Below are 144,179 nucleotides of genomic sequence, written 5' to 3' on the forward strand. Positions count from 1 at the left end.
CTTTTAGCTAAGGCTGCCAACAGAATTGGTGGGTGCGCTGTCCGAGTTGATTCTAGAAGCTGCCTCATTTCGTCCTGGTCTGTCAGTGTCCTTCTTGCCCCTGGTCACCTCTTCTACTCTTACTATAAGCCCCAGAGGCCTGTACAGAAGGGTTGGGGACAGGAACGGAGGCAATTAGGATCCTGATTTCATTTTGAGAAGAGGGGATATGTCCTGGCTATGGGCTGAGTGCCTCCCAATGGCCAGTCTTCCCAGAAAGGCCTCACAGCTCACGGTGACACAAACACCGTGTCTCACTAGGTCCCATGGTAATGGAGTCTGGCTGAGCTGTGGCTGCCCATCTGGTGAGGAGAGTGTACCCTTGAAAGAGCAGATCGCTGAAATCTTAGGGTGAAAATGTATGTGCTTTACCTGGGAGTCTGAGACTCCATTTGTGTGTCAGCTGACTTTTAGAGCTATGGTGGAGTTTGAGTTGGATCTCATCTTCACACTAAACATGACCTTGCCCAGAAGCCTCTCTGAGAGGCTTTCTTGGGGTTACCCAGACCTGTGCTGTCAGCCTTGGACAATCAGAGGCTTCTGAAGTCTCCCTGTCCCCACCTGCTATGCAAACCCATCACAAGGTCATGAGTAGTTTCAGGGTGCAGGCTTGTCAAGGGTGCAGGGACAGAAGCATGATGTGGTCACCTGATCTTGCTCTCTAACTCTGAAGTCTCCAAACAGCCCTCTGAGGTTGCCTAGAAATGCTGTGTCTCCAAACAGCTCAGCAACATCAGAGTTGTGACAACAGGGAAAGGAAGGGGCAAGGCTTTTACATCGACGGAGTGATGGGCGGGCCAAAAAGCATGTTTTATGGACTGTTGTTCACCCGAGATGCGGCCAGGGTCATCTTGAAATCAAAGCGGCCACAGTGGCCTGCCTGAGACCTTCATAAGTTCAACATCTTTAGTTATAAGGGAAATGCAAATCAAAACAACCCTGAGATTTCACCTCACATCAGTGAGAATGGCTAAGATCAAAAACTCAAGTGACAGCAAATGCTGGCAAGGGTGTGGAGAAAGAGGAACACTCCTCCATTGTTGGTGGGATTGCAGACTGGTACAACCATTCTGGAAATCAGTCTGGAGGTTCCTCAGAAAATTGGACATTGACTACCTGAGGACCCAGCTATACCTCTCTTGGGCATATACCCAAAAGATGCCCCAACATATAACAAAGACACGTGCTCCACTATGTTCATCGCAGCCTTATTTATAATAGCCAGAAGCTGGAAAGAACCCAGATGCCCTTCAACAGAGGAATGGATACAGAAAATGTGGTACATCTACACAATGGAATATTACTCAGCTATCAAAAACAATGACTTTATGAAATTCATAGGCAAATGGATGGAACTGGAAAATATCACCCTGAGTGAGGTAACCCAATCACAGAAAAACACACATGGTATGCACTCATTGATAAGTGGCTATTAGCCCAAATGCTTGAATTACCCTAGATGCACAGAACACATGAAACTCAAGAAGGATGACCAAAATGCGAATGCTTCACTCCTTTAAAAGGGGAACAAGAATACCCTTGGCAGGGTATAGGGAGGCATAGTTTAGAACAGAGGCAGAAGGAACACCCATTCAGAGCCTGCCCCACATGTGGCCCGTACATATACAGCCACCAACCTAGATAAGATGGATGAAGCAAAGAAGTGCAGGCCGACAGGAACTGCATGTAGATCTCTCCTGAGAGACACAGCCAGAATACAGCAAATACAGAGGCGAATGCCAGCAGCAAACCACTGAACTGAGAACGGGACCCCTGATGAAGGAATCAGAGAAAGGACTGGAAGAGCTTGAAGGGGCTCGAGACCCCATATGACCAACAATGCCAACCAACCAGAGCTTCCAGGGACTAAGCCACTACCCAAAGACTATACATGGACTGACCCTGGGCTCCAACCTCATCAGTAGCAATGAATAGCCTAGTAAGGGCACCAGAGAAAGGGGAAGCTCTTGGTCCTGCCAAGACTGAACCCCCAGTGAACGTGATTGTTTGGGGGAGGGCGGTAATGGGGAGAGGATGGGGAGGGGAATACCCATATAGAAGAGGAGGGGGAGGGGTTAGGGGGATGTTTGCCTGGAAACCGGGAAAGTTAATAACGTTTGAAATGTAAATAAGAAATACCCAATTTAATAAAGATGGAGAGAAAAAAAAAAGAGTGGCCTACTGACATTCCCTTGTGGAAAGGGGAAGACTCAGGAGATACCCCGTCCTACCTGTTGAAGACATGTGAGCTGTTGACAGTTTTGGGTGGGGGAACTTTTCTTGGGTGTTGTTGTGCCGATAAGTAGCCTGTGATCCTGTGGTTAATCCCAGTCAAACTCACTGTTCACCAATCTAGATCATTTCTTTGGTCTTTTGCTCTCTCTCTCTCTGAAGGTGATAGAAATCAACTCTCTAGGGAAAGCCACACAAAGCTTCCTCATGGCTAAAATGCTGAGACCAGCCAGAGAGGGATCTCATAGCCAGGGCCTTGGTCCTGGAGGTGTGATAGGAATTCACTGGTGTTGCCATGGAGAGAGGTTGCTGCAGAGTATGGTTCTATAGGGACTCATGTGTGCCCAGGACAAGACAGTGCTGGGTAGTGGCTGGGATATGAGTCTGGAAATAGCCAGAGAGTTTGGAACACAAAGACCTTGGGCCAGGTAAAGGGAAGATAGGGCAGCTGGGTCTAGGTTAACAAGCAACTATGAACAAGAGACATGCACTTGTGCGGGGCATGTGGACCAAGCCACAAGAGGAACTGGTATGAAGTTGGTGAAGTAGAACCTGTTCAAATCTGGGAACCTCTCCAAGTTGATCATTTGAAACCCCATTTTACAAATGGGAAAACTGAGGCTCAGAGTGGTGTCCTGACCTTGGCTGTTGTGGCTCATGTCTCAAGGGCTAGAGCTCACATCTGTGTAAGCTTCTCCAGTCTTTATAGTGAACTCACGCCATTTCTAGGAAGTCCCAGGAAGCCCCTGCCGGGGGATGAGATACAAAACTGAATGCTATATGTTTTTGTTCTTGGTCAGGCTTTTCAATAACCAAGTACATAATCAGCTGACGCATTAAACAAAAATCAATGCATTTCTGCTCTGCGAAGATGCTTAATGTCCTGCCATAGCCCCTGCTATCTGTTTGGGCCAGGAGAGAGATGGCTTTATTTCCCTCATAACTCTTGGTAGCACAATTCCATTGTTTACTTTGTGACACCACGGGCTGTCATTAATCACCCAGGGAGAGCAAGACGGGAGCTCAGCCACTGGCTGGCTCACTGGCTTCCTTGAGAGTAGGGGCTTGGCTTTGATGGGTGAGGTTCCTGGGCTGAGGGACCTCTTCCTTTGGGAGTCTGAGGACAGGGGAAGGGGACGGATTTCCATGCCTGCTGCCTTTTCACCCTTGGCTCTACAGGTGCTCATCAGAGCAGAATCCCTCAGAGATCCAATGGGTAGCTCCAGGCTTTCCTACCGAAGTTTCAGGCTTTGCGGTGCTTGTCCTGGGGAAGCCGATACCATTAATTTGCAATCGTCTCAAGTGTGGTGGAGACATTACTGCTAATTGGCAATAAGAAATGCTAAATGGAGCAAAGTTTCATATTAATGAGCCGTTTATCAATACTAATCGGACTGGTGGCCTCCTTCGATCACTTGATTGACGCTGGCTGATTTATGCTCACCCCCGCCTTGCCAGCTGATCCAGCTGCTCGCTCTTTTTCCCAGCTGCCCTTGGACCTCAACATCCCTCGTTTCCCCTTGTTTATCTTTCCAAATCTCTGGCTACACTGTTGCCATGAACGGAGAGAGTTGTCCTCTTCAACTCCATTCACACTTCCTAATGAAAACGCTTACATAATAGAGTTTGGGGGGCGGTCACTCAAGGTCAAAACCACCACCAAGGTGAGCACCAGGCTTCTCCTGGCACAGCCTGTCTGGAAAGCTGAAGTGCTTAGGGCTCTAGATGGAGGTGTGCAACCCTGGACTTGTTTTTGGTTAGACGCCTCCTGGCCAGGTTCCAGTTGGGGACATCCTCATGACCCTGCACATGTCAGGTGGTATACCATGTCCATAATAACTTATCACAAGCAGGGTGGTTTCCAATAGCTGAAATTTATTTGCTGTCAAGCCTTTGAGGCTGCAGGCTCTCCATCACTGTGTCTTGTTCTCTCTGCAAGTGCTGGAAGAATTCTCTTCATGGCTCCCCAGTCAGGATAGTCTGTAGACTCAAGATATGTCTCTGCTGGTCTTCACCTGGCTTCCCTGCTGTATTCAGGCTGCTCTTGTCTGGCTCTGTTAAGGATGCTTGGTATTGGACTTATGACCTCTTAGATGGTTCAAGGACCTCGTGTCAAAGTGTCTAACAGCTGCAAATGCCCCCTTTCCAAATAATATCATGTCTACTGGGACATGGGTATAGTTTCTGAGGAGTTACTATCTAACCCCTTGCAAGAGGGAAACCAGTGAATGATTTATGTCCCCAATTACTGGAGAGGAAGGTCAGGCTTCAAGAGTAACACCTTGTTGTTACCTTACCTAAGGAATTTTCTAGACGGCACATGACCCAGTCAAGTACTAGTTCATCCATTCATTCAACATTGGTATCTATGATCAACTTTCAAAGATATGTGTGAACAGTGCTGCTGGGCAGGGTCTTTAAGGGTGAAAGGGGACATAGAAGTCATGCTAGATCATTGATCTCTGATGGCCAGTGCTGGGATTCCATGCACAGCTTAACAGCCTAGTGCATGTTGGCTCCTCCATGTTGAAGAAGCTCTCTCTCTCCCTTCCCAGTTTTAACCGAGGAAGGACAGATGCCAGGGATGGCTCAGAAAGTGTTTAGCTGCTTGGCAATGTGTTTGGGTCTTAGCAATGCTGCCAGACGGGGATTTAGAAGCAGAAGGGGCTGCACACCCGGCCCAGCCACTTGTCGCCTGTACATTGAACTGCGATGATTTTGTAATTTGGATGTAATTCCCACATCCATCAAATGAGACTCAGGCCCTCCTCCCTCTTGCCCCAGCTGGCTGTGAGGCAGGAAATTCATGGAGAAGCAGCAGGCCATGCCCCCAGCTGGGAGCCTGGTGTACATGCAACAGATGCTCAGTGGATGTTAGCTGTCTTCTCCTTGTGCAGAAGAAGACTGCTGAGGAAGGGTACTGGTCTGCAGGTGCTGCACGACCTGGAAATGATCCATCCACTGAGCACAAAGGCTTGGTGGACTAAAGACAGGCATAGATTTGTGGACATGGCTTTCATGGTATACTGGCTGGTTTTGTGTCAACTTGACGAAGGTTAGAGTCTTTAGAGAAGAAGGAGCCTCACTCGAGGAAATGCCTCCATGAAATCCAGCTGTAGGGTGTTTTCTTAATGACCACTAGTGATCATTAAGGGAGGGCCCAGCCCATTGTGGGTGGTGCTATCCCTGGGGTGGTAGTCCTGGGTTCTATAAAAAGACAGACTGAGCAACCCAGGGCAAGCAAGTCAGTAAGCAGCACCCCTCTATGGCCTCTGCATCAGCTCCTGCCTCCAGTTCCAGCCCTGCTTGAGCTCCTGTCCTGACTTCCTCCAATGATGGACTATAATCTGGAAGTGTAAGCCAAATTAACCCTTTCCTCCAAACTCATTTCTTGCTCATGGTGGCTTTGCTGAGGCAATAGAAACCCTAACTAAGACACATCAAGAGGGGCCTTGTTTCTCTGTGAATCTAGGCTGGCCTTGACTGCTCTGCCCAGTGGGGGAAGGGTGGGTAAGATAGCGCCTGTTTTAGATCTAGTCTATAATTGACTGGCAGTTAAAATTGGCTCGTGGAAAGTTAGACAAGGCAGAGACCAGCATGCTGAGAAGAACCCTTGCTAGCCAGCTATAGACAGGAGATCCAGTCAACAGCTGAGGTACAAGTTATGACTCCTTAAACTTGAGACGTCAGGCCCATTGTGAACTTCACTCCCATCTTTCCCTCAACCCCAGATGAAGCCCAGGTCTGACAGGGCAGAGATGAACTCTGCCTGTTGGGCCCTTCTCTAATGCCTGCCCCACAGAGTCAGGGGAAAAATGACTATGTTTGGTATTAAGGTTTGAAGAAGGTTTATCATCCAGCAGTTTGTATACAGAACCTGGAGTCGCTTATAAGTCAGGGCACATACATACATACATACATACATACATACATACATACATACATACATGCATACATCTCATTTTCTGTTCTTGTCCGAGCGGCCAGGTCTGGCTTATTATCAGTAACTATGCCTTAAACTGTGAACCAGCAATGGGTAACCACAGCAGAATCATGACTTGAGCTGACATATAAGGGGCACCTCATGTGCCGGGCTGCAGGGGCATAAGGGTTAAGCAACCAGGAGCACAGGGGAATGCCCCACAGCCTTGTACATGAGGTTATACTCTGTCTCCTCATATAGAGAGAACAGGGACGGCAATATCCAACCGTTCTCACTCCCACCCTTCAGCTCTGCCTCTCAGTGTGACATTTTCCCCCAGTGGACGATTTCTATATTAGATTCATTCTGGGGTCATCTCCTCATTCCTCATTGATGTCTCCATTCAGATCTGCCTTTTGGGTTCTTCCTGAGTGGGGCTAAGGGCTTAAATGCAGGAATAGTATGTGTGCCCTATGGGGTGTGTGTGTGTGTGTGTGTGTGTGTGTGTGTGTGTGTTGCATGTACATGTCACATGGGCATGTCTGGGGTGTGTGCAAATATGCATGGTGGTGTGTTTATGCATCTGAGGGAGACTGTAAGTACCTGCCCTCGTACCCTGGGACAGGGAGAGTAAAGCTAGGCTTTATTAGTCACTCAAGGCTAAGATGTAGGCGAGACAGGAAAAGCAGAGGGAGCTTGGGGTTAGGTAGCAGCGAAGAGGGCAGCCTAGCCAGGCCCTCATCTCTGCCCCAAGGGGTCAGTGAGTATGTGTGCCGTCAGGCCCTGCTTAGGAGGGTTCATAGGTTTCCCCGGCAAGTGAGATGCCATGTGGATGTCAGTAAAGGCCCGAGGAAGCCACACAGCCACCCGTGTCCAGTCTGTCCTCAGGTTGCTGTCACTGTTTGGGGCTGCTCACCGGGAGTTTTCTAACTCACCATCTCGACTGAGTATATTTTATGAGTGTGAGTAACATCCTTCTCCACCATCGGAAGGCACATTCAAGAAATAGTCCCCCAGCCCGGCAGAGGCAGAGCTGGCTGTACAAACACTCTTTCCCATCGCACACCTGGCCAGGGTTTGCACGCCCAGCAGAGATAGGATGAACGGGGAGTGCTTCTTTCTCTCATCATACAGAACGATGACCATTTCAGGGTACTTCCCCTACTGCTGGGTTGGAAAGTAGTCGCGTTGAGAGAAGAGAGGGGGTAGCAAGTGTGGAAAGTGTGGGTACCCACCTGAAACGGTTTCAACAAGGGGAGAAATAGCTTGTCACATTCCACCGGGGAAGTAGGGACATTCTGTGAACATTCAAATCAATAATGGTACGAGGCTAAAGACAGTACAGAGACGTAACCAGGGGAGAGGGGATGGGACATGGGGGAAACCTTTGTGCTGAGGCAGTCTTGGGGACAGGGAGGAAAGTCCTACCTACCATCTCCACCCCAGGCTGCTAGCCAGAGCCAAGAACTGCCATGCCTTCCTGCTCATCCTCTCTGGATCTTTTCATTGTGTTAAGCTTGAGAGATGAGAGTACTTGTCTATTTACAATTGGCACGAGGAGGAGGAGGAGGCAGGTGCCTGTGTGTGGGTGCTGAGCATTACAGAATGGAATACATTTTAATCTGGCTTGAATTGGCTCACTTCACCTGTGGAGAAATAACTTGTCAAATTCCACTGGGCCAGCCTCCCTGGGCTGCTCTCTTCTTGGTTCCTCCACTTGCCCCTCAGACTCTGGATCTTATGGATAAGAAGATAGCTTGTGGACTCAGGATAGCTGGATACGAGGCCCAACATCTCTCTGCACCACACCCTAGATACCGGAAACTTCTCTCCCTTCTCAGTGCCAGGTGGAGGAGGGCACTCCTAAACATTCCTACCCCACTTCCTGCAGCCTGAGAACATCAGCTACTTGGCAAGGTGGACTCGGTAGTTGTGAGGAAGTTAAGGACCCTCTTACAAGGACAGTGCTTGTCTTATCAAGTGCAGATCAACGACACCCCAAGTTTCCCTTACAGGTGCTACAGTTGCCTGAAAGAAAGAAGCAGAGGTCAGTCTTGTGACCTTTTCCTTGTCTTTGAATGAGGCCAATAACTCAGTCTCTGTTCTCTCTCTGGGTTTGGCAGGTGCTGGGAGGCCTTGGTACATCCATGTTGAATGAATGCCCCTGTAGTCTGAAAATGTCCATGTGCTAGTGAGGGTTCCTTAGAGGAACAAAATCAACAGGATCAATGCATGTTACATAATGGGACTGGGGTCTGGAGGGATGGCTTTCAGATAGGATCCCACAGTGCTTTTTCAGAGGACCTGCAATCAATTCTCAGCGCCCACGTCAGGTGTCTAGCAAACACTCTTAACTCCAGCTGATTTGTCACCCTCTGCTGGCCCCTACAGGTACCTGTACCCATGTGCACATACTACCTAGCCTTATAAACAAGTAATTACAAATGAAAGTACATCTTAAAAGGGGGATCGACTGGACTGGCCTACACAGATAGGGATAGATAGTCCCACCATACCACCTGTGCTCTGGAAAGGCTGAGAACCAGGGTGCCCAGTCCTTGAGGCTGGGTTCTCACAGGTGAGCTTTGATCTTGGGTGTCCTAGTCTTGGATTCAGTGGTTAGCTCTCAGAAATTCCTGGGCTTCCTCCTCCCCTGTTCCATTGCAGCATCAAAAAATGGGTCAGGACAGAGACCTGGCCAGGATCTCTACCCTGGAGATGACAAATCACAGAGGGTAGCAGTCCAGTGCTTAAGTGTGTGAGCCTTCTATTCCGACCTGTTGGAACTGCCCAGGACCCGTGTTGCCAGAGGTTTGGGCTTCCAGGACCTTTAAGCACTATCAGCAATCGAAGTAGTGAAGCCATGGTCCTAGAAGAGCCCTCAGAAGATGGAGGGACAGTTCGACTGCCATTAGGTTCCCTTTACAGACCTTCTGCCTAAGACTAGACACTGGCTTCTGGCCATGCGGCTGGTTGGCTGCTGTGCCACGGGAGGATCTTATACAGGGACCTGGCAAGGGAAGCCATTAAGAGGGACGGGGTCAAGAGTGTGACCCACTTCTCCCCTTTGATCAGTCTTGTCCCTCCCAGCCACGAGGGGCAGCCATAGTAAGCTGTGGAGTAGGCAGAGGAAATAAATCTGAGCTGGAGCAGAGAGAGCCTAGAAAGGAGAACTCAGCATGTATGGAGGAGGTGATGCTCTTAAGACAAATGGATTGCAGGAGTGGGAGAAACCAGAGATACTCCAGGCACGGAGAGCTGCAGGTTTAAAAACTGAGGGATGTGGGGAGTCCTGGCCTATGGCCATTGTATGCCGTGCCCTTCTCAGCAGCCTACAGGCTTCCTCACAGGCCTGGTGAGGGAACGCTATCCAAGTCATTTACAGGGCAAACTAACTCTTTGCTGGGACTTAAATAAATACCAGTGCTGGAGATGTGAAGCAAACGCTTCATCCTTCTCCCAGAGGCTTGCAAGACAGGCAGTGTAGCCCAGCCCTGTTTGCTCCTTAAAGGACAGAACAAGTCAGTTTCTAGGTACCATTTGTAATGGCTCATTTCCTGGGGCTTCAGGCTGAACTGTGGAGAGGTAAGGCTCAGACAAAAGTACTGGCTGGTGAGTCTGAACCCAGAGTTAGGACTCCATGGAACAGCCCTGTCACCTTCACCAGGAGTGCTCTGTCATCCCCTACCCTCAGACAGTTTGTGTTCCAGTCATTGACCAAAAGGGAACCTGAGCAATTCACACTCAGATCTCAGGCCCCCTCCTCAATACCCCTCCCCCAGCTTCCTCTGTTAGGGTTTGGTTGGTGTAGCTTTGATACTCACCCATCATCATAGTGACCTTGGGGAGCCCTTGTACATGCTTGCCTTCCAGGGGCCCTCGAACTCTAGGGGCTGTTGGGGGATGTCATAGGGTGTCTCTGGCCTCTGCTAGGGGCAGCACCCTCTCTGGAGTTAACCCCATGTTTTCCAAATGAGCAGGTGACACAGATACTCTCAGTCTTTCCCAAGACCCATTCCCTGTTGATTTCTCCAAGCTGGTCCCTGGAACATCCAACTCAGCTTTGCCCATGGAAGGTCCTGGGAGAAGGGAGCAAGAACAAAGGGAGGTGGGGTCCTCCCATGTGGGCTGGGCTTGTTCTTTGCTGGCATAATCCTCTGCTTCTTCCTACAGTGGCAGCAGTTCTTGCTTCAGTGCTGACCCTGTGCATCTAGAGGCACGGGGCTGCCTACTGCGACTGGGAGCTGTGGAGTTCCTTCCGGTCTATCTATAGATAATCTTCCGCCACACTCTCTCCAGTTATTCCCCAGTGCCACTTTCTACTGGGAACATCTTCATGTGGCAGAACCCTCCCTACCTGGACCCAACTTTGTTTAGCCCTTCTCAGTGCTCCAGAACCTCAGCCTCCTGGCCCATCCGTCAGTGGGTCCACTAGCCACGTAGTCTGAAGTTTCTCATCTATCAATGGGTCCACTGGCCACAGAGCCTGCCATTCCCCATCCATCAGTGGGTCCACTGGCCACGGAGCCTATGTTCCCCATCCATCACTGGGTACACTGGCCATGGAGCTTGTCATTCCCCATCCATCAGTGGATCCACAGGCCACAGAGCCTACATTTGCCATCCATCCTTTGGTTCGACTGTCTATTGTCTCCAGTAATGGTATTTGCTGTTTCTGTCCTAACTGGCTTCACTGGGACAAAGTCATTTTCCAACTTGGTCCTAGAGTTACCTACCAGCTAGTATTTTATTCATTAAATGCTAGAAAATCATCACAGTTCTCGCTGGCTGCAGGTCTCCCTGGTGCATCCCTTGGAAGCATCCACATATAGGCACATTAGAGATTCTGAGAAGGGGTCTCAGGAAGTCCCTGTGGACCCTGTTTGGGCCTTCTGTTCCCTAAATGCCCCTCCATTCTAGAATGTTCACATGCCCCCAGCTCACTAAGAACATATAACCTGACAGATGGTTGCTCGCCTGGGGCCAGTCTGTTCTCAAGCTTTCCCTGCAGGGGAGCTCCTCCCACCTGGACCAGCTGCTCAACAGTTTCCTCTTCACTGGAGTGGAAGCCAGCTTCTCTTCTTATTCGGGTACCTTCCCCAGGCCACCAGAGTGGGATGGACCTGCCTCATAGATTGAGATGGTCTTAGTATGGATAGGCAGTTCCCGGGCTCCCTCCCTCTTTTCTTCTATCTTACATAGACTGTTGGGAATAGGGAGAGGTGTACAGCCATCACTGAGGTGCAGATCCATCAGTGAGATCCATATGCCCTCCTCCGAAAACTCATACATCCTAGGAGAGCAACACTCAGCATCCCAGACTGAGTCAGGCTGTGGGAATAGAGGTGAGAAACTGTTGCCTTCCATGGGGGCAGTGAAAGCAACTGGCAACCAGTCCTATGAAGTCTTCTCTCCCAGTCTTTGGACTCTTCAGAGAGGTGGAGAGGGAGAGGGGGGAGGGAGAGAGAGAGAGAGAGAGAGAGAGAGAGAGAGAGAGAGGAATAAAGGGCTCCATCTCTCTTCTCTCCCAATAGGATTGCACAATAGAACTACTTCCTTAGGAAGATTTGGGTTTCTACTGCTGCGATAAAACACTATGACCAAAAGAAACTTGGGGAAAAGGGGGTTGGTTTGACCCTACAGCTTTTAAGTCCATCACTGGGGGAAACCAGGACAGGAACTTGGAGGCCAGGAACTGATGTAGAGGCCATGGAGGGATGCTGTTTACTGGCTTGCTCTTCATGGTTTGCTCAACCTGCTGTCTTATAGCACTCACTACCAGCCCAGGGGTGGCACGACTCACAGGGAGCGGGGCCTTCCCATATATATCATCAATCAAGAAAATGAATTACAGACTTGCCCATAGGTCAACCAGATGAGATGTTCTAGCTTCCCAAATGACGCTGGCTTGTGCCAAGTTGACCAAAAAAACTAGCAAGAAAGAGATAGGATGCCATCTTGGAGGTTTGTGTCAAGATAAGAGATCTGATATCAGGAACCTGTCTAGAGACTTCCGAGCCCAAGAAACTGCATGAAATGAATGAACGAAGGATTCATATCTGTTGTGAAAGTTGCTAGGTTCCTATCCAGTCCCCAGCACGGACCCTGCAGTGACAGAGATACACCTGGAATTCAAGTGTTAAGTCTTGGTCTCCTAGCTACAATGACAGTCCTGATCACACCATAATTCTGAAAGACTTTCTACCCTTTAGTGGGGTCTTATACCTTTTCTTCCTATTGGTCCTCAAGTCAAACACTGTCCCACAGCCAGGGCCCTATGAACTTACTGTTAGGATTTAGCACATTTCATTGATGTAGGGATGGAGCAACAGCCTTGACCACTTGAATGCTACTCCCTGAAGAGTGTTTAGCAAGGTGCTCACACACACACACCACCAAGGCTATCTCATGTCCTGGTTCAGCATCTCTGAGCAGAATCTCTGAGATTGCTGTAGTCCTTGATTACCCCGCATAGCTTCATCTGTGGTAGGGTCCTACTGGTTAACAGTTCCTAACTGAGAAACCCTTAGGACTTCCTTTATGCTTCCTCTGCAACTGCCTGATAGCTTATTCACTGTCCAAATAGCTTACACCCTGGACTGATACGTCTCACATCCGTTACCCAAGATGTCTGGGGCTATGATTCCAGCCAGCTAGTAGAGGGGTGAGAGGCACCAGTCTCTTTTGTTAACAGGAGGCCATGACTACAAGCTGGTTTCTCAGGTGCCAACCAGGACAGCAATGCCTACAGGGAGGGCTACTTTAAGTCACGACACTGTGTGTTTGTCTGGGCTCCCTCAGTAGTCAGTTCCATGTGACAGAGTGGTTCTGAGTCACTGTGTGTGGGAGGACCCTGCTGGGCCAAATCTCCTCTGGTTCTGGTCCGTTCTCCCTTTGGCATAATCGGTCATGCGCCTTCTTTCCAGGCCAGTGCCAAGTAGCACCTTGCAGAATGGATAATCAATTTCAATAATAAGTTAAATGGGTTTGCTTTTGTTCCCAGAAAAACCCTGCCGGGAGAGGGATTTTTTTTTTTAAAGACTCCCCTGTTGAGTTTTACTTCTGAACTTGGGCCTCCAGCTGCTTCTGAGCTAATTGAGTAGAGAGCATGAATAAACATGGACGGGGCGAGGTTCTTCACACCCACATAGGTGTCAGGGCTTCAGAATCTCTGGCTACCTTTAGGGAGTCTCCCAGCAGGAGCTCCAGTCAACAGGCCTATAGCAGGGATAGATTGGTCACTGCAACAGCAGTGTTCACTCTTCACATCTGTTCAAGTGTCATCTCCGAGCCAGTTGCTTCTAGAAGTGTGATACATGGGTATGGAGGCACGGGCACGGGCACGGGCACGCACACATGCCTCTGAGCCTTTATTAGATGCTTTTTTTGTCAGTGACACATAATACCCTAAGAAAGGATCATTTGGGTCCTCAGTTTTAGAAAGTGCAGCCCTGTCGCTGGAAAGGGAGGGCAGCAGGAGTGTACAGCAGTTTCCTCCTCGTGGGGTAGCAGATCAGGGAACAGAGGAAGACTTTCAAAATTCCATCTGCGGTGACTTCTGCCACCCAAGTCCTGCCTTTTAGTGTCTCTGTAGCCTTCAAAATGTCACACAAGCTGGATCTAGATACGCAGACATTAGCTTTAAGAAGAAATTTCTGACTAAGTTGTAGCATCATTTAACTGCTTATTGAAAAGCCCAGTCCAGAAACTTGTTGCATTCTGGGGCAGACCCAGGGCTCTGCTGCCATTGTGAGGTGCTAGATTTTATGCCTCTGAGTGTGTGGTCTTTGTTTCTGGTGCTTAGGCTTATAACAGAACATGGTCTATAAGAGTTCAATCGGTGAGTGTTTGCTTATTGGATGAATGATGAGCAAACAAAGTTAAGCTTCTCTGTATCATTTAGTGCTTCAGTTTGAGCATGGACGGCCCTAGGGAAACTGGCCAGACATGCCAGGGCCAAGCTCAGGGCAGTGGATCACTTGTAGATTTGCTAGTATGCTTGTGTCATGAGTGTGCTTGTGGCATGCCTCACATGCTCAATGCATGAACATCAATAGGGTGCCAGTTAAGGAATCTTTCACAAGGACCTTCAGTTCTCTGTGACCGCATGACAGAAGCCCCACATAAATGAACTGCTCTTTGATAATTCCTCAAAGCACCTGTAAACATCTTTGCAGTGCGATCTGAGAGAGCTCCTTGCGCTGTAACTAGGGGACCTTTCTTTGCTTGCAAACTAGATCAAGACTTTGTTATGCATTTAGGGCCATTTTGTATTGAAACTCTGTTGTGTAAGACATTGTGCCAACAAGCTGCTAGGTCTATGAGGACTGTGTAGGGATGAGGGAGGCAGATTTGATCACCTAGTCAGTGGAAAGGCAGGAAAAACTAACATACTGCTTGAAGTTTATTCCTTCTGCTTTTCTTTGAGTGCCAAGGAAATAGAGTTGAGGTCATATAAATTGCATGGTATGACTACCCACAGATGCTTGATTGACTAGTAAGGGTAGCCAGAACTTCACTTGTTGAATATGGAAGACTTTACTATTTAGAAATACAACTAACCAACTCATTACCAACTTACTAACTAACCAACACACATACCCACCAACTAACTAACCAACCCCTCCAACCAACTTACCAATCCATTTATCAACTAGTCCAACCACTCACCAATTTACCAACTAACTAACCCACCCACCAACTTACTAACCAAAATAACCATAAACTAACTCATCCAACCAACAAATTAACCTACACCCACTGACTAACTCATCCAGCCACAAAGTGACTCTTATCAACTAGCTAATTCACCCACAAACTAACCAACCAACTTAACCACAAGCTTACCAGCTAACAAACCTACCTATAAACTAACCAACTTACCCACCCTTTCACAAACTAAACTATCTGTCCACTAACTTACCAACTAACCCAACTACTCTCTTACCAACTGTCCAGGCCATTTATTCACCAAATTATTAATTAACCCACACACCAACTAATCAACCCACCTAGGGAGGTGAGGTCCTCACAGGGCAACCTTCCTTTAGTTTAACACATGGCCAGCTGACTAGGGTAGAGTTCCACTGCTGGCTCCTTCTTGCTGTGTAAACTAATCTGATTAGGGAAGTGCTAGACAGACACACTGACACACTGTCCACTCAAGGAAGGGATTCTGTAGTATGTATCCCTGCAGTATGGAGACCGTCAGATCATCTTACAGTTCTGCCGCCTTGTCTGGGCTACTGATTCAGACACATCTCCTACAGAGCAGCCCAGTGCTCTATCTACCGGGTCAGAGGAAAGCTTCAATAGTGTGTCCCACAAGTCCACAGATTCATGGGTTTTAGCCCCTTGCACCTTTCAAACAGCTCCTCAGACAGAAGCAACATCAAGGGATCTTGTGACAATGGACATGGAATTTGAAGACACCAACAACACCGTGAACTGGGCAGGACAAATTCTTTTGGTCCGCACCCACTTTGCATGGCTTGGCAAAGGGGTTGGGTGTGTCCAGTGCTCTCGACTGGACCAGATATGTGGCACCAGATGAAGGAGTCAGAGTTGACTGCTGCTGACCTTTAAGGCTTTGAGTGGTGGCCTATGAACAGTGCCATCCTGGCTTCTAAGACCTCTCCCTTCCTCCCCCATCAGCAGGCACAGGTGTGACAGAGGCAATCGCCAACGGAGTCCATGGGCCCCAAGACCACCTCCTGGGGACAGTAGAGGGACCTACATGTTTTTACTCTCTGGGAGGTTCAGCTGCAGCTTCCCTGTCTCTTTGCTCAAGACTCCTAAAGGACTTCAGCCAGTCACCAGTCATCAGGCACCCACGAGCTCCCAACAGACTTTGAGTTATGCTGTTTGAAGCTTTGCCAATAGGGACAGGGAGTAGGTCTGCAATTCACCCTCCCTCTGATGGTGCTCTGCGTGGCCTGGGGTCGTGCCCTGAAGTCTCCCTCAGCTTGCATAGGGTGCAGTGAAGAACCTTTGTAGGGCAACTTCGCATTTCGCTAGGCTGGCTGTGAGAACTCTTGGCGAGGCCATTGGCTTCATGTTGAACGTGTCCTCAGCACTTGGAAACCTATCCTCTCAAATCTGCCTGCTCATTAACCACACCCATTGACTGCCCATCCCACGTCACAGCCTGGCCCCTCCATGTTAAAAATAGCATAGGGATGGCATAGATGTGTGGGGTCGGGGCTCTAAAAGAGCTGGGGAGAGCAACCGGTATTGGTAATAGGAGGTGCTCTGTGGTGTGCCTGATGGTGGTCCCATCTCACCTGCATGGGCTTCCCCTTTCCTGTCCTTGTCATCCCGCTCAACCATTCTCTATGTAGCTGGCTTTTGTTCTTATCTTTCTACTGCCCTGACTACATCCACCCACCCCTACTGTCACAGCCTGTATGTCTCCTTGGATCATCAACTTTGCTGATGAATCTCTGCCGTCTTGTCCTTACCACCTTGCTATAGGCACCTTCAGTAGTCTATAACCACACCTTGTTCATAAGGGCACCCTCTGTCGCCATGTGCCCTCCAGGCTGTTGGAGGCCCAGGTACCACTGGCCAGCTTTGCTGTTCTCCTCTCTGGCTGCTTCTTCCAGTATGGTTCTGCCACACAGGAAGCTGCCCAGCTCCTCTCATGGCTGCTTCCTGCCTGTGTCGCCACGTGTCACCATCCTTTCTGCCCAGCCCTGACTTGCCCTCACTCCATCTGAAGAGTCTCTTGAAACGTCCCACGCAGAGATAATCATGAACCTGCTCTATTGTTCCTCTGTGCTGCCACCCCTGTCGTCCCCACAGCATCCCTTTGGTGCAGTGGCTTGTTTACAGTGGAGTGCATCTTGTGAAGAGCCTGGTTCTAAAGTCACCCGGGAGCTGGAATCACCAGTAATCAAAATGACCCCAAATACCCTCCCTTGAAGGATTGCAAGAGCTATACATGAGGCTTAGTGTCGGTGTACATGGATGTGGGTGTGTACCTTTGTGCAAGTGTGTGTGTGTATGTGCATATATAAGTTTGTGACTGTGTATTTCTTTTTACTCATTTCTGCTGAGGGTCCCAAGGTGTGCCTCTGAATCTGTTTGCTCCTCCCTTTCCATCGGGTGAGCACTCAGAGAGCTGGCTGTGCAGGGAGGCTGTGCAAAGAGCACAGGCTTCTTTGGGGACACATTTAGTGAGCCACTCTGGGACCTTTCTTGCTGGTCATTTCCAGGGTGGACAGAGCAATGATGGGCCCTGAAGGCTTTGCCATCTAAGTTTAGCCAACCCATGCAGATCTTATCAGTTCAGCCAGAGCTGATGTGGTCCATATACCCAAGATCTTTTGGATCCCTGGGGCAGACAAAGCATCTCTCTTCAGTTCCTTGCTCAGTGTGCAGTCTTTTATAACCCTTTCTGGGTTGTCTGGCGGGGTGGATGCACCTTGCATAGCCATCTGGTTCTTTAGTTCAGTGTAGCCATAACAGTCCAGGACCACTGTGTCGACTGCACCCAGCTCAGAGACCCCTCTGGTCTCCAGGCCTGGAATGATGGTTTTGCTTCAGGTGCCTGACATCTCTTGCCTTCTTTCAGGCTAGACTGTTTGCAGCTTAGATGACACACACACATCTATGTTACTCTGCTCAGCTTTTCCTGGTGTGGGTGGCAGAGGGGGTGGAGGTCATTCTTAGGGGCACATGGCCGTGTGTGCACTGTTGTTACTTACTCTCTCATAGTGTTGTGAGCTCCACAGGAACAGGAAGTACTTATGTCTCAGCCGCCGTCGCAGCCTTTTTGACTCTACACAGGGCCTGACACTCAGGGGACCCTGACTTGTTTGCAAATAGATGGGAGTGAATGAAGTCGGTGGTAGTGGGTGGGGGCACCCACAGAAGACACTGGCTGCGTTCATACCCTCTAAACATGCTTACTCCTCCCTTTCCACCAGGTGAGCACTCAGAGAGCTGGCTTTGCAGGGAGGACTTCTTTGGGGACACATTAAGTGAGCTACTCTGGGACTTTTCTTCTGGGTCATTTCCAGGGTGGCCAGAGCAAGGATGGGTCTCTGTTATAGAAGCCCAGGGAGATTTTTGATGACAAGGATGATGGGAGTGGATGGGATGGGAAAGGATGCCTGGGATGGAGGCTGCCTGAACAGGGTGTCCCCAAGCCAAGTGGTCTAGACTCTGTAAGCTCCCCAGATGGACACAGGCCCTGGGGTGAGAGACTGGGTGTTAAAGCTAGGGACCATACACGTGGGCAGGGCTGGGCACTGCTGTCTGTAGGCTGTATGTGTGTCATTGCCACCCACAGCCACTGCTTTCCTTTGTGTCCTCTCTGGTCTGTAAACAAGTGATTCTCCCTCAGGACCTTTGGCACTCAGGGAATGAGTCACTTTTCAGTCCATGGTTTGGAGGTACCAGATGTCTCTGGAACTTTCCAGGTTGGCTTTCACTCCGGGTATACTTGGAGCTTTGGGATCTGCCACATGGATGGATCCATGGACTCTAGCTCAACTTAGCCCTTTGGAAATGGGTGTCCCAGTGGAGTCTTCTATTCCTCAGAGACATGTGTTACATATAATTATGTGTGCCCTTGAAGACATGATGTCCTTGCTTTTAGTATTGTTTTTGCTGATGTGTTTTCCACTAGTTTTCCCTTTCCTTCTTAAAGGACCCATGCTTTATTTATTTTGCTCAAATTCATATGAGAAACACTAGGCTCAGTCCACCCAGTGCCTCTCCGCTGCTCCCCAGGGCTCTTGGGACGGGTATAAAATCCCCTGGGTGAAGGAGGGACACCCACAGTCTTCTTCCAGATCTTTCCCATGGTGCATCACTCTCCCACAGGCAGGGGAGGAAGTCAGGGGAGCGTGAGGTAATCGAGCTTGCACACAATTTATTAACTCTGACTTGTAAATTAAAACATCCAGTGGTACAAATTAGGGCTGAATAGAGAGCAAATGAGACTCTGCCTCTTCTCCTCTGGCCTGGAGTGGAGCTTCAGCATGTCCAAGATAATGTGGGAACCTTCACAGGACTGTGCATGTGCTGCAGGATTTGCTGGCATCCCGGCTCTGAGTCTCATGAGAGGAGACCATGAGGTCCACAGGGCTGCCTGTCTGGAAACGCTGGGACTCTGGCTACACTTCATCCCAGAGAGGGTAGGCTGAAGAGAGATGCCCCTGACCCCCTGGTCCTCCATTCTCTTTTCCCTCCAAGAATCAGCTCGCACTTTGGCCTGGAGGACTGCTTCTGCATGCTCACTGGCTACTTGTGAAGTCTTGTTCCAGACGGCTGGGGCCTTGGACCAGGTGCATTTGTGTCTGGCATATCTCGAAGTCTGAGTAGTTGCTGGCTCCAGCGTGGAGTGGCAAAGCAGGAGGCCAGGACTCTATTAGCAGGCAGGCGCTCTGGAGCAGAGATGGTATCTCTATCAAGCTCCCCTGGGGTCCCCTCGCCTGCTGCCCTTGATGAGTTTAAATCACACCAATCAATTCTGGCCCCAGAGGCCCCAGAGGGAGGCCATGGCAGAGCAGCAATCGCTCCCTTGACCTGGACCATGGCTGTCAGGGCTCTGTTAACTCGGGACATCGGACTTGACTTTGCATCAGGCGACCGCTCGTCTGGGTTAGCTTTCCTTCTCGATAATTGGTGGGGTCAGCGGAGTGGGGAACATCACCCCTGCTGTACTCCATTTTCTTCGCTTGCCCCTTTCTCCCTTGCTGGCTTCTAGAGCCCACACACTTGAGCTCTGGTCTTATCACACAGTCTTAATATTCCACAGGTGGAAGGATTCAGGCTTGGTGACATGGGGAGCAAGCTTGAACACAGGTCTCTACATACAGCCAACACTGAGCCCTGTTGTATGCTACTGATAGCTCCTGAATAGTCTTAGGAACACTGTCTGGGGAAGGGGGAGGGGGAGGAGCCATAATAAAATGTGATCTCTAATTGCAGAGTGACAGGAGCACAATGAGAGCTGAGAGAGGTTGGTGCTGGCTGCAGAGGCTGGCAGGCCAGGCGAGTCAGACACTGAAGGGGAGGGTTCTGGGTGGTACAGTAACTACCTGCTTTCTCCCATACCTGCAGGGACTACCCAGGATGCTCTGCTCTTTAGGCCACCTTCTTATGTCTGCCTATATAGTCTTTGTTGTCATGCAGCTTGTTGACCTCCACCCTCTAGTTACAGTTAGGAAAAAGGCCATGTCTGGTGGCTGGAGCCACCTCTACCATTCAATCACTCTGTGGGATGCTTAATGCGTACTCCCTCCTGCCTTGGCTCACTATTTAGATGGTTCAACTGGGTCTCTGAGGTTCCTTGAACATGGCCTCAGCCTTATATGTAGTTTTCTGATGGAGCAGAGACCTGTAACCACCATGCACTCTGTGTATTCTGTGTCAAGGGCATCAGTGGACTGTTGGTTTCCATAAAAGGAACAGACACTGCGATGTTAGGCCTGTAGCAGATGGACCACAGGGACCCACCACCATTATCACAAAAGGGTCTGAATGGAGTTATGTTTCTCCAGAAGGCTGAGTATTTAGTGGTGGTGGGAGTAGAGGATAGGGGTGGAGCTGAAGATGACTGGTGCTGAAACCAGCTGGAGCTGGTTATGGCTGCAGCTGGCTGGAGCTGGTTGGGCCTGGCTGGGACTGGCTGGAGCTGGCTGGGACCGACTGGAGCTGGCTGGAGCTGGATGGAGCTGGCTAGAGTTGGAGCTAGAGCTGGTTGGAGCCGGCTGAAGCTGGCTGGAGCTGGCTGAAGCTGGCTGGAGCTGGTTGGAGCTGGCTGAAGCTGGCTGGAGCTGGCTGGAGATGGCTGAAGCTGGCTGAAGCTGGTTGGAGCTGGTTGGAGCTAGCTGGGGCTGGCTGGAGCTGGTTGGAGCTAGCTGGGGCTGGAGCTAGAGCTAGAGCTGGCTGGAGCTGCCTAATGCTGGAGTTGGCCTGGGCCATTGCAGCAGAGGCTGGTTAAACACCTGAGAGATTTAGTAACTGCCAATGTCCACCCATTAGCTGGAAACAGGAGATGATGGGGCCCTGCCCTGTTAATCCCAAAGAAGCTTCATAATACATCTCTACTCTCTACAGAGAGAGTCTCTGTCTTGATATCCTCTACACACCAATGTAGTGTCTGAGAAGTTAGTGTCTTGTAGTTAGGTCTCCTGATCATGTTGGCCTTGGTCATATCATCTGCCTGTAGCAGCCCTTGGAGGGAGAACAGATGGGAGCAATCTTGTCATTGGTGAATAGTAGATGTGGGCTTGGGCCTTTAGCCAGGTCTTACCCAGTGGCTTGGTACTTAGGGATGTGATAACATGCCAAACAGAGGTCGTCACACCGACCATCCCTCCCATTTCCAGTGGTCTGTTTGGTGGCTCACACGACCTGGCTTTGAGTCCATTCTTCCACTCGGAGTCCTGGCTCAACTGGAGCTTGTCCGGGGTAGCCAGCCTTGTAGCAGTCTCAGCCCATCTCCTACCTCAGGCAGCTTGGCTATCTGTGTGCTTTTCATATAGGAGCTGTCTCTCCTTAGCTGCTAGAGCCATTGGGGATGTGACCTGCATCTGCTTTTGTTCTTTACAATGTCTCCAGCTTTGAAGCCCGGGCCAAGCACTTAGAGGCTTCTCGGCATGCTGATGGAGTCCAGAGTGACTGTGCCTGTCTGGAATCCATAGTGACCCTGTGACTGTCATGGCTGGTATGAGGCACTGGATACTGTGTCTATGTCGTGTCTGTCATCACGTGCGGTCAGCTCTCCCCCTGTGTGACGTCACTGTCATCTTGTGTGTGGTCACATCTTCCCCTATGACATCACATCACTTAACCATTGTCATGAGTGCCTTACTCTCATACGTCTTCTGTGTTGATACCCTATGTGTTCCCAGGGAGGGCTTTGGCTCGGGTCACTGCGCCTGGCATTTTCCCATCATGACTAGTTTATATTCTCACCCCGAGGTTTAGCAAAAAAAAAAAAATATTGAATCAATTGTTTTTAATTATGTCCATCTTGTATCGTTTAGGTTACAGGCACCGTTCAATACTGCTTTACAGCCCAGCAGCCATGGGAACATTGTTCAATATCCCGATATGGAATACCAGAGTTTTCTTTCTGTTTAACTCATAAACTAGTTTAAAAAGTGCCATATTTTTCTGCTTCGATTGCTGTCCTCCCCCCTTTACAGCTCTGCACATTGCACTGGCTGCAGAACAGGGCTTTGAAAAATGCTAATGACGGTGTTTAGTTTACTACCCAAGGGCTGTCTGAACAACAGTGGCCAGCCAGTGGGAGGGGTGACCCAGAGCCCCGGGCATGTGGGCAGGAAAGCAAGAGGGCCTTCTCCAGCCTCCTCTGGTCACTTGGGGAGCCTCTGTGAGCTCACTGCTGTTGGTCTCTTGTGGGAAAGAGCAGGCAAAGGGAGCTGGACATGAACACCCAACTCTCTTCTAAACAAGGTGTGGGCCAGCACGAACAGTGGGACAAGAAGGGACACAGGCCAGTTTAGACTTTTTTTTCCCTGGCTGGCTGATCCCATTTCTCACAATTTATAAAATGAGCCAAATCAGCTGAACTCGTAGGGTTTGGTGGGTGGGAAGAAGTGAACACCAATCAGTTTCCTACTTTGTGGGTATCTGCTTGGAGCCTCAGAGGACATCAGCAGACGATCAGAACCACCAGGTGCCGTGAAGACTCTGAGGTCCCACCTCAAGGTATTGCATGATTGTTCTGTTTTCTGTGGTACATAAATGCCTTTGACCCTGCACACAGCTTGTGGAGAAGAGAGGCAGATGCTGAGGGAGACAGTACAGGGGTTCTGAACCCTGCAGACCCTCTTGACAGGATGACCTGTCTACCTTCTGGATCTTTTACACCCCTCACAATAGGACCAGTGTATTGCCTACTTTGTCCCTTCTGTGCCTGGCTCTTAGTTCTATAGACACATACCCAAACCCCAGGGCTTGAGATTCAGCCACTGAAGATGTGGCTTGGACTGGAGGCACAGGGTCTCTGGGACAGAAGACCTGTCACTGGAAATGCTCTCTGCCAACAACCTTGACTACCTGCCTGGCCAACCAGACCCTCATTTCAGGGAAGAAAAATGCCTGGCTGTGTGTAAAAAGGCCCAGCAGACCCCCTACTGCAAGAGTCAGGCTGTTCAAAGAAAAAAGATGCTTCCTGAAGGCTCCAGGCGCGCTGACGAGCTAAAAACCCAGCACTGCAGATATATGCTTTTCAATAAGTACTGATATTGGGCACAGGACAGAGAAAATAATCCATTTCACCCTGCAGGAGCAGCCAGCAGGAGGGTAGCTCTTATTTATTTATTTCCTTTGGAAAGGAGGTTGTGTGGGGGGGGATTACGCATTCTCAACCTGCCTGATCCTCCCAGCCCTGCGAGCCCAAGGTGGTACTGAAGGGTGAGCGGACTCCCAGCTGCTTTCTGTTACGTACCAGCAATGGCAGGGGTGGTCTTAGGCTAGCTCATGGAACTGGAGAACTCCAAGGGATGGGGATCTGCATTCTAGATCTGTAGAGCATTCAGCTGATACTGGAGGGAGAGGTGAGCCTGCCATGAAGGCCATTGTGTCCGAGTCCTGTGGGGTCCTCTGTGTGGGCGTCTGGAGGTCTCAGAGCTCCTCAAACATTGAAATCCCTTGAGCAGCTACAGAAGTAGGGCACGGGATAGTATGGACGGAGATGGCTGGAGTCTTAGAAGAGTCGGAGCCTGTCTCCATGTCTGTGCCCAGGCCTTTCAATAAAAACTCGAGCAGAAACAAGCCTCCTTCTCTGCCCCATTGGTGCTGTTTAACAGCAATGCCCAAAGCAGGGGCCACCTCCTCTGGCCAGGATTCACCACAGCAAGTTCTCAAAGATGTTCCTATGACAAATTCTGTTACAAAGTGGGATTTCCCCTCTGCTGAAGAAAGTGGGTCAAGATGCAGGAAGGTCACCCAGTCTACCTGAGGTGACTTCTGGCCAGGATTCATCCTGACCCCAGGCTGATGAATATTTCAAAGCAGACCAGTCTCAAGGTTTTTTGTTTTGTTTTGTTTCATTTTGTTTTTTAAACCACAGGACCTTCTTAAGGCTGTCCCTTAGCTGCCAGCTAAGGTGTCATGGCTTCATGCTTCCTGTTCCCTGACTATGTGATGAGTGTTATAGAACTTTCTCTCTCTCCTGTATCTCTTACACTGGTCCCCACCTCTGCTTCTAACTGTTCTTGCTCTTTCAGATTCTCTAACTTGTCTCTTCCTTGGAGAAGCTTTGCCTAAACCTCTCCCTCCACACCTTCATACTTTAACCTGAATTAACCTACCCTACTCCACCTCTCGAGCATCCATTGCGCTTCTCTGGTCCTCTGGGGCAGGATATGTTCTGGCCCAGTGTGTGCTGGTTACCTTTTCCATGGTTGTGATTCAATATCTGAAGGGAACAATGTGAAGAAGTACAGCGTTATTGTTTTATTTGTTGCTCATGCTTTTAGACATTTTAGTTGGTAGCAGTTCCATTTTTTTTTCTATGTTGGGGTAGGATGGAAGCCTGGGAAAAAGTGAAAAGCAGCTTGTTACAAATTGTTCAGGAAGAAAACAGGAGGTAGGAAAGTGGACCTAGGAAAAAGATACTGTTTGCAGATCTCCGCTCACCACTCACCCACTTCTTCCAGCTTGGCTCCATTTCCCCTTTTTAGCACTTCCCAAAATAATACCACCAGCCGAGACCAAGCCTTTAACCCAGGAGCCTGTGGGGGATCATTTCATAGTCCAACTGTAATTTTCTGCTCCCGGTCCCCAAGCCATCATGACCATCTCATGTTATAGAATGCTTCCAGTCCACTTCCCTTCCCCCAAGTCTTACCAGCTCCCATGTTATTCCAAAGCTCAAGTCCAAAGTCCCAGTTTAGATGCAAGACAAACAAACTCTTATCCTGTGCCTAATTTTTCTGTAAAAGAAAAATTAATGATACATTTCTAAGACACGGTGAGGCAAGCAAACATCCCCATTCTTAAAGGGAGGATTCAGAGACTTGAAAAGAAAGATTGAAACAAAGTAACAGAATGGATCTGAAATTCTGTAGCTCCATGTCCAAGCATTGTAGCTCATCGTAACTTGATGTGAGCTTCAGTGGGTGACCCACCCCCACCACCTTGCAGACTGTAATTCATACTGCTCTCTCCTGGACTGACTCTGCTCATTGCCAGAGCTCTCCCTACCAGATGTTCCTAGAGTCCCCAACATCTTGGGTTTTCCACTGTGACCCATGCTTCACCGTCACAGTTTCACCACTATCCCCTACCCTGACCTTAGGTACATGATCCTGTCACATGTTGTCTGCCTCTTTGACATCTGGGTGGGAGCCTCTATGATCCCATAACTCGTACATTCTCTATGCCTGCCAAACTATCATCACATGGAAATCTTCAAGGTCTGCCACCAGTGTGGACAGTTGTCAGGTCCTTTGGGCTAAGCCTGCCTTAAGTACAGTACAAGGAATCCTGAGAAGCATACTGTTTGTATCAGTAGGGTGCCCTGGCACTCTCTTCTTAAGGGGAAGTCTATATACCATTATACACATGTACATGAACACCCACATATGCATGCGCATGTATGTATAAGTCTGTATGTCCTGAGATGTCCTCAGGACATCTTTCTTATAGTCCTGGTTGCAAGTAATTGGATTTATGCATTCATTTGTCTGTATGTGCATGCATGTTCACACATATATTGGTGTATCATACCCATATGGAGGTCAGGGGTTGACCTTTGTGTTATTACTAAGGAGACAATTATAAATTACTTTTTATGTATATAGGTATTTTGCCTGCGTGTGTGTCTGTGTATCGTGTGAATGCCTGGAGCCCAGGGAGGAAGTCAGATATCCTGAAACTGGAGATAGTTTTCTGCTGCCATGTGGGTGCTAGAAATTGAACTCAGGTCGCCTGGAAGAGCAAACAACAAGAGCTTTTGACTGCTGGACTGACCCATCCCCTTAGCTCCCGGTCCCATTTCAAAACCGTCTATTTGTTTTTTGCTCCTGATTTCTCACTGTCAACCTGGCTAAAAGAATCCAGTAACATTCATGTCACAGCCTGGACTTCCTTGAGATTACCTTCATCACATTTGAACTCCATCTCCTCCACAGTCTCATCAGGCATAGTTAAAAGTATAGACAAGTTCTTGACACTCTGCGATATACTAAGCCTCTATCCTAGTTCCCAACTGTTTTTTTTTTTCTTTTGGAATTCCAGGAACACAGTCTTTCCTACTCATATTGTTATTGGCAGTCTGTTCTTCTGTACTCACACCACAGTTCCTCACTGAACTCTGCTTACAAAATTTTAGGCTTTCTCTAGCCTATATTCCTTAGCCTGATCTTAGGGATCTGACTTTGTCAAAAGTTGTTGGCCATTTCCTGCAAATCATTTCCAATGACATCCTCATCATATTGTCAGACAACAACCCCACTTCTGGTACTATTCTCTCTCTCTCTCTCTCTCTCTCTCTCTCTCTCTCTCTCTCTCTCTCTCTCTCCTCCTCTCTCTCCCTCTCTCTCTTTCTGTGTGTGTTTGCTTGCCTTTTTGTCGCTACAACCAAATCAGAACATTTCCTGACTGGGATGCCAGAGAACAAAAGTTCTGTTCTTTGTCTGCATCCAGAGCCCTTGACGTTGCTCCTCTGTGCCTTGGTTTCTCTATCTCCCACTGTAAAAGGCAATAAAATCTAATACACAAAACACTGTCAAAGCACTGTAACTCATAATGGTGCATTAAAAGTCCATTTCTGAATTTCTTTTTTCAGGTTCTGTTTTTCTTTTTCAGGTTTCTGAAAAGGAAAAAAACACCTGAAAGGAACAACGTGAAGGAAGAAGGCTTTATTCTAGCTCACTTTTCAGAGATGTCAATCCATTTTTGGCCAACTCTGTTGTGTCTAAGCTATGGTAAATCAGAACAACATGGCAGATGGGTATGGTGGTCAGAAGGCACTGGGTTCAGCCATTGGGTACTGAAAAGCCAATGTATCCAAAGTCCAATGATGGAACCTGTTTACCATTCAAGCTTATGACAGACCTTGGTGACTTCCATGTGGTGCTGGCATGGAGATACAGGAGTTATGGGGTCATGGGAGCTTCTGCTCAGATGCTAAAAGAAAGCTTAGGAGGCCAGACAGCATGTGACAGGGTCAGATCCCTAGAAACAGCACCCAAGAGTGTTGTGTGTGAAACCTTGGTGGGTGAATCCTTCAGGTATGCTGCCAGTTACTCATTCCTCCAGGAAGGCCCCACCTCTTAGAATTTCCTGTTCCTCCCAAAATAGCACACAATTCAGTGGGGTGTGTGTGTGTGTGTGTGTGTGTGTGTGTGTGTGTGTGTGTGACTTCATGTTCAAAACAGAGCATCTATCCCACACTCCCCTGCCAACCCTCAGGACTGATAAAATATCCAAGGACCTTCAATGCACCACTATGAGTTACTGTGTCAGTGCCTTGTGTATTAGATTTTATTGCCTCTTATGGTCGGAGATAGAGAAACCAAGGCTCAGAGGAGCAATGGCAGAGGCTCTGGATGCAGACAAAGAGCAGAAACATTTGTTCGCTGATATCCTAGTCAGGAAACATTCTGAGGAAGCAGCTGAGGTGGTAGATGGGGTGAGGAAGGGTGAGCAGATGAGCTGCCTTGGTCCCTGCACAGGTCATTGGTCTCATCCCCCTTCTCCCACCCAAAGCCCCTGTGCTGTGTGTGCAGGGACTTCTCAGCACCCCCTTGTTCATCTTGGCTCTTCCACCCCCCCCACCTTGTAAAATTTGTCATTTGCTATTAAATGTTGTTTATAGTGTTTTTGCAAGGATAAAAATTTTTTATTTTTATGCAGTAAAGTAGGAAAAAAAATCTATCAATCTTCTCTTTATGGTTGCTCTTGGATGGTATGTGTGGGAGGGGATAGCCTGCTGAGGTTGGAAAGTCCTTTTTCACTCCCTTCCCCCACAGTAGGGTCTGCCCACCTCTGCCCCACCTTCACATATCATTGACCAGTGAGGTGAGGAAGTGGTCCAGGAATGGGGTGCTATGCAGGCACACTGTGGCCCTCAAAATTAAGTTGCTGCCCACCTGTACAACGAACCAAATTCTGGGGCAAAGGGCCTTCTCTGCTCCCTCCTCTTCCTTCTCTCCCTCCTCTTCCTCCCCTTCTTCCCCCCCTCTCTCTCCTTACCCTTTTACCCCCTTCTCCCCATATGTGATTCATGTATGTGAGCAGGCAGATGCATGCAGAGGCCCAACATTGATGTTAGGTGTATTCCTCATCTTTCTTTGCCTTACTCTTTGAGATAGGATCTCTTACTGAACCCAGAGCTCACCATCTTGGCTAGACTGTCTGGCTGTCAAGCACTTAAGACCCGCTTGCCTCTTTGTCCCCAGAGCTGGAACTGCAGGCAAGTCCTGCCACACCTAGTTCTTTCATGGAGTGCTGGGGATCTGAACGCAGGTCCTCATGCTTTCTCAGTAAGATCCTTACCCAGGGAGCCAACCCTTCACCCTCACCTTTTGTTCTTGTTTAAGTTCTGAATGGTTCTCATTCCCACTAAGTGGTGTGCCCTCTGGAAATAGAGTCAATCAACAAAAATCCATAGGTCCTAGCCACAGGCGTGAGTGGGCAGACTCTTCTGTTAGTCTATGGCTTCACCCTGGAAGAGAACAAATGCAGGGCCCTGGGCAGAGTGAGCCTGTTTCTTTAGGAACCTACTTCGTAGGGGCGACTCTCTCTCCTAGACCCTCTGCATTCTCTGTCAGCCCATCTCAGGATGAAGCCCAGCTAGGTCCTCTCACTTCCTTCTGCTTCTCCCCAGCATCTGTCTCCTTGACGTCTGTGTGGGTTTTGCAATCAGCACCTCACGCTTTTATGATCTGTGCGTGTGTTCGGCAATCATAGCGCTGCTTTGAGTGTTTAAAGTCTACCGAGATGGCATCATATTTTACTGGCTTTTTAATTTTTTTACTGGTATTCTGAGGTCTAGAAATCATCGTAACTGCTTCATATTTCAACCGCTAACTGCACGAAATGTACCCGCTCCTTTGTTGAGTGACATTTGGGGATTCTGAGATGTTCTGATGTCAGGGTAGCGTGGCAGGGTAGTTTTCTGGGATGCCTCTGGTGCAGACCAGGAGGGCTGCTCTGGGGGCGCCTGCTAGAAGGGGAGCATCACACCTGCAGGGGTCCTCTGAAGACACTGCCAAGTGTGCTCTGCCATTTATACCCCATTGGTGGACTGTGTCCCTGCAGTTATACCCCTCATGGACCTTCAGTGGGAAACCACTGTGGTCTCCTACCCATTACCCTGGTCCCTAGGAAGTGAAACCTCATTTATAATCTCACAGGCCATTGATGGCTCACCCACAGAGCTACCCCCATTGTGTTTATTCTGTATTTTACCATCAGATATTATGCCATTTCCCATTGATTTGTAAGAAATCTTTGCAAATTATGGCTATCAATATTGGATCCATGACATTTGTTTCACGTTTGTTTTTTTTTTTGTTTTTTTTTTTTGTTTTTTAAGATTTACTTATTTATTTTATGTATGAGTGGTCTATCTGCATGTACACCTCCATGCCAGAAGAGGGCACCAGATCCCATTACAAATGGTTGTGAGCCACCATGTAGTTGCTGGGAATTGATCTCAGGACCTCTGGAAGAGCAGTCAGTGCTCTTAACTGCTGAACTATCTCTCCTGCCCTGGTTTGAAGTTCTTTTTAACTTTTATATTTATTCTTAGTCTACATGTGTGAATGTTTGGCTAACACACATGTCAATGCACCGTGGGCGTGCCTGGTGCCTGAGGAAGGAGAAGAAGACATTCTATTCTCTGAAACTAGAGTGACAGATAGCTCTACCATTGGTAGCTACCACATGGGTGCTGGCAATTGAACCCAGGCCCCCTCTCAATCCCCTCAATTGTTTTAAAGATTTATTTTATTTCTCAATGATGTATATGTATGAGTGCCTGTGTGTGGGTGTGCACATGTGAATGCATGTGCTTTAAGAGGCAGATAAAGAGGCAGCAATGAGCTGCCAGACATGGATGCTGGGAGGCGAACTTAGGTTTCCTGTAAGAGCAGCAACCACTCTTAACCACTGAGCCATCTTTCCACACTTTTAACTTTCAAGCTCTTGGCTGGTATATTTCTCTGTGAAGCACTCACAGCACAACCTTTCCACCAGACAGATACTTTTCTCATGATATGTACTCATGGTGAGCTGAATGGTGGGCACATTCTTACCAGGAGAACAAAGTGACGGCCACCTGCAACAGCGGACCTCTTTCCTAATTTGTTTCCATGCTACAATTTAGACAGCAGCTCTCGCCAGGTGGGTCAGACGCCTTGACCACAGATGAATCCCAGCCAGATTCTAAGACCTGCGTGAGTGAGCTGCTGGCAGCTTGCTCTAACTACTGCTGTGCCGATTGTCTGCATAAACTGGACATTGCAGTTTGTGCGTGCTCTTTCTGCAGAATTTTGCCCATTGGCAGACACTTGCTTTTGATGGGATCGGTGCTTAATTTTTAAGATGAGGTGATCACACCAGAAGGCTCTAACGTCTGCTCAGACGCCTGCTCCTTCCTGAATCTAGCAGAATCTTTCAGATCATTGCCAAAGCCTCTTGTTTTTCTGTTTCCTATGGCCGTTACTTGCTTTTAGTTTTATACATGCATATCATAAATTTTGGCAAATCCCTATCCCCCTCTACTTTCCCTAGGATCCCCACTACAGTAGTTTGAAAGAGAAACGTCCCCCCTGCTCTCAGGCCTTTTAACACTGTGGCCCCCATCGGCGATGCTGGGGGAAGATTAGGAAGCACGGCCTTGCTGCAGGAAGTTCATCACTAGGGCTGGGCTTTGAGAGCACATAGCATCATCCTGCTTCCTGTTCGCCCTCCTCGCTTCAGGCCTGGAGTTGAGATGTGAGCTGTCAGCGCCTTGCTCCAGTTCCCACGTCTGCTGCTTGCTGCCAAATGTCCTTGTCGTGATGGACTCTCTCTCTCTAGAAGTGTAGCCCAAATGTACTTTTCCTTTTATAGGTTGCCTTGATCACGATGTTTTATCACAGCAATAGAAAAGTAACCGATCTCCCCCTCAACTTCGTGTCTTCTTCCTCCTACTCCTCTTCCTGTGCCTTGTCTTCCTCCTCCTCTCCTCCTCCCCCTCCTCCTCCCCCTCCTCCTCCCCCTCCTCCTCTCTCTCCTCCTCCTCCTCATCGTCATCATCATCATGGTCTCTAAGTTCAGTTAGTGACAACTGTATATAATTATGTATATGGGATAATCCAATGGGACAAGGACCAATGGCCAAAGAGAAGAGACTCAGTCAGCAAACATCAACTGACAGAGGCTCCTGTGCTGGGGTGGGACTTCAGGAGTCCCTACCCAGTTCAATCTGGCTTCATCTTGAATGGGTCCCAGTTCAGGCAGCTGCTATGTTATTCCTTTGAAATGGGAAAGGCCGTTGTTTATGGAAGAAACCCCATTTTGATTTGCTTGGCTCCCATTTCTTTGTTCCTTCAGCTCCTCACCTCACCTCCGGCCCTGACTGTAGTTTACTTTGCACGTTCTCCTGTAGACCTATCCTGAGCCCTCTATACCTGCCATGCTCCTGCCAGGATGATAATGGACTGAACCTCTGAACCTGTGAGCCAGCTCCAATCAAATGTTGTCCTTTATAAGAGTGGCCTTGGTCATGGGGGTCTCTTCACGGCAATGAAACCCTAAGACAAGTCCTAATAAAAAAATTCTAACCTATTGCATTAGTCTACCACGGTGGGAAGGCATGGTGGCGGGATTGTGAGGCATTGCATCTGCAGTTGGGAAGAGAGAGATGAGGGCTGTGCTCAGGCTCAGTTTTCTCTCTCTTTGTAATTCTCCCCAGGAGTCAGCCTGTGGACATTATGACCCACACTCACAGTGTGTCTTCTTTTCCTAGTCAACCCTGGAAACACCCTCCTAGACACAGCCAGAGCTGTTCTGGGATCTTCTTAACCCATTTAACCTGACCGTGGTGATATGCTGTCACACACACCATTACCTTGAGACACGGGCATGTTGCTTGCCGGCAGTGTGACCCTGGCACCAGGTGAGGCTTGGAGAGTACTAGAATGCTACTGGCTCAGCGTGGCATCCTGTCCACAGCATGCTTCCTGGTCGTACTCAGGCTTAGCAAACCCTGGTGATTGACGACAAGGGCACAGAGTGCAGGAGTAGATGGGTCTTGCCTATGGCCATGCTGGAGTACTGCAAAGCGCTTTAAAAAAGTGTTCTCATTTTCTTTTCAATACGGTAAAACATACATAACAAAACGTAACCACTTCATCCACCTTTAAGGGCATCATTATGGGTCCTAAGCATATTCATGGGGTTCTGTAGCTCTCACTACCACCCGTATTCAGAGCCTTTATGCCCTGCAAAACTGAAACTGCACCTTATTAAACAACTATTTCCTTCTCTTCCTTGTGCCCCTTGGCAATACCTAGCTACTTGTATGGCTACAGATTTGTGTATTCTAGAGACCTCATACAGGTCACTCATTCAGCGCTTGTCCCTGGCTTATTTTGTTCAGTATAGTTCCAAAGCTTATCCATCTAAAGGGCAGTGTGTGTCAGATTGCATTCCTTTTTCTTAAATAGCCATCAATGTTCCAATCAGTTTTCCTTTGTATTGATCTGTGGGTGAGTGTGTGTGTTGCTTCCTCTTGCTTATGTGATTGGGTTGCCTGGAAGTTCCTGTGCCACAGATCGCAGAGTTTTCAAAAAGGGTGTCAGCTCTTGCTTCCACTAAACAGTGGAGATCTCTGATTCCTGGGGACTTGGCTGATGTGTTTCAGGGTGATGGAGAGCAAGCTGGAATGACTGCTGGAGATCCACAAAGACCTCCGCTGCCTGGGCTCAGGGACTCAGTCTAGTGTGTGCACAATGGCTTCCCTGGTTCTAGAACCGTCCCTTGAAAATGGTAGTTATTCCTTGAAGATCTGTAGACATCTCTCTTGCTCTGAAAACTTCTCCTGTTCTTGCTGTGCCTTGGATGTGTGTTTGTTGCTGGAGATCTTTGACTACTACTCCCTTGATGGAGCTCTGTAGCAAAGACAATGACCATCATTTGTGAACCCTAGTGTGAGTCCAGGGACTCTCCAGAGGCACCATGCCCAGGTTCTCCGGTAGACACTGCTTTCCTGCAGTATGGCTGTGCACATGGGCTAGAGGTCACACCTTTGTACTTCGCTGAGGATAAACACCTGAGTACAGAGTTCTGCTTGTGGATGGATGCCAGATGTTCCTCCCTTAGACAACTGCTTATTAAACTAAGCTTGGGAAAGGTGATAGGCTTGGGTCAGACTTTGTATTCACCCCCCTTGGAGAGGCTAAAGAGGCCTGGTGGTTTCCATGGCAACCAACAACAGCCATCACGGGTCTTAAATGCCAGGATGAGTAGAAACCGGGGCACACCAGGGCATCACTGGCCCACTGCCATTTGCCTCAGGTGGGAGCAATTGCTTTTTCTTCATGGCCTCCCTGTTCCACTTCCCTGTTCATCAGTCAAAACAAGGTAATTCCAGCCAGACCACTGACTCTCACACAGGAGGGGTGGCTCCCCTCAGGCTTGCTGGTTTGATTACCATGTTTGTTCAGTCTCAGAATGGAGGGAGGACTTTCACATGGCAGAAGGCCCTTGCTTTCCTGTAGGCCAGGAAGGTGGGAGAGAGTTGAAGCCAAAGAAAAGCTGCCAGAAAGTCTGAGGAGCCTTTCAACCTCTGCCTCCTGCTGCTTCCTTCCTCCAGTAGGCCTTCCCTCCCTGGAATCCTACCCTTTCTGTGATCTCTCTTGCACTCCTACTTCTGACTCCTATCCCCTGACACTGGCTTTCTCCCTGTGATCCCCTTCTCCATCTCTCCTTCTGACCCCTCCCTTCCTCCCTCTGACTTCATTTCTCCCTGAACCCATCTCTTCCTGGGATCCTTTGTTTCCTGGAAGCCTTCCCTTCCGGGTGACCCCTCCCTCCTTGTGACCCCTCCCCCATCCATCCCCGTGACTCCTCCCTTCTCACCTTTTTGCCCAGTCCTGATCTATCTCCCTGCGTAGCTCATAGATAGGATTCTCTGCTTTCTCTAGGCACGGTTCACAATGCACACATACATCAAAGCAACCCATCGCACTCAGCGGGTATACTGAGCATGCGCTGCTCTTCTTATTCTAACCCTGATAACACTGTTCTGTGCTTTGTACTTCCTGTTCCGAGTATGGTCCACTTCCCGTTCCGATGGGATTTCTCTTCTTGTCCCTGATTCTTCTGTTCAAACAGGTATTTGAATACTAGAGGGACATCGAACCTGTTTTTCCTTGTTCCTCTTCATACTGTCTGCCTGTCACCTGCCTCCCAGCATACTTCCTGTGCCGTGTGCTCCAGTTCAAGACCCTTTTGCCTTGCTCCTCAAATACACTAAGATTATCCCTAGTTCCAGGCTGATGCATTTTTGCCGAAAAGTTCTTTCTAAAGATTGGCTCTCCGGAAATATTCAGCCATCGGGTAATGTCAACTGCTCCTGTCAGCCAGTCCTGTGACTCCCCATCTCCCTCCCCAGCTCAGGAGCCATGGGCAGTTTTCTGAGCCACACAGTGAGCTTGATCTTCCCCGAGAAGCTCTATAAATAGGATGGACATTTTCCATTTCAAGATTTACATTGAAGGAAAAAAAATAAAAGAAGTAGAACGACCCAATAATTTTTTTCATATTGGTTCCTTATTACAATGATAATACTTTGGATTTATTGGGCTTAAAGAACTATATTTTGAAATTAATTTCACTCAAAGAGTATAAAGTTTCAGTGAGTCTGAGGGATGGGTTCTAGATGCCTATTCTGTACATAGTGACTTTATATTATAAAATGCCTTGTGCATCTGAAAATTGCTCAGAGCATAGACTTTTAAGTACTCCTACCACAAAGACGGCAAGATGCAAAGTTATGGATATGCTAATTAGCATGGTTCCTCATTCCACGGTGCATGCACATATATATCAACACCTCACATAGGATGCCGTAAATAGATACAATCTTTATTTGTCAATTAAAAAAATAAATACATTCAAAAGATTAATTATATCAGTTACCTTTTGCTGCTTAAAACGTAGCTACAGTAAGATTTAAAGGTTCTCCAGGGAGAACCTTGCCTTTGTGGCTTGCCATGCCTTTACCTGGAAGGTAGCATTACAGTCGGGCTCTGTAGGTGCAGGACTCCTGTTCTCATGGCCAGTCCACACTGAGACAGGCTGAATGATGAGATTAGACTTTGAATTTCAAGATTTACTTTGAAAAAAATATTAGAAAGAGTAGAATAGCCCATCAGTGATGGGGCCTGAAAACCATTCAGATGCTATAAACCATGCAGAGGCCCAGAGGTCGGCAGGTACAAGCCCCCACGTGACCTTAGCTATTATTGGTTTTGTTCATACATCTCACTGGCCTCTCTTCTCTGTTCCTCACCCTCGTTGAGCTCTGAAAGAGCCTTCTAATCATTGTACATTGGCTTATGCTATCTCTGTCTATGGAATGTCAACTCTGGGAAATCTAGGCAGGGTTTATATGGCCCAGCCTGGCCATAGACCTGTCTAGAGATCAGCATGCAACAAGGGCCTAAGCAATGCACGCTGAATGAATGAATGAATGAATCAGGGAATGAAGCTGAGCTGTAGGCCAATAGGACATTTTTACCCCATTCTGCTGAAAAGAAGCTGCTGGTCAGGGTAGTGCTTCTAATGCCAGCACTTTGGAAGAGTAAAGAGAAGGATAGCTAGGAGTTCGAGGCTAGCCTGTGCTACACAGTAAGCTCTTGCCTCAAGAAAAGATATAGCAGTTGGTTTGTGAACAGGGCTGCCGCAGGTTGAACACAGGACCAGAACAGGAACCTGGTCATCGGGCAGAATCTGTGGTGCTTTGAGCATCTATAGGAGAGAAGGCTCCTAGTTTCTGTGGCCTCATGCCTGGGGCATCACATGATCTCAGAAAGAGAATGGGGCTGCTGGGTTTGGGCTTAGGATACTAGGACATTTGGTCGTTATCATCAGTCTCACCTGCTGCTTAAAGCCCCTGGAGGACAGGCCTGGCTATGAGGATGGGAATGAGCTTGGGTGTCTGAGGATGGCTTGTTCAGTCTGATCTCCCATCCATATCTGATCTCCTGAGCTCCACTAAGTCTGTGTGCTCTGTTTAGGGACACAAATCTACTTAGCAGGATCCTGGAACCCAGCACCTCTCTGGAGAGTCTGAAGCCTAGTCTGTTTTGTGTTGCTATAGTGAAACATGGGAGACAGTTATGTCTGTCTTAACTCATGGTTCTGGGGAAAGAACATCAAGATGGCATATGTAGGCTCTGGTAGGGATCTGACTTGGTCATATCAGCTCATGGTTGGTGGCATGGTCTGATGAGTTATTGGAAGCCGGAGGAGCTGAGTCTCAACAATCTACTTCAAGTGTAGATCTATCCTTCCTTCCTTCCTCCTTCCCTCCCTCCCTCCCTCCCTCTCTTCCTTCCTTCTTTCCTTCCTTCCTTTTTCATTTCTTTTTTCTTTGTGTGTGTATGTGTGTGTGTGTGTGTGTCCATGCATGCATGTGTGCATATGCTTGGCAGGCATTCATACGAACAGCACAAATGTAGAGGTCAGAGGGCAACTTGAAGCAGTTGGTTCTTTCACTGTATGAGTCCAGGGGATTGAACTCAAATTGTCAGGCTTGGTAGCGAGTGTCTTCATGCAACGAGTCATCTCCTGGGCCCACAGGGGCACACTTTGATAACGCTAGGACTTAATTCTCCCCATAACTCCATTTGGTCTTCAACGTGCTAGACACTTGAAGACTCCCTTCAACCACATTCACACAACAGTGCTGACCAACCCAGGCCTCCTGAGTCCCTGCTTACCTAGAGCAATGATCCCTAGACCATGGAATGTAAGCCCTATCTTTGTTTTGTAGAGAGATGACCTGAGATGGGGGAGAGGGGTGTCTCAAGGAGGCAAGATGGTAGAGCACTTTGGAAAGATTAAGCCAGAGTGGAAACATGACAAGGAGGCTATGGTCCATCCTTTACTCTACTCTGATGGATTGTGATGGGGAGGGTGACTGTGGACCAAGCTTCTCTCCTTGACCAAACTTCTTTCATGCCCTCTAGCCAACTAGACTTGACTTTTGACCTCGGATTGGCAGGCTGCACTCTGCCCGTGTATGCTGCTCCAGCTGCCTCACAGTCCGTAGCTGTCACATTCTCTCCTGTCACAGGAGCCTTGATATTGGTCACCACAGTTCCATTTTCAGCAAATAACCTGAAGTGAGTGTTCTATTACAGTGTTAAGGGGCCAAGAACTGTAGAAGGAAGTGCAAGACCACATAGGCTTCTTTCAAAGCCCATGTGTCCAACCTTGTGCTAAATTCATGGAAGCTTCAGCCCAGGTCCATTCAGAGGACCTGAGGAACACCCTGACTACTTTGTTCAATAGCCAAGTTGGGTTCCAAGCACCCACAAGCCTTCTTTCCATAGGACTGACTACTGTCTGTCTATGACATAAGACAGCAGCCAGCTTTGTTTGCTCATAGCTACAATTTACCTCAGCTCACCAGACCCAGGGGCTCCAGTGCAGTGACAGCCAGCTCTGAGGCTGCCTTCCACTGTGTCCTCCCTGATGTGGGGACAGGAGCTGAGAATTGGGACTTTGAGCAAGGTCACACAGACATTTAGTGGCAGGGAATCTGGGTGGCAGGACCCTGTCCCATTGCACAGGCCTCCTTATCACCTTGGGCAGATGTCTCAGAGCCTGGCTCTGCTCTCCCATCAGTCAGCGTCTGACCCCAGGAGCCAGGTGCTTCTTAGTAACTGCATCAGAATCCTTTATTCCTTTTGAGCCATGACCCAGAAAAAAACCCCATTTGTGGAGCACAAAGCTTGCCGCCTGCTCAGAATACAGGAGCAAGTAATAACTCCCTTTGGACCCTGGGCTTCCGGCGGAATGGGAAGCAGCCACAACTGTACCTGTACTCAGGGGTTGGGAGGTCTAGGGGTTCTTTGGTATCTGGGGGGTCTGGGGGCTCAGGCCCAGGTGTTTTCCAGGCAACAGCATTTGTTTTCCTGCCCTGGATAAACTGAGAGCCTTGAATGGAGACTGGGTCCTCTTGGAGAAGGAGCTTTGATGGTGAGCCCTTCTGGGGACATCTTGGGGGTTGTGTGGGATTAGGGGAGGGCTAGAAGCTTCAGAAGAAGGTCTGGGAGTCAAAAATGCCAAGGGCTTAGTAGATCAGGACATTTGTTAGTGACTATGGAATCTCAGGCCATGGGCTCTGTAGACCCTGAGGGTGTGAGATGTCTGAGCATTGAGAAGTACCAAGTACAGATGCCGCCGTCTCAGACAGGAAGGCATTCTGTGTGTGTCCCTATTTGGTGATAGTTCAAGCTTTATTTTTGCCTATGAAGTTGCCCAAAAGAATGAGCACAAACTGAGACAAGAGTCCAATTGGGATCAGCTGAGGAGCTGTTCTCAGACTCCTGCCCAGTCTAGACAGCTGGAATCCAAGAATAGTAAGATGGGAGGTTAGTGTCTGGCAAAGCCTGGGGTGCTCCAGGGTCAGAGTTCTGAACGGCTCCCAGGAGGAGACAGGTCTTGGCCCTCTTGAGACAAGAGTGTAAATTCACCACATCACCATGCTTTTAAAAAGAACACTTTCGATTAAAGAGGTTAGCACAGGCATGGGGTGGGGGGTGCCAAGGAGTCAAAGTGGGCCTGAATGGGTAGAAAGTGGGACCCTGGTTACCAGACGAAGCTACAGGAAGACACTGGACTTGATGATTGACAGCTTTCATGACCTGGCTGAAAGGGTTTGTCTTCCAAGAGAGACACCAGTCACAGCTCTTCAAGAAAGTTCATCTCTGTTCCCTGAGTGCTGAGTTCTTCTGTCTGATAGGATGGGGAAACATTAGTAATAGAATGAGTACTGTCAGGGGCAGGAGTTACTGAGGGCTACTGGGGCACCAGTTCTATCAGTATCCTAGGATGCATCTTCAGGCTGTATCCCAGAAATCTAACTTGTTCCAGGATCCCGAGTCACTTAGGTGGCTTCTCTGAGCCTTAGCTTCCTTCCTTTCAGCATGATAGTGATCATTTTTCTCTAAGACCCTTAGAAAGTGAAGCCTGTCATTATAGGTTACATTTGGAGCCAGAAGGATAAAGGTTTAGCTGCGCCTTCCCAGAGATATGGATATTAACTCTCGACTGGAGGGCACTGTAAGGATCTGGGGGAAGGCAGCGGAACAGGCCTGAGGCAAGCTGGATGTGGTGGGCAGTGATGGAAGGAGGGCAGGATGGTGGTGGCATCTGCTGATGTTTTCCTTGGGTGTCCTGCGGGTGTCCCTGGAGGCAGCATGAAGTGTGAAGGCCTGCATGGTCACAAAGAGGAGGCACAGTGGGGAGAGCCTGGTTTTCCTGTGTGGTTAGTGGATAAGGGTGTCAACGGCTCTTGAGCATTAGTAATCTAACTGAATGCATTCTGTTTTACATAGCTAAATAGGCAGTTGAGCAAGCAGGATCCTGTAGTAAGAGCTAGGAGTGGAAAGCCCATTTAGTGCTGTAAGGAGAGTAGTTAACCAGGGAGAACCAGAAGAACAAAGGTTGGTACCAGTCGTTAGGGTCTTCCTTTCTCCATTCTGAAGGCTACCCTTGGCCATGGCTGAACTTTCTCTAATGAATCCTGACTGATTGGGCACGGAAGCAGCAAATTTCTCCCAGTGCTATACACCTTTGTCCCCTAAAGAGGAGGTTCAATGCTCTTCGATTTTGAAGAACAATCTTGGCTAAGGAGCCCAACTGGGCTTCCAGATGGGAAGCAGAATTTCCTAGATGGATCAGATCTGTGTCCAGTTGAACGTGAGTTTCTTAGATTTTTATACCCCATAACTAGGGCTAAAGGTCCAGTGGCAGCAGAGCCCATGATACCTGATTCCACCAATAGGGGACTAAGAATGGGGCACAGGGAATTCTAGAATCTAGATTTAAGTGAGTCCTGTCTTCTCCATTATAGATCAACACCTGGTGTACAAAATGCACAAAGATGAGAAGGAATGGGTTTTCCTTCAGTGTAAACAATTTCAGGTTTACGAGGGGATTGGTGTGCTCCCGGAGGACTTGGTTTTGAAAGCCCATTGAGCACAGTAGTATTCTGGTTCCTGGAAGCTTGAAGCAGATGACATCAGCCAGCCAGACACAGTACTGGATAAGTCAGAGTCTCTTTTCTTCATGGGTAGACTCACAGCCCTAGGGGCATGCTTCTCTTCAGGAGCAAGTAGACCATCCCCCGTAACCTCTGGACGCGATGTTTTACAGAAATCTACCTGGAAGGGTCTCAGTAAATAGACGATGAACTCCCAAGTTCCTGTCTCTTTAAATTTCCATCCAAGGTCCCCATTTATGTGGGTTTGGGTCCTTTCCAATGGAGAAACAAAAAAGACAAAATAGGGTGACCATAATTATGGGGCCCATATCAGTCTTTAGGGGGTCAGGGGACCCATCATTATTTTCTGTAGCCTCCTTTAGCTGGGTGTGCTGGATCTATAGGTGACATTGGTGGCCTTCATTGCTATAGGGGTGGCAAGGACCATAGGGCATGGACCTTTTCTTATTGGCTCCTAGTTCTGGGTCAAGATTTTCTTTACCTGTATAAGGTTACCAGGCTGGAACTCAGACAGGCTCAGACACAGGCAAGGGCACAGCCTCCTGAACCACTTGATGATTGGCCCCCTGGGTCTGATCCAGGGCCCATAAGGACTTGAAGATCAAATGGTTGGCAATCTGCCTTATGAACCTCTAGACCTTAGGAGTACAAAAGGTAGGAGGTTGGCTGGATTTTTGCTGGCCTCATGGATATATTTAGTTTATCTGTCCTAAACTTTGTGGCCTGTTGGCATAATGTAGATTTCAATAAACATTTAGGTCCCTTGCCAGATTTAGGAAAACTTTGACTGTGAAGGTGGGGCCATTGTCAGACCTCAGTGAGAGGAGCAACCAAGGTTTAGTGTAGTATTTGGGCCTGAGAACGGTTCTAGCTGCCCCCAGATGGATGGCCTGGTGGAGTTTGGTAACCATCTGTTTTCTAAACAGATAAAGGTAGGGAATATGGGTCTTTTGTCTAGCAAGAACCAGCACCCCGTTGTTTCCTGTTTGGCATCTTCGTTTTTTTGCTCATTTGGTATCTTTGGTCCAGGAGGGCTCTGGAGAAATTGAGGTTCAGGCAGTGTAACCAAGATCTGGAGAGGCCCCATGGGTTCTAGGGCCACCTTCTGAGTAGTCAAGCCTGATGTCCCATTTCCTTGGGTCTCTGGAGAATCACCCTTTTGATATCCATTGCAGTGATCAGTGACTAACTCTTTTGGCATTCCTATGACCTCTAGTAGGACCAGGATTTCTTATTCTTTTTTTTTTAATTTCCTTTTTGCCTGAGGTGAGGAACTATGGTGGTTTGAATATGCTTGGCCTAGGGAGTGGCACTATTAGGAGGCATGTCCTTGTTGGAGGAAGTGTGTCATAGGAGTGGACTTTGAGACCCTCCTCCTAGCTGCCTAGAAGACCGTCTTCTAGCTTCCTTTGGATGAAGGTGTAGAACTCTCAGCTCCTCCTGCACCATGCCTGCCTGGGGGCTGCCGTGCTCCTGCCTTGAGGATAATGAACTAAACCTCTGAACATGCAAGCTGGCCCCCATTAAATGTTGTCCTTTATAAGACTTGCCTTGGTCATGGTGTCTATTCACAGCAATGAAACTCTAAGACAGAAGCCCCTTCTCCTTTTGTAGAGGACCCCATGGACAGGGGCCATGGCAAACATATACTGATTGTCCATGAACACAATGATGGCTTTGTGTTCCTTCCCCCAGCAAGAAGTGCCCAGGGTAGAAGCTCAGCCCTTTGTGCTGAAATCCCTTGGCTAAGGGACCGGGCCCACACCATCCTGTCCAAAGTGACAACTGCACGCCACCGTACCTTATTTCATCTTGAACAAAACTGCTTCGATCAGTATATGGTGTCTCTTCCTCTTCTCACAGCGGGACATCTGGTAGGTCAGATGTGACAGATTGGACAGCATCAGCCATTTCCAGTCAAAGTGGGATTAGGGAGTTCAGGTGGAATGGAAGGCTCCTTGCCATCCAGCCCAGGGGTTGATGGGTGGGTGCAGTAGCTACAGTCTCAAGGGCAGCAACAGCGTGGGCTGGCCCTGCCTGAAGTGTGAGCCGAAGCTGCTAAGCCATCTGTCACTTGAGCACTTTAGCATTGTCAGCACCTACCTGGGTGAGTTGGGCTGTGAGCTCCTGCTGGCTGGAGCCAGAGAGACAGGGCATCTTCCCTCCCAGGGATCAGTGCCACAGAACCCTGTTTGCATCTACGGCAACATCACAGAATAGTATCTAGCTGCATCCCCCTTCTGGCTGGTGGAGTCTGATGATCATGACTTGGCTGCTGTCTTAGAAAGGCTGTGCTGCGTTATCTTTGGTCAGCAGGCTGGCTGGGCTGATGCCTGAAGTGGTATAGAATCAGATATGGGCCTGGTCCAGAAGAGGAGCCCAATAATGTACTACACATTAATATTGCATATCCACCTGTCTGGGGTTCCCCTTGGAAGGGCCACTATAACATTTGGGATGGTTAGGAACAATTCCTGACCCAAAGTCAGTTTGTCACATTCTTTTACTAGCGTGACTGTAATGCCAAACAAGCCAGCTAACTGGCATAAACCGGATCACGTATTCTATACTGATTGACCACTGGCATCTTCCGGGGTCCCAGGGCCTAGAAAGGCCCCTCTTTGTAATCACTTACGTAATTTAGGCATTCTTTCCCCCTCTTCCTTTCCTGGCCTCTCTGACTTCACCTTCTGGGATCTCTTTTATTTTTTGTTTTACTTTTTTTTTTTAAAGAGTCATAGCTATTATAAACCTCTTGAGCAATCTACTTACATTTTCAAACCCTTTTAACTTCGGAAATTTCTTTTCTAATCTCTCGGGCTGAATGAATAACAAAAGATATATATATGCAGTTGTCTTTAATCCTTAAAAAAAAAGCCTCTTGAAAATTGTCCCAAGTCTCCTAACCTTGGTGTTTGTTCTTGCTTTGGCTGGTGTTTCTGCTTATGTGCTTGGTTTCAAGGTTGGAATGGCAACTCCATTACCCTGTCAGTTGTTCTGAGGCCTGGGGACTTGTTACAGAACCTCTGGAAAGACCCCTGAGCACAGCTGGATGACCCTGCTCTGCTCTGCCTTGTGGGGACAATCATTCCGGGTATAACAGCAAAGAAAGAGAAACTACAAAGAGCCCACTGTGATGCTTTGATCTAGAGAGCATAACAAGTTGAACATCTGTGTGTGCTCACCGGCAGAGAAAGATTTGGTATATAGCCAACAGAAATGATGTGGTCTATTGAAAATCTGGGAGGAATAGGGACAACCTTGAATGTATAGCCAAAGGTCTTCTATCCCTGTCATCAGAGTCCTGGAGGAGAGGAGGAAGCACAGGGGGCAGAGAGTCTGTGTGAGAGAAATATTGACTAAGAGTTCCCATAACAGAGAACCAAGTAAAGGTAGAGATTCAATGACCAAAATCAACCCAAAGAGCTCTCCAACCAGAAAAGTAACCAAAACAATTAAAACTAAATACAAAACCAGAAAGCTCTGGGTCTGGTGACTATAATTCCTCCTTGGAGGGCTGGGGCAGGAGGGTTGAGTGTCCAGGGCCCATGTGAGCAATTCAGGAGTGGAGCTAGAATTCAGTGGAGGAGCGCTTGCCTGGCATTGCACGAGACCCTGGCTCTAGTCTCTACCACTTCAAATATCAAAAACACAAAGAAGGCACAGGAAGAGGGGAAGTGTGTGAGACAGAGTGGTGGGCTGGAAGGGGATTAGGTGACTGCAGATTTCTCATGGGAAATCAGAGAGCCAGGTAAATGGATGCAACAGTTTTAAAACTCTGAAGGGAAAAGGATGGATGACCTAGAAACCATGTTCAACAAAAAGTCTCTTCTAGGAGAAAAAGTAGAAAGAGACAGATGAGAGGAAGCTGGGAGCACCAGCTGCGGCAGCTTTCTCATAACTGATGGAATTTTTTTTTTTTGAGAAGGGAAGTTACACTGGAGGGAGCCCGAGGCTCCTGGGTGAGGGAGAACTAGAGGTACCTGTGGGTAGGGTGGCAGCCAGTTCAGCACTCTCTAAGCTTTGGCGTTTAAAGCAAGTTTGGCCCTGGGAGTTAAGATTACAACATGGGTGGGTGGTAATGTAAACAGGGTGGCGGGAGTGGGTAGTGTCCAGGTTTCCGCCCTCCACTTGAAGTAGTGAAAATTAATTCAGTCACAAAAAGTTAAGTGTTTCCAAGAATGCTCAGAACAGACAGTGAAAAAAACATTACAGTGAAAAGCTAGAGGGATAAAATGATTAAAAGTATTTAAAGGATCCAATCAGACCATGGAATTGGCAGGTGTTGGGGTGGGGAGGCAGAACTGATATGACAGAAATGTTATCCAGTTAAAAAACAGAGATTAGAAGGAAATCTGCAAGCTGCCCCTGCAGGGACCCCAGGTTGTCACCTGTCGGTTATCCTGTCTGTCATCTATCTATCTATCTATCTATCTATCTATCTATCTATCTATCTATCTATCTATCTATCTATCTATCCTTTATCTCCATGGATTTTAAAGAATCACTTATTCTATGACAAAGTCATACATGTATATAATGTATTTTGATTATGTTTGCCCCATATACTTTCTTTGTGACCCACTCACTCACTCTGGACCTCTTCTTCATGCCTTTCCTATTTTCCTGTCTTTTGTTTAGTGTGATCCACTCAGTTTAGTTAGGACTGTTTACATGAGCATGGGTGTCAGTGTTTTTACTGAAGCATAGGCTTCTTACCAGTGGCCACACTGTTGAAGAAATCTGACTTCTTCATAGCCACCAAGTACCACTAGCTCCTCAGGAGCTCCACCTCCATCCATGTTGAAATGTTGACTGGCTTCATCCTGTCGATCTTGTAGAGGCAAACATAGTTTTCACACGTTCATGTGTGCAACTGCAGTGTCATGTCCAAAAGACAGCATTTCACAGAATGGTTCCCCAACCTCTGGGTCTTACATTCTTTTTACCTCCCCATTTTGTGATTTTCTCTGAGCCTTGGAAAGAGATTGGCACTGATGTCATGTTTGGGGTTGAGCACTCAACAGCCATCTTTTCTCAATCAGTTATAAGTATCTGTATTAACTGTCTTCAACGAAAGCTGAAGAAACACCAACATATGGATGGAAACATAAGCATTGAGGGCAGTTTGACAGCATGTCCATTTCATGAAACAACAGCAGTAGATCCCTTCAAAGGGCCTTTGGGCATGAATTCCCTCTTAAGGAACAACCCACATTCTGTCAGAGTGGTTGGTCACCCCTATAGCGGTCATACCACTATTGCATCAGCAGGCACAATAGTGTCTTGGCAGGTTGGCATTGTAGCTGCAGCTTCCTTGCTATAATGTTGGCTGGCTTGATATTGCACAGGTCTTGTGCAGGCAACCACAATCTTGTCATGTCCTGATGTCACTGGTTTTCTCTAGTCCTATGACCTAAAGAACTACCTCAATGGTCCCTCCCTGAGTGTTCTCTCTCTCCCGTCCTCTCTCTTACTCTGCGTGTGTGTGTGTGTGTGTGTGTGTGTGTGTGTGTGTGTGTCTGTGTGTGTGTGTGTGTGTTATAACTGCCTGATTTTTGGCTGAGAACCCCGTCGTCTGTACATTGACTATTTGTGAAGTTTTACATTCTCCATCATGTACTGCACAGAGAAGTTCACCTGATAAGAACTGGGCACTGCACTAAACTAAGGCTGCATATTCTAGGTGTATTTTTTTCTTAAAGAATAATGGTGGTGTCCTCTAACATAATTTGCATTACAATACTGAACTACTTGAGAGTGAAGCTAAGAAAAGCAAGTTGCTTTTCTCACTAAAAGGAGGTGAGATTCATGACTAGAGGTACAAAAACAAGTCCCTAAACTGAGTCTAAGTAGAAAATATTTGCTAAACACCCAATGTCAAGGCAACCCAGTGTAATAAAACGGAAAAGGAAGGGAAAAGAGTGAAATAAGTATTATAGGAAAACATTTGATGAAATTCAGTCTAACTCATGACCCAAAATATAACCAAGGTAGCAGCAGTCACCTGGTAAAGGAACAATTCTAGAAACTTTCAGCTAACACCACACACCAAGGTGAAGGTCATACTGCATTCGTCTACAACCAGGAAGAAGAGATAGATGGACATTTCTACCTCTCATTGCAGCACCAGACAGGGAGTCTCAGGCTGGCCTTGAAACAGGAAGGATGTCCAAGCCAGTTAAACTAAAAGAAAATGAGGAATCATACCTGGTAATAGAAGGGTTGATATTCTCAGAAAATAGAACAAAAATATAGCACATATAAATGTATAAAATATACCATACATGGGCTATAACAACATTTAACTGTATTAGTCACTAGCAAGGAAGAAATAAAATGATCACAGTTACGTGTATATAATGTGATTTTTGTATGCACAGAAAACCCAAGGACCCTGAAGAGGCATTGCTCAAATAAGTTGGCTCGGGGCTTAGTAGACACAGAATATAAAGGCAACAGCAAATATCCATCCTATTTCTACACACTGAGAATGAACAAATTATTATAAAAATCCATCACCTTCCACTCAAAGCAAAGTAGGTGTCTTTAAATACGATGTATATGAACAGAATAGTATCTGAGACAAATATAGGGAAGCAGGAATGAGAAAAGACACAGGGAAATGGAGAGATACACCATGCTCATCACGGGGAAGGCTCCATACAACTAAAATGTCAACGCCTCCCTGATAGTCCTATAGATTTAATGCAATTCCAACAACAACAACAAAAATAAAAACAACAACAACAACAACAAAAACAACAATAACAACAATCCAAGCCAGTGATTGACACAGAGGTCCATGGTTGGTCGAGGTGCAGAAAATAAGAGAGTGTAGAGATGCCCAGCCCTAAGTGGGACATCTCTACCATACTCCACCTGAAGGCTCCTCTGGATTTTCATGAAAGAGTAACCAGAACAGTTGTAAGAGCCCCGGGAAGTGCATGATCACAAGGAAAGCATGTTTTCCAAACACAGCAGTGCATACGAGAACTTACGTTGGTTGGGATGGCATGTTCAAAATCTGGGCTAGCGCAGGCCAGACAAAATCCCAGGCAGAGAGAGGAGGTGAACACAGAGCCCACCTCTAAATGAAGAGCTGTTGACAACTGATAGCTGCTGGAGGTCGGCTTGCTTTAAGTGTGTGATACCATGCTCAGTGGAAGACAGCACACCCAAGAACATGTGGGTATCCCAAATTGGATTCTGGGTTAAAGAGAAGAGAAGGAACAAAGCTGGTCGGGTAGGGTAGAGAGGGGAAGGGAAGGAGTGTGCATCTGGAAGAAGTTGGGAAGAGGGATGAATGCCATTAAAACACACTCTGTGAAACTTTCTGAGAACTAACAAAAATGAGGAAAAAAATTAAAAATGCCTATGGAAAAATAGAGCGGAGTCAGTGAAATGACTTTTCGAGAGAAGAAACCCTCTGGACCCAGCCTTGATACTGACTTCAAAGCCATGGTCATGGACTCAGTGGCAGGCATGGTGGAGACGAAAGTCTGAGTCAAAGGAACAGAATAGAAGTTTCAGAACCCTCCTTCACCATGATGTTGACCCCATTCATCACAGCCGCCTTCAAGGGAGCCTCTCTTTTTCAACAAGTGGTGTGGGAATAATTGGGCACACATCTATAAAAGAATCTGGATTTAAACTTTATGCTTCATACAAAAGCAAAGCCAGGGAGGGTCACCGAACCCATTGCCGGAGTTAAGCTGTGAACTATTGTAGGGGGAAATTTAGGAGTGATAAGGTGACCCGATAGGTAAAGAATTCCAAGAGTATGACCTAGAGAAGAAATAGAGGAAACCCTGTGTGACTAGTCACTCTGGCCCTGGGGAAGGCCCTGTGAAGAGAGATAAGCAGACAGCTGTGCATCACATCTGGGAGAGGATGTCTGCCCACAGTATTCCAACTCCGAGTCACAAACCGAGCTGCAGTTGTTTAACAAAAATCTCTAAGGGTAGGGACAGCCCGAGGCACCTCAGCTGGTGAGAGGACAAGCTATGCTACTTCCAAGGAATGACAATAGCACACCAGGACCGTGAATAAAGGTTGACACCTTAACATGGTTTAGTTTCTTTAGGAGTCTCTGCCTCTGACACGTCTGGGAAGACTGAACCGTGACTCCGAAGAGATCAGTGGTTCTTAGGGGCATGGGTTGGGGAGATTATGGCTACAAAGGCACAGCTTTCAGTAGGACTTGAGGAGTCATTGTCTTCAGTCTTGTAACTCTGCCAATCTACCTACCACACAGTGTTTTTTAAAAGATACATTTTAGAACATACAGAGGTAGGAATGTACCAGGCCCATCACTGTGCCCGGTATCTCTTGCTTTCATTCCTGTTTGCTTTCCAGAAGACTCTACTCTCGTGCTGCAGAAGAAGTGAATGGAAGCCCCCAGACACCCTGGATGTGGATGCCCAGGTAGCACCCTGTCAGGGGTCACCCGGAAGAGTTCCCTAAGGCTCACTTACCTCCCTGTGACCAGTTTCTGAAGGGTCCCGCTCAGTATACCAGATCCTTTTATCCAGCATCCTGGCTCCTGAGGGGCCCTGCTCAGCCACCAGACACACAGGGCCTTAGTGACTGACTGTGCCCAGTCCTAAGAGTATCTACATGACAAGGTCAGAGTCCCTGATCCCGACACCAGCTCTCAGTCTGGACCACTTGCAGACCTCCCTACCTAGGTCTTACCCTCTCAGCCTCTTCAACACACTTGCAGGGCCTCCTGTAGTGAGAGTGAGATGTGTGCTCTGCTCTATATGTCCTTAGGACCCAGACAGAAAGGTAAATGTGGCTGAGTTGTGCAGAGCTCTGCGGGTGTGGCAGGACCCTCATATCTAATGAGAGATCTTTGACTATGAGAGAGAGTTCTTCTTGGGTTCTTGGGCTCCTGGGAGAAGTGCACAGAGCTAGAAGGCATGGTATACCAGGGTACTGTCCTTCTCTGCTCTTGGCTGGGATTAAACCATTCTGTGTACTTCCAAGGGTGGGGCTGTCGGTACTCCCAGCAGAGGATGAGCCCCCAAGGTGATCCTTGCTGCAGCATGGTAAAGTAGGCTTTATCTAGAACCATTGAGATGGGGCGGGGACCGTGGGAAGGGAGAGGCAGAGATAATCACATATAAATAATGGACCGTGGAGAGGGGAGTACAGCCAGGGATTGGGTACGTGTATGGGAAGGGCGGGGGAGACAGATACCCCTTGGGAGCAATAGAAGATGAGGACCCCTCAGATATGAATCCCAGTGGTGGTGGGTTCTGATGTACTGGTTCACTCAATGCCTCACTGAAACCAGACCTTTTAGGAGGTGCACAGAGGGGCACTGCACTGAGGAAGGCCGGAAGCCCCTCTGTACTTTGGTCAAGCAAAGCGATCTTTGTAAGAGAAACCGTTTCTTTGCAGGGCCCCAGCCTGTGCCCCCTCCAGGCCCTGATAATGAAGTGTCTTTGTGCATCCTTGTTTCTCCTTTCCAAGTGGGAGTTGGAGAATGGGTCAACACGTGGCAATGTTTGCACTGAGCCCTGGCTCTGCTGCCCGTGAGTCTGTAGCGAGTTACTCAGGGGGCCTCCGGGACTGGCCCATGCATGCTGATGCCGGCTCATGCCAATTACAGGCTGAGTGATGGAGCAGCCTTGTGTCATCTCGCTGGTGCATGGCAACAGCAGGTGAATGCTATAGTTTATGATTTTCAATTATAAATCAAATAGGCTGAGTTCTCGCTTCTCTTAATAACGGCTGTAAAAGCATTGAAGTGTGGACGGCTTCTGTGGGGGGTGTTGGGGTGGTGGAGAGAAAGCGGTTTGAGCCTAGCTTTGGAAGGAACACATCTGAACAAGCATGCCAGGGAGACAGATGTAGCGGGTTCTTTTAAGGACCTTGGAAGGGATGGGTCATGCAGCCAGCACCCAGCTTCACCTCACATTCCTCTACTAAGTTTAGTGCTAGCTCTTTAGCCTGAGCTGGTTTCAGCAGAGGCCAGGGTGGTTATGTTGGTCTTCTAGGCATAAATCGCTGGGGACCACAGGATGGTTTGAGTCTTTGCATGTGTACTAGTTCAGAGCTATATTCAAGATGGTGGGTCCTTGGATGAGGCCAGGTCTGTCCATCCTGAGATGCTGATGGTTTCCTTGGAGAACTTGACTTTGCTTTAGCTGTCTAGGGATGCACTTGTGTGTGTTTGCTGTGGTTTGACTGTGAGGTATCTTGCACAGGCTCTTGTGTGTCAGCGTTTGGTTGAGGCTACTAACAGTTCGGGGAGGTTGTGGAGGAAGTGGGTAATTGCGGTGTTAGTGCCCAGTGCCACTTCCTGTTCTCTGCCAGGTGACTGCAGACGTGATGTGACTGGTGAGACTCTAGCCCCTGCCACAGGCCTTCCCAGACATGGCGGGATGCATCCCCTGGAGCAGAGCTCCCCCTTCTGTTGTCAGGCATTTTGTCATAGCAACAAAACAGTAACAGATACAGTGCCCAGCTTTCTTTCTTTGTCTGCACGTGATGATAACTTTGTGGAGAAGAAGCTTGGTTGTTAAGCCACGCCTCTGGATGGCTGTTTGTGGTTCGTACTATTGGCAGAGAGAAAAGAGCATGTGCAGGGATGGGAAGAACAGTCAGAGGGGGCACGGAGCATGGTAGGTAAGAAGGAGATGGTAAGCAGGACCAGGGCGAGACCGATGGGGGTAGGGACCAGTACATGGCAGATGGGAGTAGGGCCAACACAAGGCACATGGAGGTAGTGTCAGCACATGGCAGATATGGGTAGGAACCACACATGGCTGATGGGGATGGGGGTAGGGTCAGCACATGAGTGATAGGGATAGGAGTCAGTACATGGCAGATGCGGGTAGGGACCTGCATGTGGCAGGTGGAAGCTGGAGGGCAGTGCCAAGGTCATTTGTGTTTGTGAGTGAGCTTGGAGTTGGGGCCACGGGAGGTGATTTCTCTTCAGAGGAGCACAAGGTACAGTGGGTGGGCAGGTTCTGCTTAAATGCAAAAGAGCCACACCAGTGAGGGAGGGCAGGGAGCAACTATCAGGATGTGATGGTGAAGGTGGCCCTTTGCTAGGTGAGGAGACTGGGAGGGTCCTCCCCGGGAGTGGGATTCAGGCTTTTGGGGAGGTTCTCCTTGTAGTACAAGGCCAGAGTCCTGACTGGGCTGCATTTTCCCACTATGCCATCCACCCTATGAGGCAGAGGCTGGAGCCTTGATTCTGGACATCTCAGCCTTCAGAACAGCGAGAAATCAATTTCCTTCATGTGTTCACTATTTAGTCTGCTGTGTTCTGTAACAGCAACAGAACAGAGTGGCAACAGGCCCGTCAGTGAAAACTTGAGTTACAATAACTAAGGCGACCATTCCGTAAGCATGCAGGTGAATTTTCATAGCAATAGGCCGAGGATCTAGGAATCTCCAGGTGCTGTGAAGGGCTCAGTTAGGGCAGTGTATGAGAGAGTTTGAGGTGTGGTCCCCAGGCAGGCATCACTGAAAAGCAGAGCAGGGCAGTCTCCTAGTATACATATCCTCATATTCAAGATGGCTGGGATTATCGAGAAGGGACTGAGAGCTGCACAGAGAGCTGCCAGTCCTGTGCAGCTCACTAGGTGAGCCAGGATGCAGGAGAGTACGCAAAGGTACCTAACCTGGAAATTATGGGGACTGGGGACTGTTGGGGGTTGATTGTGTCTCCTCCAAATTCTTCTTGAATACATAGACACAAGAATTGTAAAGTGACCTGTTTGGAAACAGAGTTCGGATAAACCATCCAGTGGGATTCATGCTATCACGAGAAGAAGAGTCTTAGGGCTGGCTCAGTGGCTCAGTGGCTAAAAGCACGCGCTGCTCTTACAGAGAACCAGAGTTTAGTTCCCAGCATCCACACCAGGGCTCTGACTCCCTGGACTCTACAGTCACTTGCACTCACGTGCATGCACCCACACACAGATGTGCACACATATCCACAACTCATAATTTTTTAAAAGGTGGGACTTAGGCTCAGATAGATACACAGAAGGGATGGTGTGTAGAGACGGAATGGAGATGGAGGCTACATTTGTGAGATGGGGGGTGCTGAAGAGGAGGAGCAAACCAAAGGAACCAGAGAGAGAACCAGAACTATAGCCTCTTCCCAGGACTTACAGGGTGCCAGCCTCTAGGATTCCTTTTCCGGAACTCACAGGAGTCTAGCCTCCAGGATAGGATGTCTTTATCTTCAACCCCAGGCTCCAATGTTGTGAGGAGTTCTGGATGACTGTTATTTTAGCCACTGTGTTTATGGTGCTTTGAAAGGATTATCCTAAGAAGGAAATTATTTGCCTCTGTGCTGAAGTCCTACCTACATGTCTCACCCGAGGAAGCAGTCCCCTGGCAATGTCATAGATGTCACAGATGATGTCATAGATGTGAGTCCTGACCTGTCACCTCAATCATCAGCTTTCTAGAGAGAGAGGAAAAAAGAAAGGTGCCTTAGTTCCCTTTCTATTGCTGTGGTAACTTTTGGACTAAAGGGTTTACTTCGGTTCATAGTTCTAGGATTTGGTCCATCATGGTGTGGAAGTCAAGGTAGCAGGTGATGGGAACAGAGGGTCAAGTTGTTGGCCATCTGGAGAAGAGTCAAACATGTTTGTGTTTAATTTAATGTAGAAGAGTTTTTGATCTGAGAAGCATCTTGTACACATTTGTCCATGGTTGATTCCTGGAGATGGAGAGATTCTAAATGAAAGAGGTGTCTGTGAATTCAGGGAGGAGGTCAGCATGAGTAAGTGGCATCTTGACCCTGACAGGAGGGAATGGAGTTGGACTCAGGCTAGACATGGGTTTGACACTGAAGCCAGTCTTAACTTACAATAGCCTATTCTGCCCAAGACCCTAAATCTGTATGTTGGCCCTCAGGGTTCTTTCATGCTTGGACGATGAGGTCTGCCCTTCCGTTTGGTCCATCAACACTGGGGTGTCAGTGAGCCTTTGACTAAGAGGCTCACAGCATCCAAAATGACTCAGGAAGGAAACCACCAGACCTGTGGCAGAAAGATGCAGTGGGGACCCTCCTTAGAGCTGCCCATTCTTCAAGTTTCATGCGGGCAGCCTCATCTTCCCTTCATTGCCTTAGCTAAGCCGTCTCTATCCAAAGTAAGTGGAGATTTCCTACTGTGTACACCAGTCTCGTAAGCATTGTTTTTGTTTGTCCGTCAAGGAGGAAAGAAGTGATAGAAGTGGCCCCCTCCTCATCACAGCCTTGGAGAGACAAAGGGTTGCCGGAGACATGAGCTTAACTCCAGACGGAGAGTGATGGCCAGAGTAAAGATTTGACAGGGATGGCAGCAAGCCTCAGAGATCACTACTGAGAAGACGTTTTCAGAAAGGCTCTAGGGTGGACTGGGAGAAGCCAGCAGCTGTAAGCTGTAGCCAGAGTGGGAACAGACCCATTCACTTCCTAGCTCATTAGCATGATAAATCATCATGGCCAATCATAAATGACCCCAGTAAGGCATTAGTCACTAATAATACTAATTAGTACCATGAATTAGGCTCATTCAGCCACACAACGAATGAATACTAATTTAGTACATACTATGAACCAGACAGTGTTTGCATTCTGGGGGCATGGTGCAAGGCAGACAGCCCTGCTCCCCAGTATTTTAGGAAAGGCTGGTTCAGGAGACTTCACAGTGTGGACCTGTGGAGACTCTGGCTCCTTTCTCTGCCTCAGGTGGACGCTTTTATAGACTTAGTTGAATCTCTAAGGCATAAGGTAAACAAGCTGTCTATTAGCAAAGGGAGACACTGTTCAGGCTACTGCTGCAAACTCCCGTCACAAAGTTGGAAGATAACGAGACGGTTTTAGGAAAATGGAACGTGAGTGCTCTCTTATTGTTAGCGAGGAGGGAAGAGAATAAAAGGAAGAAAGAACCAGCGACGTCAGTCACAGAGTGTTGAATAAACTGAGACCGTGGCATGCAGCCAGAACGGTCCTCAGGGGGAAACACATGACTGGAAATTATGATCTGAAGATGACTTTAGAATTATGACAATTATATCCGTTAGCCATGGTTGCATAACAAACCTGAAGCTTAATGGTCTTAAAAGCTATGGCACTGGGATTTGTGAGTGGTGGGGTCATTTCTCTGACCTGGTAGGACTGGTCCCACCAGGTTGCCGTCCCTCTGTGGTCAGTGGACAGATCCAGAGCTGATGTAGAATTGTATTACTTGCTGACCTGATGGTTCCCCACAGGTGACTTGGATTTATTTTTATACTGCCCTGGACTTCTAAGTCATCAGGAAAGAGCAAAGCCAGGGATGGAGGACATCCAGTCTGAGTCACAGTTGCTGCTGACCTGCCAGCCACTGTTAAGTCACCAGGCAAAACCCAGAGTCAGTGTGGGAAGTGACTGACCACAGGTGGGGCCATGGTTGTGGCCAGTTCTGCTGAGGAATCTATTGTGACTTAAGCTAAAAGGCATAGAAAACACAGAGTACAGTGTCACAGTTGGGAGGCTTGGTGAATAGTAAAGACCCATGACATGGAGATGAAAGAGTGGTTGAGGTGGCCGATGTGCTCAGGAATATGGCCATGTCACAGAACCAATACCATTCAAGAATTGATATCAGTGACAGAACCCGAGACAAGGAATTCAACACATACCTGCCACTATCGAGAGCGTTGCATCCGAACAAATGTTTGAAAACGCAAAGTCACCTGAGAAGATTGCATATTTTTTTGTTTGTTTGTTTGAGACAGGATCACACGTATCTTGAACTTGCTATGAAGCTGCGAAGGATAACCTTGAACTCCTAATCCTTTTACCCCAGTGCGTGGATTACAGTTGAACACCACCATACCTGGCTATCAATACTCAACCATAGTTGTGTGTGAATGTTTTCAGTTGGATAAATTTCCAGACGTGTGGTCGCAAAGCTTAGTGATTGAAGTTCTGAACACATGCACCAGAGACAATCTTGAAGTCTAGATCAACAAATGAGAAGAGAGGAAAAAGGCTGAAATGACATGGCCCAGAAAACACACACACACACACACACACACACACACACACACACACACACACACACACACACACACAGAGAGAGGCTGAAATGACATGGCCCAGAACACACACACACACACACACACACACACACACACACACACACAGAGGCTGAAATGACATGGCCCAGAAAACACACACACACACACACACACACACACACACACACACAGAGGCTGAAATGACATGGCCCAGAACACACACACACACACACACACACACACACACACACACACACACACACTCATGTGCACAGGCACACACAGACAAGAAAGAGAAAAAATTATAAATGGATACCCAAGTGTTCAAAAGAAATAACTAGCTGTGTTTTGAAGGTAGGCTATATTGAACTATAATATAGCAAATAGAGCTTTCATGCATTCTAGAGGTGGGGACTTGATTGGGTTGATGATGTTTGGCTCTTGTCTTCAGTGGGATTCACCTTCTCATCTTCTCATGCCCCTTGCTTCCACTTTGATGCGTAGAATTTCTTTAAGTCTCCTCTGTCATGCTGGGTTAGTTCACAAATCCTTCAGTTACTGCTTTTCGTGAGAGGTCTTTATTCTCCAGTATTCTGATGGATAACCTGGTTGGGTATGGTGACTTAAGTTGACGGTTTCTTTCTTTTGAGCCTGGATACCCATAGTTTGAGGGGGATGTCACTCATGAGGAGTGTGGCAGTGTGCCCAGAGCCCTGGGTTTGATTCCCCAGCTGTGCACAGCAACATCAAACAACTTAAAATGTTTGCATTTTTTCCAGGTACCGTTATGTTGATGCAAATTGTGTGAGTGTTGGTCATATACAGTTTATTATACATTTGGGATCTCAAGAGACTTGTTTATTTTCTGACCGCCTACCTTATGTGACTTGCTTGTGGTTATTTTTAAGTGATGTTAGAAAGAGTAGTCTATGTAGAAAAACACAGAAGTTAATTGTCTCCTTACATGTATTTATGGGAGCTCTTTGGTCAATGGTTGGGTCCTGCATCCTCACAGGCTGCAGGCTTACAGCTTTCCCACGTTTTGGGGTTTTCTTTGGTTATTGTAGGCTACAGGATTTCTGTGCCTTTAGTCTTTGACTTGCTTACTCCATCTATTCTGATTAGTGAGATTTGGTTCTTTACTAGTGTCTGGTAGGTCCTCCTTTGTGCTCAGCATGTTCTTAATTTTTCTACATTACAGTTGAAAGCCTGTGTCTGAGCCCTGGGATTCATTCTTCTGCTTGGTCTAGCCTATGACTGAGGTTCGACTGAGGCTATTATTAACTTTCTAGGCTTGTGTTAGGTCCTTTGAAGAAGCTCTGGCCCTGTCGTACACAGTCGTGTCTAGAAGCATCACTTGGAGGTTCACTAGCTCACTGGCAACATGGTCATTGAGTCCCTTGCCCAGAGTTGCACCCCTGAATTCACTGAGTGAACTAGCCAAGAGTTCCATGCCCACCATTCCTTGAGTTTCTTGCCCAGAGTTCCATGCACACCATCCACTGACCTCCTTGCCCAGAGTTCCATCCACTCCATTTATTGAATTCCTTTCCCAGAGTTCCATGCCCACCATTCCTTGAGTTTCTTGCCCAGAGTTCCATGCACACCATCCACTGACCTCCTTGCCCAGAGTTCCATCCACTCCATTTATTGAATTCCTTTCCCAGAGTTCTATTCACACCATTCACTGAGTTCCTTGCCCAGAGTTCCATCCACTCCATTCACTGAGTTCCTTGCCCAGAGTTCCATCCACTCCATTCACTGAGTTCCTTGCCCAGAGTTCCATCCACTCCATTCACTGAGTTCCTTGCCCAGAGTTCCATCCACATCATTCACCGAGTTTCTTTCCCAGAGTTCCATCCACACCATTCATTGGGTTCTTTGCCCAGAGTTCTGTCCCCAGCATTCATTGAGTTCCTTGCCCAGAGTTCCATTCCCAGCATTCATTGAATTCCTTGCCCAGAGTTCCATCCACACCATTCACTGAGTTCCTTGCCCAGAGTTCTATCCACACCATTCATTGAATTCCTTGCCCAGAGTTCCATCCACACCATTCATTGGGTTCTTTGCCCAGAGTTCTGTCCCCAGCATTCATTGAGTTCCTTGTCTAGAGTTCCATCCACACCATTCACTGAGTTCCTTGCCCAGAGTTCCATCCACATCATTCACCGAGTTTCTTTCCCAGAGTTCCATCCACACCATTCATTGAGTTCCTTGCCCAGAGTTCCATCCACACCATTCACTGAGTTCCTTGCCCAGAGTTCCATCCACATCATTCACCGAGTTTCTTTCCCAGAGTTCCATCCACACCATTCATTGGGTTCTTTGCCCAGAGTTCTGTCCCCAGCATTCATTGAGTTCCTTGTCTAGAGTTCCATCCACACCATTCACTGAGTTCCTTGACCAGAGTTCCATCCACACCATTCATTGGGTTCTTTGCCCAGAGTTCCATCCCTAATATTCATTGAGTTCCTTGTCTAGAGTTCCATCCACACCATTCACTGAGTTCCTTGACCAGAGTTCCATCCACACCATTCATTGGGTTCTTTGCCCAGAGTTCCATCCCTAATATTCATTGAGTTCCTTGCCCAGAGTTCCATCCACACCATTCACTGAGTTCCTTGACCAGAGTTTCATCCACACCATTCATTGGGTTCTTTACCCAGAGTTCTGTCCCCAGCATTCATTGAGTTCCTTGCCCAGAGTTCCATCCATGTGAGTGTCTCTGGAATTCATTACTCAATGTTCTGAACTCTTGTAGAAGTCGAGTCACACCATGTTTGCTTGTCTTAGTTGTATATTTCTGTTATGAGGCTTGTGCATCTGATGGGCAGATAACACTTCCACATCATGTAAGAGCATCATAGGAAAAAGGCTTTCTTAGATGATATTCCTGGAATATTGGTCACTAACAGTGTAGGATTTAATCCTCAATGGTCTTAGCAGATTCCTTTTATCTGTGGTGGTTGAGTTTCAACCCTATGTATGTGTCAGAGCCTGGGCAAGCCATATCCTCTATAGATCTCTCCTGAGCAGGGTGGTTGTGCTGGCTTGAGCAGATGTATTATAGAAGCTGGAGTGTGGCCTATTCCTCTGTGATTATCTGGTATTATTTTAAAAGATGTATGGGGTTGAACTATGCTGACGTCCCTCACAGAGCAATGTCCATGACAATAGTTATGTTTTCTGTGCTGCGATTGGATCCATGTCCAAAGGCAAGCTGTGGCCTAACCATGACTGTATTGAGCTGGTTTTTTGTTTTGTGTCTTGTTGAACTCAAGGGTCAGCTATGTTTCAAGCAGGACAAACTGAGGCTGCTGTAGAGTTTGATTCCCATGGTACGGCTAATTTTCAGAATGTGTGCTCACCTGCTAACACTAGCCGTACTGTTTTTGTTCCTAGTTCCTTTGAAAGGCAGACGGCAAGAGATGTGCTGAGAAACAAGTATAAAAGAAGCCAGGCACAGAGATGGCAGCAGAGTCATTTGACCCCAGCAACAGTCATGGCACCAGGTGCAGAATGGTAGGAAGAGACAAAAAGTATTCTAGAAAGTTCCAAATGACTTTGAGTGAATATGAGTGAAACTGTTTCCAGAAGGGAGGAAAAGGGACAATAGAGCAGGCACGGGGGAAATCATGTTAAAGTACAATGCAGAGTAAATTAGGAAAAAATAGCAAAATAAAAATCATAGGAAAAGCATTAGTGGAGAGAGGAAGAGAGGATCCAATATTCCTCCTGCTCAAGGGTTTGGGGTGAGGGCAGTTCTGAGTATGCTCTGTCTGACCAGCAGTCCTGGAGCAGTGTCCAACTGCCAAGCTCAGTCTCTGAGCCACAGCAAACCCTTTCCACTATTGAATCCAGTGTTCTGTGGACCAATTGCTTGCCAACATCTTGATGGAGTCCACTCTGTTTGAACTTGTGCAGCATCTGGCCCAGAGCTATGTAATGTCTTCCTTCACCAAGAGAGGGACCATCCTGTTGGCCTCGAACACTTCCTTAATCTCCTCTGTCGTCCATTGTACTCCTCCCCCACCCCCTTGCCTGCAAGCCACCCATCAATCTGTGTCCTTCCTTTTAGTTTCATCTTTTCCAGACTGCATCCTGGGCAAGAGCTCTGCAAATCCGGCCTCTCTTGCTTGAGTAGTGCAACTGAGATTCTGCTTGAAATGACTAATCTGTTGAGACTTGTTTACCTTCTCAGCACGTGATTAGTGCTCAGGTTGCTTATAGTGTGTCTGAAGGTGTCAATGAAGCTGTTGTAAGCACTCGTGTGCAGGTGTTTGTGAGGCCATATGGTTCCGCTGCGCACAGAGATAAACACCTAGGAGTGGGGCAGTTGTAATGTTTGTTAATTGTGTCTGAAACATCACAATGAATCATTAGACTCTTTCCCAAAGTGGCTGTGTCACACCACATTGCTACCAGCCATGCTCAAGGGTTCTGGATGGTTCACATCCTTGCCTGGTATTGCTATTATCAGTGTTAAAAATAGCCACACAACCAAGCTGTGTGGCTGCATCTCATTTCTAACTTAGATTAGCACGGGAATAAATGAGAGATGTTGGCAGGCATTGTTTTGCGCTTCTTACACACACACACACACACACACACACAGAGAGAGAGAGAGAGAGAGAGAGAGAGAGACAGACAGACAGACAGACAGACAGAGACAAAGACAGAGACAAAGATGAAGAGGCAGGGTTAAAGAGGGAGAGAGAAAAAGAGAGAGAGATTTTTAATTTGAAATACATTAATTAATTTGTTTGATGTATCTGTGTGTGTGCACACACACACTACATAGATGGCAGAGTATGTCAGAAGAGTATGTCAGATCCTATGAGCTGAAGTTATCGGTGATTGTGAGATACCTCATATGGATGCTGAGAGCCAACTTATGCCAAAGTATCAGAGGCTGTTGGTCACTTGCCCTGTCTTCTGACATCATCTTTGACAAGACCCCATTGCACAACCATTGGGGTGGTCCATATTCTAAGACAGACCATGCAAATGCTTTGAGGGTATAGATCTCCTGGAAGACTCATCATAGGTTGCCTGTAGCACCCTGAAGAGCATGTGCTCTGGAAAACAACTTGGGACTTTCTTACATAGGTCAATGTGTACTTATAGTGTGTTCTGGAAACTGCGCTGGCAGGCATTCTCACAAGACAACCAAAGTGTGTGGTCACATGGAGAACATGTGTGTCTTCAGCAGCTTTATGCAAATTTGCCCAGATCTCGAAAGAGTTCAAATGTTTCAATGAGTTAATAAATCTCAGAATGGATCTCATACAACAATGTGTTTAAAATACTATTCTTTGAACATTTTATACATGTATACAATGTATACATTTATAAATAAGTATAAATATAACCATATATCAATCATAAATACTTCTCCTACTCCCCAACCCTCTTAGTAATCTCCCACATTCATCCCTCCAACCTTCACTTCCTTCCCATTCCTTTTCCTCCTTTCCCACTTCCCCTCCTGTTCTCCCCTTCTCCCCTCCTTTCTCTCCTTCCTCCATCTCCACTCCTCTTCATCTTCCTTCCCCTCAGTCAAGTTCATTCATACATGAGCATGGGACTGTGGTCTAAAACACAGTCAACCAACCAGCAGCCACATCATCAATGTGTCTCCCTCTCCCAGCAGCCATCATCAATTGAGCCTTGAGAGTACCCCCTTTTCTATAGCAGGACTGTTACAGTACAGATACACTGATGAATTTCTGATTTAGTCAGTGGTGCAGGTGGGATGAAGCATCCAGTTAAATAAAAGAATCTAGTCTCTTAAGAGAACACCCTATATAGTTACACTTACGTGTTACCAAAATGCACAGTTTTTTGAAAGGCAACAGATTTTGATAGCTGGCTGGGGGAGGTGGTGTCCATTACAAGGATTTATGGAGGAGATTTGTGGCTGATGGATTTGATATTTTGATGACAGTGTTGGTCCTACCATATAGGTATTTATCATACCAATTGTCTCCTTAATATCAGAAACATTTCCTTTGTTTTAGACCATTCTTCTTTTTCTCTAATAACAGAAAGTTAGGGAAAATATAAAATCAACTTATTCGATCATTATAAAATTAACTTGCTAGGACTCAGGTGGCTAAAATTCTAGAGAAAGTTTCCAGGGAGAAATGTATTAGAAACCAAAGATGGCATTTAGCTAGTCAGAAATAGTGGGTGGGGCTTGGCAAACATCTGAGGATTTTTTTTCTTTGAGACTACAGTGTTGGGTGATGTGGATGGGGCAAACTGGAAGGGAGGCGCATAAAGCCTCAAGGCTTCTATGAATCATCTCCACCACAGAGTTCTGCTTCTCCATTATCTGTTACATTGGAAAGCAATGATTCTATGGAATAGCTGTAGAGGAGGAGGCCCATGTACGGTCCATGTTAGATGTTGAACATCTGGGAACAATGAACAGGTGTCAGGTGTGTGTTAGGAGGCTAAATGGAGGCAGACTAAGAAGAAATCCAGTCACTGGTTGGTCAGGAATAATTCTGATGTGCCCCTGTTTAATGTGATCAATAAAGTAAAATATCAAGACAGTGTCAGCAAAGAAACATGGGAATGCATTAAACAAAAAAAACAAAATAAAAAATTGAGACCTGCAAGAATATTTAAAATGACTCAAAAAGTATTTTATCAGCAATTTCAAAGTAGCTTAAAAGAAAATTAATGAAGTAGAAGACTGGTTATAGTAAAATAGGCAATATATTATGAAAATATGAAGCATGCAGACTCCAGTAAATATCTGAGCCTGAGTAGAATGAGTGACAGATATGTCACTGTTGTCCCAGAATCAGAAGTAAAAGAACAGAGCAGATGCAGAAGTTGGAAACATGTCAGACTTGACACAGACATTAATGGATAGCTCGTAAAGTGCAGGAAATCTCAGGTAGACTAGATACAAAAGAAAAATAAAAACTATGCCAAGTGCCATGCTGGTAAAGCTGTTGATTAAGAAGAGAGGTTTCCCAGCTCATCAAATGTGGCCTGCATCACCTTGCAAACAACAGCGGTGCTTTTGAAGGAAGGAGTTAGAAGAAAATCTCTTTCCTGAGCCTTAACATAAGCTCACTGAACAGAAGATCAGCAAAAGAAGCTGACTCTGAAGTGGAAATAGCAGATGCTGCCCTGAAGCTGCTCTCCCCCAGAGTGTTGTGTGGGCCTAACACATGTCAATCATTATATGTGACATTTCCTGCTCCTTTGACAAATGCCTGATAAACAACTTAAGGGAGTTGGGTGTGATTTTTGGCTCACAGTTTAAGGGGCCATCATAGCAGGAAAGGGATGATGACCAGAATGTGAGGCGGCTGGTCACATTGTAACCACAATCAGGGAGTAGAGGGCAATGAATGCTGACACTCAATTGACTCTCTTCTTTTTTTCATTTAGCCTGGAATCCTAACTTGTTTTGCTCCCTTTTGGTCAGCAGACACAAGCTAGAGTCATCTGAAAGAAGGGAACCTTAGTTGAGAAAATGCTTCCAGGTATAAGACAGTCTCTTAGAGATTGATGGGGAGGGGCCCTGCTAGTGGTTGGTTGTGTTATTCCTGGACTAGTAGTCCTGGGTTCTATAAGGAAGCAGGCTAAGCATAGCCATGGGAGCAAACCAGTAAGCAGCACTCCTCCATGGCCTCTGCATCAGATCCAGGCTCCAGGTTCCTGCCCTGCTTGAGTTCCTGTCTTAACTCCTTTCAGTGATGAACAATATGAAAGTGTAACCCTTTTCTCCCCAAGTTGCTTTGGCCATGGTGTTTCATCACAGCAGTAGTAACCATAACTAAGACACCAGACCAGAGTGGTACTGCTCACATTCAGGGAATATATTCTCTTCTCAGTAAACCTCCCTGGAAACACCCGTGTCTCCTAGTGATTCTCAATCCTGTCACACTGACGATGACATCAGAACCTGAGTAAGAGGGATAGGAGTGGTTAATAGCACTTGCTACTTCTCCAAAGGATCTGAGTTTGAATCCCAGCACCTATGTGGTGGGGCATAACTATATATAACTCCAGTTCTAGAGGATCCAGTACCTTCTCTGGCCTCCATGTTCACCAGGCACACATGTGGTGCACAGACAAGCTTGTAGACAAAACGCCCACATGCATGAAAATAAATGTATCTTTTAAAAGCAGAGCTGAAAGTGATACGATTCTGTAAATAGAGCAGAAATATTTGGCGAAATTCAACCCAAAAGCAATACAAAGTTTCCAGAAGATGAAGTATACTGATTACATTTAAACATCGTTTTTATTAGCATACAAATAATTAAGTTTCATTGCAGCTTTTGTTTTCCAGACAAAAATTGTTTTAGCTGTCTGGGGAGGGGCTCTGAGACTCCCAGCCCTAGATGAGATATTGGTAAGTGACGGCTGCTTGGGGAGGGGAAGCCACTTTTCCTTAGGCATGTGGTCACTATCACGTTCCCATAACTCAGTGCATGGCCCTACACCAATGTGCGTATGGGTGGCCCAAACTGGGCTCAGTGGGTTAAAATAAATGTACGAAAGAATAAACAAGTAATGACAAAAGGCAAACATGAAGTGTGGAGGGAGATATGGCGGGGAGACCTGAGGGGAGTTGAAGGGGGCTGTGAGGGATAGATAGGACCGAGATAAACTGTATACACTTATTACATTTGTTTGGTTTTTATTAACTGTTTTATTCACTTACGTTTCAAATGAAATACCCTTCCCAGTTTCCCCTCCACTTATTCTCCATCCCATCCCCCTCCCCCTGCCTCCATGAGGTTGCTCCCTCATGCATCCACCCACTCCTGTCCCACCGCCCTAGCATCCCCCTACGCTAGGACATTGAGCCTCCACAGGACCTAGGGCCTCCCCTCCCATTGATGCCAGACAAGGCCATCTTCTGTTACATATGCGGCTGTAGCCATGGATCCCTCCATGTATACTCTTTGGTTGGTGGTTTAGTTCGTGCGAGCTCTGGGTGGTCCGGTTAGTTGATATTGTTCTGTCTATGGGGTTGCAATCCCCTTCAGCTCCTTCTCCTAAAAAAATCAAAATATTATTTTTTCTATTTCTCTTTCTACTCCATCTGACCTTCCTCCTTTGTGTCCTCACCCCTGCCCTCATAGCCTCTTTTCTGCTTTCACGTTACATGAGTCTTTTGACACCTCCCCTTACTCCTGCCCTCATAGCCTCTTTTCTGCTTTCATGTTACATGAGTCTTTTGACACCTCCCCTTACTCCTCATCTCTTGCTTCCCTCTTGTAGGCTCGTATCTACTGAACACTCATTTATACAGAAAGCACACTCACTGCTTAGTTTGTAAAAGGGTATTTACCGAACCAACCTACAAACATGTTGCTTACGGCTATGATATTAAAAAAAAGTCCCCGTGTGACCTGGAAGGACACAGACACACTCATTATTACCATCTCTACTCAATATTTTGCTTGAAACTTCAATCAGAGAGAGAAAAAAATGCAGGCGAGAAAGACTGGTTAAAATAATTGGAAGGCATGAAATAAAATTGTCATTATTTGAACACAAATGATTTCTGCATAAAGAATCCAGAAGGAAATCCAAATAAACCCAAGAATTAACAAGCGCGGTTGGCAAGGGCTTTGGAAATGAGTCAACAAGCAAACATCAATACGGTTTCTCTGGGACTTTCTTGGTGTCTGGAAACCCAGATAGCATTACCATCTCCTGCGCTGTAACTGAGGATCCATGACCCGTGGTGACCTCAGGCGGAATCGTATGCCTAAGCCACACACAAGCGAGAAAATTAAAACAAGAACAATGCTTCAAATCATATTTGGGGGATATCTGAAACCCAAAGCAAGCTTGGAGCTCTGCTCCAGGTTCTGCTGGGAGAGAAGGAAGAACTGAGAGAGAGGAGTGTGTTTACAACGTCTTAGAAGCCGTGGTTCTAGGTACCTGCCCCACCTCTCTCCAGCTACACCCACAGCATAGCTAGATGTTGGCCTTAGTGGTAAAGTTTACACCATAGACATTGGCAAATGCTTACCGACAGTTTCTCTAGGGTAACTTAGTCATTATTCACCAGCATACGTGTAGCTACGACACTCAAGGATCAAGAAAACTAAACGCCTATTGGCAGACTTCTACCTCAAATGTACTATAAAAATTTCAACAAATTTATAAATGATTTTAAAAATCTACATGGGAATTTGGGGACTGGGGATGTGGCTTTATTGGTGAAAGTGTAAAATTTTAGCCCCTCTAGCACAGGGCAGAGGATGGTAGGAGGCTGCCAATAGTAAGCCGAGAACTTTCCATCACGAAGCAGGAGGGAAAGGAATACTAAACATCGCTAGGTAACATTAGGAAAAATAGACAGTTAATTATGAATATTTGGCTTGTCTCTGAGACAGGGTCTCGTGCATACCAGAGTGGATTCAAACTTAGACACAGCTGAGAGTCACCAAGCATTACCACATCCTGGCCACGAACACTAAATATATGATATAGTATTTGCAGATTTTAACAACAGGGAAGATAAAAGAAATTAAGTGGGAGTTGGAAGACAGAAACAGTAATGTGGGTCCCTGTCTGCTGCCACCCTTGGAACTCAGAACTCGGGAGTTTGACTGCGCTTATTCCCCAAAGTGGCCAGGCTGTAAGGAAGCGCCAAGACACTGCTCTGGGGTAGGCAAGCACAGTCTGAGGTGTGGGGATGTTGAACCTGGTTCTGGGGTCCCCGGACCTGTGACAAGGCTGGGACCAAGGGGTTCTCTGACTGTTGAACATCTAGGCACGGCTGGGAGCCATGGAAGAGCTGAGAACGGAGTGGGGGTGGGGGGCTTCAGGCTGGGGACAGAGGTTGGGGTGGGGAAAGGGGAGCTCTGGCTGGTCTCAGGGGTGATTGTCCTTAGCTTGGCAGAGGCAGGCTGGAAGTGCAGAGAGACCTTCTACAGGGAGATTTAGCTGCAGCTCTATAGTCAAATGCCTTCTCCACGGCTCCCCCACGGCGGATCTTGATGAAAGAGAGAGTCCATGATTCTAAACCGTTTATTGGCTGTTCATGGCGGGGAAATAGATGCATGACAAACTGTACCCACTTCTCAAGGCAGACCTGAGATTAAACACCTTTTGCAGGGAGAAATGTCTGGGAAGGGAAGTTTATCAGCTAAGCCCTCGGGGCCTCTAGGTACCTCATTAGCACCGAGGACTCTGTTCTACTTGACCATAGGACTCATTTCCTTATGTGAGGAGAGTGGCATGTGCTCCAGGCCAGGAATCTAGCAGGAAGTGGAGAGGGGGAATTGCCTAAGTCTCAGGTGTCTCTGGGTCTCAATCTACTCTACCTTACCAAACTTCCCGGCATGGTTTTACCGTCCCACACAGTAAACACACCTCAGCCAGGGACAATCTGGATCCTGAGGTCTCTGAAAGTAGACGAGTGCCTTAGTCTTCCAACCTGGGAGATCTTAAATGCAGCCAGAGAGGAGGCCCCAGGAGGACTGAATTAGAATCAGAGGAAATGTGTTCCTTCCCCACACTGGGAGGAGCTCCGCCTTCCTATAAGTCTGGGGTTCTGCATTCTCTTCAGCTGATTTAAAGTATCTGGGATATGAGAGGACTCTACTAGGAATCCTGGAAGAGCTAAATCTCAGGTATCCTGGGCTTCAGGGCTGTCAACCTGTGTGTACTGGGGACACACAGTAGAGCTAGCCTTGGAGGAATTGAGTCTTCGTGTTTATCTCAAAGGGGACATTGTATTGGTTGTCATCTGAAGCTCTAGAAGCAGAGAGTGGACAGTGGGCATGAGATGAGAGTCGGGCTTCAAGGGCTGCACAGAGGGAGCACTGAACTGTGAACCAGCCAAGGTCTGGTGATACAGGCTGGCTCTGCCTTCTGGCACGTACCATAGTCATCTCACGTGCAAAAGGTCCCTGGTTCAGAAACAGGCAGAAACAGTTTTAAATGGTTTTCTTTGTGTCCATGAAAACCTGTGTTTTGTTGAAAAAAAAAGTCTCTAGTAGAAAGAAGAGGAATCTGAAGTTAATTCAGTAGTGCGAGGTAAATTCATGCTATTCCTCTGTCTGCTCTGCCACACTGATGAGCGTTCTTCTCTTAGGATCCTGAGGTATTTTAGCAGTTGGCAGTTGCATGGGCCGCGGAGGCTGCATGGAAATCCAGCCCTTCAGAGCAGAACTCAGTTCTGGGAGCCAGGAGTGTAAGAGGAAGGAGGATAGGGTTGTCAGGAAGAGAACGCCCCCACCTTCCCTCATCTCCAACAAGCATCTGGTGAGTTCCGGGCCTGCTAAACTGTCCTTTTATCCTCAATAAAAGCAATACATCCTAATGAGGTCCCCAGGCAGCACCTCCGAGGCAGGTGGAGTAAGCTAGGCCTCATTATCCCTCAGACAGAGAGGGGGTGCTGACAGAGGGGAGAAGGGAGGACTTCACTTTAGCCTGCTTACTGTCTGGATAACTCTTCAAGCTGTCGGAGGCAGGGGGGGAAAAGAGCGTTGACAGGACAGTCTTTGCTGAGGCAGGCTGGGAGCAGGCGCCGAGGAAACGAGCATAAAGAATCTTGGACTGAGTACCCGGCCTCAGTTAAGCTTTCCAGGATCTCCTCTTGCTAAACCTCCAGCTGCCATCAGCATTGGCAATGCTTGCCTATGAATTGTCTCCCGGTGTGCTTTCTTCCTGGGAGACTCGGATTCTCAGATTTAGCTTCCAATGGGCACACTGTCGGGCACTAGCCATAGTGCTGTCTGGGGCCCAGAAGGCCACTTTCCAGTTGGGAGAATCCTCCTGTGGTGGGATCCATGGTGGGAGGGAACCATATGGTCTGGGACAGTATTTCTCAGCCTTCCTAAGGCTCTAACCTTTTAATACATCTCCTCATGCTGTAGTGAACCCCAACCATAAAATCATTTCCTTGCTAGCTCGCAACTGTAATTTTGCTACTGTTAATAGAAAAATAATTTCTATTATTTTTTACAATGCCAATTTCAGCTACGAGGATATCTGACATGTGACTCCCTCAAGGGGGAGAACAGATCTAGGGGCTCCTGGTTCACACAGACAGCATCTAGAAGGTGAAGGGTCCACTTGAGGCTTGCTGACCTGAGTGGCTTGAGCTAAGAGCCCTTGCTACAGTGGACTAGCTCAGGCCTATCAGGACTAGTTCAAGCATGAGGGTTTGGTCATCCGGGTTAGCTTTTCTCAATGTCTCCTTTCTGGAGCCTGGAGAGATACCTCTCTCACCAGCCGGTTGGCCCGTGGTCTCCTCAGAGCTGCTGCCTTTTAAGAAATTAAAATAAATGTAGGCATCACCACGCATTTTATCATCGAAATGAGTCTGTTAAAAATCCACAAAGAAACATCTTCCTGGCTTCTGGGAAAACGGTGAAAAGCACGTGTCGGCTGAACTACCTGAGAAATGCATCTTAATTAGCACGTTTTACTCATTTTCCAAAGACGCCGGCATTCATCTTTTTCATGGGCTCTGCCCCCCTTCTGCCGTTTTCCAGCGGTGGTGATAGTCTGGTAGGCAGTAAGTTTCTGGAACTTAGGCAAGCAAAAATGTCACTGAGGATTTCTCCTGCCCAGGAGGCTGCTCAGCAGCGTGTGTGGGGACAGTTGGAGGCCGGGGGGTGTGGGGGTGTTGGGGGGATGGAGGAACAAGCTCTCCGTGGATACAGGATCCAACTCCTCCCATTCCTGGACAGATAGGCCTTAGTTCCTCATTTTGTCTACTGTGTCAACTGAGACAAGATAGATCCAGAGCAACATCTGACATTTTAGGGGCCCAGAAGGGCACAGGTCAGAAGCAGCAAGCACATCCATTCTATGTTGTGACGTCATCATCTACAGAACATTACATCTTCCCAGACAAACTCCGTTCCTATAACCCTCTATCTCCTCACTCGCCCACAGTCCAGGTACCGCTCACTCTGCCTCTCAGCTCTCTGAGTTTGCTTCTTCTGTAGCTGGAGTCCTAGAGTGCACACTTCCTTCCTTAGTTTACTCAGCCTAGAGTCCTCAAAGTTCTTCTGTGTGGTGGAAGGGGTCAGAATTTCCTTCCCCTTTGAAGTCAAATCCTGTTGCATAGGCCACAGTTTGCCATCCATCCATCCATCCATCCATCCATCATCTGTCCATCTGTCCATCCATCCATCCATCATTCATCCATATGTCCATCCATCCATTCATTCATCCATGTCCATCCATCCATCCATCATTCATCCATATGTCCATCCATCCATCCATCATTCATCCATATGTCCATCCATCCATCCATCATTCATCCATATGTCCATCCATCCATCCATCCATCCATCATTCATCCATATGTCCATCATCTGTCCATATGTCCATCCATCCATCCATCATCTGTCCATCTGTCCATCCATCCATCCATCATCTGTCCATCTGTCCATCCATCCATCATTCATTCATTCATCCATCCATATGTCCATCCATCCATCATTCATTCATCCATATGTCCATCCATCCATCCATCCATCCATCCATCCATCCATCCATCCATCCATCCATCCATCCATCCATCTATGCATATATACATCCCAGACATTGGGCCACTGAGACTCTTTTTGCTGAGTGTGGCTGTTGCTTCTTTACATTTACGGTACACTCAGCTGCGTCTGCTCAAAATCCTCATTCCCAGAACAGACCCGGTTTTGTCCGATCCCATGATCACTAGTGACACAGACAGTGCAAGGCCTGCCTACTACTGAGAAATGAAACCAGAAGACGGAGAGATAGAGATGGAAATGCCAGCTTATTGTCTACAAGTACAGGGAACACACTGCCTTGCTTCATTTTACTTACAAATATTACTTTATGTGTATAAGGGTGTGTCTCTCTCTGGGCATGTGGCCAGGTGAGTGAAGGAGGTATTGGCAGAGTCCAGTAGAGAGCATCAGATACCCTGGAGCTGGAGTTACACACAGTCAGATGTGAAACACCTAATGTGGGTGCTGGGAACAGAACTCAGGTCCTCTGTAAGAGCAGCAAGCATTCTTAGCTGCCAGGCTAACTCTCCAGCCCTTGTCTGGTTTCCTTCTTTATTTAACAGGCAGGAAGGCTGAGGGTACTGTGGCCTATGATTTTCTTTCTTGGGATTTCTTTTGCCACCACATGATATAAAGGATTTCCCAGAGCCCCTCAAGCATGAGCACCACACCCTTCTCTCAGTCTGCTGCTTGGCTTTTTCATGTGGACATTCTTCCTTTTTTCTTGCATGGGTTTTTGGCTGTCGTGGAGCCAAGTCACACACTTGCTACTTCCTAGATTTGCTGGTGGAGACAAGAAGAGAAAAGCGATCTCCACAAGCCAGGGATTGAAGGAACATACTGGCTCCACAGATTACAAAAGTAAATATTGCCTCACAGATTAAGCTTTTAAAAATACTTCAAATCTTCTATTCATCTGGGACCTATTTTGGTATCAGTGCAAAAGACAGATCTGCCTTAGTGTTTCCCCGAAGGGCTAATTACACTAATTATATTGATTGAAATATTTGCTCCCTTTCCCTTTGATTTGAAACAGCACTTTATGCTAATTCTCTCGCTCTCTCTATCTGTCTGGGTCTCTCGTTTCCAGCCTCAGGTTAACATGTTCTTCTAGCTACTAGAAGTTTGCTTCCGGTGCTGAGAGGGAGACGTGAGCCTGCCAATGTCCTGACTTCATGCTCACTTACTTGGCCTTCCTTCCGGGGCCTGTGGCCTTCAGAGATGGCCCACCCCTGTAACCTAGATGTGTCTGCTGGGACTCCTCCTCTGACCACCCTATCTCAGGCTCAGATCCATGCATGGGTCTCCATTTCAACCACAATCCCGGCCTCCAAGCCAGGAGAGGTCATTGTTCTTCAGTCCAAGACATCCAATCCTTTTCTTCACTTTGTTAGCTGTATCTGTGCACACAGTCTCAGTGCAACCCCCTGCCCTCACCCAGACCACCCTGCAGTTTCTCTGAATCTACACTAGGCCAATATAATCAGATGTTTATGGTGAACAAGTGGGGACTCTTGCCTGGACCGATCTTTCTATCTGGTGCTGCGCTGCCCACCCCGTGTTTCTGGAAACTTAACTTCAAGCCAAGCTTTGGTTCTATGGTTCCTCCTTGCAGGCCCTCTCACCTTCCCCCTCACAGCAGACATTTGCTCATCTCGCTGGCCATGGCCAGCCACTGCCTCCATAGCTTGACCCTTCTCCTCAGGAAGCTGTAGGTGGAGCTAGATTTGAATGTTTGTGCCCCTGTAAACCTTACGTTGGCAAATTCATCACAAGGTTGAAAAGTGGGGCCCTTGGGAGGTGGTGAGGTCATGAAAGGGTAACTGGTGAGGGGTCGTCACCCTTCTATAAAGAGGCCTGAGGAAATGCATTTACTCCATCAACCATGGGATCCAGAGAGAGGACACAAACGGAAGGTGCCATCTATGAACAAGAAATCAGCTCTAGTAAGACCTGGGTCTAAAGCTTTTCAGCCTCAAATTTAGGAAGATACGTCTGTGGCATATGCGTGCACTTTACCCCACACATGTGCAGTATCCACATATATACAGGCATTTACATAAAATGGACATGTTCATATATTGTGTGTACACATATTTGCTTATATACAACACACATATGTAGTTATTACACACAGCATATACATGCACACACAGAAAGAAGCATATAGACATGGTTATTCTCAGCATAAACAGTCATACACATGCTTAACATGTATACACATGTATGAAGTTAACAAAGCATGAACACATGTACATTCACATATATACACATATACACAGAGACACATGACCACACACAGCATATACACACAGAGACACATACAAACACACACACATGCACATACATGAGCACACACAGTACATTCATATATTTTCTTATATACACAGAGACACAAAGACACATACAAATACACACATACAACACACACACACACACACACACACACACACACACACACACACATGGAGCCTTATATATTATAAACAACTCTATGCTTGGGCCACTCCCAAACCTACATGTGGCTAGTACCTCCCCTCCAATACTCCTGAGTTATTACTTACAAAAGTCTATATTCCATTTTTGTTGCCCTAGACCCAGTCAGCCCTGCCCTCCGGCTGCTTTCCCCCAACTCTTACATGATTGGTTTGCTCTCTTTTCTGCATCTCTCAGGCCCAGTCCTTACTCTTTTCCAGGGAATGGCAGTTCTAATTTCTTTTTCCTCTCTTGGTCCCCCTTGCCCACAAATCCTAAAATCCCATCTCTGTCTCGATGCCCAGCCACTGGCCGCTGGCAACTTTATTTACCAATCAGAACCAATTGGAGGACAGGACCCTCAGTGTCTTACATGTGAATTCTCATACAATTTTGGGAACCAAATTAACATAATACAAGCATTAGACCAAATCCATAACACACTTGATTTTTCTCTCAGGTAGATGATTCAGTTCTGTGGTTACAATACATGTCTTAAGTCAAGCAGCTAGGCTGGACCTGCCTCATCTGCCCTTGACTTTTCTGACCCTGAGTGGGTATGCTAAGTTGTGTACTGGGTGGAATGAACATGTAAGTTTGTGTTGTAGCACCCAGCTCTGTGGACCCTCTGGCCCCTGGATCTTCCTTCCCAGCCTATCCCCCCCACCCCTGCCACATACCTGCTTGATTTAAGTGTTGTGATCACTCAGAAGCTCAACTCATTCAAGTAGAGATGCCCTGTGCAAAGAGGCTTGGGGACAAAGGACCCAGAGCCTCCTGGATGGGGCAGGAGGGCTCTACCTGAGCATCACAGGGTGACAGACCCCAGAGAAGGGGTGACAGGTGAAGCCCTGCTTTGGCCAACCCTTTTTTGTTTGTGTGTCCCTAGCCAGGATGCCTGGAGGTAGGTGTGTATGTGCATGTGCGTGTACGTGTGTGTGTGTCTGCATGTGTGCTTGTGCATGTGTTTCAGTGTGTGTACATGTTGTGTGCACATGTGTGTCAGTGTATATGCATGCCAATGTGTATGTGCATATGTACATATGTGTGCATTTGTATGTATGGACATATGTGTATGTGTGTATGTGCTAGTGTGTGTATGCCTGTGTGCCTTGTGTATGCATGTATGTGTATGTACATGAATGCATGTGTGTGCATACATGTGTGTGCATGTGGGCATATGCGTGTTCATTTATACATGTATCTACATGTGTTTTTGCACATGTGTGCACATGTGTGCCAGTGTGCATGTGTTTGTGTGTATGTGTATGTGCACATGCAGCAGGGGCTTGGTTTTGTGTTGGAAAGCTAAAGATGGGGTGGGTGCCAGTCATTCCTGGTGGAGTCTGGAGTCCAGCACTTCTTGTCGCTGATGGACCAGCAGAACCATGTAGCCAGCTCATTTTGGGGATCAAAAGTGTAGAATCAGGAACAGGCCCATTCTGTTGTCCCAGCCATTCTGGGGACTGAGGGAGGAGGTTCACTCAAGTTCTGAAGTTTAGACCAGCCTGAGCAATACAGTGAAACCCAGAACCAGACAAAAATAATTAGATTCTTCTGGAACAAAGACCCTTGACCTTTCTTCCTTTCTTCTTCATTAGTAAAGGAGTTTGGTTTTAATTATGACAGTAACTTGACCAGATTGGAAAATGCTACATTTCTCAGAATTTCACAGTGAAGTTCCAACTGCTGGCCATGACCCGTCAGGGTCAGAGTTTAGTCTTGATGCCTGTCTGCTGAAACGTGTCCCTTTGCTGTGTGCAGAAGAACCTGCTCACCCTGTTCTGCTGGTTTCCTATTCTTTGAGGCCTGCTGGCCGTTGCTTTCATTGCCTCTCCCTGGTTGCAACCCTGATCCTGTCCTGTATAAGTGTCTTCAACTAAGAAAAAGTTGATTGGTTATAGGCAAGTCAATTACAATGGAACTTGCCTTTGTGGCCACACCCTCAACCTGTCAGGAACACATAGGTATGCTGCCTGCAGGTGTGCTACTGGACCAACTGTGCTTCCTACCATCCTTGCTGAGGTAAGCCCATGTGCATAGCCTCTGGCACCCCTTGGCATCTGCTGGATCCCACCCAGGCGAGTCTCCATCATCCTCCTGCACAGAACAGCCTTCCATAGGGAAAGGATGAATGTCCTCCCAAGCAGCCAGACCAGTAGGTGCCTGGTGCTACCTGTTCTTCCTGTGCATAGAAGGGAATTGTTAACCTAGCTCTCATTGTACCATGCTCTGGATGCCATGAATTTCCTTGCCTTATTTATCTATTGGTAGTTGTAAAGCACCCATTTCCATCCGGCGGGAACAGGTGGACACGTGGCCAGTGGCCACCCAAAGCACAGCCTGTTGTTGTTGGAGCCAGTCCATCGGCATCCTTGTTGGCTTGCCATGGCTAATAAAACACCCGTAACAACGCCGGAAAAGCCGACTTCCCCCTGCGCTGTACTCTAATAGAGTCAGTCTTCCACGGCATGCTTTAATACTGTTAGAAGCAAATCAAAATTAATGAGATTACCGCCTTTGAAATGTTATATATAATTAACCTCAAATTAAGGACAATATGTGTTTGAATTTGCCAATCAGTAACACCTCGCAATTGCCCAAATACACAGTGGCACACAGGAGGTGTTGATGCTAACCGCGATTGAACTCACTCTTTATGACTCAAGAACGATGGCTTTGGGGTCCATTGGTGAGTCCTTAGAGCAGTCTGGGGAGAAAGTGGGAGGCTCTGGGCAGACTGGTCTACCACTATGTCCCAAAGCAGCCTCTCCAACCCCCCTATGCTGAATAGCTATGGCTGTGAACTATAGAACTCCCATCCTGTCACTACATTTTGGAAATCTTACTTCTCTGACTGTAGAGATGAAGGCTTGGGACAGCTCCTGCTAGCCGCTGTGAGAGCCTTCCAGTAGCACCAATGGTGATCCAAGTGCTTTTGGATCTATGCTTTCCTGGAAGAGAGTAAAGCATCCATCATTAACCACACCAGCTGGCTACAACGTTGGCTGAGTGTCCTGCCTGACAGAGTCAGGAAGATAGGACAATGGTCAGATGCACCAACTATAATAATGTCTCTTCATGCTTGATTAGAATGTATTCCACAAGGTTTCTAAAGTCCCCTTAGTCATTTCCCTCCAAAGTCTGAGGGTGTGTGTAAAGTTGGTTTTATTTTTATTCCACAAGTGAAGAAACTGAGGCCAGAGGGCTGTAGTGTTTTGCTAGGGATTGCACTGTGGCAAAGGGGCAGAACTCCGTGTTCTACAGAAAGGATAGGCTTTCTTCACCTCTGGGACATCCTGTGAGTTTGTAGCAGACCATCACTGAGATCATCCTAAAAGACCCAACCAAGTACAGCCCAATCCAGCTCACTCTAGCCCAGTCGAAATCAATCCAGCCCAATTCTCCAACCCCCAGCCCAGCCCAGCCCAGCCCAGCCCAGCCCAGCCCTGCCCAGCCCAGCCCAGCCCTGCCCAGCCCAGCCCAGCCCAGCCCAGCCCAGCCCAGCCTAGCCCAGCCTAGCCCAGCCCAGCCCAGCCCAGACCAGACCAGACCAGACCAGACCAGCTGAACCTAATCCAGCTCAGCCTAGCAGAACCAGGATCCCCACTTGTCACCTATCTGGTTAGTCTCTATGTGACTAACCAGATCTTTCCTGCTGACTCCTACATCCTGACAGAGGGCCCCTGCTATACACAGACAGAACATGGTTGTGTTTGGTGCCGCTGCCTCCTCCCCAGATCCTGTCACTGCTCTGTGCCTCCAAGTTCTTGTGTCCATGGCTCCTTCCCATCCAAGGGAAGGGATGCAGCTATAGCATCCAAGAGCAGCTCCTCCAGGGAAATCATGGAACAGATGAGAATCATGGAGACCTGGTGCCATGCCTTCCTCTGTAATGATTGTTCACCAGAAAACACAAAACACAATGCCATAGACACGGTGTTGTGAATTCAGACAAAGACTTGGACAATGCCACTCTGAGTCAGAAAGTCCCAAAGTTCCAAGAGAGGGTCCTTATAGACCACAGAAACCATGTGAAGATGTGTTAGTTACTTTAGTCACTGTTACAACAAATACCTGGTGAAAGCGAGGGAGGAAGGGTTAGTCCTGGCTCACAGTGATGGCGCAGCCCATCATAGTTGGGAAGTGACGGCGACAGGCGTGTATGGTGGCTGGTCACATTGTACTCACAGTCCGGAAGCAGTGATGAATGTTGCTGGTCAGCTGTCTTTCTTCCTTTCTTCAGTCCAAACTGCAGCCTAGGGGATGGCTCTGCCCAGATTTGGGGGGGGGGGGTATCTTTCACCCTCTGTTTACTGAATCAAAAAACTTCCTCACAGACATACCCAGAGGGTTGTCTGATCCTGTCACTATTAACCATCACATAGCTGGAGCCCTACAGTGTCTGGAGCCTCACGAGCGGTAAGAGGTGGGAAGGAGCCTCTCCTGGGGCCTTCAGAGAGGTTAAACCTAGGGACGTCTTGTTTTCAGACTTCTGGCTTGTGGTATGAAGAGAAAACAGCTTTCCTTGTTTTCAGTCATTGAGCATGTGGTGATTTGTGTGGTAGCCCTAGGAAGCTAATACACTCAAATACAGCTTACATGTCTCATTAACATCGATTCTGCGAGCTGCCTGTCATGTACCTGCTCCATCTCAGGTGAACTGTGGTTGGTAGAGCAACAGCGCACATCCACGCAGCTGTGCTCCGCACTCCCCAGGTGGAGCCAGCTTGTTGGATCCCTGACGTGAGGCTTACCTACTGCTTGCTCTGCCTGCGTCTCCTTCTTGCTTTACACCAGCTTCCGGCCCCTTTGTCTCTGCAGTATTTGTCTCAGAGGCAGCAAGCAGCTCTCCTGCAAACAATTGGCCCTGGAGGGCTGGCTGGATGGTGTGGCTGGTGCTGAAGAGACAGATGGCTTGGTTCATTAGGAGCGGGCCATATGTCCATCACATGGGCATGTCCAAAACTCACTAATTTGGACAAACCAGACCAATTCAGATTGGCAAGTGTTCACTGAGGCATGGTGCTAGGGGCTGGGGGTTTGAAGGTAATTTTTGTTTGGGGGAAAAAGATGCAGTACAAGATTATGTTGAGCCTTTAAAAAATTAGAATTTGATTGTATTCAATGAGCACACTTTGGAAACTATAGGTAAAATAAACCTTACAAACATAGGTGTCATTTATAAGTGCCTCACTTGGAAACAGTCACTTTGCAGGTGCAGGCCCTGACTGTGTACAACTTGGGGCCCTGCGACACAGTAACCTGTGACACAGTAACCTGTGACACAGTAACCTGGCAGCTGCCTCCTCACCCTGGCTTTGCTTCTACCACTAAGGTCCTGTCACCTGTGTCAGTCTCCACAGCTGCGTCCGAGCTGGCTCAGCTGCCTACTCTCCCCTCAGTCGGTTGGATCAGTCTCCTGTTGTGGAGAATTTATGTCCTCCCAGGTTTTAAAGTCTCACCATTATTTTAAAAAGTAGATTAGTTTTATATTGTAAAATTACTGCCTGCCATGGAAAAATTACCACAGTGCAGAAAAATGTAAGTCACCTGCCCCACCCCTGGACTTCAGAAGAATGGCAAGAAGGCTCCTTTCTAGAAGTTTTATGCACTTACAGCGCCCATCCTTTACCTGTATGGCTTCTCCTGTGGAGTGCAAGGCATGCTGGGTACATGTCTTCTCTGTTATCTACTTTAGAATGCAAGGCATGCTGGTTATAGTATATCATGTCTGTTATCTAACACTCAGTAATCCTCCTCCTCCCTCTCTTCTTCCCTCCTTCTTTCTTGTCTGCCTATCTATTATTTATCAATCTATCATCTTTCATCTATCTACTGGTCAGTTAGCTACCAACTACCTGTCATCAATCAACCTATTGTCTGTCTATATATGGATATATATGTATATATGTGTTATTTCTCTCTCTGATCTATTTATCCATCCATCTAATCTACCTTCTTTCTAAATCTATTAATCTACTATCTATCCATAATCTATACACCATCTATCTGCCTATCTATCAATCTATTAATTATCTGTCATCTATCTTCTCTCTACTACTATATTAGTCCCTTTCCTGTTCTGTCACAGTTACAGAGAGGGATTAAAGTCCACCATGGAAGGAAGGCATGGCAACAGGAACAGGAAGCTGAGATATCATATCCTCAAGCACAAGCATGGAAAGTAGTAAACTGCAAGTGGGGCAAAGCTATGAACTCTCAAATTCCACCTCACATGACATGTATCCTGCAGCAACCTTTCCAACTGAGGACTAGGTGTTAAGTGCCTGACTTTATGGAGGACTTATCTCATTTAAATAGACTGTAATGGTCTATTGTCTGTATATGCATATGCATGTGAATATATATCTATCATCTATCTATATAATCTATCTAATCTATCTATACATATATACACATATATGTATCTATTATCTATCTATATCATCTATCTCTACGTATATACAAGAGTATATGTATCTACAATCTACTATATTGTCTATCTATCTATCTATCTATCTATCTATCTATCTATCATCTATCCATTCATCCTCTATTCATCTTTTATCTGTCACAGGAAAGGATGACTCAGCACATTTTATTTCCTAGCTTTTTCCCTTTCTACTACAAATACCTCACACATTAGTTCATATTAGCTCATATGGCTTTCCCTCACTGTTGTAATCTCCGTGTTCTAGAGCACTCCAAGCACGTGGGCAGGTAGGAGATGGTATAGAGAGCCTCTTGCTCTGCTCTGCACATAGTTTTCATAACCTGGCTTTCCAGAAAGAATCATGGTGCCCAAATATGATATAGAGATCCCATTTAGCAAAACAGCATTGCATAGTCACAGACACTGGGGTATTTTAGCAGCATGATCTGGACTTGATTGGTTTTTAAGAAGTGGACACAGAATTGAGTAGGTATGTAAGAGAACTAGATCTGAAGGACTTGAAGGTAGGAATGGATATGGTCAAAATACATTGTACAAAATTCTCAAATAACTAATTTAACCCTCGCTCCCCAATACAGGCTGGTGGCCTCTCTCCTTCAGTACATCAGCAGCTGTCCTGAAAGGAGATTTTTTTGCTTTGTTGAGTCATGAGCAGCCAGGATTTTACTTTGTGTTGCTAGCATATCTCTTAATTAACCAAAACAAAACAAAGAAAAACAAACAAATAAACAAACAAAACAAAAACTAGATGTTTTCCTCCCCTTTGCTCCTTTTATATCATGACGTGTCCAATGTTTATTTTTCTTTAGGTGGATTCTTTCCTGCATTGAACTTACGTTGTTTTTTGGACTTACCACGCTTTTCTGAGATTGTCTTAGTTATTGTTCTCTTGCTGTGAAGAAGCACCATGACCAAAGCAGCTTATAGGATAATGCATTTAATTGGGGTCTTGTTTACAGAATTAGGAGAGGGAGAGAGGCAGGGGCAGGGGGAGCACATTAGGTTTGATGTGGGCTTTGAATCCTCAAAGCCTGCCCCAGTGACACACCTCTTCCAACAAGGCCATCCTCCTAATCCTTTCTAAACAGTTCCACCAATGGGAACCAAACATTCTCTTTCAAACCACCACAGGGGTCATTGAGAGTATGTCGCATGTGGCTGTCCCTCAGATAGTTTTGTGTGTATTTTCTCAAAACCACAAGCACTGGTTTAATTTGGCAAGTGATGATGAGAGTGACAGTGTCATCCTGTGGAGACATTATTCAGAATCTACAGTGTCCCATCAAGAAGAAACCTGCTTGAAAGTCTGCACCTGTCTTCTGCTCTGGTCCTGATGTTAAGCCTATGTCTGCCTTCAAAACACTGTAGTTTGAGATGGTGGTCATAGAGAACACTCTTCTGTTTCCATTTATCTGGTGTTTCCTCAGCATTCAACTCAGGTTAAGTAGTTCCTACAGAAAACTGAGGCCAAGTTCCTCTCAGGAAGGTGTGTCAGGGGCAGGCGATGTTGATGTGGCCCACTGTGAAATGAAGTTGATGACTTGGTAGGGGTGGAGCCATTTGTACCCATCCACAGCCACTGCCGTCCTTCATTAGAAAGCATTTCATGGAGAGAGAATGTGGGTTTTTGTAAATGTCCTGTTACGTTTCTTTCACCAATTATTTTAATCACCTGCTACTGACTCTTGTTTAAATCAATTATTATTGCAGTGGTTAATAAACAATAAATTTCAAATTCCACTAACATCTTTCTTACCCCAATCATTAGGTGATTTTCTATGGTAAGGAACCTATTAAGGTAAGCATTTATTTATCTACCCATCCATATGTCTTATCTACCCTTTCACCTACCAATAAATTAATCCATCATCTATCCATATAAATACCCACCTATTCATCTATTCATTTATACATGTGTGCACCTACTATCCATCTAATTACACATCTATCCACCCATCAGTCCCTATATCTACCCATAATTTACCCACCATTGATCTGTCCATCTATACATCCATTTATATGTCCGTCCATCCATCCATCCATCCACCAATCCATCCATCCATCCACCAATCCATCCATCCATCCATCCATCCATCCATCCATCCATCCATCCATCCTTCCATCCATCCATCCAACCATCCACCCATCTATATGGTGATACATCCACCCACCCATGCATTTATCTATCCACCCATCTATCTACCAATAAAATCATCTAACATCAATTCATCCAGTCACTCATCCATTTATCTACTACTCACCCACTGATCCACCTATTCAACTATCCATCCACCCACTCACCCACCCACCTAGTCAAGCATTCATTAATCTATTAATCTATTGGTCTGTCTGTCCTTGTATTTGTGCGCCCACCCAGTCACCCACATTAGCACACACATGGCTATCTGCTCTCTGCAACACACACTAAACCTTTACTATTTTAAAGTTAAAGCGCAAATCCTCCCAGAGTTGACTGGCAGGAGGACGTAAGCTAACCCTGTCTCTCGTGGACATTTCCCATAGTTCCGTAATCTTTTTCTTACAGGGTAGTTGGTGCTCATTTCCTGCTTCCTCTCTCTGGGCCATTTCTCAAGCCCACAGCTTCTTTCATGAAACAGTATCCCAAGCATCTGCTGGTTCTGGATGCTGTGCTCATGAGTCATTGTTGCTAAAGCTTTGCAAGGAGAGAGCCAAGAATGTGTTTCTCTGAAACAAAGTGTATCACACCCACATTTATCCTGATGTTTCCAGTTCAGATGTGTGTGTAGGGGATTTGTTTTTTGCCATTTAACATCTTGGCTTTTATCTCTTTTCTCTTACACCAAAGATCTTCTTTCTAACGCTATTAACATAATTATTTTCTTGCGTTGTCTCAAGTGTCATATCTTTCAAAATAACCACAACAGTGTCAAGTTTAACAGTTAAGATTTACATGGTTATTTTCTTGTCTTTTGGTATATATATATATATATATATATATATATATATATATATATATATATATATGTATCCACATATCCAAGGAGCTTTGAACACTGGTTGTTTATATGTCATTGAATAACTGTTAAATGAAATGTCTCACATATAATGAGAACACTGTGTCATATCTGGGAGGGGAGAGACAGAGAAACAGATACTGTATTGAGTAATTTGAAATGTAAAATAATTTCTCCCTTGAAGGCAGCAAATCAGCTTATGCAGTCATGTTCTCCTTTCATTTTGCTTTTAATGGGGGTGGGGGGCACTGCCTCTTGCTTTTGGTAAGCTAGCATTGACTCTTCTGTCCACTCTTTGCGATGGCTGCATTCTACTCTGCTGCAAGACTGGACCCGAGTCTAATCTAGCCAGTCTATTGATGTCCGTTTTTCTCAGTCTTATTTTCTTTCCTCTCTTAATATAGCAAGCTTGGCTGCATTTAAGAGAACAAGGCTATGCAAACATGCAAGCTTCCCGAAGGAGAGGATGTTTAGTGAAATGCTTTACGACTGGGGTCAAGGGAGCCTAGCAAAAGGGCGGAGGGCACTGTGGGGTGAGGGGTGTATGGATGGCAGAGGCACCTTGTCTGAGCACTTGGGAGAGCTGAAGGTTGTGTCTGCTGGTGCTTGAAGACTATGGGGGAAAAAGATGCCTGGGCAGCATCAGGGCAAAGTGAGCAGGCAGCATTCGGGAAAGCACATTCCAGTAAAGTGTCACTGTATAAGGGTCTGCTGCAGGGAGTGGAAACTCCTCACTTTCAACAAAATCACTGGATGCTCTTATGAAGATGTCTGGTGGCCTTTAGAAAGTCAGGCAAGCTCGGAGGAGGAGAAGGAGGAGGAGGAGAAGGGGAGGAGGAAGAGGAGCAGTAGGAGGAGGAAGAGAAGAAAGAGGAGGGGTAGAGAAAGAGGAAAGTTGGAGGGAAGAAGATGAGGAGGAAGAAGAGGAAGGAGGGGGAGGAAGGAGGAGGGAGAAAAGAGAAGGAGGGGAGTGGGGAGATAACAGCAATCCTCACAAGAAAGCATCCAGTCCTCTCACCAGGCTATGGATTTATGAGGATTGCAACATGGAGACAGAAAGAGGTTGAGCAGCTGTCTTATCACTTAGAGTAGAGTGGGTCTGACTCTAGTATCGTTTGCCTGGTATAAAAGGCAGGGGAGAGGCCTGCCTGGGGCTAACATAGTGATGCCTACAAGCAGAGGCCCAGTGGTGCTTGTGGATGTACCTCCCAGATAAACATAATCTGAAACATGCCTGAAGTGACGGGATAGCTGAAGCTGAAGGGGCAGGACAGTCCTGACCTGCCTCTCCCTGTGGGCAGAGGTGGTGAGGATCAAGAGTCATCTCAGGCTGGAGTGTGCTGAAGCACCTGGGGACAGGCTTGTGGTTAGCTCAGAAGTGTTTCCTGTGTGCGAGCATGAGTGCCTGCGTGTGTACACACCTGTAGGGTGTGTGTGTGTGTGTGTGTGTGTGTGTGTGTGTGTGTGTGTGTGTGTGTTTGTGTGTGTAAGGAAAGAGCTATCTCGGATGAGAACCAGATTATCACTATACATTCTCTAACAGGGCTCACAAGGACTCTTCTAGTGTAAGGTTGTCTGCCCTTAAACCCTTATAGTTAAAGTGGCAGGAGAGGTGGGTCGCTTAGTGAAATGCTTGCTGTGCATCTGTGTAACAAAATATCCATACATGTAAAACCAAACCAAAACAAAACAAAAATAAAAAATAACAACTTTCCCTCTCCCCCCCTCCAAACACACAAAGTTGTGTGTAGTGGTGTGTAACCATAATTCCAATGCTGGGTAGAAGGAGAAAGGAGGATCTCTGGGCTTGCTGGCCAGCCAGCGTAGCATGATTAACATGCTACAGTTCAATAAGAGAGCCTGTCTAAAAACAAGTTAATAAACAGAGTGCAGTACAGAATAGCCAATACCTATTCCTGTGACTTCCATTATACATATAGATGTGTGTACATGGACCTGCACATGCATGCGCACACACATGAATATAGACACAAGGGACTTGGTAATGTAGTTTACCTGCTTCTGGATCGCTCAGCTTGGGAGCTTCCTCAAGTAGCTTGCAGATGGTAGTTTCAGAGACAGCCTCATTCACATATGAAGTGAGTTAGGTTCACCTTTGAATTAACTTGAATGTGGAATCAGTAGTTTGGAATAGTAACTTACATCTCAACAGCCATTGAACTTATTAAAGGTACTACTTATCTCCTCTTCAAAATGACCCTCGAGACTGGCCTCAAGCTGTCGTTGTCGCATGAGAGGGTGAAGAGGGTGAAGTTCCTGTGCTCAGAGGCACGAGTCGCAGCAGGCTTGACGGCAAAGAGGGGCTGACTGAGGCTACCCGAACAGCCAGACACAATTGGCCCCTACTAAAGGCAGATCATGTTTCAGGCAATAGTTTATTATGATTTAAGAGGCAGAGAATTGCACAGCATATGGTCAATAGGAGCTATTTGCTGCTTTCATAAGCCATTTTTCATATCATTAATTTTTTGCATATGTTTCATTAATTTTCAGGGCAATCCATATCCCCCCTTCCTGGGAAATACATCATTGCAGATGTGGGTGTTTCCTTGTAACCATGTGCTGTAGTCTCAGCAGTGGTCTTGGAAGTATAAAGACGTATGGCTTATCCAAACTAAAACCCAGCATTCAAATAGTTCCTCTTTCGTCTATTTATCCCTTATCTCTCCATCCCGTTATCCATTATCATCCATCTCTTATCTCTTCACCCATCAGTCGTCTCTCTACCTGCTCATCAACCGATAATCGATCCATCAATCTTTGTCTACCTATGTGTTCTCAAATCATCTATCCAGTTTCATCCACTCATCTGTCCATGCATCCATCTATCTTCCCATCTACATAGTCTCCCAGCATCTCATCTCATCCACCATTATCCACCTATCCATCTATCCATCCATCCATCCATCCATCCATCCATCATCCATTCATCCATCCATCCATCCATCCAACATCCATATACCATCCATCCACCATCAATCCAACCATCTATTCACCATTCATCCATCCACCATCCATCATCCATCCACTTGTCCATCAACCATCAATCCATCCATCCATCCATCCACTATCCGTCCATCCATCCATCCATCCACTATCCATCCATTCATCCATCCATTACCCATCCATCCTCACATTCATCTATCTACCCACCCACATATCCACTGAGGAACCCACTCATCCATAGATCCACGCATGCATACATGCATGCATCCACCCCCCCCCCATTCACAGGCCCATCTACCCTTTCACCAGGTCTTTCTTAATATCCATTGAGTCTTTACAATGTGACAGGGTCTGAGACAGGCACTGGGCCTGTGGATAGATGAGTAGAATGTAATCAACCTCTATGAGTTCATGACCACAGGAAGGACACAGGCAGATTGATGGCAATTTTCCCTGAGTGCTGCAGCAGAGGTTGGTCCAAAGTGTTCTGAGAAACATAGGCAGGGCACCAGGAATCTGACTTTACCACTTTTCTGTTGTTTTTGACCATTGATGGACCATTAATGTTGGTAGCAGCCAAAGCAGGAAAACCAATGGGGAGAGACACTGTCACTCAACGAGACTTGACATGAAGAATTTGTAAATGTAAAGATGACTAAGAATTTCCCGAACTTGGGAAGTCTAAACAGGATGGATACCACTGACCCACAGGCCAGACATCCTGTCCCCTGGGCCACTAGCCCTTCCTCTGGCTACTCCTCTGGCTTTGCCTTTAGTTGTCCAGTGACCGCCTATGTCCTGAGTCTCACTCTCTTGTCAAGGTTTCCAGCTACATGCAGAGGGGCCTGAAGCACAGCTATTTCTCCTAATGCTTGATTGTTGATCTCAGAGGCCCCAGGACATGGGCACATGGTCACCTACTCTCTCCTGCCGTATCCACCACCTTCTTTCAAAGCACCATTGGCTTAACCATAGGGTCACTTGGCTTACCACAGTGTCTCTTATTGCTCCCCAACCTAAGCACATCTCACTTTGTCAGAGAGCAGTTGTGCTGTGCTATGGTGATGGAGATACAGTGGCCAATATCATAGTTCTTTAAGCTGAGGGGCTGGGAAGCTCTAAAGGGGGAGAGGACCCATCCATGATCTAATGGAAGTGACTATGTGAATACAAGGAGACTGATGACAGTCACCAGCAAGGTGGGAGAACCAGAAAAGAGATATCTGAAAAGATCAGCTATAGAGATTTGAGGGCAACGTCCCACTGGTCAAGAGGGAACAGGATAGCCAGGGCTGGGGAAGATCGTGTGCAGGTGGCCCAGAAGGCAGTCCTGCCTGCTGGATTTGGCTTATCTTCCTCTACCCAGCTCCATCCATGTTACTTATACATACTTAGTTGTCCCTACTCTCCAGAGGACACTGTTTGGCACCCTCCTTTATGCTCCACCAGATCTACTGTCTCCCAGAGCACTGGGGCAGTCCCTGAGTAGTCAGTCGTCATCCTAAGAGAGACTTGGTCTCCAGCAGCCTATTAAGCTCCCAGAAACTCAATGACCTCCATGTCTGGTCCAATAGTTGCTCTGGTACTTATCATCAGATGAACGCCTGTAGCACATGGGTCAAGTGTGATGCTTCAATGAGAACTCAGTTTCTAACTCAGGGAAAATGAGGCAGGGGCTTGCCAGGAATATGTATGTCTCTGTACCAACAGGGAACAAGTTGGAACAATGTGTCTCTGAGCTAGTAGCATGGGCCTGGACTTATAACAAGAGCAGGTAAAGGTTTTCACACTGCCCAGAAGGCTCCCGTTGTCTCAGAAAAGTTCTGGGAAGGGTGGGCAGCATGTTTGCAAGAAATCTCTCTCTCTCTCTCTCTCTCTCTCTCTCTCTCTCTCTCTCTCTCTCTCTCAACTGTGCCTGAGGCCAGCTACAGTTTCCATCCTCGCCCACAATTGCTGCTTTCAGACAGAGCAAGCAATGGATCCCTCTGTCTGCTCCAAATTCCCAAGCATGCAGGCGGGGTGCTTGCTAACAGGGAGCGGAAGCAGACTGTTTTCAATTGTTTATTTGACAAACCTAAGTCTTCAGTTAGTTATCTTTCAAAACACCCTGTCAAAATCATCAGGACAGGAGATGGTGGTCCAACCTTCTCAGGAGGGCGGATGGCTGTGTGCATGGCGCAGCTGTGCGGGCTGTAGTCTGCAGTTGAACACACATGCTGGTTGGTATTGAGCCTCCTGGGCCCTGTGAACCTGGAAAGACCCCATGACACACCCGGTCCATGTCTATTAAGCCGCTAGTGGCTCATTGAGTCCCGTCTGGCCCTGTAGTTGCTCTGGTACTCATCCTCAGAGAGGTATCTGTAGCACACAGGTCAAGAGTGATGCTTCTATGAGGACCTTATGTTCCTAGCTCAGGGAAACTGAGGCAGGGGCTTTCCAGGTCTCTGCACTATCAGGGAACAAGTAGGGCCAGGGTAACACCAAATATTGCAGGCGCCTTTGCCTTGAGTGGTCAGGATAGCTTGGGTGGGCACCTACCCTCATACGAGTATTTGAGTCAGTCTGACCTTAGCCTGGAGCAGTACCTTGCAGCTAGGGCAGTCCACCCACCTATCCCCTGACAGATGCTGGGGATAGAGTAAGAATTAGATAGACATTGTTATAGGTGTTGTAAGGTTGAGATTCGAGAAACCTTTCACCCTCATCTCCCTACATTACAGGGTGTAAATGACTGTCCTTTGCTGATCTGTGAGTCACAGACTCTGTACCAGCCCTGTGGACCCCCGTACCAGCCGTATGTTCTCTCTGTGGGCTGGTGAGAATGAGCCATGGGAGTTGCTCTCCCCTGGATTCTGGCTGTTAGGGATTAGTGCTCCCTCGTGCTGTCTGAGGTTTTTTTTCTTCTTCTGCTGTGTTTTGTGAGCCATTACAAATCCTCATTTAGAAGACAGAACGGGTTATTAGATTTAATGTTTGAAAAGAATGCAACAAAATGGGAGCATCGGATGCATAAGCCTCCGAGGCGATGCTTCTGATTGGCTGAATGGGCTTACCCTAAATGGCCCTTCTTTGTCCCTGTCATCTCAGAACAGAGTCAGAGGAGAGGTCTAGGAGATTCTAGTGACTTCTACATAGAGAGCCTTCTGGGATTTTGTCCTTGGCTAACCCATGGTCAGTGTGAGGACAGGCCGGTTTCCTATTGGCTGTGGGAGGGGTCAATCTGTCAGCGTGTAGTCCTGGGTGGGGGACTTCCTTTAGGACATGGGAAGGAAGCACTGGAGACTAGAGACCAAAGAAGGGAACATGGTGCTGATCCCAGCTTGAAAACAAACGAGCTAAGGCTGGTCCCTCGGGGGTGAGAGGTCCTGGATCTAGGATTGAAGGCTGCAGCCTGGGATGGACCATGGCTGCTCCAGAGATCTGAAAGTGCAGACTTATCACATTTATGGGAGATTTCCTGTGAACCATGCCCCGGTGTGGGGGTAGGGGTGCTAATAGCTTTATCACTGAGAATAACCTGCTTCATAAGCCTGCAGACCACTGAGGAGAAAGACTGAGGCAATTCATGGGAAACTGAGGCCTGTATTATAAAGTTTGCTGAGCAGTGGTGCCTGCACTCCACTTGCTGTTAAACATACAGTGTGTGACAAGGGACACAAACACGTGCATTTGTTTCTGCAGTTGACAGCTCATGTTGGGAGGCTAACTTCAACTTCATGATGTCCTTTCTGAGCTTAATGACCTTCCCTCCACAATGATTTACAGGTACCGTGGTCTTTAGTTGCCCCCTGGGTATGACTCAGTACAGAGTATGGCTCTCATCTTGAGGTCTTCTTTCCAAATCTATGACTTAGTCTGACGAGGAGAAAATAAGACATATCAAATGTAAGCACATAGGTTCTCAGCTCCATGCCTGTCAGGTGCTACTGAAGACCACTAGGCTGGTGAATACCTCAGAAACACAGAGGAACTGTTCATCAGACGCCGTGGAGGCAGAATTCCAGGCAGTCATGAGCTGGACAGCATGGGTGCTGGGAACTGAACTCAGGTCCTATGCAAGGCAGCAGAAGCTCTTTACTGTTGAGCCATCTCTCGAGGACCACAGTGCAGCTTTAAACAAGGCTTCACACACTGGGTCAAGCGTTCTCTTCCAATACATTAATAAATGATGCCTTGGTTGCTATGGTTACCTTTATTTTAAAAGAGCATTTTTGAGAGTTTCGCATTATCAGTAAAAAGTAAAAAAAAAAAAAGAAGGAAGAAGAAATCAATAATGAGCTTCTATAACGAGAGAGAGAGAGAGAGAGAGAGAGAGAGAGAGAGAGAGAGAGACAGTATTAAGAGGATTTTTCACCTGCTGCATTTCTTCTCATCTCTTCCTTATGTATTCAAACAAAACCAAAGCTCTCACCTTTGAATAAGGTCTCAGTGATTCCACACACCACCCTCCTTCCTTGAGGGAGAAAAACTATCAGGTCTATGGACCTCAACCAGGACCCATTCCGGGTTGATTTCAATTGGTTCCTTTTGGTCAGGTGTCTACATCATACCCAACAGAGTAACTGGAGGTGGGTGGGTGCTTATTGGCCAAGCTTTGGGTACATGGATGGTCCCTTGGTGCAGAGGAGGAAGTCAGCCTCATGTGAATGGCAGGAGCTGGAGCACAGAGGCATCTAGGAAGGAGGTTAGGTACTGCTAGAGATAGGACCGGTGCCCTTAGACTCACTAGAACTCCAGAGAGTGCAAGACTGTAAGAACCAGATAGTGTCCCATGTTGGATTCTATAGGTGCTGGGGACAGAGGCCTTACTACAGGAAGATGAGTGGAAAGGGGCCAGACAAAGTGGGAAAAGCCAGGGAAATGAGGTTACAAAGAAAGGAAGAGTGTGGAACTCCAGACACCACACAATGCTTGCTGAGTACCACCCATGGTGCGGTGCTAAACACGCCATATGTATTAGGTCATTAATTCTCAGCCCCGGAAAGTAGGTGTTGTGATCTGTATTGGTGCCTCTCTGTTCTGCAAGAAACATAGATTCTGAGAGACTCATTAACTTGGCCCAGGCTACCCAGATAATAGTGGTAGTGTGTTGTTGTAAAATTATAAAGAGAGCTATCTTTTACCCCCACTAGATCCAGCACCACAGTACCCCAAGATATCTGCTAGATCTCAGTCAGCAAAGCATCTTACCTGCTCTGCTTCATCCCATATCACACCGCCAAAGGCCTCTCTCTGACCCCAGCAGCAATCTCTCTACCGATCTAGCTCCCAAGGCAGGTTTCCATGCCAGAAACACACATCCCAACTCCGTGGTGGCTTAGTGTCCCAGCCGCCACATACTCTCTTAAACTTAATTTGCCACAAGAAAAAACACCCAACACATTAACCTCTGATCCAATTGATAAGATATAACTGCCCACTTAAACATACAAAGCTCTGTACACATCCATCCCTTAAGAATATTCAGAACAACCTGTAAATACACAGAGTGGAATCTTAACATCAGCCTCCATGTTCTCTCCGCGGCTTCTCTCCAGTCCCTCTGTTCCAGTCTCCTCCTCTTCCCTCAAACTTTTTCCCCCACCCATCCTTCCTTCTCATCCAATGACAGACCTCGTTCTATCTTGTGCCTGCCTTCGCCTGTATGACAATCCTACCATAGAGTTGTGAGGAGGAGACTTGGTGGATGGTGATAGTTAATGTTGGGGCTTTGGTCTGCTGCTATGTATTCAAATGCTAAATTCTGTATCCCAAGATCTGGTTGCCTCAAGACAGCAGATTTTCACATATAACAGCCTTTGTTGAGTAAACCTTTCTGGCCAATTATCCCTGATTAGTTAATGAGTTGTTGACAACCTGTAGCTAGGCAGAAGAGAGGTAGGCAGGGTAAAGTTTCCTGGGGCTTGGGGTGTCAGGCAGGGACCACAAGGGAGAAGGAAGAGAGAGGAAATGGGGTAATATGAACTGTGAGCATGTGGCCATGAGGGCTAGCCTGATGAAACAGAAGCAGCTCAAACTGAACATGTGGAAAGCGATATATTGGGGTTCAAGGCATGAAAGCAGACATAATAGCTTAGAGGCTTGGTATCTGCCTAGCTTCAGTACTTTAAGGCTTATTATAATTCTAAAGGTCTCCATGTCTTTTATTTAGGCAATAGCTGGTTAAAAAGTTAACTGTCACCATATTAATTAATTCTATTAACCATAGAATATTTAAATCACACTGTAAGTTATGATGAAGATAAAGAGGGGGCAGAGCGGTTGATTAGTTAGAGGGGGATAAAATAGGACCCTGGGGCTTTGAAAGGAAAGCTAGACTTCTGTCTTTACCGTGTTGTGAGTATGGGGAACAGCAGGTGACTGTGGGGCTCTGTGAGGCAAGGCCTGGGAACTTTACTGATAATCTTCTTGGCTATCTTAGTTTCCGATGGTGCCCCTGCCTCCAAGTGGTAGAATCCAATGGGAGCCCTGCTCTCGCCCTGGGCCTAGAGCTTTGTCCAAGTTCAAGCTTTCCTGGTGGATCCTTGACCTGTGACCCTTCTTGAGAACTTGTTCTTTGTAGGAAAGCACTGTCACGTGTATTCTTTTTGTCCTTCCCCGTGGTCTGCGTGATTCAGAGAAAACTCCCATTAAATGATATCACAAGGATTTCCAGGGGCTACTTGGGGAGCTTGACCAGGAGACACTACTGGGTCAGTCTCTGTTCTTTTCTCTTGAGAGTGACCACACTCAAGCCAGGATAGAGTGCAGCTGCCTTTGGAGTTCAGATGGCCACCCTCTTCTATCTTCCCGGGAACTTCCTCATGGTGCTTGTCCCAGATCCTTAGCGCCCAGTCATCAGTTGGACTGGTGGGAATTCATTTATTTTCCCTATGAGATGGGCTCAGACTTTTGTCCTCTTCAGAGCAAGCCTATGCCCTGAGGAGAGGGACTTCACACTCTTCTGTTACTGGGCATGCCCCCTGGGCTAGACTCTCCCTCCCCCTTCCCTTCTCCCTGGACCCTTCCATGACTATGGACTCTGGAGGCTTAGGTGTAAGTGATTACTCACCAGATGCCCCTGGGAGCTCACGAGTCAGTTTTCCACTGCTCTGAGCACACGCTGGAGGAGTGAGCTGTGGCGTAAACCTGGCGAGCTCAGCTCACACAAATTACATTTTCCAGATCATAGATACCTTTAATGCAGATTCACACAAGCCATCAATAACACCATGGGAACAATGCCTTTCATCGTAAGCCCATCATAAAAATAAACACTGTGACGGGATCCCATCGCACTCTCTGTGATGCACTACTTGCTCGGGGGGTGTGAACATACAACAGCTGTCTGATCCCACAGCCTGGCGGACAGATTGGGGAGGAACAAGAGGATGTGAGGCAAGTCAGGATGCTGGGCTAGGGGAGAAACATTCTGGAATCACAGGTGGAAGGCTGTGCGTAGTCCATACCCTGGAGGGGCAGGGCCAGTTGGGCTCCTGAAGGGTCGACATTCTTCTTTAGTAGTGCACGTACTTGGAGATGTGAAAGGCCTAGCTACAGCCACAATGCTGGGACCTGCTCCTGGTCTCCCACACACACCCCACCCCACGTATCTCCCAGAGGTGGTGACGCCTTCAAGCCTGGCCTCTTCCTAGGAGAATAACAGCCTGAGCCTTGGTGATTAACTGCAGCTCCTCTCTTCCAAGCTCCACTCAGTTTCACCCTACGGAGGATCCAGGATCCCAGGATCCCTCTCAACCTCACTCCTCCTGGCTCTCAAGTCTCAGGGAGGGACAGGCTTTGATTAATCCCTGGGTGGCAGGCCTTCTTCCTTTTGGGGGAATGGGGACACATTAGCAGCCCAGCCTCTGAGCTTTGGCAGAAGTGAGCAAGCCTTTGAACAGTGGCTCTCAACTTTCCCAGTGCTCAGACTCTTTAATACAATCCTCGTGTTGTGGTGACCCCCCCAACCATAAAATTATTTCATTGCTACTTCATAACTGTAATTTTGGTACTGTGATGAATCGCAATGTAAATATATCTGATATTAGGATATATGATGTAACCCCAAAGGGGTCACCACCCACAGGTTGAGAACTACTACTTTAGAACCTCTACTGTACTATGGCTGACCCTGGCCTGGCTAACATTTTCTGGTGCTTTTATTGTTTCTTTTCCTTTCTGCACCATGGGCTCTTGATGTGATCAGTAAGGCAATCCTAGGGCCAGGGGTCTGGGAAGAGTCAGTGACCTAGTGATTATAAGGAATGGTGGCTCTGAGGCCTGGTTCAGGCCTCTCCAATGCAGGCTGAGAGGGAAACTCTGGCCTTATGAGGTTGGGGAGGAGCCCACTGGTAGCCTCTGGTGCTGAGGGCTGGAACCTACTTATTCCTCAAGTGCCCTCTTCAGCTTCCTGGCCCTTCTTGCTCCCCGATGGGTAGCGGGTGGTAGGAACCCTCTCCCCTGACAAGGTCCTTTTGGGAAAGCAAAGCAGAGATTACAGGATTGGCACACTCAGCAGTGCATCCACTGGTTCTTCCATTTCATGTCCAGGTCCTGCCACTTGTGCTCCTGACTCCCAGGCATTGTAGGACCTGAGCCTGGCTTCTTTCCTTGAGCCCACAACCTGGGCTGGAGGGCTGAGTGCAGTTTCCTCTCCTTTCTTATGCAATGCTTGCTCTCCAGTCATCCATGAACCCTCACAGGCGGCTGTAGGGCTGGCTGTGTGATTTGTGTGACATTCTGCTAGTTACAGAGACATTCAATGACAATTTGGCTTATCACAGACATTTGCACCTAGGTTCCCACCCAGCATTTCAAATGGACCTATGTCCTTCAGGTAGGGAACACACCTCTGGGCATGTCTGTGTGGGATTGATCAGGTTGACTAGGGGAAGCAGCCTCACCTTGGATGTGAGCAGCACCGTCCATGGGCTGGACCCTGGAGTTAACAAAATGGAAATATGGCTGAACACCCGAGTGTTCATCCCTCTCTGCTTCCTGTATGCAGATGCCACGTGACCCACTGCTGCCTCAAGTTCTGGCTTCCAGGAAATCCCTGCCAAGGTGTGCCTTCAAACGGAACCAAATGAATCCTCCCATCCTTCCCTAAGTTACTTTGTTACAGAGGTGAGAAAGAGCCAACACAAGTTGGGCGGCCGGGGGTAAGGGGTGTTGGGATGCCAAGAGGTCCTGCACAGAGTTGGTCTTCATATCTGCAGATTTTGTATCATTTCCCTGCCCACTGGTGGCACATTGACCCTTTTCCTTCCATTCTCCACTGTTCCTGGATCCCGTTTTCCACCTCCACCTCTTTTACATTTTAACTCTGGGTTTCCGTTGGCCTTACAGGGAGGCCCTAAAGGATGCCCCACTACATGGGTGATATGGGGGAGAGGCAGAGGAAACCAGAAACGTCTCTCAATCAAGCAAGGGACTGGGGACCACAGTGCTGGTGCCAGAGGACAGCTCTAGTGTTGCTGGGCTGCAGGGACAGTGGGCTTTAGGACAGTGGGCTGTGAGGACAGTAGGCCTTGGAGACAGTGGACTGTGGGGACAAAAACTGACCAGTTACAGAGCTGGTTACATAGCTAGGTTGTCACACTGAACAAAGCTCCTCGCCCACTGGGGCAAGCTTCTACCTAGACACGCACCATGTGTTGGCTCTGCCTGGCCTCCACTCAGAGAGGGTATGATCTAGAACCACATGTTCCTAATGTCCACCCACCTTGTACCTTTGATTTCCAGCCAAAACCCCCTTCCCACAGGCTGTTGAGCCTTCTCCCATTCCAGGCTGACTATCCATGGAGCTCCAGACAGCTGCTGGTCTCCACCACCCCAGGGCTGGGAATACAGACGTACAACACAGATAGCTTTTTGCTGGGTGCTGAGGATTGGAACACCCAGGTCCTCGTAACACCCAGGTTCTCCTGCTTTTATGACAGGCACTTTACTGACTGAGCCATCTCTCCAGCTCTGGGTCTTCATTTCCTTTCCAATAAACTGCAGTGCCTTGTTCCCACTGCTTATATGACTGTCTGCCCTTTCCCTGAAGGCCTGCCTGTCCTGACCCCGTCCCAGTGGCTGGTTGTCTCCTATCATCCACTCTGAACTGCCCACTCCCCACTCCTCCCGTGTGGACCCACTCTGATGTCTTGCGTGAATATAAAGTGTGTGAAATATTTTTATTTCCTGGCTTCTCCTTCTCCTATGTATCTTTATTTAATTCCCAGAATGTGTTATGTTGTGTGCGTTCACAGCTTATGTTTTTACATTTAGAATAGTTTTGCCTGTTTCCTGCAGGGATAAGGCACTTTGGGCCAACTTCAATTTTCTAATTCTGAGTTTGGAATTGAAACTCTGGGCTAGAAGCTGAGCTTGTGTGAGGCCCGTCAGCGCCCCTGGCAGCTGGGGAAGAGGCCTGACTGAATCCAATAGAAAGAAAGGTGTCAGTAGGCTCCTTGGCTTTCCATACTCTGGGCGCGTTGAATGTTGCTTTAGTCTGGTGAAAATTGGATTGTGGTTATTTGTAGTGTATGCGTGTGAGTGTGGGGTGTGTGTGGCAACAGTCAGCTCTTCGTATCTGGGGGTGCCAAGTACAGACTGAAAATATTTTAAAAACACCCAGCCATACCCAGAGTGCAGACTCTCCTCGCCGCTATTCCTTGACTGACAGAACGGTCTCGGTGTGTGCACACTGTGGTCATTTTGAGAATTCTCTGAAGGTGGTTTAGAGTACAGAGAAGGGGTGTGTAGCTTTCCTGTGAGTATGGTACCATTCTCCATGGTGACATGGCTACTGAGGTCTCTGGTCAGACAGGGAACACATACATGTGCCCAAGTGTGTGTATGTGTGTGGGGCGTGTGTGGTGTGTGTGTATGGTATCTAAGTGTGTGTTTGTGTGTTTATGGAGTTTGTGTATGTTTGTGTGTGTGAGGTGTATATGTGGGGTGTGTGTGTGTGTGTGTGTGTGTGTGTGTGTGTGTGTGTCTTAGTTAGGGTTTTACTGCTGTGACGAGACACCATGACCAAGGCAAGTCTTAGAAAGGACAACATTTAATTGGGGCTGGCTTCCAGGTTCAGAGGTTCAGTTCAGTATCATCAAAGTGGGAACATGGCAGCATCCAGGCAGGCTTGTTATATCTTTTACATCTGAAGGCTGCTAGCAGAATACTGGCTTCCAGGCAGCTAGGATGAAGGTCTTAAAGCCCACACCCATAGTAACACACCTACTCCAACAGGACACACCTTCTAATAGTGCCACTCCATTAGCCGAGCATATATAAAACATCAGTGTATATGGGGTACGTGTATGTATGTATATATATATATATATATATATATATATATATATCTGGTGTAAGTGTGTGTGTGTGTGTGTGCGCATGTGTAGCATGTGCACATATATAGTGCATACACATCTTTCCTAGGGGACAGGTTTTCCTGGTGTCATGATGAAGTTGTTTGAGAGGCTTAGAGACCGTTTTTTTTTTTTGTTTTTTTTTTTTTTTTTTATCAGAGAACCCTGTCTCCCAGCAGCTCCTGCAGTCCTGGCCCCTTGAAAGGCCCTTTCGAGGACTGCTTGCCTGTTACTCTCAAGGGTAAGCCCTCCTGGTTCCCCCCAGAGCCTTTGCCAAATGGGCAACTTGGAGGCCATGGAGGATCTAGAGGAGGACTAGGCCTGGTGGGAAAGCCTTGTCACTGAAATACCTTCTTGTGAAGTTAGGGTGACTGGACTTTCTGCGACTCCCTCCCTGGCTTTCTGTGGGTTTCTTTTCTGGCTGTTCTTTGGGTTCAAAGTCCTGCCTTCCTTGTAACCAGGCAAGCAAGGACACAAAGAAAGTGTTGCCAGCCACCGGCTTTTCCAAGGTCTTGTTCTGGGCCACCCAGATGGCACCTACAAGTATGTCCTATAGCTGTGGTTAGTCTGGCATATAAGGGAGAAGCAGCACGCGCGCGCGCGCGCGTGCGCACACACACACACACACACACACACACACACACACTTTGTATTTTTTGCCACATGGTCTCACCTGGTAGCCTAGGCTGGCCAACCAGGTCATTATGTAGCTCAGGTTAGCATGGAACTTGTGTTAGTTTTCCTGCCTCAGAACCTAAGTGAAGAGAATTCTAGTTATGAGCTACACCCCTACCACATCCCACCATCATAGTCTTATTTTTTAATCCGTTTGTCTGTGGAGGAGCCTTTAGGCTGACTCCCTGTTCTGGATCCCCATAACTCCTGAAGCAACACATGGGAGTAAAGATGTCCAATTGCAACAACTTAAAACACCCGGAAACATCTGGGGTGCCTCAGTGAGGATTGTGGACATGTGGGCAAGCCTTCTAGGGTGTTTATAAGTTGGGTTAATTGACTGTGGATGTAATCAGTAGCTTCAAGTCCCTGTCACCCTGGTTTCCTTGCAATGATGGCCTAGAACTTGGAATTTTGAGTAAATATGCCCCCTTTCCTTAAAGCTCAGGTAAGGTACTACATCTAAGGGGCAGGAAGAGAAACTGAGGCAGTGGTCAAACCCATCCACTTTTACATATTACCCAGGAGGTGACTTGCTAGGTGAACATGCGGCTCTAACTTTAAATTCTCATCATCTGAGTTTGGGTTCTATTGCTATGAAGAGACAACATGACCAAGGCAAAGAAAATATTAATAAGAAATTAATTGGGGTTGGCTTACAATTTCGGAGGTTTAGTCCAGTATTACTATGGTGGGAGGCTTGGCAGTGTGCAGGTAGATGTGGTGCTGGAGGAGCGGAGAGAGTTTTACATCTTGATCCTCAGGCAACAGAAACACTGGATATGTTTCACACTGGTGTGGCGTGAGTATTTTAAGACCCCCAAGACCAACCTCCACAGTGAAACACTTCTTCTAGCAGGCCATGTACCTCTTAATAGTGCCACTTCCTGTGGGTCAGGCATTCAAACATGTGAGTCTGTGGAGACCATTCCTACTCAAACCACCCCACAGAGACTGCTGTCTCACATGTTTTTGTGCTAAGTTCGATCCTTATAATTTTAATGATAAGCGTATGGGTGTCCTGGTTAGGGTTCCTATTGCTGTGCTGAAACACCATGTCCAAAAACCACTTGGGAAGAAAATGGTTTATTTGACTCACACTTCCACAACATTGTTCATCATTGGAGGACATCAGGGTAGGAACTCAAGCAGGACAGGAACCTGGAGGCAGGAGCTGATACAGAGGACATGGAGGGGTGCTACTGACTGGCTTGCTCTTCATGGCTTGTTCAACCTAGGACCACCAGCCCAGGGATAGCACCACCCACAATAGGCTGCTGGGCCCTCCCCCATCAATTAATAAAGTGTCTGAAAGTCAGATCGATGGTGACATTTTTCTCAGTTGAGCTTCCCTCTTTTCTCGCTTGTGTCAAATTGACATAAAACAAGCCAGCATGGTGTGTTAATCTATATGTTATCTACATATTCCATATGCATAAACGGAGTGGTTTGAATGAGAATGTTCTCATGGGGCCAGACACCAGAACTCCTGGTCCTCATTCCGTGATGCCAGTTGGGGATGTCTGGCCTTGCTCTGTGACTGTGGTTGGACATCTGCTTTCTCAGCTTCTTGCTCTAGCAGCCATGCCTGTCTGCTGCCAGACCTGCCAACCACGATGGACTCATGCACCTCTGGAACTGTAATCCCGAATAAACCCCTCTTTCTACAGCTTCCCTTGGTCAGAGTATTTTTATCACAGCAACAGAGAAGTAACTAATACAGTACTTCCCCGCCCCCCCCCAGGGCTGGAGATTGAACCCAGGACCTTGCACACGTGAGGCAAACACTCTACCACTGAGCCCTGTCCTCGGACTTTCTGCACGGTTTTACAGTTTTGACGCAGTCTTATTCTATTGCCAGGGCTGGCCTTGAACTCACTCTATAATGTAGGTTGGCTTTGGATTTGCAATCCTCCTGCCTTGACCTCTTCTGGTATTACAGAAAGGTTCGTATCATCAGCTCACGTACAAAAATTCCAAAGCATTTTTGGACCTTTAAATAAACATAACTTAGCTAATTAAGAATAAAACAGAAAAAGGGCTTATATGATCGATACATAGGTAAGGGTGATTGCCCTTGTGCCTCATGGCCTGAGTTCACCCCCTGGACCTACAAGAAGGAGAGAACTAACGCCTACAAATAGTTCTCTGACCACCACATGAGCATGTGGTTGTGTGTGTATGCGTGTGTGTGTGTGTGTGTGTGTGTGCGCGCGTGCAACAAACAAACAAATAAAATGTCATTAAAATATAAGCATTTAAAGCAAGGGAAAGAGCTTTAGTGGGTTTCATTCTCTAGCCTTGCTTGCTTCCTGGAACCCAGCAGTGAGAGAGGTGGGAAGCAGCAGAGGAGGACTCCAACCTTGAACACTCTATTCACAGGGCTCCCTGCTCAGCCTCTCAGGGGGAGTCCCAAATTCCTGCATTGGCATGGACTCAGGTGTGGGAGAAAGGGCTCATTAGGATTAACAAAAGACCCTCTGAGCACACTGGAAATTTCAAGGGTCTGAAGAGCTCTTTCCAGCAAACAGGGACGAAGATCAAATATAGATTTTTAATATACCACAGTGAGACTTTTCTAGAATGTTCCCGTGAGTAATATGCCTGCTGTAAAGTAAGACGCCCCACCTGGATGGAGCATTTATCTACACAAAGAGGAGACATACATCAGACACTTCTTCCCCACCCCCTTCCAGGAACGAACATTTTGGCTCCTGAATCAACACCGGACCCTCGAGTCTCCCCCGTCCCCTGAGATCCCACTGCCAAATAGTCCTATTAGTCAAGGAGTTCTAAAGAATCAATAGGGAGAATGCTCAGCGAGGCTCTTGGGCTGCCGCCAACCCTCTGCTCCTTCCCCAGATGAAGGATGGCCACTGGGGAACACGGAACTGAAAATAAGTCACATTGATAGGGTGCAAACCATTCGCCCAAGCAATTTTTTAAAAAGTTTCTCAGCCCCTCCCTGCCTCGGCTGGTAGCCTCTGGTGATTTTGCTTACTTGGCAAAATTGCTTTCAACTGCATCATCGGGGAAGGGGGGAGGGTGCACGGCGCCGTTCTCCATATGCCACCTTGTAATTTTAATTCGGTGGACACACAGCAGGCATGAAATACCTGGTGCTATGTGTGGGAAAGCACTGCTTCTTAGACTGAGCAGGCTGCTGCCAAGTGAAGTCTTCTGGCTTCACAATCTCTCATTTCCTTTCCTCTGCTCTGTGTGTAATGTGGACCTGTGGCTCCCTAGTTTGAGGGACTGATAACCATTCCCACATTGAGGCAGTTGGTATGGGGCGGATGCCAGGACCTTGGTTTCCTTCCTTGTTCTGTGGATCTTGCATGGGCTGTCTTAGAGCCCAGTGCTTCCCTCTCAGGGGAACTTCTAGCCCCATCTGGCTCAGGAGATAGATAACTCATACATGGAAGACCTTGCAGATCCCTACAGCTCTGACAAGTCAGGATGCTGTTCATGAGACTGGTTTACCCAGGGACCATCCTTTGTAGCTACATACATTGCAGAGAACACCCCAGACTATGCACCACACCGAGATCCACAACGTCCCTTGTCTGGAGAAGCAGGGCGAATCCTTTTCTTCAGTGCCCACCTAGTCCCAGACTCATTCATTCTGGGGAGTCACTCACAAGTGTTCAGTCTTCCCTCTTTACACAAGGTGCCTTCTACCATGTCCTCATGGTCTTCCAGGAAAAATGCCCCAAGTGGCTGGTCTGCCATCAGACCCACACCCATCCCTTGAGCCTTGCGGAGGCCTGGCTTTTCAGCAAGGTAAGCTGCCTCAGGGACACTACCAGACTGACACATAGGACTCATTAGGGTCTTCGGATTGGTTCCTCTCAGAGGAGCCTCTATGAACTGAAGATTATGGTTCAAAGGTTTCCAGAACAGCGAAGGAGCTGTGGGGGAGCTGTCCTTCTCACCCAGAACAGCTGTCGAGTTTCAGGAAATGCAATTGCCCTCAACTCACATATGGCGCATGGGCAGAAACCTGATTACTTTTAACATTTCATCCGGTCCCGGGAAGACTCCTCTTGGCACCAGGGACAGAAAGAGAACAAGCACAACTCAGATTCACCAAGGACTTTGCAGCCCCTGCTGGATCATGGATTCTAAGACACGCAACACTGGGCAGCTCGTCCTGTAACTGAACGTAAGTGGGGAGGGAGGTGGCCTGCAAAAGACCACCTAGATTTAGGACTTCAGCTATGGCAACAGTACCGCTCTGTCTGCTTGGTTCCAAAGGTATTAAGAGTTGACAGTCTTGGGCTGGTCTTGTGCAGGTCACTCTAGTAGCTGCTGGGGAAGTCATGAGCACCATGGCCCCATGCACGACCTATTGTTCATGTTGTTCATGTAACAGCTGATCATCTAGCTTTCACGTTCTTCCTGTCCCCCTCCCACAATCTTCTCTGAGCTTTGTGGGAGGGTTGATAAAGATGTCCTGTTTAGGACTGAATGTTCAGTTGTTTCTTCTCAGCACTTTGACCAACTTTGACTTTTTGCATGAATTGTAGCCCACTGCAAACAGAAGCTTCTCTGACCAAAGGTTGAGAGCGGCCTAGGTTTCTGTGTATGGCATAAATACTTACAAGGCAGTTTGAGAATGTGATTATTTGGTAAAATGGCACAACAGGTTCCATCTGAGATCCTGTGACCCTAAGTATAGGCACGAGGTAGGCACAAGATCCAGCTAACCAAAATTCAAACATGGATGGGGGAAGAGTTCTCATGGCCCCGTTTCCTCATAGGCTCCTGGCAACCAGGGACTTTGTCTATCTCCATTTCTAGAAGATCTTTGGTATGGTACCTTTTTTAAAATTTCAGTTAAAACTGCCCATGTGCTTCTCCAATACCTTCTCATGGCTTGACAACTCACTTTTCCAGCTGAATGTTATTCTGTTCTCTAGAGGGGACACAGCTGATTTATCCACAATTTACAGATGTTCTGCTCTGAACTTCCACAATCATGGATTGCTGGGAACATCTGTGTGTGGGCTTCAGAAATTCTCAGCTCCACTGGGAAAAATGCCTATGAGTACGGTGGCTGGGTGACACGGTAAGACTGTTTGGTTTCATAAACTCCCCACTCTTTTCCCAAGTGCTCATGCTACGCTGAGTTTTCCCAACGGCAAGGCTCTTGTGGTACCACACTCTAATCAGCCCTGGTGTCTCTGCCCCTGTGACTCAGTCTATCCTCACAGTTATGCTTCATGAACCTTCCAAAGGGAATTCATTCACCGTTTGGTAATTGGTGTCTAACACACAGTGTGTGATGTTCAGCCTGGTCCTTGTGAAAGGCACTCTCCATCACCCAGTGAGTCCAGAGAAAGAATGGCAGAGTGTCACCCAGGGGACTTTCTGGAGGGCTGGTACCCACAGTATGCTTGCATTTCTGCTGGACAGTTGCAGACTCCCCTGGTGAGGTTCTACTGGGGGTCTGTGCTGGAATGATCTCTGCACCCAGTGTTCAAGGTTGGCTTCAGGACGTCAGCCCAAGGAATTGGTCAGTGTTCTGGATTGCCTCTCCCCTCCCTCAGTCCTCATCCTTTTACACTCAACAGTGATTTGTCTGATCCTGAGATTTCCTCCTTGGTCTGTGCTGAATCAGAAGGGGTGGGCAATGGCAACATGGCCGCAGAAAGTATCGTTCATGGGGATTAGCAGGGACTGGCACATGATATGGGAGGCATTAGCAGAGCAGTAGCAGAGGCCTGGGGTGGAGGCTAGGCAGGAAGGGCTGCGCCTGGTTGGCCTGCAGCACGCCCTGGGTGCCCAGTGTTCATGGAGTCCTCTCATCCTCTCACCCAGCTGCTGACAACTTAGCCTTACGTATATCTATTCTACTCCATTTTAAGATACTTGGTTTTTCATGAGAAGCTAGTGAAATCCTTTTTTCTAAAACATGAGCTAGAGTGATATCATGCTTTGGGGGTAGCTGGACACTTTCTCTTCTTTTCGGTTTTTCAAGACAGGGTTTCTCCACGTAGCCCTGGCTATCCTGGAGCGCCTTCTTGTAGACCAGGCTGGCCTTGAGCTCAGAGATCCTCCAGCCTCTGCCTCCCCAAGTGCTGGGATTAAAGGTGTGCACTACCACCCACCACCTGGCTGGATATTGTTTCTTAAAGAGTCAGTGACGAGGATGGAGTCTGCTCTAAGGGAAGATGAGAAGGACAAAGTAGCTTGCAAATCAGACATGGCTTTAAAATGGAACCCGGGGCCAGTGAGGATCCAGCTCTTCCTGCTGTCCCTTCCCATCACCCTCTGCTTTGTTCTGTGAATACAAACTCCTGCCTCCTGGACCCCTTCTACCTGAACATGACTCAGACACCTCTGGTAGACTCTGTTCTCAGGCCCTAGTTGAGTTTGTCTTGATTTCTACCTGGAAGCCCATCTCCCTAGGGCTCGGCAGTGTTCAGGTCCCTGAATCTTTGTAGATGATATCCAATGCCTGCAGTCAATTGTGTGGTTGGCTGACGTGTGTTATTGAGTCTCCCACCTCCTTGCCTTGTTACTGTGATAAAATACCAGACAAAAGCAACATAAGGAAAAAGAAAAGGGAGTTGTTTGGACCTACAGCTTTAGAGGACAGCTTTCAATGTGGGGAAGGAAGACAGAAGAGTGACAAGGGGGCTGCTGGTCACACAGCGTCTTCAGTCAGGAAGCAGGGCTGGGAGGCTGGGAGGCTGGGAGGCTGGGTGTAGAGAGTCAGGTGGTTGCTGATGCTCTGCTCACTTCCCCTCACCTTACGGCAGGTGCCTCCTGCCTTCAGGTGGCTCTTCTATCCTCAGTTAACCGGCTCCAGAGCACCTTCTCAGGCATACCCAAGAGTTCCATGTTTCCATGGTGATCTGAAATCCTGACAGGTGGACAATGAAGACTGCCGTGACAGCAAGATGATCACGAGGAGGTCACTGAGCAGAGAGTGTGGGACCTGCTTTTTTTTTTTTTTTCTTTTTTTCGGAGCTGGGGACCGAACCCAGGGCCTTGTGCTTCCTAAGCAAGCGCCCTACCACTGAGCTAAATCCCCAACCCCGGGACCTGCTTTTTGACACCTCTGCTTCTCCCAAGCATTCTTCAGTGGATGTCCTTTCTGCTGACTCAACATTCAGTGTTCTCCCCAAATGTTCTGTGTTCTGCTTGAGTTGAAGGGTCTCATGGCCTCTAAAGAGGGCCTTCATGGAGCCCCCCTAATTGTCTCTTCTGCTGATTGTCTTTTTGTCCTTCCAGGTCATATGTCATCATATGACATATGAGCTAAGCAAACCTAGATTACAGAGTCACCCTAGGATGTGGGGTGGGTCTCAGATTGAAGGTCCAGTTCAGCTGCGACTTCTGGAAGTGACTGTTGCCGTCATCATCACTGTCGTTATCATCATCATCGTCGTCGTCATCATCATCACCATCATCATCGTCGTCGTCGTCGTCATCATCATCAAGCGAGGCATTCATTATCAACCTTCTCTCCTCCTAGCTGTCCCCATTAAAGCTAAACCCTAAGCAAGCCAGCAGAGAAGTTCTGGACAGATCTCCAGCCCTGTAGCTCCCTCACGCCACCCTGACCTGGTGTCACAATCATGGGATCCATCATGGGCAGCTTGAGCCTGAGTTCAATCAGGCTGCATGAGAGTCTGGGTGACTCTGAGAATCTTTCTAAATCAAAATAAGACAGAGAAGCTTCTGAAGGAGTCTCCCAATCATGCCTTTCTGCATTTGTGCTTGTATTTGCCACTTTTCCTGTCACTGTGACCAAATATCTGACGAGAAGCAACTTTAATGTAACTCTGGCTCATGGTTGGGTACACACTGTGGTGGCGAACACAAGGTGGAAGGAACAGCAGCAGAACCAGGAAGCTTCTTGCTTACCCCAGGTGGATTATCAAACAGGACTGAAGGAAGTAGGGGTGGGTGAGAAGACTCAAGACCCGCTCGTAGGATTCTATTTCTTCCATCTCGACCCAGCAGGATGAAGGTTCCACAACCTCCCTCCATGACTTCATCAGCTCGCTACCAAGTACACACTAATCTGGAGGAAAGGTTTCACACAGCAGAGCTCAGGTCCCTACCTGACAGGACACTGGGGGACTGTCCCTAAGTTTATGCTCCTTCCTCTAACTCTACACTATTGTCGGTATGTTAGAAAAGAAAATTGATTGGACATTAGTGTCTGGAATCCTGCAGCCCTGTTCTAAAGTAGATATTTCATAAACAGGCAAAGTGAAGTATTTCTCATTGTTGATAAATAATTTATACATTTAAAAAATGCAGAGCAGGAATACTTAATCACATTTAATATGCAGTACTAGGAGGGAAACATGAAAAGCGTTTTCTTGATTTTAGAAAAGTTTTAGGAATCTGTGGAATTTTTTTTTTTTTTTTTTGCATAGGAGATGATCTGTCTCTAAGAATGTGTGCTTAGCCTAATGAGGAGAGGAGTCCTGTGTCTCTACACTATCGATATACATATGTGTATATAGAGACATGTCTAGATGTGTGTGTGTGTGTGTGTGTGAGTGTGTGTGTGTGTATGGCATCATATGTGTGAATACATGTATGCCTTACATAAATATGCCACAGTATTGCTAAGTTCTGTCAATTGGCTACAATCTTAAAGTCTCTAGTCACCTATAACGACAGTCTAAATAAGGGATTGTACACACTGAGTGAGTCTGTGGGCATGTCTTAATGCCATTATTTGATATGGGAAGACACAGCCCACTTTGGGTGGTACCATTCCCTAGAATGGGGTCTGGTCTGTATACAGGAATGTAGAGATCAAGTTGAGCTTTCTCTCTCTGCTCTTGATTGTGAGTGGCACTAGCCACCTTCAGTTCTGGCCTTTGTTCCTCTAAGTGGTGAGCTGTAACCTGGAATTGTGAGCTGAATCAAACCAGTTCTTTCCTGAGTTGCTTTGTCTGGGTGTTTTATCACAGCAACATAAATATATTAAAGTATTGCTTTCACTGGTGAATCATGTGTTCTGGTTATGGGATAAACTATCATCATTCTTTTTTTAATGCATATGGCTATTCTGCCTACATATTTCTGTATTGTATTTGTATCATATTCTGTACCATATTTGTACAGTTCCTGTGGAAACCAGAAGAAGGCATCAGATCACCTGAATCTAGAATACAGATGGTTGTGAGCCAATGTGTGGGTGTTAGGAATAAAACCCAGGTGGTCTGTTTTCTTTTCTTTTCCTTTCCTTTTTGTTTTTGTCTGTTTGTTCATTTGTTTCATTTTGTTTTTGTTTTTCAAGACAGGGTTTCTTTACATAGGTCTGGTTGTCATGGAACTAGCTCATAGACCAGGCTAGCCTTGGACTTTCGGAGTTCTGCCTGACTCTGCCTTCCAAATGCTGGGATTAAAAGTGTGTGCACCACCATTGGGCTCTCCATCTTTTCTTAATGAAGGCATTCCGACATAGGGGAAGAAATCATTCTCTGTGATGATTATACTTCCCGGCTCTGTGAGATGTATCTACTCAATGAGAGACAAACAGGTGTCACTGGAACATTCAAGAAAATCTCTTTTCCCTGTTATTTTTTTCTTTGTAACCTTTGGAAAACCACCACTCTTCAAAGAACAATTAACCTCAACCCAATGGGCACAGCTTGGCTGACTGCTCTTTTCTTCTCCTATACATCCTCATCATGGAGCACTGCTCAGGTGTGAGAGAGGACAGGGTTACCTGCCTCAAGCCTGCTGTCTGGGCTGTGGTCCCATCCTGTCCAAATACTCTTTCATACCTACAGGTGTCTAGGGCTGTTTCTTGGGTTTGCACACAGCATGGCAGTAAAGGAGTTCACACTAGACTATAAAATACTCTTAATGCTCTGCTCGCTGGGCCATGGGAGCCTCTGAGGCTCAGTGTCAGAAGTGGTAGGGCTCTGCACACCTCTTCCCTTCCTGATATCTGTAACTCTTTCCTTGGGATGGGTCTCCCTCCTCCCTCTCCCTTTCTCTCACCCTAATCCTTTTTCCTCCCTCTTCTTACTCCTCCCCATGACTTTCCCCTCCCTCCTCTTCCCCTCCCCCAATAACTTCCTCCTCCCCCAGTGCTCCTCCCTCTGCTCCATGCTTCCACTTTCCCTATACTCTGTCTCCCCAACCCTGAACTCCCTAAACCTCACCTTCCTGCCCCTCCCCCTCCCTCCTCTGTTCCTCCCCCTGCTCCTCCCTCCATGCCTTCTCTTTCCCTCTTTTCTCCCCCTCTCATCTTGCCCCTCTCCACTCTCCATGCTCTATCCTGTCTCCCGAAGCCTGTACCTCTTCACCATGCCTCTGCTCAGAGCATCCCGCCATGAGATTCCGAGCACCTGTGCTGTAGACTTCCTGTCTCCAGAATTGTGTCCCTTTCCAGATCCTCTACAATATTTTCAAGATCCATGGGGACTCCATGCCTATGATTTGCATAATCACATCTGCACACATCTCCGGGACTAACATGTTTTGTTTGTCTTCCTGCCTGGACTGTCATTCCCCTACAGTCATCTGGGTGTGCCTAGGTGCAGATGCCAAACCAGCCAGCAATCCATGTTAGTACTAGCCAACATGCAGAACCAACAAGTCATACAACTCCTGTAAGGAGCAAGTGGAGGGGTGACCTTTTATGGAAACCAGGATTCCTCTCCCCAGGGAAGCTGGACAAGGCGTTGCCTTGCTGCCGCTCAGTGGACAGTAGGTTTGCAACCTGCCTGTTCTCAGCTAACCAGGGAGGTCTTGCTCTTGCCATGTAGTCTGCACATGTGTCCTTGTGTAGGGTTGGCGTCTTCATGGTGCACGGTGGCAATGCTGCCTCTCGGTGCAGAAGGCAGGTGTCAATTCCCAGCCTGCCTAGCTCTGTCTCGCCTTGAGGCCACCACTTCTTTGGCTGTAGCTCTTCACTTGTTAAGTCAGCAGGTGAGCGGGGCATCTCCCTCACCTGGGCTTTGACTTCGGGTTCTCTCTGATAAGATGAGAGGCTGTGCTCTTCAGTATGAGGTCTGGACAGAGAGGACCTGGGTAATTGACAGCTTTTGCCCTCCACAGCCCAGGAGGATCCAGCTTGAGAGGCCATGTCCAAGGGGTGGGGATCCAGGTGATGTGGTACTGGGAGGGTGCCTGAAGGATGGGAGGGCATCTTTTCCAGCAGAGCTTTGACAAGGACACATAGCATCATCTGGGGTCATGTATTCATCTTTACCAAAGAGCATGCACAGCAGCCAATTATGGCTAGACATGACTGGGAGCTAGAAAGCCGTGGCTGAATTTTTCTGTCCAGCAGAGCATGGCAGACATGGAGATCTGGAGAAGGAGCTTTGAGCGGAAACATGCCTCGGGGCCTGCAGCAGCCAGTCATGCTCCTGAAAGCAGAGCATAGCACTGACTGTGGGCTTGGCCAGGAAGATAGCATCTGCCGGGAAACTCCTGATCCACCTCCAAACATCAGAAGGCTGTGGGAATTCTCTGGGCAGCACCACAAGCCTGCCTCTGAACAGATAGATGGCTCGGGGGACAGAGTTGAGCTGACTCCTGCTCCTTGCTCCCTGCTCCCGACAAGCCCATATTAGATAGCTTTACTGTTTCTGCCTGTAAATGTTGCAAGTGTCTGGCATATTTCTGATGCTGCTGGGAGCCCCCTGGGACAGATGAGAGGTAATGACATAAGTCAGATGTAGGATGGATAGAGCATTATCCCAGCCTGTGTGGACTTAGGTTAAGACAGAGCTCACAGAAGAGCAGAGAAGAGATTCTGGAGGTTAGGTAAGGAGACATAGGTTCAAGGACACATGGCTCCCATTTGGCAGGAGGAGGGAGGGACTGGAGAACTGGGCACAGCATGTTGGCTGCAACTGATGGTCATGCACTACAGACTTGAACATTGTGGAACGGATTTTAACTGTTCTTAACACAGGGACTTAATTAAGTGTGTGCATTTGCCAGGTTTCTGTTGCTGTGACAAACTGCTGGAGATAATCAACTTACAAAGTGGACAGGTTTTCTGACTCACATGCTGGAAGTTCTGCATAGTTAGTTAATGTTTGGTTGGATCCATTGCTTTGGGGCCTGTGGTGACACAGCATGAGCAAAGCTTGTGACAGAATGAAAGCACTCACTCAAAGCTAGAGAATGAAAGAGGAGTAATCTGGAATCCAACGCTCCCTTTGAGACTGTGATGCCAATGACCCCACACCAGGCCCTGTGTCCAGCAGATCCTCCCTATGCCCCAATAGCACTGTGCTAGGGAATGAGCTACCAGCATCTGGTCTCTTGAAGCCCATCCCCACCCACAGGATGTGAGGGGATGGGTGCATTAACTAGTTTGAATCAACCTTTCATATATATGCCAAAGCAAATTCATATCCCACAAATATATGTAATAGTATAAAGAATAGCACCAGGAAAGCCAGATGAAAGTCCCACTGTTAGGTAGAAACCTGGAAAACAAGCAGAATAACAAAGTACTAAATGGGATGGTTGTAACAGCACATGTTGAAAATGGAGTTGGTATAGCTTCCATGACATGGCACTATCTGCTGCTGTGAACACATTGGGCTTGCCCTGATCTGGGGATACCTCTTCTCTGTGGCTTTTTATGTTCTTGGCATTTGGTATCTAGAACCCATTTATATCCAATGACTTTTGGATCTCTGTTTCCATAAAACCACCTCCATAACAAGCGCGCGCACACACACACACACACACATACACACACACACACACACACACACACACACACACACACACACACACACACACACACACCCCACATAGCATAGCGAGCCTACTGCATGTCCTGCAGGCATCTCCAGCTTATTCCGTGGAGGAGCTCTTGGTTTCTACCCAACACTGTCTTGCTAGGGAAACACCTACCTAGCTAGTGTCTCTTGTCTATCTAGTCCTTGTCCCTAACTGAGACCATCCAACTCCTTCCTCTCTGCCAACACTTCATCCAGTCTCTCAGGAAACACTCAAAGTCTCCCTTGTGCTCTCACTCCTGTGGCTGGTGCAACCACCCTTAGTGATCCTTACTCTTTCCATTTAGCCCTCACCATCTAATCTCAACACAAGAGTCAGAGCAATCTTTGATCTTAATTGTCACACAGCCTACTCCCCTGCCCTCCTATACTCTTCTTAATCAATTACAAAGGTCTAGAAGGTTCTTCAAGATGCTGTGTCCATTTACTCTCAAACCCTCCTTACAATCTCTCCTCCTCACACTCATTCTTACTCTGCCCTTGGATTTTTTTAAAACATTCCTGGCATGTTCTGCCTCTGGTTTTGTACTTTTATCTCTGTTTTCTACTGTCCAAATGACTCAATCCTTGTCAAAATGCTACCTTCTTCATCTCCCTGATATACTGCTTGAAGCCATTCTTCAAGACATCCTATGCAGCTATAGACTCTTGGCCTGTCTATCTGATAGGCGTTTCTTTCTCCTAGGCTATAAACTACAGGAGGATGGAGAAGCTTGCCTAACATGAGTCTACAGCCTGGACCAGTTTGCAACTCAGAGAATATGGTCTGGAAACAACTGCTGGGTAGCAAATATCGTGACAACTTCTTTGAAGACTCCTGTATGGCCTGGATCCTGGTATTGGATCATCCAAGGAGGTCTATGTACAGCATGAGTGTTTCTGTGTGAGTCCAGTTTACCTTGCTGATAATCCAACCACTCTAGCCAGCCTGGGGTCAGCATCTTGAGCTGCACACATTGTATCTGAGGGAAAAGATGTCCATCCTGTATGCTGGATCCCAGCAATTGGAGAGGCAAGAGCCAAAGAACCATCTACTCCTCTCTGCTCCAGCAAATTCCAAGCCAGGAAATAGCACATGGCTAGGCCTTTAGTCATCCTCTGGGAGCAAAGACATGCACCCACTGAGCATGCTCCCAGATGCCTCCTGTAGGTCTCTGAGGCTTCTAAAGCTAACCTGGACAGTGAAAGGTCCCTGATGTTGCCTGGTCCCAGCATCCCTAGTCCTCAGGTAGCAGACTTCTGAGTAGCTGCCTGCTTCCATGAACCTCCACAGCCCTATCTCCCTAATTCAAGCCCTATTTCATCTTATCTTACAGGGTTCTTTGTTCTACATTTCCCCTCACCCCCAGGAAAGTGGTTTCCTGAGGCATTGTTGGGTGTTCTGGGAGCCTCTGAGTCTTCTAGGTAAGTAAATGGCTTAATGGCACTGTCTCCTGCCTTCTTCACCTAGAATCAAGGCTAATTAAATACCAGTTGTGTTGTAAAACACTCTCAGGATCGTTCTGATTTTAAGTATTTATCAGGTCCTTTTAGACCTCTGAGTGGCAGTAAAATGAATAAGTTGCCCACAAGAGCCCCATTCTGCAGTTTCTGAACCCAGCCTCAACTCTCTTTTAGAAGGTTTGGTGAGCACTTGGTGAGACTGCAGTGTGTGACTGTCCTGCAGTGCTGAGCTAAGGAGGCTGGAGGGGGGCCCATTGCTCTGTAGGGTCTGAGAGAATAGTGTAGGGCAGGCAGGGCCAGCACCGGGTTCTATCGTCTTCCTTGTGGAAGTCTCAAAGGAATAAGGACAGGGCTAAACGGGTTATAAATCAACACTTCTATTGGTGGAGCCTTGATAAATCAGGCTGGGCACAGATGGAGGAGGGCTTGGCCCCCACTAAGGCTAACATATGGACTTGCTCACTGCCAGCCCACATTTCTGGGAGAATATTTAATAGTTTAGAGGAAATGTATTGCTTTAATATGACTTGCCTAGGGAAGCCATTTCAGAGAGATGCAAAATGCTAATCCCTCCCCTGGTTTTTATTGTATGACCGATGTGGCCCCGAGAAGGGATGGGTCCCAGGTGAGCTGTGGGCTATGACTGGGAAGCATCACATCCATCTGTAGCAGCCAAGCTTAGTGCTTTGAAAGTGGGAGGGGGTATTCTGCACATGCTCCATGCATGCTGCCTGACGTGGGGCTGGGGACTATTCAGTGGGGACTCCTGCTCCACAAGTAAATGGGTGAGTCTGCCTCTGGCTACTGTAGGTCTGAGAAGAGCTCAGGGGGATCTACCCTTTGCCTGGACCATGTCTAATACTCAACCCTATGGAAGTGGGAAGGGACCAGGCAGTAGTAAAGGTTGGGGTAGAAGGTTGAGGTGGTGAGAAGCAGTGACAAAGGGGAGATGTAGGGCAGATCAGGGTGTTCTGCTTGAAGTGTCACGCCCCCACACAGTGCCTGACTCACCATCCTTCATGGTTCCACTTACTATTTTCGATTGTTTTTAATAGTAAAGTTGGTATGCAGATCTGTCCTATACCAGCATCTATGAACATGGCTGTTCACTTTCAGTGAGAAATTCAGTAAGTTTTCCAAGGTACCTTGATGGTCAGCTCTGCTGTTAGATTCATATACTTTAGAATCACCTAGGAAGAGAGTCTCTGTTAGGGATTGTCTTGCTCAGGTTGGCCAATGAGCGTGTTTGTCAGGGATTGGGGGGTATGCCTGTAGGGGATGATCTTGACTGCTTTACTCAGTGTGTGAAGACCCGCCTTGAACATAGATGGCACCTTGCTTGTATTTGGACCCTGGACTATGTTAGAATAGAGAAAGCAAGACTAGTTCTGAGCACTCTTTTCTTCTCTGCTCTTGGCTATGAATGTGATATGGATGTGATGAGCTCCTGCAGGTCCTGCTACTGTGACTTCCCCCACAGTGTGGACTGTAACCTGGGATAGTAAGGGCCAAATAAACCTTTCTCTCCCCGGTTGTTCACTTGTTGGGGTGTTTTATAGTGTAAAACTAAAACGGGCATACAGAAAGGCTTTGGTTTGCGTGTGTGCTGAGAGGAAACTGAGAGCCTTATGCATGCTAAGGCACATTCATTACTGAGCTGCAAACCCAGCCCACGGCATGTCAATGTAAAGTCAGTTTGGTCAGAGGTTAGCCATGTTTAAGGCAGGCGAGAGTATTCTATGAGACCCAGCAGCCAGAAGGGTTAAGTGTACCATTAGCATATTTATCTTAACTTGAAGGAGGCAAGGGGTGAGTCCACTGTGCACCAAGACACATTTTGGGTGAGTGACAGAAGCATTGGCCATTGTGTATCCAACATGTTTTGTGTGTCTTTCGTACAACAACTACTCTGTTATACGTGGATGGTTTTATCATGTGAATTTTATTGAAGCTATCATGTTCTGTTGTTGGTGGAACTATGTGCCTCCAAGACTAAGATCCTGTAGTCTCAATTTGGCCTCATGAACTGAGAAGCTACCAGGATTTTGGCCTTTCCAGTGTGCAGATGGCTATTATTGGACTACCCAGACCCTATCAATCAAGTCTGACAACCTCTCTTTTCTGACAAACACTTGTCCTAACAGTTTGGGTCCTCCTCCTTAGCCTTCTCAAATGGACATGAGAAATGTCTCCACTGTATTGGGACTGTTACCCCCAGTAGTCCTCTTCTGTCCTGTTCTTTCAAGAAACTTGAGTTTCTCCATTATGTCATCAGTTATTCAGGACTAACATTCTAGTGGATAAACTCTGTTCTGCAGAGTAGAAGACAGCTACAGTTGACCCTTCTCCAGTGACTGGATACAGGGGTTAGGTTATCTGTCTGGGAAGAGAGACAGCTCCAGGATTCCCACCTAACTTTGCCACTTGGAAGAGACCGACCTTCTCCTTGATTGAATGTGCAGAACTGTGGAAGGACCTGCTCAGCTTGCTCTGTCAATTCCTGAAGAAGTCCTTACATGGTGTGGCTGCCTTGAACCCTATACATCTCGGGGCAGGACTGTTTTGACTTGACAAGAGATGCTGGGGAAAGAGATCAATGATGTAACCAGGGATGAGTAGATGAGATGAGGAGAAGGGAGTTCCCACAGGAGCTAAGGAGGAAGAAAGAAGTCTCTGAGAACAAATGAACAGTCCAGAAAATGAGAGGAGGCCTGTGAATAAAAGGAAGTTCATAGGCTGGGGTTCAAGCAGCCACCACCATCATATCTACCCAGACAAATAGGATGGAGTCAGAAGGGTCTCACTAAATAGTAGCTGCATGGGTCCTTATGGTGCTGGGTTCTCCTTGATGAAGTAAGCCATTGGCTCCTGGCCCTGGATCTCTAAGAGAAGTACATGCTAGAATCAGAGGCCCAAGGATCACTTTTTAAATTCTTATATTTTGATCTAAAAACAAAGGGCTGGGAGAGGCCCCCAACAACCACTCCCAGCCCTCTTCTGTGTCTATTCTGGGCTATCCTGCAGTCAGGAACTGTAGCTCCTGATAGTAGTGACCACATTAGGCACCTCCAAGACTGCCCAGCAGCAACAGCAGTGTGCTGGGGTGGCTAGACTGGCTCTGAGGATACTTGGAGGACCATTTCAAATGTCATGACAAGGCCCTTCTTGGAGCTTGTCTGCTCCCTGCTGGGGCTCTGGCTATAAACACCCTGAGGAGGCATATGGGATGGGAGTGTCAATCTGACCCTACAAGCTGCAGTGTTGCCCTAAAACACTGTCAATTCTTCTGGCATAAACACAATCTGTTCTGCAGAATCATTGCCACAAACAACACTGCTTCCCAAATGGAGTCCACGCATGATCTGGTGTCCATGTCTTGCCTTAGCTCACTTTTGAGGATATCCCAAAACAGAGGGCAGAGAAAGGCCTGCAGGGTGGACTCAGTGCTAGCCATGTGCCTGTTGTCTGACTCTGTCCCGCATGATTTCTGTCATACCCCATACCCAGAGCTTCTCTAGCCTTTCTCCCCTGGAATTGATAATGATACACATGACCCTGCAGACATAGGAGCTCAGGGATGCACTTCCTTTAGTCCATGTGTACGGAACCCAAGGTCATAAAAGCCAAGTCCCTTCTGTGTGCCCTCAGTGAAGAAGAGAAGCTTAGAGAGGTCAAGCCCAGGCCTGGAGATTGGACAGGGAGAAACTCCATAAGAAGACAAAGCAGAGGTCATCGTTCCTATGATTGCGCCCATGAATCCCTTAAGGTGAGTCAAAGGATCGCCCGGTTAGGGTGTTGACTTCCTGGATGTGCTTTCAGATTTTTAGAAGGTGAGCGCAGAAGCCCTGGGAGCATGCTTTTGGCTTCTTGCTACGCTGCCTGCACTATCCGTTTTCTTCATTAAGCCTTAGCCTATTAATAACCAGCCATTTGTCTTAATTCAATAAAAAGATGATTGATCGTATTTGTGAGGGTTTCATCGAGCCCCAGAAGGTGATGGATGGCCTGCAGCCAGGAAGCCCGAGAGAAACTGTGTCATTGGCTTGCTGCACAAGATGCTGGCAGTCTGTTTCACCCACATCCGTAAGAACCGAATGCCAGGCGGCATTCTCACAGGCCTGTAGGTGCTGAGCTCTCGGCTCCAGGGGTAGAGGCTAAACTCTGTTCCTTCTGCACGGAAGGAAACTCTGGTTTATTTCCCTGCACTCCACCAAAGAGGTAGCCTAAGTCCAACTCTGGAGAGCTGGCCAACTACTGTGGGGAGGGTATCCTTCCTGCTCCGAGAACTGAGTGCATGATAGACAGTGCTGGAAGTGAAGTGGCAGAACATCCTCTCCAGCTTCCCCTGGTCCCCCATGTGTGTCATGCCGAGAAAGGGGACATTAGGCAGTCACCTCCTTTGAAACAACACTGAGGCTGCATTATTGGGCCCCTTATCTGAGGCAATATCTCAAAACCCTGGAAAAGAGTTCTGATCAATAGACTGTGAGGATGGCAAGAGCCTGTTAGAGGGAAAGAAACACATTATTAGGAAGATTAAAGGATAATAAGGTTTGCTAGGGAGGCGAGGGTGGACGGACTGCTCTGGAGCCCTTCTGGGCGATGTGTGGAAGGTTGGGTGGCTTCCCTTCCTCTGACTGGATCATGTGGTTAAGTGGGCTCTCTTTTATGTGCCTCCCCTTCCCTTTTTGTCTCCGTGGATGAAATCAAGAGTACTCGTCACGTGTGTGCAAGCTTCGAAAACCCGCACAGCAACTGGTCCACTCTGTCTTCATTTGGGCCATGGGTGTCTGGGGGACACTCCCTGCTGCCTGGAGCTCCATGTTGAAGACACGTGGGTGAGCCACTCACCTGGAGAGTGTCACCTAACATGCTCCGGAGTAGAGAACACAGAGCATCTGGCCAGGCACTCCTTCTTGGCTCCCCTGTTGAGTGGCCAGACTTGTGGAGCTGAACCAGCCAGCAGTCAAGTCTTTGCTTTTGCAGAAGCAGAGGGCAAAATGTATAAGCAGGCTGCTCAAGGGCTCATCACGAACTTGGGGTCCTGGTTCTGGTAGAAGCTTCTAAATACTGGAGTCTCCCTAAGTCGCCTCTGCACTGTCTTCTCAATGGGGCTCTCTGGAGGTCAGAAACTAAGTGGTGATTGCTGCTGGGCAGGAGGAAAGAAAGCCTCAGAGTCCCAGCAGGTATCTGCAAATGAGGAGAGGACACATCCTGAGATCATACTGGGAAACGGAGTCATGGAGAGAGGAGAGGATTCCAAGCCATTAGATAGGTCTTGGTTAGACTAGTGGAATAGTACCCTGCCTGGAGGTGACAGATACCTGCAGCCTCTAGACCAGTGACTCCCAACCCTCCTGATGCTTTGACCTTTTAATACATGTTCCTCATGCTGTGGCACCCGCCTCAACCATAAAATTATTTCACTGCTACTTCATGACTGGAATTTTGCTACTGTTATGAATCACAATGTAAATATCTGTGTTTCCCGTTGATCTCAGGTGACCCTTGTGAGAGGGTCACTTGACACTCCCACTAAAGGGTCACAACCCATAGATTGAAAACCACTGACTTAGACCCTGAGCCCTTCCCCTAAATTGCTTATTGAAAGGGAAGGTCAAATGGTGTTGGCTGCTGAGCTTATCCACAGGGGGAGGTTTGTGCTTGTGAAAGGCCTCTTGCCTAAAAGGCTCCGAAGTAGGAACTGAGGTGTATGAGCTAATAGGTCGCCTTGTCCATGGTGTCTTAGAACAGAGACAGACTGGAGCTCTGTGGAAGGACTGAGCAGTCAGCAGGACAGTGGCTTCCCAACCGTGCTCAACTTAGTTCCTCCCGGTGCGGTAAATTTGTCTGCAGATGTGTTGGAGTGAGGCCTGGGACAGGCGGGGTCTCTGCATTTGTAGTGCCTAAGTAGGTCAGAGGGAAATGTGATGCAAAGGGCGGAGAGGTGGTACCCAGAAGGCCCTGAAGATGGAGAACGGGTATCATGCAAGGCACATGAGCACTTCTAGACTCCTGGAAGCACAAGAGACTATGTTCTCAGCTCCTAGAACACCTAGGAGGACACACAGTCCTGGAGACAGCTTGATTTAAGACAACTTTGGGCCTAAGAAACTGAAACATAGTTACTTTCCTTTGTGGGTTTTCACATATGTGGACTGCTCACCCCAGCCTCTGTAGAAAATTGAGATGGATTGTTAAACCTGGATCCATGTCTGGCTCTGACCTTCAGGTAGGAGTGGGTTCCTGCTTGTTATGTGCGAGAGGAGAAGCCATGCTGCTCTTGCAGAGAAAGGAAAACTAGGGACTTTGCGCTGACAAATGCTTCTTAAAATAAGGGTGTATGATGGGGCCTAATACTGCTCAGAGCTAGGCTAAGACACTTAGATCCTTGGAGTACCAGAAAGCTTTATGGGGTCTCTCTCCTCCCTTAGCCCTGTTATAGACATAGGCTCCAGGTTGGGTTCAGAGATTGGGAGTAGCTTATCCAGGCCACTGGATAGGCAATGGAGAGCCAGAGCCCAGAGATTTCAATTCTGGAGATTTCTCTAGGCACAAGCGAAGGACCAAAGGACCAAGCATCCCTGGAGAAAGACTGGACAGGAAAGTAAGGTCGAAGGCCCCTCAAGACTAGGGATTCTGAATCACACACCAGAGAGGAAGTGCTTTGTAGAAAGATTCATGTAATCCCTTGGGACCCCCAGGGATACTAGCACCATCACCTAAATGCCTAGGATAGAATGATGTCTGAACATGAGAAGCAGATTTCCAAGCGAGCCAGGCAAGCATAGGGAATAGTTTACTAACCTGAGACTCCACTTAGTCTGGGCTACGCCATTCTAATAATGTACTTGGCAGCCTGAGATCTTTAACTGCATACACTATGCACCAAACAGTGTACCCAGCAACCCTGAGATGCACGTGTATTCCACTCTGAACCACCCAAATATGTCAATAATATCTGCTCCTTCCTGTAGTCTCCATAGAAGAAGCCTCCAGGCAAAAACCTGGACACTGTGAGTATTTTCACTCATGGCCTCCTGTCACTCTTGACAGCATATTTGACATGTGCTACTGCTTTGAATAAAGTTACCTGGGTTATTAGAAGGTGTGTATTTATTTCATTTTCTCAGGTCTGATACCAAGAATCTGGAAACCCAACCACCAGTAAAATAAGGAGGATAGTGACGTCCCCACAGACACTGAAACTCCACAGCAGTAAGGGGTCCTGGCCCAGATCAGTGGCAGGTGGTGGATTTAGGGAAAGATGTCTGTCCTGTGAGACCAGAACCTACCCTGTGGCCAGTACCAGTCACCTTGGGAAATGAGAGAAAGGACAAGCCTGGCCGCAGGCTCACAGGCCTTCTCCCTGCCTGTTGCTAGCCGATCTTCTTCCCACTCCTGCTAGAAGCACCAGGCACGGAATTTATATGTCACGCAGGGCCCACCACACTCCCAGTCCATTCCAAGAGAAGCCTCTTTGAAGGCAAAATAGATTCCAGAATGATCGCTCACTAAGAGACATTCATCAGTGAGATGTCCTCCATAAAACTGAAATATCATAAAACCGTACACACGTGGGCCTGGAGCTGGGCAGGAACCATATTTCAGAGGAGAACATGGGCTGTGCAGAACACTGGCGATGGTGGTTGATAAATTAGACCCTGGTTTACACTCTTACTAGCTTGTTGGAGAGAGTGAAATGGCCTTTCCATCAGCATCCTGACTCCCAGAAAAACAGGGACAGTAGCCTCATCAGCCATCAGTCACAGGCAAGGGCGGCTGGCTCCGAGAAATTTCTGGGTGCCTTGGGAGGGCCCAGCTTTGCTCGGAGTGGGAGTGTGGAGGAAAAAATGACATGGGGAATTCTGCAATCCTGCGAGTGGATTGGTTTGGTGAACACCTCGTTCTACTGTCTCTCAGTCACAGTGGTAGTGCCCTCCACATCTACCTTTGATGTAGAAATGGCCACAGGCCCATGAGTGATTGTAGACAGGTGACTTGTGATGACCTCTTTGCCCACCCCACCCCCACCAGGACTTCACAATAACCCGCTGGCCTGTAGTATCCCTGTCGGAACTCATTCTTAGTCAGGTGGCAACTCTAAGCCACACTAGTCTTTTGTCTGGGCCCAGATGCCTGTCCCCTTTCTGAATGTGAGCAAGGTCCCTACCTCTGTTATTCTGGGCTTCATGGAAATTCAAACCCCTCTTCAGACAGTAGTTTTAATGACGGTAAGGGACAATTTCTTTCATGAAGGAACAAAGAGCACATTGGTGGACGATGTCTGCTAGCATTTTGGGAGTGACTTCTGCCTGCTCTCCTCAGGTCTTTCTACAGAGGCCTTCTGAGTGGCACCCACTTTAGATACAGCTTCACTGATGCCTAAGCTCAGCCCTCACCAGGCAGCCAATTGGAGAGAAGGTCCTGGCTGTGAACCTGGCTTGAGAATACAGCCTTCCGGGCACCTGTACTTTCCTGCTGCTGCCTGAGGTGGGACACTTGCCAGTCCCCAGCTGGGTGAGGAGGCTGTGGAAAGCTCCAGGATGTGAAAACTCATATTAGACTTCTAGGTCGCTGTACACAAAACCATCCATTCCGAGTTGCTTTCTCTTTGCTTCAGAGCAACTTGATGTCAGTCATGTATTGATAGGTGATTGATTACATTAGGACTCGATAAATAACTGCAGGCCCAGGCTGAGAGTCTTGCTGCTACAGAGCTGAAGGGACTACTCACCTGTCCACTCTGCCTGTCTCTGGCTTTGCTCTGCACAGGAAATAAAAACAGATCAAATCGGTTCTGGCTGAGCCCCAACTCCTGGAGCAGAGCCTTTTCCAGCCAGGGACCAGCATTGTGTGGGATGTATGCTTCTTTGCCGTCCGTGCAGCCCTCACTGTGGTTCTGATTCCTCCCTGCTGGCTCCTGTTCTGCCAGATGCCCTTCCTTGCCAACCCCCCATGGCTTCCTGGCATCTACCTTGTACCTTTGTACAGGAGCTGGGAGCCAGCAATTGGGTACCGCATGACTCTTCCTGAGGCAGCTTCAATGGAGAGAGTGCGGCTCTAGCATATCTTTCAGTCCCCATTAAACTCTGCAAGATGTCTCTCCTAGTCACACCCTGCTGTCTACCCAGCAAGCATCCCATCCTTCTGTCCTGGGGTCCTCTGTGGCTATCAATTTATGCCTGTTCGACTACACTCGTCTCCACATCCACAAGGTCAGCTCGACACTTACAAACTCATACCTGGTATCACATGCTCCCCTCATCGTAGTACTCCAAGCTCTCCAGGCTCTAAGTAGAACCTAGAAACCTGGCACGTGTCATCAGAGGAACTGGGTTGACTGATCCTGAAGAGGACAGATAATGGGATTGTATTCCCAGCTGGGTTGTGCGTAGGCTGAGCTCTGGGGACAGTATTTGGGAGAGGCCACAGTCAGTCCCACCTCTCCACATTTCTAGCTCAGCACCCCATGTTGTCTGAGCACACATTCTCTCCCTCTTTCTCTGACTCAGCCGTGCCTGTCCATGGACCACTGTAAGCCACCTGAAGTCTGTCCCAACCTCTATTCATTTCCATGCAGAACATCCTTCTGAAGTCAATTTTAGCCTTCTGCAGATTAGCAACCAAGCCTTGAGTTTGCCAACCACTCCACCTCTCACCAGGGTGACCCCCTGTCTCCCAGTCTTGAGCCCTGAAATGAGAGAAGGAGGTTTTCAGTATAGGGAGAGAAAATGACTTCACTTATTTAGACTGGGGTTTCTCCAAGCAGCACATTGGCTCCATTGGCCATTGAGAGACAAGAAGACTGAGAACACAGAGAGATAAAGGAGGGACTTAGCTTCTTAATATGCTGTTGAGGATATTCAGGGTCTCATACTACCGCCTATCCTCTTATTAGTAAAGATAGAACCTATCCAGAGTCCCCACCCCACCACTGCCCTGACTGAGATGGGAAGATGGCCTTCATTTCTCCACCAAACAGTGGCTGAAGCCTGATCTACACCTGAACTCTTCCCAGCACCAGTTTCCCCTTGGTCCTTGATGGTCATGTCTTCTCTTACTTGATGCCAACCTGGAGACTTGGAGGACTGTTCCCTGCCCTCTCTTGAATGCCTCTCAGCATCTCTTGTCTAGCTATGTCAGGATCAGGGAATGACTGACATGGGTACACAGGGCTGTCTGCCTCCTGTCAGGACTGATCTGGAAATGCTGGGGTATAGCCTTGAAGAATAATGGCCATACGTGGGTATTCCTTGGGGAGTCTGCTGTAGAAACTGGCTCATCTTGGAGCCCCCCTTTGTAGATTGTTTTTTTTTTTTCAGAATCAGAGGTTTGCCAGCAGGACTCTTTTTGGTCTGAGACAGTGACGTGAGTTGTGCATTTGGTTTTTGGCAAAGGGATGCGCTGATTTTGCAGCCCCAATTATCATAGTATGAACACGGAGTTCTGAAATATATATATAGAGAGAAGAGCTGCCAAATGTGGGGAGTAACTTCATTCCCCGACATTTATGCAGGTCTGGGTGCCAGGTATGTAGCTCACAAATCAAAGAGCTGAGCATGGCTCCTGCAAGGTGGGGAGGGAGGCACCATCTGCACACTGGAGTCAGGACCGTGCAGGGATAGAGATGAGCTTGCTCTTCTCACAGAAGCAGGGATGGACCTCCAGATGATCTCCAGTGGCACAGCCTTGGAGGAGTGGACCTGAGGGATGTCAGGGTCAACCTGGCAGCCCCATAGGCTGGTAGATGTATGGAATGATGGAGTTTGTGTGTGTGTGTGTGTGTGTGTGTGTGTGTGTGTGTGTGTGTGTACGCACAAGTGTGTGGCTTTGTAAATGGATGAATATGTATGTGTAAGTTAGTGTGAGCCTTTGTAAATGCATGGATATGTGTATGTAAGTATGAGTCTTTGTAAATATGTGTGTGTGTTTGTGTGTGTTTGTGTGTGTGATATAAGGGCATTTGTGAGTGAATGTATGTACAAGTAAGTGCAAGGCACTGAGTGTGAACACCTGTGATCCTCTGTGTCCTTGCTGAAGACATGGGTACTTTCGTGTGATTTTGTGGGCTTGTCTGTAGGTGACATATGCTCAGGGCTTGGTACAGGCATGGTAGGGACCCTAGGAGAAATCACTTGAGAGTACTGTTGCATGATCAGTGGAAGGAGGTTAAGGCCAAGTCAGGCCCTCTTGCATAAGCGCTTAGAATTGTGTGTGCATACTTCCTATGGAAGCAGAGTGAAGACAGGAATCCTCACCAGGATACACCATAGCCAGGATTCCAGGACTTCCCAGACTGGCAGAGTTCACCCTGTGAAGTTGAGGCATGTTCAGGCTATCTTTTCTCTCTTGCCAAGCAAAAACCCTTCTATAACCCAATCTCCAGCCACATGGGCCCACCTGTGTCCAAACCAAGAATGGCCAGCTCTTCCCCATCCATCCCCATACTTAGTCTGGGTTCAACTGACATCTGTACCCTACCTTCAAGGTTGGTCTTCTCCAAGAACCTTCTCTATTAGTCTGGCAGGCCTCCTAGATTCCAAGAATGGAGTCTACATCCTGTTGGGAGCTCCTGGTCTTTCAAGAGCTAGGATATTTGCTTGCATGGTTGGTTTGCTCCACTCTTTAGAACAAAGGGTCAGCCTGAGATGCCTACATCTCAGCATGTTACACAGAGCACTGTTTGCTGCAATGTAAGGACACACATGGGGAGAGACCTAACGCCTCTTACTTCCTTGAGTTGGTGAGTCCTTGGATCTTAAGGTCTCTTGGATCTTAAAGTCTTTGCCATCATGCACAAGAAAGGCCTCTCCCTGGATGGCTGAGCTGGCTACCAAGGGACTTGACAAGCCTACTGTCACCACTTCTGCTGTCCTATCTCAGAGTCCTCTCACTGATTTTGCTGTAGCATTTTCTTGCCCTTTCTTCTAGTGTCTCCAAGTCATTCCTGGAAGATGTATAGGGCACCTGTCTATGGTTGTGTTGTGGCTGGACTTCAATTTCAGGATTCCCACCAGCCCTCTCCTCCTTCCTTGTAGCCCATGGTGCCTGGGTCTTCCTTGCAAGCCATGGTGGTCAGTTGCTCAGGTGGTGTCTAAGAAACCATCAAAAGCCACCATGTGTTCCAGGAAGTCAGAGTGGCCCATGGGATTTGATCTACCTGACCTCAAGGTAGTCAGGGCTTGAACAGGACAGACATGTGGAACTAGGTAACATCTCTCTTGCTAAGTGATAGCTAGGTAGAGCTGGGCTGTCTGCAATACAGTTGTGGGACAATCACTTGTCAAGACACTTAAGACACAGGTGCACAAACTGAACTTCCAGAAGACTATTGGGAAAACTGGAGAGGATGAGTAGAGAGCATAGCTAGGGGAGAAAAACCTAGGGTGGGAGCAAAAGTGTGGGTTTAGATGAGAGATTAGAATACAGGTAACTGATCTCTATAGGCCCTTTATCATTTCTACCCATGTCTATACCCATGGCCTTATCACACTAAAGCCACACCCATCTTCCAGCCATATTCCCATCTGCATCCTCATCCTCATTAACATCTACATCCATACCCACATTCCCATTCATATTCATATCTGCATCCATAGCTTTATCTACACACTCAGCTACATTCTTGTCTTCACTGGTATCTGTGTTTATATCTATGCCTGACCCAAAGCCTTAGCTGCTATGCCCACAGCTACATCCACACTTGTACCCTAATTGGTATCTGTGTTTATGTCTATGCCTGTATCTGTAGCCTTATCAACACTCACAGTCACATTAATACCAATATATGCATTTATATCATTATTCATATCCACATATATCTTCATCACATCCATATCCACATATGAATCTGTATACATATCCTCATTCATGTTAATGACCACATCCTAATCAATACCCACATCTATGTTCATATCCATATCCACATCCTTGTCTGCATCTACTGCCATATCTACTTTGGCCATTGACATTAACTTCCTCCAGAATATGACATGTATTCTCAGGTATAATGAGCTATATATGTGTAAGGCATGTATGATGTCATTTTAGTCACTTTTATGTTGCTGTGACAATGCACTATGGCCATAAGCAACCTTATGGAAGAAAGTGTATTTTGGCTTTCAGTTCTAAGAGTCCCTCATAGTGGGGAGGCATGGCAGGTGGTAGGAATTGGAGCCAGGATAGAGAGCTAAGAGCTCACATCCTCAATGGATGGCATGAAGCAAAGAGAATAACCTGAAAGTGATGTGAAGCTTTAAACGCTTCAAGTCTGCCCACAGTGAAGTACTTCTTACAGCAAGGCTCCACCTCCCCAAAACATCTGCAAACAGGGCTACCAACTGGAGACCAAGTATTTAAATGCCTTCATCTTTGGGGGAAGCTTCTCAGTCAAAGCACCACAGACAGTAGTATAAATTGTCAACTTGATAGAATTTAGAATCATCTGGGAAGTGCACCACTGGCATGTCTGTGGGGGATTATCTTGATGGTATTAGTGGAGGTTTGGAGACCTGCCCACTGTGGGTGGTGCCATTCCCTAGCTGAGGTCTTGGACTGGATAAAGGAGGAGAGAAGCTAAGCACTAGCACACATACATTTATTACTGTTTTCTGACTGCAAAGATAATGTGGCCAGCTGCTTTAAGCTCTTGTTGGCTTGATGCCCCAACACACACACTCTGTGACCTCCTGTACCTTGAATTGTGGACTGAAATAACCCCTTTCTTCTTTAATCTGCTTTCGTCGAGGTACTTTATTGCACCAACGGTCAACAAAACTAAGGCAGAATAGAAGTCTTGATGTGGTAGATGTGTGTAGGTATTTAAGGAAGAGCTTAGACTCCTCAACTGTAGGATGGCAGCATGTCCCATATGGGACAGATGGAGGAGGGGAGCAAGGCTTCTGGGAGATGCTAGCTTCTCCAACAAGACATAGTGAACCAGTGATCCTGAGATGGCCTGGTCTAGAAGAAGGTTATAAAGGTGATTGTTTGAGGAGGATGTGTAAATGGTCTATGGCTAGTTTTGGATAGCATCAAGGCACTGAAGGGTTTGGGCCAAGAAAGATGATGACTACTATAGGGCTTATTTGGGGAGAAGAGGTATCTGGTAGTGATACTAGTGAGAGGAGAGATTGTTCAGGGACCAATGGCAGAATGAGAGTCAGGAAACCACTTGGCAAGGAAAAGGAAGGCCTCAAAAAGAACCTAAACTCAGGAGGACACCCTGGAGAGGGAGGGGTCACACTCTAGAGAGGGAGGAGTAGAGCCCTGGAGAGGGAGGGGTGGGGCCTTGGAGAGGGAGGGGTTGCACTCTGGAGAGGAAGGCTAACCCATAAGGGAGAAGACTTCTCAGGAGCCATTTTGAAAGAAAAAGAGCAAGCTCAATTTTGAGTATTTTGTATTTCTTGCTTAGGGGAAAAGAAGCTGTAAAAACCGCAGGCAGGTATGAACCATGTCTTGGTAATTTCCAGAGATTGCCTATAATATGATAGGCACATAAAAGATTCTAAAAGTGACTACTTTACATACACAAGGTTGGCCGCTCTCAGAGCTTGATGGTGGGAGGGGCCGTTCACTGCAGCTCCCAGCAGCTGGAGAGGGGTGTATGAGGCGAAAAAAGATGCTGGCTCATTGGGAACTAGGCTTTGTATATGGCCAGCCTGCAGCTGCAGGACAAGGCCTTGGACCTCCTGCTCCCTTTGCCGCAGGCTCTTTCTGTGTCCATCCTTCTGTGGACTGTAGCCCTAGTGTGACAGTCAACTCAGTGCTCACTGTTGCCAACCCCTCCACCCCCATTCCAATGTATAACTCCAGATAGACATCATAAATCTGGGGAGATGGTTCAGGTGATAAAGAGCTTGTTGCACAAGTATGGGAGCTGAGTCTGACTTGCCAGTGTCCAATGTGAATGCTAGGTGTGCAGCAGCCAGTCCTGCCTGGGGTTTCAGCCTCAAAAGGCAGAGACAAACAGTCCTGAAAGCAGGCTAGCTAGAGAGACCCTGCCTTAATGTCTAACACTAAGAGATGTTGAGGAAGATACCCATGTCACCCTTCAGCCTCCCCATGTTTGTCTAGGCATGTTCATGCATGCCTATGCACACACAAGGGGTAGCACTCAGGCACCTGCACAATTAATAAAAATAAGCAAAAAGGAAAGAAAGAAATCATGAGGTCTTAGTCAGGGTTTCTGTTCCTGCACAAACATCATGACCAAGAAGCCAGCTGGGAAGGAAAGGGTTTATTCAGCTTACACTTCCACATTGCTGTTCATCACCGAAGGAAGTCAGGACTGGAACTCACACAGGGCAGCAACTTGGAGTCAGGAGCTTATGAAGAGGCCATGGAGAGGTGCTGCTTATTGGCTTGCTTCCCCTGGCTTGCTCAGCTTGCTTTCTTATAGAACCCAGGACTACCAGCCCAGGGATGGCACCACCCCCCTTTGATTACTAACTGAGAACATGCCTTACAGTTGGATCTCATGGAGGCACTTCCTTAAGGAGGCACCTTTCCCTGTGATAACTCCAGCTTGTGTCAAGTTGACACACAAAACCAGCCAGTACATATGATTTCATCAAAATGAGGTTAGTTGGGGCCTGAGCTTAAGCAATTCTCTGAGAAAGCAAAGAGGAGTGTGTGCATGCTTGGAGGGGGCTCTCTTTCACTCCACAGGGGCTTAACAGCCCAGCCTTAGGCATAAGGAGGAGCTGGGAGCTTTAAAAGGAGCAGATGTATAAATGGGACTGTCTGGGACGTGTGTCTTAGGGAAACTGATTTCTCAAAGGCAAAACACATGACTGGGAAATCAAACTTTTCCAATTCTGTGTCAAAAGGACACTGGCCTGCTCCCTGGAGCTCAAAGTTACAGGAAGAAGGATATTCAAGCAGACGGGGAGACAGCTACTTAATCACCCCTGGTCGTAGGATGACCCCCAGACAGTTGGGCTCCACTGAGATGAGGCAAAGGGATGTTCTTGGGCTTAGTCTCTGAGCAATTTTTAGCAGAATTGGCGGATGGGAAGTCTGGTGTTGTTTGGGAGTGTCTAGGTAAGGCAGAACAGTGGCTTCAAAGGTCACAGGGAACAAGCGAATCCTTTAGATTACCATGGGAAATGCAAGATGTCCCCGTCTTCTTGTCCTGGAAGGTGAGAGAGATGAGCAGAGCTTAGATTTGGATGTAGTAGAAGCCCCCCAACCCCAACTCTACACTGAAGCCTGTGGGGTCGCTGAAATCCTAGATTACTCAGCTGTTTGTGGGTCTGTGGGGGCCCAGCAAGGAACATGGCTCTTTGTGCAGAGCTGGTCATGTGACCACCTCAGTATGCATGTGGGATGTGAGTGTCCTGAGGCATTTGGAAAAATAAGAGCATGGATAAAATCCTCTCATACCCCAGAGAAACAGGGAGACCCCAGCTGACCTCATGTGTAGTCAACTAGATCCATAGGAATCTAAAATATCCCAGGTAAATCAAGGAAACCAAGCGGAGACCGCTATTCTCTCTTCTATTGTTGATGACCCATTTCATTCTTTTTTACATCTACTCATTCACTGTAGGCATGTCTTCTGACCCTACCCATGTGTCTTAGATGGTCTTCCTACTGCTTCCACCTGACCAAGGTAACATAGAAGAAAGCGTTTGATTGGGTTTATGGTTCTAGAGGGTTAGAGCCAGCACGGTAGAGCAAAGGCTTGGTGGCAGGAACAGGTGAGAGCTCGAATCTCAAACTACAAGCAGAAGGTTGAAGGTACACTGGGAATGGTGCCCCTCAAACCTACCCTTGGGGACATGCTTTCTCCAAAGGCCACACCTCCTAATCTTAGCCTGACAGCCACAAACTGGGGGACCAAGCATTCAAATTCTAGAGACTCACTGGGGACATCTCATTCAAATCACCAAAATATCGCTTCACTCTGTTTTGCTTATATTTCTGTGCTCTGTTGATGACTGCCCAGACATCTTGATATTTCTAGTCTCATTTCCAGTCCCTCCCCCACCCCTGGCATTTGCCCTGTCTGCCCAGTGTGGCCATTTCTATGGTATGTGTGTGTTCTTCACCCTTGAGAAATTCAATCTGCACTATGGTGCCCTGGGGACCAGAATATTTGAAAAGATGGAGGGGCTTCCAATCTTTGGGTAGTAGCCCTTCTTTTCTCCCATGCTTCCTACATGTGTGAGGCTTTTCTGTCTGCAACCCACACCCTGGCTCCTCTCTCAGAGGCCAGCTGAAGTCAAGCATCCTGGAGGGCAGTTTCAGGTTCAACCAACAGGACCCAGAGAGGCACATTCAGTCCCCAGAGTATTTCAGAGTTGTCAGTGTCTCCATGTTCTCCAGTGTTGATATTTCCTTTATGTATTTGTGAGAAAATTAGTGTGTGCATACTAATTGATACCTTGTACCCATCATTAAAGCAAAGACCATTCTTTTTAGTCTTTGCTTTTGTAAAACTTTTAATTAAAAGGTTCATCTAAGAGCAAATGCATATGTTTATGGGTGCAGTACAATGCTTTTATAAGAAGACATTATGGGGAAACTTAATCAGAGTAATTAACATCTATAGGTCTCACCTACTTGTTATATTAATTCTTTTTGTTGACCTACGCAATATAAGGTATGAGACAAAATTCCCCATTCTTGGCTCCGTTGGGGGACTTAAAGAGTCCCAGTCATCCTTTGTGGAAGGTACTGTGTCTTTAGACATACGGCTGAAGCCCTTACAGACTCGCCAGCCCACACACACCTCCGAACTGTGTGTTTACAAATGGCCTGTCTCTTGGGAATAAATCTTTGCACTTTTCCCAGGAAATATAGTCTATAAATCACAGTGACATTTTAGATGAGATTCGCCTCCTCCTGCGCCTCTGCCTTTAAGTGACCCCCATCCCTGTGTGTGTTGCAATGCTTGAGGGAGGCCAGTACAACCCAGTCTGGGTAGGGATGGTTAGTTAAAGACAAAATCACTGACATCTTCAAATGCCAGGTTTGTCAACACAGGAGTGACCCTGCCCCAGGTGCTGGGTGGGATGGCTCTGTAATGTTCAGTGTGAGAGCTGCTCTTACCTCGCTCGCATCCTGGTCTCGGAATGCTGTTGTCTTCACAGATGGCAGCTACTGTTTAACACCATGATAATTGATTTTATTGTCAACTTGGCTAGGCCACAGTGAGTGTTTACCAGAATTGAAATTAGACCTGAATGAAATGACTGGACAGAGAGAAGGCTAATGGAATCATGCAACTTCGTATACTGGGGCGAGCGAAGGAATGGCTTTTAAAGAGAGATGAATGTCGACGGGATGTCAGAATAAGATGATGCTCCCCAGATAATGTCATCAGAGAAATCAGACATACGAAGATGAAAGGACAATAAGAATTTCTGGAAGTTCACATGTAGAAGACTGGACAAGAGCCTGCTAAGAGGGCTCAGTGAGTAAATGTGCTTTCAGCCAAGCTGGATATCCTGAGTTCAATCCTAAGGACTGACATTGTAGCAGTAGAGGACTCACACAAATATATATATATATATATATATATATATATATATATATATATATATGTGTGTGTGTGTGTGTATATATAAGTGTGTATGTATGTATATATATGTGTGTGTGTGTATATATATGTGTGTGTATGTATATATATGTGTGTGTGTATATATATGTGTGTGTGTATATATGTGTGTGTATGTATATATATGTGTGTGTGTGTATGTATATATATGTGTGTGTGTGTATATATATATATGTGTGTGTGTATATGTGTGTGTGCGTGTGTATATGTATATGTGTGTGTATATATATATGTGTGTGTGTGTATATATATGTGTGTGTGTATATAAGTGTGTGTGTATGTATATATATATGTGTGTATATATATATATGTGTGTGTATATATGTGTGTGTGTATATATGTGTGTGTGTATGTATATATATGTGTGTGTATATATATACATATATATATATATGTAATTACATATTGTAAAAAAAGACTGGACTAGAGATCTAGCATGAATGGGGAAGTTGAGGCACAGAGACTTGTAAAGCAGCCTTTGCAACTAAGCACAGCCTCCTGAAATACCTACCAGAAGGCCTCCGTGTCATAAGAGGACTCAGTCATATTTGGGGAAGTCCACTCAGAGCAGACCAGAGCAAACCACAATCTCTGTGGCTGTCGGACTCTAGCGAAAGAACAGTCACTGTGCTCCAGGCTAGAAGAGCAGAATTCTCCCAGAGCAGAGAAAAACTCAGACAGATGCCAGTCTTTTGACAAGTCTTTGTACCAGATGGAATTGGGGACACAGATTTAAGATACACAGAGGAAGCAGTGTGAGTCAGGCTGCCTGTCACTGCGCATCACATGAAAGCCTGAAAATGCTGTCCTCGGGGCTTTCCTTAGCGTCTGCTTGAGAACTAGTTTGACTCACCCAGATGATAGAAGGGAACGGAAGGGAGGAGGAAGACCAGCTGGAGGCCACAGCAGGCACCCATGGAGCCAGGGTGGGATGGAAAAGAGATGAGCTCTACCCTCTCAGAGGGTAGGCAGTCATCAAACAGTGTATAGGAAAAGAGGGCGTGTGTAAAGGATAGAGAAATGTGGCTGATCATAGGGACACACGGTGCTTTGGGGCAGAGGAGAGAAGGAGAAAGAAAGGATACTTGGACTGAAGACCAGGGTCAGAAAGGATGTGGATGACGTAAATGTTAAATGTCTGTCAGAGTGAAGATGCCTGCACATATACCAGAAAGATAAAGCTAGACGTAGCACAGAGGAAAGGGTGTGTGTGTGTGTGTGTGTGTGTGTGTGTGTGTGTGTGTGTAAAGTGCATGTGTGTTTATGGGTGCAATGCAATGTATTAATATAAGTAAACATTATGGGAAAATTAAGTCAAGTTAATTAACATCTGTATGCCCTCACCTACTTATCACATTAATTTTTTGTTGACCTGTGTATTACAAGATATGACAGGTTGCCCCAGTCTTTGCTCATTTGAGAGACTTAAAGAGTCCAAGCCATCCTTTGGGGAAGGCACCACATCTTTGATACACACATGTGTGTATGTGTGACACATCATAGACATGCATTTCACCCAACTGTGAAAGAATGAGGGCCAATATACTGATCCCATTGATCAACACAGGAATGGATTTGATGCAAACAAAAGAAATAGGCTTTCAGATTGGCCAAGGGAAAGAACCCAGCACGACACAGTGTACACAAGGTCTGCCTAAAGTAAAAAGATTAAAGAAGTGCAAAGGGGTCTGAAGGGGTGGTCCAGGGCTTAGAGCACTTGCTGCTCTTGTAGTGGAGTCAGGTTTGGTTCCCAGCACCCATGTCAATCAACTCACAGCCTGCTTGCAACTCCAGCTCCAGGAGAACCCAATACCCTCTCTGGCCTTTCATGGGCACCTGAAATCATGTGTACATTCCAACTGCCTCCACATAAAGTTAAAATAAAATCTGAAAAAGAGAGACAAAGGAAGTTCAAGTGAATATATCCCTGAAAAAACACAAATGGAAGGAAATCAGTTCTGAAAGGCAGATAGGTAAGGATGCTTGCCATAGCTCTCATTCAGCCGCTGAGAAGACAGTGTGGTCATTAGGGCATGCGTGCGTGTGCGCGCGCGCGCGCACACACACACACACACACACACACACACACACACAGTAGCACGGGAGGGCCAGCAAAGGGTGTACTAGAGGCACTAATAGGAGTTACAGCGAGGAGAAATAAACATGCAGTGAATGGGGAACTCACCACGCCTCCCTCAATTCACGACCAGCCATTATTAGGAAGAAGATGGAAGCCGCCAATGACGGGACCAATGGGGCAGAGCCTCCAATGGCACATTGAACTCTGACCTCTGGTAATTGAGAATACATTGTCTTTTAAAAGTACATGGAACAGCCTGCAAATTGAGCATGTCTATTGCTACAAAGAGCCTCTCATTAAGTCCAGAGCACAGAAATGATCCATCCAGCCCTCTCTTACTACAAGCAGGAAAACTAGAAGTTGATTACAGAGCTAGCAGAAGTGAGCACTCACCCACCAAGCGTGTCAATAAACAACTTGGAACGAGGACAGATTGACTTCAAACCGACAAGACAAAAACCCAGGTTGGGGAACTGGCTTACTGACTAAGCATGAGGACCTGGGTTCAAATCCTTAGCACCCAGGTGTGTGTGCCTGTAAGCCCAGCACTGAGGGGTGGAGACAAGTGAATCTCCAGAGCTCGCTGGTCAATTAAACTCCAGTTCAGCGAGAGACCCTTGTCCAAGCCATTAGGGTAGAGTGATGGAGGAAGACTGCTCTGCTCTGACCTTGAATGTCTGCTCATAGGTACACTCATGTGCTTGTAACATACACACACATACACTCACACACACACACACACACACACACACACACACACACACACACCATACACCACACACATACAAATGAATAAGCACACACAAATGTATAAATTATAAATGAATAAATAAGAATCTATGGAACATTGTTAAAGTGTTCATAAAGGGTAGACTCTGAATTCAAATGAATATGGATATCACTGTAGTTAAACTTCAAAAATACAAAAAATTGATATCTAAGAATGAATAACAGCCTGAACCCAAAGAAGGCAGATAGTGGAAACCCCAAGAGTTTTACATCCCTTTGAGTCAGAGAAAAAAGACACAGGACAGACAAACAGACACAACAAAACCCTGTGACCACCGTGGAGGGAATCTGAAGCAGAGTTCTAGACACCTGGGAAAGGACAAGTGTCAGAGCTGAGAGAGTGCAAGTATAAGGTTGGGTGGGGAGGGATGGAGCTTTTAAATTATTAGATCATTCATACTTGGTGTAAGGATCTAGTTCAGTGTTGACAGAACGACCTTCTAGAGAGCTATGGAGAGCCACAGTTGAGTCCATTGAAGAAAGAACCTGAGCAGGTGGTTACCACCACAATGAAGCAGAGGTGGTAAGGAGCACTCCTTCCAAACCCTATTTCCATGGGGAAACACACCGTGTTTAATTAGACTCATTACCAGCAATCTACTCAAATGAATCCAGAGTACATGGGAGGTGTGGAAGTCATCTGCCTCCTCCCTCTGAAGACAGGGTAAAAAGCAGGGGATGAGCTACCTCGCTGATGGATGTAGATACACAAAAATCCACACTCCTCCCAAAACGCAAAACAACGGCAAAAACACGAAACAAATAACACATCATGAACAAGTAGTTGTTTTACGAGGAATGAGAAGGTAGTGCCATATTAGAAAATATATTAATATAATCCATCAAGGGAGACAGCTAAGCATAAGCTCCATCTGATCATTTCCAAGGTGGAAGAGACAATCTGCATAATTGAACGCATTCATGTAAAAAGAAAAGGAAAATACCCGCTGGACTAAAATAGCAAGTGGTGTATCTGAAAGTTAGCCCTTTACCTGGGATAGTTAGTGTCATAGTCTCCTGAGAGATGGACCTCTGAGTGTGTCCCTAGGGTGATTATGTAGCTTATGCTAGTTAAGCTGGGAAGATCTGCCCACTGTGAGAGACACTATTCCCTAGGCAGAGGATCCTGGACTGTATAAGAGAGGAGAAATCACCTCTTGCTCTCTTACTCGCTTACCCTCTTCCCCTTTTGTTCCTTTTCTCCCCATTCCCCTACTCCCTTTCTCTCCACAAGTTCATGACCAGCTTCTCCTCCTCCTCTTCTTCCTCTTCCTTTTCTCTTTCCCCCTCTTTCTCTGTCTCTACTACCACCTCCATTCCCCTCCCCATACCCTAAACTCTTATTCTATACTAGAAAAAAAGAGTTGAGAAGTCAAGCTGAGCAGTATTCATTCCCGCATTGCTCTCTGTTCTTTATTAGGGGTGCGATGTGACCTACCCCCTCAGAGTCCTGCTGCTCTGACTGCACAAACTGAAAACCAAAACAGAAAGCAAAGCTCAAGCAGGTAAACCTTCAGAAACCCAAGTCAAGCTGTAAGAGAACTAAACTTCCTCCAGGTGAGAGACAAAGGAAGAGAGTGTTGAGAAATGCCAGAGAGAAAGTATGTGTGTGTTTGGGGGGGGGGGAATCTCAGGAATGATAGTGTCACTAGAAGCAGGAGGCCAGGAGAAAATGACAGGATCTGTTGCAGCGGCTGTGAGGAAAGCACTGTCAGCTGGGAGATTCTGTCCCCATGAGACACCCTCAGATGCAGAGTGAACCGGGGAGAGCCAGGTGACTTGCCACCCACAGACCTGCCCTGAATAAGGGCCAAAGGAGGTTCTCAGTGAGGCAGGAGGCACCGAGGAGGATGCCACCTGTGTGTGCTTTCTCTCACGGCAGCTCTTGGCTTTTATTACGATTTCTTTTATAAAGATTTCATGTGAGTATGTACGACATGAAAGAAATAAACTGATCTAGGGGACCAAGGGGACAAGCAGGGTGAGGCAAGGAGAGAATGCAGAGACATGGGGATACACTCAATGTGCCATATATATTTGCATGAAAACATCTAATATTAATTAATTTGAAAAAAGAAATCCAGAAGGCAGAAAGTGGAATACAAGCGAAAACATGGGCAAACACAGTTGGCTCCTTTCCCTCTTGAGTCTTCCAAGTCACATGTCATGGTTAATGCACAATTTGGAGCTGTTTGTTGTCACTCTCTATCTACACAGAGGACACGTTTAAGGGAATGACTACCCAGGCAAAGGGAAAGCATAGGGAGAGGTGAGGCATCTGTGTCCCACCAGATTCACAGAGTGACAAGCCTGCTGGACTCTGGTTGTGCCCACTCATGAGAGCAAAGCAGAAAGTCACAACAATCCCCCATAGCTCCCTATAACCAGATAAATCAGAATACGAGTTTGACGAAGGCAGCTTATTTAGGACTGCATGCTTTGAAGTCTCCCAGTCTTTTCACATTGTCCAGCTGTGGGTCTTGATGTTAATTCTCATGTACTGCAAGAGGAGTGAGTCTTCTCCGGTGTGGGTTGAGTGAGTCGCTGATCTATGTGTATAGCAGTAGGCCATTAGGAGTCATTTATTGCTATGTTGCTTGAGGAGAATAATAGCAGTAGGCTTTCCCCTACATCCATGAACTAGTCTCAGATTCTTGGCCAGTCTGAAGGAGGGAGAGAAAAGAAAAGGGAGGAAGAGAAAGGAAGGCTAAGACCAGCTACTTAAACCCTCAAATATCTCAACTATTTAATAATGCACCAATTAAGATGACAAGTGTTATAGAGCAAATTAAAAAAGCTAGCCCAACTATAGTCTATCTTTGAGGAACTTTCTTCAGGGGCTGGAGAGATGGTTCTGTGGTTAAGAGCACTGGCCACTCTTCCAGAAGACCTGGGTTCATTCCCAAGCACCTAGATGACAGCTCACAACCATCCATAACTCCATTTATAGGGGATTGGAATACCTATTCTGACCTCCATGGACACTGGACATTTATATGGTACACAGACATACATACAGACAAAAAAAAGCTCAAATGCATGAAATAAAATATATAAATCTAATAAGAAATGGAAAGAAACTTGAACTATGATGGTATAGATGGGTGTCATGGAAAGATGGAGAAATCATGCCAGGCACATTCCAGACAAGAGACAGCAGGAGGACCACTGAGCAGAGTGGACCTCAGACCAATAAAAACTCTCAGACATGGAGATGGGCATTACAGGATAATAATATGGCCCTTCTGTCATCATGCTATATTATTTAAAATTTTTAAATTCTTACACATCCAACAGCAGAGCTAAAGAAAGGCCTAGGAGGCAAAACCTGGCCTGACTATGAAGTGAGAAATAGGTCCAACGTGCAAGCTGGTGGCTTTGACCCTCTGCAGACATACAATGGAAAGCTAGTCAGAAGAACCAAGACAACAAGACGCATTGAACATCCAGGAAAGCTCCCTCCCACCCAAGCAAAATGTGGTCCTCCAAGAGTCAGTCTCTCTCTCTCTCTCTCTCTCTCTCTCTCTCTCTCTCTCTCTCTCTCTCTCTCTGTGTGTGTGTGTGTGTGTGTGTGTGTGTGTGTGTGTGTGTGTGTGTAAACATTCTCAGACAGAACACAGCCTCACCACCAGACAAACTACAGTGGATTTAAAAAAGCATCCAAGTCACGCCGTGTGCTCCCCGACACAGCGGAAGCAGATGAACAGACAACAGCGGGGGCATTTCCAGACGCTGAGAAACAAACACTACACTTGTGAATAATCCATGGGTCAGAGGAGATGCCTCAAGGGATGTGAAAACTATTCCAGACAGACTGGAAATGAGAGGGTAATCTACCGGGCGCAGCACCAGCATCGCGTGGGCATGTATAAAGTGTGTGCTATTAAAGAGGCAGAGTCTCCTGTCAACAGTCTCAGCTTCCCCCCCCAAGAATCTGAAAACAGAGCAGTAACAGACCCACAGCAGACAGAAGGAAACAAGACTGGCTCGGAAATCAAAAATCTGAGCAAAGCCATGATGTCACCTTGATGGGTGCACAGATTTAATGTGATGCCCGCCCAAGTCAGTGTGACTTCTCCCACATAGAGGAGACATCGTCTTGACTCTGAGGTGGAAAGACGAAGTCATAGAACTAGTGTAAGGTTCAAAGTGAGACTTAACTAGCAGGAGATCCCCTGAGTGAGACATGAGAATAGAGTTCGATGCAAACGCAAGAGGTTTATTTTTGAGGTGTGTAGGGGTTGACCCTCAATCAGCCCTTGTGGCAAGTGACTAGAAGGTAACCCTAAATGGCTATAACAAGCAGTTTTTATACTTTTTAGGGTTACAGCCTACATCAGCAAGGTTACAGTTTAAACTTGTTGGCTAAGCACATTGACCTATGAATCTATTGGGGCTAGCAAACATATGACATGTATTTGAACTCTATCTGGTACCAGAGGGTCAGGTGGTTATCAGTCAGTACATTCTGCGGTTTTTCAAGAATGTTCCTGCTCCTCCTGAGAACTGTGGGTGGAGAATAGAACTTGGCCTAGCCCTGACTCAAGGTGAGAAGTTGGTACTTGGCCTAGTCTTGACCTGAGGCAGTGGGTGTAAGGCTGGCCAAAGCCCATAGGGACCTTCACTAGCTCAGGGAGTTCTGAAAATAAAGTGCTCAGTGGAGGAATCTGTCAACCACATTTATTATTATTATTAATCATGTGCACGTGAATGCACACACATGTGGAGGTCAGCATCAGCATTAGCATCCTCCTTAATCTTACTCTGTGCTTTACTTTGTGAAATAGAGTCTCTTACTGTAACTGGTACTCTCCATTTCAGTAAGGATCCTCCTGTCTCCAAACGCCTAATGCTGAGATCACTGGTCCACTTTGATGAGGTTATATTGTTGCTGTTTGTTTGTTTGTTTATTTATTTATTTATTTATTTTCCTCTTCCTCCTCCTCCTCTTCCTCCCTCTTCTTCTTCTGTTTGTTTGTTCTATGTGGGTACTGAGAATACAAACTAATGTCTTTGTGCTTGTGTGGCAAGCACTTTATTGCTGAGTCCTGTTCGGTGATGTAAGGGACACAGTGATATAGTTCCCGTCCCTGGAACAAAGTCAGCCTGGTGTAGGCCTCCACAGGTGTTGATGGTATAAATATATGTATTTGGTTATTTTTTTTTTTGGTTTTTGTTTTGTTTTATACTTCACATTCCTCATTCAAGAAATGTCCTCTCTGCCAAGATTAATGACTCAATGATAATCAGAGAGTGTCCCCAAAATGATAAAACAATGTAATATTCAGGATAGCCCTTAAGGCTGTGGGAAAGAACGCTGACAGCATGAGTTTTATATACATGTATGTATGTATATGTATATATATATACATATATATATATATATAAACTGTATAAAATATAAGAAACAATATGAATTGTATAAGGAGCTTCACAGATCTAAAGGAACAGAGGCAGCTTCACTATGAGTCAGCTTGTCAGGAAGATACGAGGAAGGAGATAAAGAGATTTAGTGAGTGGTGATCACAGGGCAAGATCTCACCTAGGTAAGGTTATTTTGTTTTTACTTATAAAGGCAGGCAGATTCTTGAGTTCAAGGTCAGCCTGGGACAGAGGGAGTCCAGGCTCAGGTGTGGTAGGAATGGTAATTTTAGGGTAGGATCCCACCCAGATATCTTATTGTTTATGCTTGGGCTTGTTGTCTCTTTCTAAGAATCAAGGGTCTGAGGTTATGGGATGCTGATTCATGGGATAATCAAAATGGAGTAATGACTGAATTGATATGTAAATAAAAAACTGGGCTTTTGTTATGCAAGAGATGAGGCTCTCCAGAGTGTTTTTAGAATTGCAGGGGGGCGGTGGGGGGAGTTGTCTGAAGAAGAAGAAGAAGAAGAAGAAGAAGAAGAAGAAGAAGAAGAAGAAGAAGAAGAAGAAGAGGAGGAGGAGGAGGAGGAGGAGGAGGAGGAGGAGGAGGAGGAGAAGGAGAGGCAGAGGGGGAGGGGAGGGGAGAGGAGGGGGAGATGAAGGGAAAGAGAAGTCTGAAAGTCAGGTTGGGCCCATAATTTGACATTGAGTGATTTGTTTCACTCTTCCCACACACCCCTTCTCTCAGAACCCCTCTCCAAGCCAAGGCTGGTTCTCAGCACTTTACCAATTGAGATATCTCATCAGTCTTTGATGCAGTTCTAAAGCACATTTAACTGTGGAACATACACATACAGTTCACCTCCTCAGCCACTTTTTTAATGATGAGTATGTCTATACTGTTGTCCAATACATGTCCAGAGTGTTTTCCTTCCCCTACCTCCAAATGCTGCTCTCTGTCCCTATCAACCAACTAACCAATCCCAGCCTCTTTCCCCATCCCCTGGTGACCTCTGCTTTGCTTTTGGACCCATGGACTCTGCCACTGAAAGGCATCATACAATGGGAGTGAAGGATTTCTTTCCATATCTGGGTTGTTTCTGCTCACAATGTCCACAGACGTTCATCAAGGTTGCACAGACTATTACAAAGTCTTTCTTTTGGGGGGGGGGATCAGCAATGCTCCCCTTTCTGGATGAAGCCCATTTGTTCGAACTGGGTGACAGACTCCTTAGCTCTCACTTTGATGTTGTGAACAGTGCTGCCAGAACCTGGGTTGTGCAGACATTTTGAGACCTCTTTCAGGTCTCTAGGATCTACAGTCAAGTGTGGAGTCTCTGCCTCTTGTAGAAGTGCAGTTTTGTTTACTGAGGAATCATTGTGGTGCTTTATTGCTATAAATAATACACAACAGCTGTGTTATTCTGTGTCCTCACCAACAATGCCCACAGCACGGATATCTTTACCTTCTCTAACACTCGTGTGTGTGCAGACACCCTGACAGGGGAAGGGGAACAGCTCATTGCCCTTCTCTGATCTGTCGTACTGATGCTCTCCTTTTCTTTGATGGTTACTACTCAGTGTTTTCCCTCTTTGGAAAATGTCAGTTCATGTCTTAGCTCTTGCTTCCATTGTTTGTTTCTTAATTGTATAATTAACTGAGTTCCTCATATATTGTGGGTTTATTGACATTTGGCTGCACGTATGATTTGAAGATATTTGCCCATCCGTGGTCTTCCCTCATCCCATGAATAGTGTCTCTCAATGTGCATCTTGACAATAAGAGTTTTTATGTAGATCTCAGTCAAGGTTGCGTGCTATCGGCAGACACTAGAGAGATCAATGGAATAGAGTGGGGAACTCATAAACAGGCCACGACAATGTGTTGGACTCATTTTTGCTAAAACAACAAAAGCGATTTAGTGGAAGGAATATGCTTCTGGCAACAGTTTATTGCAGAAAAATTGAATGCATACAGGTAAAATAAAAACCACAGCCAAACAAAATGCTTCCATCTAAACCCTACATTTTTACACAAAAGTTCACTTGCAGTTGAGTGTAAAAAGTCCTAGAACAACAAAGGGCCAAATCTGAATGGCCAAGGGCTGAAGAGAGTGTTCTCAGGCAGAAAGCACAGTTTGTAAAGGGCAAAGTTAACAGACTGAACCCTAAACCCTGTCAGGGATGGGGACGTAGCTCAGTGAAAGAGAGCTTACCATTCTAGTACTTATAAAAATAAAGATCAAAAACTTCAGTTGTGTGCAAGTGGGGAAAGTCTGAAAGCCTTGATCCTGACAAGTTGTTGATATGTAGGATCTATTTACTAAAATCTCAAGACTTTTGGATCTTGACCAACAAGGGGGAAGGCATCCTACCAGACAGACAGAGGAAGAGCCTGGATGGTGCTGGCTATTAGGGAAATGTTAACCAAAGCCTAATAAACCACCACTCCTCACCTGCCAGCAGGACTAGCATGGTGTCTACAAGTCCCAGGGAGGATGATGGCAAATGGGGTCACCAGAACAGTACTGGTAAGGACAACTGATGGTACAGCCACTGTGGAGAGTAGCTTGTTAGTTTCCTTAAAGTCTTAGCTTGGGGACTGTCACACAGTCCAGCCTTAGAATTCACTCAAAAAACCTGTGTGTGAACAATAAAGCACATGATATAGGATAGACCTCAACCAAAATGGTCCCCCAGAACCTCTTTGATCCATGGTACCTAAGCCACTGTGGTATATCTGCACCTATGGAGCACTCAACAGCACCCTGGTCTACTACTCGACAATAAAAAGAACTCAGCTATTGGCATATAGGACTGATACGCATGCTTGTCTAAGTCAACGGCTCTCAACCTGAGTGTTGTAACCCCTTTGGGAGTCAAATGACCCTTTCATAAAGATATTTAAATTATGATTTGTAGCAGTAGCTAAATTACAGGTTTGAAGTAGCAACCAAGTAATTTTATAGTTGGGGTCACCACAACATGAGGATCTGTATTAAAGGGTCGCAGCATTAGGAAGGTTGAGAACCACTTGTCTAAGTTGTAAGAAATAGATTGTGATGGTTCATTATAAGTCTGAGGCACACATAGATAAGGCTTTGTGTCCTAACTGAATGAGATGGACAATGCCCACAAAGGAGGAAAGTCCTAACATATATGATCAGGAGACCAGCTGGTTTCGCCTCATCTCTATGCTGGACCCCTTTCTGCAGAAGGACAGATTAGAAATAGCTTCAATATCCGTGTCTCCTGATTTTATTATCATCTTATTTCCAGCACCAGGGATCCAGGGGACTGAATGACTGAAGCAGCCGACCTCCAAGGGTCATGCATGCTGGGATTCCGTGTTTCTCGTACATCATGGAACAGAGTTCTAAAAGCAGAGATTCCTGATTATCGGTAGTTAAAGAGGGCACAGGAATCAAACCACACAGATTTAGAGGGTGAGGAGGGCTAGAATCTGTCTGATGAAATGCTCTGAGTTTTGAACATGCCTGTCCCTGGGCTCTTAGACTGAGCTGAGCTTTTACAAACCTTACAGTCCTCCTGTGTGTGCTTCTAAGAGCTGTACCCATGCTGAGTGCATTCTAGAAAGGAACCCATGCTGGCCCGGAACTCTTTCCTGAACTGCACGTGGAGCTATTCTCTCTTGTGATGAAGTCCAGTTAGAGAACACGTTGACGTGGAGCTGAGCCAGCACCTGTGTGGCTGTGTGAAATCATCTGCTAACAAGTCAACTGGAATGCACCACGTCAACACAATGGATGCTCACTGACTCTGGGCTTTAAGGCCAAGGATGGACCTGAAGAGGTACACAGCAGTGCTAGTATAGTCCAAGGTTAATGCTCTGGCTTTTCACAGGCTATGGACCCATGTCCAAGGTCCCTCTCCTGGTCCAGGCAGATCTCAGGTCCTCCTAATCTGTAGGTAAAAGACTAGATCTAAACAAAATGAACTTCGCTGGGCAGCCACTTCCCGCAGAGCAATGGATCAGCACCACAGGGTGGTGGTCCAGCCCGTGTGACCTGCCCTGTCCAGGGGTCCCCTCCATGGCTAACTAGGTTTGATCTCTTAGAAGCAAGTCCTGGGCCAGCACTTCTAAAGTTGCTGAGAAGGTGGCATGAGAAGCTATCCACATTGTTTATACTCACACAGGCCTGTGAGCACACACACACACACACACACACACACACACACACACACACACACACAAATAAACAAACTTACAATGTAACATATATCACCTAACACACATACACACATAATGATATATGTTGCAAACCTACAACTGCATAACTGTATATACTCAACACACACATGCTCACAACATACATAACACAGTGTAATAATACCACACATCATATATATATATATATATATATATATATATATATATATATCATCAGTATGTATGCCTCACAGCATATATAGTATACTGCAAGCACTCTGCACACCATACACATATGTGCATGCACAGCCCACCTCCCCTCTCAGTGTACACACACTCTCACCATACACATACAGAACACAAAACCACACCAGACCCCACACCACATGCACAAGACGCACATGCCTCCTAGGAATAAGCTTAAAGTCCAAGGGTTATGTGAGGTGAACCGTAATCCTTCTTTAAAGATAAAAAGATACATTTAAATAAAAGAAAAGATACATTTCATTCTTGGGTGGAGTGTGGCTAATATGGCAAGCTGGGCACCAGCACTCATCTTGGTCCTCTTGCTAACTGGATACAAAGTCATCAGCTGCCTCCCCACCCTGCCGCCATGCCTTTCCCTCATGGTGGACCGCATTCTCAAACTGTCCGCCAAAATAAACCCCTCCTTCCTTCCTTGCCTAAGTTGCTTTTGTCAAGTGTTGGATCAGAGAGAAAAGTGACTAATGCAGATGGCAAGGCTCAGTGTGCCTACACAGTTTCATATTGAAAATAATCTCAACAAAAGCGCACATTTTCCCGTTTAAAATTCTCTGCTTATGTGTTTCAGGATAAATTGGCAAAATTCAGCTACAGACAACAGCTGAGGTTGAAGTATGAAGAAGTATGAAGGAGAACATTTAAATTTTAGGCAGTAGGTGAAATTTAAAGTTTTTATTAGACATTTGTGTATCCTGTGACTATGAATGAGACACTCTTTTGGATATTCCTGCCAATATTGTAGATAAATATTTACAGTTGAAATTAAGATGTGACATCTACTAAATGTTTACTTAAGAAAAGGCAAGGGCAAAAAAAGAGGAAAGGAGAGAAGTAAAAGGGAGGGAGGGAGGGAGGGGAGGAAAGGAGGGATGAAAGGGAACTGCTTTTGCAAGGGCAAAAAAAGAGGAAAGGAGAGAAGTAAAAGGGAGGGAGGGAGGGAGGGAGGGGAGGAAAGGAGGGATGAAAGGGAACTGCTTTTCCCACCCCAGACCTGCCCTCCTCCTGAGTTGCTTTTAACCAGGCTGGTATCCCTCAGTCTGATGTTTTGACCTTCCTGTCCACTCTGAAACTTGCAGTTGTCCATAGAAAGAAATGTGTTCATGTGGACATGGGAAGGAGACCCCTGGCCCTCTGCGCAGAGGCAACTCAAGTTCAGCATGGAAATGGCTCCCGCAGGGAGAGACAGGCAGTTCCTGTGTATCCGGCCATGCCCACTTGGATATGAGCATTGCAGATGATGTAGGCTCCAAGAGCAAACCCTGCCATTCCTCTGGCTCCCTGTATGATCTCAGGCAGCCTCCTGGCATCTCTGAGCCCTCACCCATACAGTGGAGATGATAGTGCTGTTTGCTGTATGGCTGTGGATAGCACCCCCTTTCACACACAGGCAGGCTTGCCCTATGCCTGCAAGTTTCCATTAGCTGTAGCCACACAAGGCTTTGCATCCTTCTTGCCTCACCAAACCGTAAGCTTTGTTTACCAGTGGTGATATTTGCTCTCATATCTTTCTAAAAGATACTGGGTATCTAAGCAAGCATTCCCTGAAGTCCAGCGTTAATGATGGAGAGTGCAAGGAAGGATCAGAGGACACTGGAAGGGGTGGGGGTGGGGAGAAGGCAGAATGTTGTCAGTAGGGAGGGGTTCTTGTGTGAATTTTTGCTTGGCAAGGTCAAGTGGTCGTGAGAAAGACAAGTTCCTGAGATCAGGCTGCCTGGTCCAATGGTTTATAGATGGATCCATCTGTATCATCTGTATCTGTGTCTGTGTCTGTCTGTGTCTGTGTCTGTGTCTGTGTCTGTGTCTGTGTCTGTGTCTGTGTCTGTGTCTGTGTCTGTGTCTGTGTCTGTGTCTGTGTCTGCATCTGCATCTATATCTGTATCTGTATCATTTGTA

At 47.0% G+C, this 144,179-nt stretch overlaps 1 long non-coding RNA gene across 1 annotated transcript; it reads left to right on the forward strand.

Moving 5' to 3' along the window:
* The first annotated feature begins 22,538 nt into the window (after window positions 1-22,538).
* LOC134479766 (uncharacterized) lies at window positions 22,539-115,133 on the forward strand. The gene is made up of 4 exons (XR_015626163.1): window positions 22,539-22,885; window positions 110,293-110,490; window positions 110,924-111,011; window positions 114,699-115,133. It is a non-coding gene; the product is annotated as an uncharacterized LOC134479766 (long non-coding RNA).
* Window positions 115,134-144,179: the final 29,046 nt, after the last annotated feature.

This window comes from Rattus norvegicus, chromosome 7 (assembly GCF_021556685.1).
Source record: "Rattus norvegicus strain SHRSP/BbbUtx chromosome 7, alternate assembly SHRSP_T2T, whole genome shotgun sequence".
In the NCBI taxonomy this organism is placed as follows: Eukaryota; Metazoa; Chordata; class Mammalia; order Rodentia; family Muridae; genus Rattus; species Rattus norvegicus.